General features: G+C 35.4%; 11 protein-coding genes and 1 pseudogene across 12 annotated transcripts; 8 read left to right on the top strand and 4 right to left on the bottom strand.

Moving 5' to 3' along the window:
• Positions 1–4,814: 4,814 nt before the first annotated feature.
• On the top strand, positions 4,815–5,787 carry LOC143539784 (transcription factor WER-like). The gene is made up of 3 exons (XM_077032998.1): positions 4,815–4,960; positions 5,054–5,183; positions 5,290–5,787. The coding sequence occupies exons 1-3, from the start codon at positions 4,837–4,839 to the stop codon at positions 5,726–5,728; spliced, it is 693 nt and encodes a 230-aa protein (XP_076889113.1). The 5' UTR covers positions 4,815–4,836; the 3' UTR covers positions 5,729–5,787.
• Positions 5,788–17,152: 11,365 nt separating this feature from the next.
• LOC143539818 (histone-lysine N-methyltransferase family member SUVH9 pseudogene) lies at positions 17,153–21,911 on the top strand (annotated as a pseudogene). Its single transcript, XR_013136500.1, has 2 exons — positions 17,153–19,160; positions 21,595–21,911. The product of XR_013136500.1 is annotated as a histone-lysine N-methyltransferase family member SUVH9 pseudogene (transcript).
• A 159-nt stretch (positions 21,912–22,070) lies between these two features.
• On the bottom strand, positions 22,071–22,764 carry LOC143539785 (uncharacterized). The gene is made up of 3 exons (XM_077032999.1): positions 22,503–22,764; positions 22,330–22,410; positions 22,071–22,245 (listed from the first exon to the last, which is right to left on the bottom strand). The coding sequence occupies exons 1-3, from the start codon at positions 22,753–22,755 to the stop codon at positions 22,085–22,087; spliced, it is 495 nt and encodes a 164-aa protein (XP_076889114.1). The 5' UTR covers positions 22,756–22,764; the 3' UTR covers positions 22,071–22,084.
• Positions 22,765–24,706: 1,942 nt separating this feature from the next.
• LOC143539786 (plasmodesmata-located protein 3-like) lies at positions 24,707–26,015 on the bottom strand. Its single transcript, XM_077033000.1, has 3 exons — positions 25,128–26,015; positions 24,873–24,980; positions 24,707–24,785 (listed from the first exon to the last, which is right to left on the bottom strand). The coding sequence occupies exons 1-3, from the start codon at positions 25,891–25,893 to the stop codon at positions 24,778–24,780; spliced, it is 882 nt and encodes a 293-aa protein (XP_076889115.1). The 5' UTR covers positions 25,894–26,015; the 3' UTR covers positions 24,707–24,777.
• A 13,792-nt stretch (positions 26,016–39,807) lies between these two features.
• On the top strand, positions 39,808–43,688 carry LOC143539805 (uncharacterized). Its single transcript, XM_077033013.1, has 5 exons — positions 39,808–40,188; positions 42,086–42,781; positions 42,860–43,051; positions 43,143–43,277; positions 43,435–43,688. Exons 1-5 carry the CDS (start codon positions 39,808–39,810, stop codon positions 43,540–43,542), a joined length of 1,512 nt encoding a protein of 503 aa, XP_076889128.1. The 3' UTR covers positions 43,543–43,688.
• A 13,912-nt stretch (positions 43,689–57,600) lies between these two features.
• Positions 57,601–59,337, top strand: LOC143539787 (uncharacterized). Its single transcript, XM_077033001.1, has 2 exons — positions 57,601–59,080; positions 59,167–59,337. Exons 1-2 carry the CDS (start codon positions 57,611–57,613, stop codon positions 59,320–59,322), a joined length of 1,626 nt encoding a protein of 541 aa, XP_076889116.1. The 5' UTR covers positions 57,601–57,610; the 3' UTR covers positions 59,323–59,337.
• Positions 59,338–61,953: 2,616 nt separating this feature from the next.
• Positions 61,954–62,912, top strand: LOC143539789 (acid phosphatase 1-like). Its single transcript, XM_077033002.1, has 3 exons — positions 61,954–62,342; positions 62,409–62,618; positions 62,719–62,912. Exons 1-3 carry the CDS (start codon positions 61,954–61,956, stop codon positions 62,894–62,896), a joined length of 777 nt encoding a protein of 258 aa, XP_076889117.1. The 3' UTR covers positions 62,897–62,912.
• Positions 62,913–64,377: 1,465 nt separating this feature from the next.
• Positions 64,378–64,836, bottom strand: LOC143539790 (protein PROTON GRADIENT REGULATION 5, chloroplastic-like). Its single transcript, XM_077033003.1, has 2 exons — positions 64,558–64,836; positions 64,378–64,482 (listed from the first exon to the last, which is right to left on the bottom strand). Exons 1-2 carry the CDS (start codon positions 64,834–64,836, stop codon positions 64,378–64,380), a joined length of 384 nt encoding a protein of 127 aa, XP_076889118.1.
• Positions 64,837–79,898: 15,062 nt separating this feature from the next.
• LOC143539819 (heterogeneous nuclear ribonucleoprotein 1-like) lies at positions 79,899–81,647 on the top strand. Its single transcript, XM_077033023.1, has 2 exons — positions 79,899–80,124; positions 80,251–81,647. Exons 1-2 carry the CDS (start codon positions 79,903–79,905, stop codon positions 81,373–81,375), a joined length of 1,347 nt encoding a protein of 448 aa, XP_076889138.1. The 5' UTR covers positions 79,899–79,902; the 3' UTR covers positions 81,376–81,647.
• A 1,405-nt stretch (positions 81,648–83,052) lies between these two features.
• On the bottom strand, positions 83,053–86,834 carry LOC143539806 (uncharacterized). Its single transcript, XM_077033014.1, has 19 exons — positions 86,780–86,834; positions 86,313–86,411; positions 86,087–86,234; positions 85,822–85,945; positions 85,557–85,740; positions 85,442–85,470; positions 85,212–85,360; positions 85,040–85,142; positions 84,856–84,951; positions 84,722–84,774; positions 84,512–84,638; positions 84,371–84,433; positions 84,240–84,299; positions 83,916–84,151; positions 83,736–83,829; positions 83,532–83,668; positions 83,388–83,468; positions 83,211–83,316; positions 83,053–83,124 (listed from the first exon to the last, which is right to left on the bottom strand). Exons 1-19 carry the CDS (start codon positions 86,832–86,834, stop codon positions 83,053–83,055), a joined length of 2,016 nt encoding a protein of 671 aa, XP_076889129.1.
• Positions 86,835–88,288: 1,454 nt separating this feature from the next.
• LOC143539820 (beta-amylase 1, chloroplastic-like) lies at positions 88,289–91,071 on the top strand. Its single transcript, XM_077033024.1, has 4 exons — positions 88,289–88,894; positions 89,765–89,975; positions 90,059–90,169; positions 90,258–91,071. Exons 1-4 carry the CDS (start codon positions 88,314–88,316, stop codon positions 91,044–91,046), a joined length of 1,692 nt encoding a protein of 563 aa, XP_076889139.1. The 5' UTR covers positions 88,289–88,313; the 3' UTR covers positions 91,047–91,071.
• Positions 91,072–115,224: 24,153 nt separating this feature from the next.
• Positions 115,225–117,047, top strand: LOC143539791 (putative indole-3-pyruvate monooxygenase YUCCA3). Its single transcript, XM_077033004.1, has 3 exons — positions 115,225–116,006; positions 116,100–116,471; positions 116,785–117,047. Exons 1-3 carry the CDS (start codon positions 115,311–115,313, stop codon positions 116,980–116,982), a joined length of 1,266 nt encoding a protein of 421 aa, XP_076889119.1. The 5' UTR covers positions 115,225–115,310; the 3' UTR covers positions 116,983–117,047.
• The last annotated feature ends 27,132 nt before the right edge of the window (positions 117,048–144,179 follow it).

Genomic DNA, 144,179 nt, shown 5'->3' on the forward strand with positions numbered 1-144,179 from the left:
GCCTTGAAGTAGGTGGAGGAATTGGGTTCCGGAATTGTAACATCCGTATTACGAGATTACTAAATAAAAGAAAATTATTGTTTCGTGTGTGTCGCTCGATTAATTGTGTGCGTGTTTATATTTGGATAAGGATTGGGATTGGTGAAGGAAGTGGGTGGTGGGGTCCAAGCCCTCTATATAAGGCCATCCCCCCTATCCCTTCACCATCCTAGAACACACACATACTCTCTCAAGACCCGAATCCGAATCCGGGCTAAAGTAAGGAAGATCTTGGTGATCAAGTGTCTTCAAACAACAAGAATCACGTCCAGATCCTCAAGTTGTCCAGATCCGAACCAAACCCGAAGCCAAAGATGATTTTTAGCCAACAAGTTAAGTTTTGTGGTTGAGTTCGACATGCAAATCGATATCTTAGTAGATCGGGCTGAAAGATGTAAGAAAAACATAAACTTGGTGTGTCATAGCCTCACGGGTATGATATAGGACAAAAAGGTGATGTTCGGACCTCATAAAACACGGGTATACAAAGTTGGTACAACCCAAAACCCATAAAAAGGGTAAAATCAGGTCCTAAGGAGGAAACAATGAGAAAAATGGCTTTAAAATGGTAAAAACGACGAAATGCAGGAATTTCGCATCGCACAGCCATGCGAAGCGAAATCAATAATTTCGCATCGCACAGCCATGCGAAGCGAAAAGTCATGCGAAGCGAAATTCCATGCGAAGCAAAAAAGTCATGCGAAGCGAAATTCCATGCGAAGCGAAATTCCTCCATGCGAAATTTCATGAAATTAATTTTCTGATGCGTTTTTGTTAAAGGACGGTTAATGAAAATAAAACTACGTTAAAAGCTCAACCCCAGCCAGGGGGTCTGCCCCTTGGACCCTGCTAGGGGCGTAGCCCCCGTTAGTTGACGCGCGTAGTTACCCCGCTAGTTACCCCGTTAGTTGACGCGCTAGCCCCCGTTAGTTGACGCGCGTAGCCCCCGTTAGTTACCCCGCTACCAGGGGCGCTGCCCCCGGACCCCCGTTAGTTGAGGGTTTCATTAACTTAGACGTAAGAAATAGTAGTAATGGTTAATTGACGCGCTTAATGTATTGTACAGTTAGCCATGCACAGCTAAGGAAGGGCATTACCATTGACGGTGAGAGAAATCGTCTCCAGGTGAGTTCTAGCCCCATTTCTCTTTGAGATGGTTTCGGGGCTGTGTGCATACTTGTAAGAATAGTAATATATATACTTATGCGCTTAACGTGAATGATTAATGCAAGAATGAAAGAAAGATATATATATCTATGTGATTAACACAACTGATTAATATAAGAATGAAAGAAAGAGGTTAGAACTTGCATATGTTAGTTGTTTAACTTAACATGTTTGTAAGAATCTAGAAGGAATGTGAAGTAAGAGTCAGGGTGCTAGGCCCTTCTAATACCTGGGCAAAAATAGAGTGGCTGACTCTACGATATCGGTGCAAGAAGTCGGTTGGCAGACCCTTATAATATCGGTGCAAGAATGTATGTATAATTGCATGTTTGTAAGAATGTGTAAGAATAATGTAAGAGTAGTACAAATAATATTTGTATGGAAATGAAAGAATGTGTAAGAATAATCTTGTAAACTGTTAAACTAGAACTCACTCAGCGTAGCTGACTATTAGTATGCACGCAGGTGAATAGGATGCGATGGGTTGCTTGAGGGAAGACACGTGGCAACAAAGTGAAGACTGGCATCGAAGAAAAGAAGATTCACGTGTCGTTTACGTTACCTTTTAAGACTTAATGTATTTTGTTTAAAAACAAGTACTCATGTTATGTAAGAATGTTTAATATTATGTATTCCGCAAAAAGTTTTTAATTAACTCTGATTTTAGAAATGTGTTTATGAGTAAATCTAACGCCAAAGTAGGGCTTCCGGGAACGGGGCCTTACAGGAATGAAAGCACCATTGATAGTAGCCGGATTCGAGATCGGCGGTCTCCTAAGATAAGACCCTTTGAGCAGGTTAAACTCCAAGAAACATTAGAGAGGAATAGATCATTAATTTTCTTCTTCATATATTTAACTCAATTGATCATGCCATTTTATAGGCTTACAATAAGAATAGAAAGAAACTACCTATAACCCATTACAACTAATAATACGGAACTTAGAAACATGCAAGTAAAAGAAATAGAAGAATGCAAGGCCATGTCATCGTGGGAGTGCATGAAGGCTACGTGGGGTTATGGTTAGGCACGTATCAGTTTAACACTTTCTTGATATAGCATCGTAATGTTTCACTATCTTGATATAGTGAATGCTTGAAGTCTTGTAAATATACACTATCTTGACATAGTGTGTTGAAGAATGTTGCCACTAACTGTATCTAGTGAGACATTTACTTTGATAATGTTTAAGAAAACGACTAATGAAGAAAAGTAGAAAACACCCAAACGAAGGATTTGGAAGAGAACTAGAATATATTAGTTAAAATAATTTGAATCTCTATAAATCGTATCTCTAAATCTTAACTCCGCACTTGCTTACATACTTTATTACTTGAGTTATAGTATACTTTATTACTTGAGTTATAGAAAGAGTTTACAAATAAGATTAGCAATCTTAAACAAAGTTAAAAAGGCTAAAAAAGTTTTAAAACCTATCCCCCCCCCCTCCCCCTCTCTCTTTCTCAAGTTTCTACAATTACAATAAGCAAAATAATGTACCAACACATACTTAAATGTATCACGAGCTTCTTCTAGCATTCTTGGAAGCAAAGATGTTGTTGAACTCTTTATAATTCAAACTCTCTAGTATGTCATTCCCAATATCTATCATGGTCAATCTATTAAGTTTTTCTTGTGACATTGTGGATCGTAAGTACTAAGTAGAAGTTCAACAATTTCAATGTTGAAAAATATCTTCAAAAGATACAACCCTAAACTTGAACTCTAGCCCTATATCACCTATACAAGTTGTATAGGGCTATTCGACTCGTATGGGCATTGGCAAACTGACAAATGTGTAGAGGTGTCAAGTTTGACACTGACATAAAGCCATACAAGTCGTATATGGCTATATATCTCGTATGAGCCACTTACTATATGACTCATTTAGACGTATATGACTCATTTAACCTTATCGCTTGTCGAAATGAGTGAATGAATGAATCGTGTAACCTTAATGCGACACAACCGACATTACTGAATGAGTGAACCATCGACTAATTTATTTATTTATTTATTTTGAAAAATGAAAAGCTAAAGGGGCAATGATTGGGGTGTTATTTCAATTCTTATTAGGTTAATTTATGTATAGAGCCATTTACATATATCTCCTTTCGAATTTCCTTTATTACATATTTATTCAATCCTTAAATATCAATTACATATACCCCCTCCCTAAACCACATATATTAATATTATTCATTTTATTAAAATTAACTAATTAAATAACTATTTTACCCTTAATTAACTAATTAAACAACTATTTACATATACCCCCTTCCTAATAGCATCAATTACATATCTCCCCAACTTAAACCCAAAACATGTCGGTGTTAAGACTGACATATCGAAATTAATAAATTCAATTAGAGCCGGGTTTTTTAATTGTTAGCAAATATAAGAAGGTATTTTTAACATAGTTTATAGGTTATAATAATTCTACCCTGGAACATTTACAATAATAAATAACTAATGACCTAGGTAACAGTTGGCAACTAAAAAAATGATAGCAATCAAGTGATCAACTCTCTGGATCAAAAAGAAAATTCATCTAAATCTAATGAGCTAAACTCCGGTAAATATATTTTCATTTAAAATTGTTATCGGGTATAAATGTTTAATGTTAATGAATTTAGTTTAAATAAGCTTATTTTGGTTTTTATTTATCAAATATATTTTATGTCCTGTTTGCGGTGCGCGCATATAATGTATATATGTGTGGGCCTTTGGGTGGGCAAAAGTGAAATTGTACTAATTTTGACGTTATTTTACTAATTTCGTGAAAATAGCGTTAAAAGCGGCGGAAGGTTAATCAGGCATCATGTGGTGGCGTTGATAATCGAAAGACAAGGGTACATGCACCAATTGGTTGGGGTCTGATGGTTGAGTGTGATGTGCCTTATGTCCAAGGCTTGTGCAAAACCACTATCGAGCCGGGGGTCTCACTGGAAGCAGCCTCTCTATTCCTATGGAGTAGAGGTAAGGCTGTCTACATCTTACCCTCCTCAGACCCTACCATAGCTTTGCTATTGGTGGGATACACTGAGTACGATGATGTTGATGATAATATTTATCAAATATATTTTCATTAGTTTCATAAGTAATCATGAAAATTGCAAACTAAATGAATAGATAGTGTTCATGTGGAAGACTATTTGTTGAGGTAGTGGCACTTGAACTACTAACCCAATTTAGCATTAATTAATTGTAGTTTATTAGATACGATTGTGATTTATGACCGTAACAAGTAAGTTTGTAAACACCTGCACTAATCTCATTAGCCACGACTAATTTAAAATTAGCCTAATTAATAAACAAATCTTTTGCTTTTTTAGTGACGCCTTTGGCTCCATGTTATACGTGGCCCAAATGTCGTAATCAACTATTAATCTCTTATGATATGCTCAAGCTTGAAGATGTCACCTTAATCCATAACAGCATGTAAATTCCCATAACACCCTTCAATAATTATTAAAGCGAATGTACGAAGGGTAATTTGGTAAATTTAGTGGTTTGGGAATAGTGTTGGTGAGATCTATTATGAGAGATGGTTTGTGGTGGTATAAATACATGGCTAATCAAGATGATTAGAGTCACATATAGATAAGTTAATTAGTGATTTGGTAAGTATGATGTTTTGGGGAGCAGAAAAGTGGCGAAAGGGGCCATGGACTGCTGAAGAAGATCGGTTGCTTATTCATCATGTCCACTTGCATGGTGAAGGCAGATGGAACTCTGTCGCTACCCTCTCTGGTACAATACATAATATTGATGTTTACCGTTTATAAAACATGCAACTGATCGATCATATGTTAATAATATATACCAACTATAATCTAATTGTAGGTCTAAAAAGAAATGGGAAAAGTTGTAGACTGAGATGGGTGAACTACTTGAGACCGGACCTTAAGAGAGGTAGGATTACTCCTCATGAAGAAACCATCATTCTTGATCTACATGCTCGATGGGGAAACAGGTACTTTTTTATATACCATTTCGAAAGCAATAAAAACATAATGCTAGCTAGATGTTATATATTATATGGTTCTTTTAGTAACTCAATTTGTATATACATAATTTAGATGGTCGACAATTGCAAGAAGCCTGCCCGGAAGAACTGATAACGAGATCAAGAACTATTGGCGAACCCATTTTAAGAAAAAATGTGAAGTGATAGACGGACCAACAAAGCTTAGAACACGGCTATTAAAGAGGCAGAAGTTTCAACAAGAACGACAACTACAGTTACAACAATTTTATATGCAACAAAATGAAGCCGCTATAGAAAAGATAATATCTTTGCTCGAAGAAAGTGAGAACAAAGTGGGATACATGTCTCCATCAATGGTTGTGGGACAGCCAGACAAAACTTATGATCAACAACAAATTAGTTTGTTGTTCAACAGTGGTGGTTTTTATGTGCCTGAGACCCCCGCGAACGAAGACTTTGGTCTATGGGATGGCTTGTGGAACTTGGATGATATTCATGCTCCTAACTTTTGTGCTGCCAAAGCTAGCTAGCTACCAAGTCATCTTGTGACTTTTTCTTAATTAGTATGTTGTGGCTAAAGAGCCACGCGTGTGTGTCACTTCATAAGTTGGATTATAATAATCCAAAGTATTACCCTTTTTGAGTACTATTGCACTTCTAGCTTTTATTTTCATTGCAAGGAACAATCCAAATACCATAGTTAATTTGGTATATAATTTTGGGCTTGTACGTTGAAAGCTTTAGTTAGCCATGCACGCTACAATGATAGTTTACAACTTACCAACAACTAAAGCAAGCCATGATCTAGTTGTATACAACTGCACCTAGTAACGTGGATTTAAATGGCAAAGCCACTAAATTATACTTTTCATTGTTGCAACTGTCACATCCAGTATGATATCTTAAATTTACCAATATTCCACATCTTTCAAGGAATATTTCATGTATGTAAACAAAATTTAAAACACACATAGAAGAAATTTAGAAGTAATTTTGTCATTTGCAACAGAAGTAAAAGTTAAGTGTGTCATTAATCATATAGATACTTCGAATCATATTCATGACCAAAGAAGTGAAGAACTATAAGTTCGATTATTAAAAATTAAAATCTATGTGTCTATAGTTAAAAATTACAAAATTATAACCATTTGGAAACGGAAACATTAATCGCCTATCATCCATCAAATGAAAAGGCAATGACATCACATATGTTTTTTCAAAAAGCTGCTGATTAATTTTGCAAACATAATATTTAAACGAGATAAGACTATACACACACCACTCACGTTACTTATCAATTTGCATGGATTTGATGTTAATTGGTCATATAAGGGTGTATGAGTTTACGGTATACTCCTATTATAGAGCGCGCACCTAACTGTATGCTACTCGCCCTGTAAGCTAGCTAGTCAAGAAAAATATGTTATGTTATACGCCCAATGAACATTTAACGTAGTTTACCATGCATTACATGTTGACACCATTTTAAACATAATTAGTCTTCATATTTCATGCCCTAAGAGGCTAAAACTTAATTGACACTGATCAACCTGCCAATAGTGTCTTTCTTGAGAGTATATGTTTCAAGGGCGGATCTATTACAAAACTACAGAGGTCGGCCGACCCCTGTGAATTTTTTTTCCTAATGTTATATATACGATAAATTCTTATCCGACCCCTGTAAAATTTTAACGCCGACCCCTGTATAATATTGAAGAAAAGGAAAAGGAAAATGATGAAGAAAAAAGTCCGATTAAAAACCTACAACTATTGCATTTTCCTGTTGCTTGTAAGTTACAAGGAAGAAGATAACGAAGAGTTTAAAGAGATTTAGGTTTCAATGCAATTTTTCTCTTTTAATATTAAAAATCTCTACTTTTGGAACATTAGACATTCACTTAGGACTGAAGTACTATTACTAGGTTTTGACTTTCTTTTTTATTTTTTTTTTCCATTACTATTTAATTTTCTAAAACAATATGTATTAACAACGTAATAAGCGAGACAAAGCCATTGAGTTTCTTGTATTTTTCGGTTTAAAAATGTTAAACAAATAGTTTTTTTATACACAAAAATTCATACATAACTTATTATATTTTATTGTATACATGAATTGGTGTGGCTTTTTGCACCTTGTCATGGCCATGCTGCCTTGGTACGCACATAATTTCATTGGGTATTTGTAAATCAATTTTGAATTTGGCCTAATTTGACCCGGCCCAAATGGACCAAAAAAATAATAATATACAATAATAGATAATTGATCCTCAAAATTCCGACCTCTATGAAAATAATTCTTAGGTTGCCACTGATATTTTTTAAACTTTTAGCAAAGCTAAGGGAGCGCATATAATCTAACAAAGAGCTACCCCCAAATACCCAACATCACCATCTTTTGAATTGCACCACGCTACTACACACCTCTTACAACATCCTTCGGTCAAGTTTTCCTCTTAATCATCATTTCGCTGTTATACAACATATATCACCTTTAATGGTGTCCTAGTCACATTCCACCAATGTGAATTCCCATTAAAAATGCAATACACTCTCATGTGATATGACTGATGAATTGATAGTTGTAACAGCCACATTTTTTTTAAAGTTTATTGAATGATAATTTTCATAGTATAAAACTATGTTCACAAAAATGGTTCCAACTTTTTCCATTTAACAACACGTTTGACAAAAAAAAAAAAACGGTGTTTAACAAAGACTATACTTTTTATTAAAAAATATGTAAGAGTGGGTTTTTATATTGGTAACACCATAACAGTAAGAATATCATAATTCATAATAACTAAAGGCCTGTTCCATAAATTTACATATCTCCTATTCGGGACTCATTTCAAATACCATTCATGTGTTTCCTTTTACTTAAAACATATAACTTTAAAAGAATTAGCGTAAAGCTAGGTGAGAACATACTATGCCAAATAACCCATTCATAAAATTAAATTTAAAAACTTATAAAGTTTGCCATTTCCTTTGGGCAGACTCGTACTTACCAGGTACTCCACTCACTAAAGTTAGGTTTAAGCATATTAAGGTGGTACGATAGGTAGTTCTTTCAGATGCCTCAGACTACTGACGAATTCGGCGTACTATGCCCCGGAGTATTAGCACGTTGTTGCTAGCACATTTCCACCCTCCTATTGTTTTATACTTATGATTTTAATCCAAAAATCCCCTTTGATTAATACATTCATATACAATGATTTCATGTGCTTGTAAAACATATGAACCTGTCAAACAATTATTAGAGTTCTAATATGTTGAAGCTTAAAGATCATGACCGTATCAATATAATGAGATTCGTTAATCTCAACCTAACAAGTCAAATATCAAATCAATATACATGAAATCCGTAGTCTTAATCACATTCAATGATATTAAGTTAAGAACTTAATCACCATCACCAACAATACAAGTGGTCAATTGACAATTTGAATTTAACCTATGTGAAACTCATGGTCTCAGAAATCTTCATGCCCTCCAAGTTAAGTGGTATTCACTAATACAAGTTAACTAGCTAGATTACGAGGTTTAATCACTGTCACAATAACATAATGCATACAATATATATAATACTAGATTTTATACCCTATATTACGGGAGTTGTTTTACATTATTCTTTTTAATATTTATATATGTATATTTGGATTTTAATTTATTTATTGTAAGAAAGTTAACAATTAATATACTTGAGGTTTGATGATAAAATAGTTTCACAAATAAATGATATGTTATAATCCGATTTAAAAGCTATCTGGGTTTGGTGATACCCATTACCCGTTTATTTTCTTTATTATAAAATTGTTTCTTAATTATAAATAACATCTTTTTTTTAATAAAATAGGATATTAATTTTTTAGTACATCCCTATTTTATAGGATTTTCATATCAAATATTTTATAAGATTAATTTATAATATAATGAGATGTATAACCCGTTTAAGAGTTATCTGGGTTTGGTGAAACCTTTACCTGTGAATTCGGGTCAAATGCGTGCGAAACCTTCATTTACAAATAAAGTAATCTGATGGCTTGAGAGAATGGCTGTTTTACATTTTTTGTTTTTTAATATTTATTTTTTGGATTTTAATTTTCTTTATTGTGAAAAAATTAATAATATACTTAGGTTTGATGATGAAAGAGTTTCATAAATAAATGATATGTTATAACCCGTTTAAAAGCTATTTGGATTTGGTGACCCATGGTCCGCTTATATTTTTTACTATAAAATTGTTTATTAATTATAAATAATATATTTTTCTTTTTAAATTGGATATTAAATTTTAGTATATCCCTATTTTATAGAATTTTCATATCAAATAATTTGTAAAATTAATTTTTAATTTATTGAGATGTTATAACCCGTTTAAGAGCTATCTGGTTTGGTAATACCTATACCCATGAATTTCGGTTAAATCAATGAAAGGCATCCATTTAAAAATCAAGCAATCTGGTGGCTTCCATAAAAAGAGGGGAGCGACCACATCGCGACACTTAGGATTTAGGGTTTTCGTTTATATATATTATAGATAATGTACTAGTATAGTGTAAGTCCTACCACATAACTTACAAGGGAATCATTCTTTATTTCAAACCAAATGGCTTATTAAATTCCCATTTCAATTAACTTTGGTGAGACTCATAGTTTCAATGAGCCATCATATCTGATTATCCTCTCATCTTAGTGATGTTCATTGATATCAAACAAAAAATTCTCTCACATCCATTCTTCATTTCAAGTATTTACAGAATATTAGAGAATTAGAGCTAGAAATTGTTTGCCAGAAGTTTCCTCGTTATTCAAATCCTTAAATATAGCTTAATTTGGTGTCTACTTCCCCCTTTTATTGAGCTCGATACATGCAAACAACAACAATGAAGTTTTTGGCTTTTCTTTATGGAGAATATGTGACTAGCTAGTAATATATTGGAAAATCACATTAGATTTTAATCAATGAAAGTAATAATAAATAGACGTTTGTTGACATCATGACATGTCACAAGGGATTATACACCATTCAAATTTTCAAGAAGAAGAAGAAGAAGAAGAAGATTCTAGATAATATATTGAGAAAATCATTTTAGCACACAAATGAGTTTAATTTTCATTTTTCACAATTTTTACCAATGAAAACGTGTCACGTGTTTCACTTACAGGCCAAGTGACATAAGAAATCCATGCTTGTGCATCATGTGGCGCAAAAAATTAATTAATACTCACCAAATGCAGTGGGGAATTAGTTATTGTGTGTCAATCATAGTCTTTTCTTGCCGAAATAACCCTACATGTTCGAGAATGTAACCACGTGTCTCTAGTTTAGTTAAGTGACCCCGTATATTCAAGTATGTAACCACTTATGTATTTAAGGATTTCAAAAGTTATACATGCATAACAAATGAATATATTTGTAAACAAACATTTCTTTTTTGTATGTGAAAATATAAAATCATTCTCTCTTTTTTTTATAATCTTTATACAAAAAACGAGTTTAAATTTTATTTTTTAAATAACTTCATCCAATGAAAAATTGTCATGTGTCTCACTTGTGCATCAAGTGACATAAGAAATCCACGTTTGTACGTCAAGTGACACACAATCAATTATAAACTTGACACACAATCAATTATAATTCACCAAGTGGCATGGAGAATTAGTATATTGTGTGCCAACTGCCAACCATTTCTTACGGACATGGCCCCCACGTGTTTGAGTATGTAACCCCTTTTCTCTATTTTATATTAGCTTTATTTATTTAGTTATTATTATTATTATTGTTGTTATTTCAAAAGTTATACATGTGTAACAGATGGATACAAATTCGTAAATAAAATCATTTTTTTTTGTGAAATATAAAATCATTCTTTTTTACGAAAATTTTGAATTTATTATTTTATTTTCCTAAACATCTTCATCCAATGAAAAATTGTTATGTGTATCACTTGTGCATCAAATGGCACAAGGAATCCATATTTGTGCGTCAAGTGACACACAATCAATTATTATTCACCAAGTGGCGTGGAGAATTAATATATTGTGTGCCAACTGCCAACCATTTCTTACGGACATGGCTCCCACGTGTTCGAGTATGTAACCCCCTTTCTTTATTTTATATTAGTTTTATTTATTTACTTATTATTATTGTTATTTCAAAAGTTATACATGCGTAACGAATGGATATAAATTTGTAAATAAAATCATTTTTTTTGTGTTGAAAATATAAAATCATTCTTTTTTACAAAAATTTTGAGTTTAATTTTTTTTTTTCTAAATATCTTCATCCAATGAAAAATTGTCATGTATCTTGGGACACAGCCGCACAAGTAATCCACATTTGTGCGTCTAGTGGCGCACAAAATAAATTATTATTCATCAAGTGGCGTGGGAATCAATTATTTTATGCAAGCCAAAATCTTATCTAGCTAAAATAGCCCTCACATATTCGCTTGTCTCTATTTTACATTAGTTTTATTTATTAGTTTATGTATTATAAGGATTTCAAAAGTTATAAATGCATAAGAATGGATACATATTTGTAAAAAAAAACTCTTTTTTTTTGGAAAATATAAAATCATTCTTTATTACAAAAAATAATCATTTTTTATATTAAAAGAAACTTTTATAAGTATCCCGTTTATCTAAAAAACACTCATTAATGTGTGTCTTTTTTTTACCATGCATTCTTCGTTTACCATTTTAATTAGTATTTATTATATATTTTACTTAGCCTTTGTGTACTTTGATTAATCTTTTATTTTGTTTATCATTTTCATTACATGTTCTTATTAATTATGATACTTTTCTAAGTTTTTATTTTATCTAAAAAAATCATTAGTTTTTATATAAAATCACTCATACTTATTTACCATTTTAATTGTCATTTGTAATTTTACTTAACCTTTATATCCCATATGCTTATTGCTTTTTATTCCTTTATCACATTGTTTGTTTCAGTACCATTACAATATTTTTAAGAGTATTTTTTTTTTCTTATTTTAATACAACCAACAAAAAGAATTTTATTAACACATGAAAGCGAGATCTAGCAAGACGCTAACCATACCAAAAGACAATGACATTACATGATCCACTAGGCAATAGCGCTAACAAAAATACACTCATAGGTCCATAACCACCCCATAGCACCTTTGTTACAAGTTAAACGACTTCAATCTATCCCAACTCCAACTCAGAGCCAACTCTCTAGATCTATTTCAGGCCATAAAAAACCCATCTATCTCTCCAATCACACTACTTAATTGATCGGTTTCCTATCAAACACCTCATCATTCATGGCCTTTCAAACACACCAAATCGTAATAAGATAGACGGCATGAAATGCCTTTGCTTTCCGCTTAGCTCTAGCAAATCGTGGGTGCTAAATGTCTAAAAGCAAATAATAATAATAATAATAATAATAATAATAATAATAATAATAATAATAAGTAGCTTACACCATTAGGCGATAGTTTACCAAACTGCTTGAGCAAATCCACAAGACACGAAAAAGTGTTTCGCGAAATCCAACTCGTCACAGCAAACCGGCCAAAGTCTTAATAATACTAACATTAATAATTATAAATTTAAATTTTAATAATACTAAAGTTGAAGGTAGATGAGGCGATGAAACAAATTTTCACACCACACAAGAGTGCAAGGATAGGTGCCATTTGGCGTTGTATCTCATGTGACAACAATCAACTTTTTGTGTTTAAAATAAAATTTTAAATATGTGAAATGAAATACTAAAACTTAGTGGTCACTCACCTCCTTTAAGAATAAAAAGAGAAAAGTTTATTGTTACTCGAGTTTGTTTGAAAAATTGTAGGTTAAGTGAGCTCGTTTGGTGATTTCGGTAAAAGAGTAAAAGATAAGGGGTTGTTCTTATTATTATGAATCATTAACAAGTCTGACTGATTAAGAGATGGTTTCCGAATCATTCACAATGTCTCTGAATTTTATAATTATAACTTTCTTTAGCCTTCGAGCAACTCAACTGTACTGATTGTTTACTCCACTAAACTGATAGAATAACCAATAAAACCTTTTAGAATTGGTGTTTTTCAACTTTGATTTTAGAGTAGTTGCAGAGCAGCATTTTGGAAGCTTATGTGCGGGATGTGATACAAACGAGAAAGATTGTTAGTTTGTGACAAAGACGTGAAGGACAAGTTTGTAGGCACCTTTTTGAAAACTAGATTATTAAAAAATAACTTAATTTAAAAAAAAAAACTTAATAATCTAGTTTAAAAAAATATGTATAAAAGTAAAAAGGGAATGGTAAAAATTAGTGGTTTCGTAGTCGGTCAAGTCGCATTAAAAGTTGTTTCAGGTAAGGTGGCAAAATATGAAAAGGCGTGTTTTGACAATCAACATGTATTTATTCCTTTTGCTTTTGACACTTTTGATTTCATCGCGCCTAAGCTGTGGAGCTACTTACCCGTGTTCAGCGGGTCATGCATAGTAATGTTATGACTCCAAGATCAGCAAATATAGTTTTTAAAAGATTGGGTTTTGCGATTCAAAAAGGGGTAGCGACGCAGCTAGTTGCCTGCTTGCCTTCTGTTTCGATGTAATCTAAACTTTTCTCTAAAGAGGTTTGGGAAGATATATATACACGTATATATCTAAAAAAAAATAAAACAATTTCCACTAAATGTAATGTAAGCTTATTTTATTCAAAAAAAATGTTTAGATAACTTAAGAAAAATCTTGGGGTGTTGCTATAGATATGTCACACCCCAACCTAAGACGGAAATATCGGGGTGCGAACTGTGGTACAGTTCACAAGGTAGGTACTGTCTACAATATGAAATATGATAATATCTATTTAATTTATTCATTTCAATTTCAAATAAAATGCACAAGTTTGAAAATATAACAATAACAATTCGAAACAAATAAATAATCTCAAACTAAATAATAGAGCAATAAATTTTTATTTTTATTTTCTTAGGTCTCTCTATGTTTTCTTCACCCTAACTTCAAATCAACTAGTAACCTGCATATGCGTAGAAAATAAACATAGATTTGTCAACAACACATGTTAGTGAGATAATCATCAATTTTGACACTTAAAATTATATGTAATAAATGATAAATAATAATTGTGCAAGCAAAATAATGTGAGTAATAATCAATCAAATCGTAAGCAAATAGTGTGTCAATTGTCCATGCCTCCTGAACACGGGCTATGGCTACTATGACTGCATATAAATGTGATTGTCGGTTTAACATCGCCAAGCGAATCGGACTTTGATTACTAAGACGGCGTATGATCATACTGACGTGCTAAACTTCTGATGGACCTCTCTGAATATAATAGAGTGTAAGCACATAAGCAAGTAACAAATAGCATTTGATTAAATACACACAGTCATTTTTGCTAGTTTTGTATGTAATATAAAAGTAAGTGTTAGTATTTGTACTAGTACCCATATACCCCCAAAACTTTTTTAAAATTAGTAAAATAGAGGGAAATGATAAATCTCACCTTATGGCTTATGCGAGTGTGCGAGAAATTAGAATAAAACACGATTAAACGAATGAACCGTCTTTAACGTGCTGACTGAGATAAACCAAACAGACCTGAAACTTAAAGATAATAAACTATGATTAAAACCGAGAACATAACCACTGGAATCGATCCAAACGGATGTCTAAAACTCCGGTTATGAGATCATTAACGTTTAAGCGAGCTGGTACTGACCAAAATCCGAACAGCGAATCGGAAGTCGGGTTTTGATCAGTAGCCTTAAAATCTTGAAACAAGAACAAAAGTCTTCTGGATCAAAAGTCGATTCCTACCATAAATGATAGAAATCGATTGGTCAAATTTGTTGACCGATTTGCCCATGAACGGGTCGGAGTCCAATTGACCACCGAGACTCCTTCAATTGGCAAAATTCATTGATGCATTTTGTTCTACAGATAAAAATCTTCAATATTGAAGAAGACAACTTACTCTGGAGACGAATAAAAGGATGAGAGAGTCGTGGTCAAAGAGTTCTTGAACTTGAAATTCAACGTAGCAATACGAACTTGATAAATTATTGAAGAATATGATGAAAGATGAGAGGGATTACGTGGGTTTGAGGTTATGAACGGTTGGGCAAGGGTTTTAGGGTTGGAGAATGTTTTTGGATGAAAAATACAAAGGTGGTGTTAATTGTTTTAGTAGCTACTCAATTAAGGAAACCAAATAATCAATTTTTATGATAAAATCATGTCCAATAACTTAAAGATCACGTCTTGAGCATCAAGAAAACGACTTGGGATATTTTAAAAGATTAATTGACATATCTTGGAGCTTAAATTTCGTTAATTTAGTAAAAAATATGAAAGATTTGGCAAAATTAGTCCCTGTACTTCCATAAATGCGATTTTTAGCCGTTTTAAGCGATTTTGAGAGTTGTTAAGGACTATTTGGCATGATTGAAAGTTATAAAATTATAAAATAAGTTCAACCAAGTTAAATACCAATAAATACAAGTTTTAAATAGTTCAAAAGATCCGAATTACATTTCCGAATCGGTTTAAACATAAACGGATACAAATACGAAAAATCTGAGATGTTACAAGATACATCAGTGATACTATACATACACCATGTGTTACCATCCTAGGAGCCGTAAGACATGACAAAATTGTTATATGGCTCATATGACTTTGTTAGTGGTAACTTTAATCACTTATGTGTTAGTGTACCACATCATTAGGGTCATACAATTTGGCCACACCAACTCATATGACTCATACAAAACATGACTGATATGGTATACCGGTCTAACATGTAATAGCACTCGTATGACAATCTTACTCATACCATATGGTCTTTATAAAATGTAAGTGGTGCGTGCATATTAAGTGCGAGAAATGCAGCTTTTTTATCTTTCAAAAAGCGTGTTGGTTAAAAAAGGTTGTTACAGTAATATTTATCAAAAAAATACTTTAATTGAAATTTGAGAAAACACCAATTTGATAAGTTTTCTGTCTAATAACATTGTTTTTTAAAAGAAAAAAAGAAATCACTTTTATTAAATAAAAAATACCATATTTTTTTCTAAATCTTTTTATTAAATCAAAATTCAAAAAAATCAAAATCAAGTTGTATCAACCTCCTAAAATAGAAGGAAAACTTAAAACTCTCTTTCCTTAAATATCAAGATACGATAAAAATATCGTTTTTCATAACTCTTAAATATAAAACTTTCAAGCTTTCATGTCAAGTGAGAGACATGAAAATAAAATTAACACAAAATGATGTGAAGTATGATGCTTTAGTGAATACAAATGACTTTATTTTTAAAGATAAGTTCAAAAAAACACTTACTACTAAAATGATGCATTACAAGTATTTTACCAACAAATTTTATCATTCAAAAGTATAACAAAAAACAAATCTGGTTTTAGTAAATACTATTTCCATCAGCACCTTTATAGCGAAATGGTAAGAAGAGACTTGGTATTTCATGTGACCCACGCTCGATTCATACCCATCATTTAGTTTCGATGACACCAGATGATGATGAGAGACCAGACGAATGCGTGGCATTCACTAGTTGAATCCTTGAACTGAACGAGTTTACCTCACGCACTGTCATGTCTTCAGGTGAGCGTTCACAGACATTGACCATAGGTAAGGATTTTTTCCAAATCACAAGACAAGAGTGTATTCTAATATATTGAATTTAGTTCATAGCCTATTTAAAGGATTCGTTGGCCGTTAAAGAAAACACACAATCAATAAGAAAAAGAAATAAAAGTAAAAAAAGCAAACTATTATCCAAGAAAAGAAATGTTAATATGGTGTCATGTGTGTGGGTGTGTAGTTGTACTACGTGCTCCCTCACACTTTTACTTGCTTCGAATACCTCCACACTCCCATCATCTTTATTTCTAGAATCATCAGTTTCTTCTTGAAATCAATTCAATTGAATTCAATGGGTTCTTTAATTGACCTCAACCTCTGTCCTGATCCTCCCACCACCACCTTAATCACCCCCAAAATCGAACCCAAATTAGAACCCCTTGACGTCCTACCACCTTCTTCCAATCCCCCAAACCCTAGCCCTAATCAACACCCACAAGACCACAACAATGTCTACTCTGAATTCAACCGGATATCGGAGATGTTCCGGACAGCATTCGCCCAGCAAATGGATACGGATAAATTCCAAGACTTTCCGGCGGTTACGGATCCTGACGCTCAGGCAATCGTACCCGTACCCGTACCCGACCCGGATGAAACCCATCTTTCCAATTCCACCGCCGTTGCCTCCTCTCGCCGGAAAGACCTGCCTCGCTCGTCTGAATTAGTTAGGGTTACGAATCTCGGGCTCGAAGACGAGAGGTATTTTCGAGAGGTTATTCGTAAAACCCGGATGATTTACGATTCGCTCAGGGTGTTAGTTGTCGCCGAGGACGAAAAGCGAAGGACTTTCGAGATTGTGCGGAGTCCGCGGTCCCGGGGCGATTTGAAAGCAGCTTCGGTTATGAAGGAACGCGGGCTTTGGTTGAATCGGGATAAGCGGATTGTCGGGGCGATTCCTGGGGTTAATGTGGGCGATGTGTTCTTTTTTAGGATGGAGTTATGTGTTGTGGGAATGCACGGGCAGGCGCAGGCGGGGATTGATTACTTGACATCGACGCAGAGCTCGAATGGGGGGCCGATTGCCACTAGTGTGATTGTTTCGGGTGGGTATGAAGATGATGAAGATGCGGGTGATGTGATTGTGTACACTGGGCATGGTGGGCAAGACAAGCATTCGAGGCAAGTGGTTCATCAGAAGCTGGAAGGTGGGAATCTTGCTATGGAAAGAAGTATGCATTACGGAATCGAGGTACGCGTGATAAGAGGTTTTAGGTATGAAGGTAGTGCGAGTGGGAAAGTGTATGTTTATGACGGGTTGTATAAAATAGTTGAAGCTTGGTTGATGTTGGTAAATCCGGGTTTGGGGTGTTTAAGTTTAAGCTTGTTAGAATGGAGAATCAAGTTGAAATGGGTAGTTCGGTTCTTAAGTTTGCGGAGAATTTAAGAACCAAACCTTTAGAGGTTAGGCCTACGGGATACGTCTCATTTGATATTTCGATGAAGAAGGAGAACGTGCCCGTGTTTCTGTTCAATGACATTGATAGTAATCACGAGCCAATGTATTATGATTATTTGGTCACAACTGTTTTCCCCCCTTTTGTGTATCATGTAAAGGGTGGCGGGTGTAATTGCGTAGGTGGATGCTCACAAGATTGCTTTTGTGCTAAGAAAAACGGGGGCGGGTTTGCTTATGATTCGAATGGTCTTTTGGTGAGAGGAAAACCGGTGATATTTGAATGTGGACCCCACTGCCATTGTCCTGCAAGTTGTCAAAACCGTGTTAGCCAAAAGGGCGTGAGGAATAGGTTTGAAGTGTTTAGATCAAGGTAAACGGGTTGGGGAGTTCGATCACTGGACTTGATACAAGCTGGTTCTTTTATTTGCGAATATACTGGAGTTGTGCTCACAAGGGAGCAAGCACAACTGTTCGCAATGAATGGGGATACTTTAGTTTATCCGAATCGGTTTGGTGAGAGATGGGCCGAATGGGGTGATTTGTCTCAAATATTCTCTGATTATGTACGTCCATCATACCCGAGTGTTCCGCCTTTGGATTTTGGGATGGATGTTTCTAGAATGAGGAATCTTGCATGCTATATTAGCCATAGTTCTTGTCCAAATGTTTTAGTGCAGTTGGTGCTTTATGATCATTCAAATGTTGCGTTTCCTCACCTTATGCTTTTTGCTATGGAGGATATTCCTCCCATGCGGGAACTTAGTCTTGATTATGGAGCTGCAGATGAGTGGATGGGGAAGCTATCCATTTGTAACTGAATCGTTTCCTGAATGTTGGTTTGTTTTTCTTTTTTTGTCTGTCAAATTGTCAATGCAGATTCCGGGATGCATGATGCACTGAGGTAACTACAGTTCCATATTTTCACAAATCATCTTAAAGTTATATTGCATTTGTGTTTTCTTTTCTTGTCTTACTATGTCTAATTAATTGCTTGAATGCCATACAGTTTAATAATACTGGTTAGGCTTCTCAAATTGAAATATTGCTCATCTTTTAGGAATAAGAAATCTTGCATCTAAACTGAACCTATTAATTGGGAAAATTTTGAATTAGTATTTGGATGCCTAAGTCCTATTAAGTGGCAGATATAAAGCTGTTACTTATTATATTTGTTAATCATTGTTAGGCATTTCAACTACAAATCGTATATAGTGTATTAGTTATATGCTTTATTAGTTTATGGCTCGCAGGCGGACATAGGTTTTCTTAGGATTCTCTCCTTTATATACTAGCCTGTCGCTCAATATGGTACAGACCCTAGCCGCCACTCAAACTTGAATCGACATTGTCGCCAGTTTCCTTGGTTCTTTCTCAGTTGTATCAATTTCAATGGGAGTTGAAATACATTGTTCCAGAAACTAGATTGTCTCATTATAATCGACTTAGCTTCCACCAAACCATCCCCGTGAAACTAGACTCTAGTAATTGGAGCTCGTAGAGTCTATTTGTTCAAAAAGGCCTTGCAAGCTTGGATTATCAGACAACCTCCTGATTTGGTTACAAGGGAGTGGCGTGATGGCTTTGTGAAATGGTAAGGAGAGACAAAAGCTTAACATTGACCAAAACTTTCCTATTGTGAAAGGCTTGTGGGACGTCTTACTTTATCCTTCTCGGTGAAGGAATCCTTGTCTTGTGCTTATTCTGTGGTCCAGGCCTACACGATAACCAAGCAAGGTGATTCTACATTCACCGATTACTTTACTTGGTTCTTGAGACCTGAGGAAGAATCTTCCCACTGACAACTGATTTGAAGATCCAGGAGGAGCAACGCCAAAATGGACGTCATGTTCGACTTGTAATGGTTTCTTATACTTTGTTCGTGACACTGGAACAGCGATACGAGTATACGACAAACCAAAACCTGTCTTTTTGTTCCGTTAGTTTCAAAATTTCTTTATAGCCTTTGTCAAGTCAGTCAAATTATGTTGTTTGCATTGCCTAAGCATGGCTTGGTTGATTTTGTTGTGCTATGGACTTATGGGGGAGTTTGGGATGGTTCGTAGTGCATATGCTCACTTTTGTATTCTTCACACACGGCTGAAGGGGTGTTGTGGTTGTTTATGTTGAGATTACAGAGCTTAAACAGTTCCTTTAGTCCAGTTCCATATTAGTATGTTGCAAGCCAACTTCGATACTTTCTTGGCATACATCACTATGTTGCAAGCCAGTTGATAGCCCATGTTTCTTACATCGAAGCTCTTGCTAGGGGATGGGGGCTCAATGAAGGATCTATAACGAAACAAACGACTAATTGGAACTACTCGACCGTATACATTTATTATAAGTGTTCCGAGTCAGTTTTTGGTCACACCATACGGCTGAAACTAGGATGCTGCTTGTCGTGTATTGCGGTATATCAAGTTCACACCAGGTTGAAGGGTTTGGGTTTGTGTAACTGCATTTATTGAGGAGTGAGATGGAAGGACATCGAGATTCTTAGATAGGATGTCTTGTTTTATTGATTGTATACGACTGGATATTGTGTTTGTTGGAGGAAATCTTGTGTTCTGGAAGAGTAAGTAGAGTGTTGAGTCAGAGTATAGAGCCATGGTTGGTCACATTAGAGATGATATGGGTTTGTCGCCTTCTTCGAGAACTCAGGGTTGCATTTTTAAGGACTTGTTGCGGTTGTATTCTGATAGCTGATATTCTATACATTGGCCTAAAATCAAGTATTTTAAGAAGACGAAACATATAGGGTCGACCGTCATCTAATTAGGAACCAGGTGTAGGCACACTGAAACAGACCCTCTACCTAATCACCCGATTTCAACTCTTCACTAATCTTACCAAATTCCTTCAAAACACACATAGATTTATAGGTTTTATTTCTGGCAAGTTGGACATAATTAACATATATATCACGTTGAATGTTCCCCTTAGTTGGTATGTATTTGGATAGTTCCATTAACTTTACGATATATCACATCACGTTGAAATTCTTATCATTTGGTTGGTTTGACACTTAATAAACAAACATGCCCCTCATTTTTCAACAATTTCTTATGTCTATGTTTCTTGCATTGTTATCACCACCACATAGATAGCTAATTAGCATGCATCATTTCTCTTTTCATTTTTCACTATTTTCTTCGATGATTTCGTCTTAAGAGTAAACTTGAAATTTTGAATCCAATGAGAATCATCATTTTAAAAATGCAATATCAAACTGGTTATCAAAAACAATTTTTTCTACTAACATAAGCAGGTAACCGTAAGCAATTGATTTTGGCTTCGTCTTCTAACTTTTGCTTGAATTTTGTTGGTTTTTGCAGACAGGTACTCGGTGATTGGTTGGCAACTCTTTGACAAGGTTTTCTGTTTTCTGGTTGTCAATCCGTGACTTTTTTCCCAACGTCTGATGGGGAATGTTAAATTAAGGGATTTTAGAGCGAAAGTAGGTTGTTATTTAGCTACAGCGGATCCTCGTTTTAGGATTAAAATGTTGGTGAATTTTGTTGTAGACTTTTATGTGGTAGGATCAGAAGTGATACTTATTAACATGTATGTATATATAAAGTTCAAACTTCCTACAATGTTTGTTAGCAAACCAAATGTTTAAATAAGTTGATTCTGGTCTTAATTCTTATGTTCTTTCATTTTTAGGTCATCTTTTCATTTATTAATTATTAATTTATTACTTGTCAGAATATGACTAAATTGTTTGAAATCTGTGTGGACTATCTAAGAAAAAGCTGGACTTATGAAATATCAAACCACCAAGTCCTAAAATGTCTATTTTCTACCTAAATTGTACATATATCATCAATAAATCACAATTAATAATAATGCGCGTTTTTTCTTCTCGAGTTCATAAGACTTGGTGCACTTGACATGTCTGTTTTGACACGAATTATGATCCTTCAAACCTGCTTCTTGTATCTTTGTTTTATTTTTGGTTTTGGTTCCAAGCATTGTATCATTCTCTGTTTACACAACACCCAAAACTTCATTTATGCATTCCCATTTAAGAGGTGCAACATGTGATTATATGAAGTCTACTTCAATACCTGGACTTGATATAACAGCTCTTGGTGGCAACACAGTACTTGACTTGCTATTTGACTGTGCAACTTTCCTGTTGACCTTGCCTGATTCAACACATGTACATATACATAATAATATTAGTAAAGGCTAAGGTTGGATTACGAAAATTCAAATCTTTATATCATATCATTCATACCCATGCCTGAGCTTGAAATAGGAACCCTCACATATGGTGGTGTGTAACCGTCTTTATGTTCTGTAACATTAATCGACACGCTTAATGGTAAATCAAGAAAAATCGATAAACACGGACGAGGGAAAATTAAAAAAACCTGGGTAGATGGATGATCATATAAAGATGGAGGCTGTAAATCCTTCAAATAAACCCTTGGTGGATCATCGTATTCTTCTTCTTGTATTACCACCTTAACCTTTGGATACACTTTCATGTCACAAAAACCAAAATCAACTATTAATAAATTGTACATAGATGAACATAAGCATGAAAATAAACATAATCATACTTGATATTTGGGGTGACTAGTAGTCCAAACTTGGTGGTCTACAATACCATAAAAAGAAGCTTCAAGAACAAGAAGATAGAAAAGAAGACGATATCAATCAAACTGGGATTTCAATAATATAATCGTGTTAAAAAAGTCAACATAGGTGGCGGTCTACGGAAAGATTTGTACATGTAAAATGTGCCTCTTAGCAAAAGTGGTCGGCCAATTAGATCCCCACTCAAATTGAAAGTCAAAATTTCGTGAAGCTAAATAAATTAAAAAGAAATAAAAGAGACTAATAAGGAACACCGAAATACATCTCCACCACATAATAACCGATTATTTAGCGTGTGCAATACATAAAACACATCTTGAAACAACATTTAAAAGGTCAGCATACAGATTTTATTTTTATAAAATTAGAATACTTTTTACAAAAAGAATAATTAAATCAATCAACTAATTTGGACTCTAAATCCTTATTTTAATTCATAGCCTGCCCAAGGCAAGGCAGGCTTCAGTAGCCGTTTAGTCGTTTAGGGCCTGCTATTTCAGAGCCTTGAACCCAAACCGAATAATAACAAACTAAAGAGGTAAAGTAAAAGGCGTCAACAGTGATAGTCCAATACTCATTTATTTAGCTCATGATAATGTATTAAGTACTTGGTTCAATACCAATATCTATTTTTTTTAATCCGTATCAACGAACTGTGACATTCGAATGTCACGCTGTCAATCTTGTTCCTTTGTGTTTATTTTTATCACATTTATCATCGATCTATAGAAAAATGGTTATATATAAAGGTCTATTTTTACCAGCCGATTGGGGCATCGAAATCTCATGGAAGGACCTGTTTAAATTAGTGTATAGTAATTTGTTAAATAACCCAAAAGTTTCTCCCTATAGGTCCCAAGAGCCAGACCCAAACCCCAGCTCAATAATGATCATAAATTCATAATAGTTTTTCTTTCTTTCTTTCTTTCTTTCCTTGGAACGGCAAATAAGTTTTATTTTCTAATAAAAAAATATGTTAAAGCGCATAATAATAAAATTAAACAACTAAGGCCATAAAATAATCTTTTTTTATTATGGAACTTTTTTTAGTACCATATTAATGTTCTGGTGAACTCTTGTAAATTTAGTAACGATTTTTCATATTTGCATATTTTAATGATTCCCATTTGAATATATACAATTAGTTCATATGTGAAACAATATAAGTTCACATGCGACTGGTTTTAGCTGATGGTCCTCACTACCAAACAAAAGTTCGAAACTGAATTTTGAACGTTGTTTTGACAAGAGAGAACTGATGGTAACTGATCCCTTTGCTCATATCGAAGCATAACATGAATTTACTTCGGTTACAATCGTATGTACTTACAATAATCGCGGTAAGTTATTAAAAAAATCATTTAAATAGAATTCCGAAGAACACAAATGCATCACTAGGTATTTTATGTAATCATAACAAAAAAGACGATACATTTCCAAAATAAAACGTCACCCACATATCTAAAGTTTTGACATGAAAAAGAAAAAATAAAGAAATAAAGTATGTTTGAAAATCTTTTACAGCTTTGAAACGCTGAAACCGTACATAGACAAATTGATTGAAGAAATCAAAAGGGAGATATTCGAGGCCACAAAGAGACAAATCGCCACATGCCTTTGAGCCTGTGACTTAGAATCAAAAAATTAAAATTAAAATTAAAATTAAAATAAAAAAAATGACACTACTACTCTTACCATTATCTTTTTCACCATAGACAAACATTCATTCATTCATTCATTCTTACAATTACAGGATCATATTCCTAGATATTCATTCATATTAATATTCATATTCATATCATCATCAACATCTAACTCTACCAAAATCAAATACCTTCACTTCTTTTCCCCATGGATTTGAAAAAGGCAACCCATTCCACCTCCAAAATTGAAAGATTTTAGATCCCCTTTTAATAAACTGTTCACAAAATCAATTAAAGTCAAAAAAACATAAAATCTACACAATCTTAGATTCAACTTTGCCTTAATAATAACTTTAACTTACCATCATCTTTCTTCATTGCCTTCCTTGCAATCAACAAAATCACAATTATAAACCCAACTCCTGCTGCCCCTCCTAGGATAATCGCAACCGTTCTTCCCGGATTCGACCCTATTACACACAATGTAATTAATAAATGTTCAAGGTACCATTATGTAAATACATGCTAACTTAAGTATATAATCCTAACTCCTAACTTTTGTAACACCCTAATTACAATTATCAATACAATTACACAACCACTTGTCACTAACACACCTGATGTAGATGACGAATACGACGGCGACGAATACGAAGACGAGGGGTTATTCGGCCTCGGAGTCCCATTCGGATAATAATTATAGCTAATGAAACACCTATGAAGATAAATTTGACCCGAAACCGACCCCCCACATTCGACTTGCGCTCTTTGGACCGCGGTTTTAACACAATTCCCACAATCAGAAGTCCCTAAATCCCCTTGACACTGCCCCAACACAAACACAGATTCATAACTAGTAGCATAAAACCCCCCACCCCCATTCCCACTCCCCACACCATTCAACAACGCCCAAAAAGCCGAATCCCTTCTCGCCTCAAACCCGCTCCCACCCGCATTCGTTTTCCCACAAGTCTTGTACAACATTTCCATTCCGGATATTTGAGCAAACCCGGATACCTCATAAAGCATATAACACCCTAGAAGCTGGATTCTGGCAGCTACTGTTTTACCACAGAGTTTGTCCATTAAAATTGGGAGTCTGCTTACACATGTGTAACAGTCAACGTTGGTCAAATCTCCTCTGCATTGAAAGAGACCAGAAACTGTGCCACTGGTGGTCTTGAAGAATTTGGACTTTGAAGATTGTTGAATGAGGGTGCCAAAGATAGTGGACAAGGCAGATGCATAGACACCATTGGGATCTTGAAGAGGTTGGTTTGCACATCCTTTGTAAACCAAGTTAGTGTTATCTACCGCAGATGTAGTAATTATTATAAGGAGTGTGAAGAAGAAGATGAAACAAAAAGTGGGCAAGGGTTTCATGGATAAAGGTCTGGTTTTTTAAATGTATCAAATCATGGGGTTTGATTTTTAGATAGATTTGATGAGGGTTGAGGTTGGTAAAGTGGTGATGATGGTGAAAAAGATTAGGGTTTTGGGTCTGTGAAAGATGAAGTTTACTGTCTTATCCCAAAAAAGATAAAAGAAGGCAAAGAAAAGGGGGAGAGGTGTGTACAGACTCATATTTATGAAAACTGGAACAAGTCTAGTTAGTTGTACAATAATAATCTACTATTTATGTGTCATATTTTGTTTTGTTTTTAGGGTAGGTTTAGAAATAAATTGTGTAGTGGCGTCAATAATTTTGGGCTAAGAATACCGTTACTAAGAAAGTTCAATTTGATTAGTCCAAAATTATAATTATAAATTATATAAATAACCTTAAATTTTTTATTTTTTAATTTCCGGTTCAAATATGTTAAAACTTTAATAATTTTTAATTAGTATTATTGAAATATTCAAAATTTTCACCTGCAAACCATGGGCCATATCACCTCTTTTCCATAAAAGAATGCATAGAGTGGAATTGGGCCCAAAGAGCTATAATTCAAACAACATAAATAACTTGGGCTTCTCACTTCGAGCTCGTTGATTGTAAAAGACCTTAATGGAGGTTGAGTATTGGGCCTAGGCCCAAACGATTGTAAAGCTCCATTGGGTTATGTCTACGCTTCACAAGCTGTGTTTATCTCTTCCTGCTCCACATCGAGAACATACTCACAATACTAGTGCAACCAACTCAAGCCGGACAAACAGCGTGAAGTGGTCCATAGCTTCTTTTGGTTTAGTTAGCCCCTTCCTTCACCCATCTAGTAGGATGTTGGGTGAAGTCTTAAGACAATTTCCACTCTCTAGTCGTTCACAAATCACTAGTGTTCCTATAATGTACCAGGTTAGGTTTTGTGTTGTGGCAGTACAAAAAGTGACGTCACATAGACACCACATGTACAACAATTAGTTTCACATTTTACACCGAAAAAAATGTCTTGTGATGGTGGTTGAGATGTGTTTATATTATTAATTAATATCTAAAAAAAAAGTTTAAAGAGAAAGTACTCCCACCCCTCTCAAACCCTCCATGGCGATGTTCCGCGCTCACATTGTCAACGTGGCGTGTTTGCACGCCAGCTCGCCCCTTCCACAAGGCATATAGTTACAGTGGTTCTTTAAAATTTACGATTTTTTGTTTTTTCAACTATGTTAGTGATTCTCATTCTTTTCTATTACTCTTATAACTGCTTGTATTACAGCCACGTGTGCATAGAAGTGGTTATTATGCTTTTGAATAATGTATGAAAGTGATTACACCTTAGCATCTTTCATCTAATTTCAACAAAATGCTTTAATAAACCTTATATTTTGTTTCTAGGAACGATTATAACTTTCAATTGAAAATTTTTAACTATTCAGGCGAGAGAGGTATTTCACGAACTCAAACAAATCTAATTGAAACCCACTTAATTGTTACGAAGATGAAGAAACTGAAGATTTAATCTTGATTTGTTAAGTGATTAAAGTTCGGGGTTTGTTTTGTTAAGTTTGATATTAATATTTGTTTAGTATGGTAAGAATATTATGAATTATTCTAGAATAAGTTTGACTTGTTTCCCAAGTTAGGTTTAGCTTTGAGAGCAAGTTTAGTAGAAATATAAATAGGGGTATAGGTTATTATTTTATTTGAGTCAAGAGGAGTCTCTTCTCCATGTAAGTTTGTTATGTTCATGAAGTTCGTTTATTAAGTTCGTTTAATTATATGAAAAGAGTCGAGGGTTGTCACTCAATATCTCGTGTTTGTTTGTGTGTTTTATCTGATTGTTTGATCCGTCTGGGCCAACAGAAACCAGGGTGCTTTTGTAACTTTTTTTCTTCAATTACACGCTTGTATACGTGGACATATTACGTTCAAAGATGTTTTGGTATTTTATATATATCAATAAGCTATTTTTCAGATGATGCGCTACAATATTTTTTATGAGTATTGCTAGCTATAAAATTAACTTGAATTTTCATATAAGTTACACTCACGTAAACCTAAACTCTAATAAGTGTTGGGGAGTTTCGGATTTGTTAACTTGGATTACCGTAATCACTTCAGATTGAATTGGTGGTATCAACCGGATAAAACTCAAACAAGATCGATAATGATCGTAGTGTGTAACTGAGAGCAAATGTTAAAAGTAGTGTACTAGACCAAATGATCAGTGAGTAGTGTTTGGAGATTAGGGCTTGGTACTTCCTTTCAGTTATCATTTCAAGTTTTAGATATTCATTAAAATCCGCTCATATTTTGGCTTAGGGTATAAGTGTGAAAATATCCGAAAATCCATCAGGTCGACCCCAACTAGGGGCACTGCCCTTTGGACCCTACCAGGGTTGTCACCCTTGGACCATGCTACCGTGGACGCTGCCGCCCCCCAGACCATCGTGAGGGGGCACTGCCCCCTTAGAACCCCAAATTGTTTGGGGCTTCGCCCCTACTATCATAATAAACTCAAACAAGCGTGCACCCCCGCACATGCTAACTTGTTTAATGCATATTATGATTTACATTGGTCGATAAAAGTCAATCCAATTACACTAAAATATTTAACAATTAGATAAGGTGACACCCATTCCTTGTCGATTTAGAACAAATCTCGATTTTCCTGTGGAAACAGGCCAATTATTTTTTGGGGTGGACAAATAAATTACAATTCAACAAAAGGGCTTTTGGTTATTTAAGTATGTCTTTTTATTTAGGTTGAGATAAGTACTAAATGCACTTATATATGCATGGTTGCAATGCGATGTTCTTAGAGCTGAAAAGACAATTCTCTGGATCTTGAGTTGGTGATGCAAGTATGAGTCTCCAATGATTTAAGACTTGCATGGAGAAAATAATAAAGATGACAAAATGAGTTCACCTGAAAATCAATGTTTTCTTGTTTGTACTTTGGGCTAAAATACAATCTTTGATTTGAGAGACATGTGATGGACTATAGCAGAATCTTCAAAAGTGGGGAATAATTTTTGAAGCATGGAGTTTTGTGTGTAGGGGTAAGAATTTTGCCAAAAAAAGCTTAAATGGAAGCTGTACCATGGATGATTATTGTAGTGTTTGGGGAAACAAGTGAAAGCACTTAGGCAACACAGCACAAACAGTGGCTCAAATCAACACATCTTTGAAAGAACAAGAACCTCATGGGTTGTTGATTTTTTTATGTCGTGGTAGTCGTATGATGCCGTTACTTAGACAACGAGAAGCTTGGTACCTTAAAGTCAATACCTAGGTAGGTGGGAAGATAAAGAGGCACATAATGTCCTGTTTGGAATCATAGATTGAAGATTGATAAGCTTTAATTGTTCTTTTGTGCACTTTATACTAATTCATATTCTTTGATCAACCAATAAAGATGATCAAATACTATACCTTTTATGCCTTTCTATCAATAGACGCTTTGTTACTTTACTCAACGTACAATGTGACAAGGTGTTGGATTTGAAGGTGTGTTTACTAGTTACCATGAGATCGAACAAATCCCGCTTTTGCGGAAATCCAATGAGAATAAATGAATAATTAAAACTTTAAATTATACTTAGTGATTGCAATGCAAAGCACTATTTAGATATCAAGCTTTACATGGACCTAGAATCATAAGTACATGGCTTTAGTGGATTTTGGGGTCTGTTCAAAGATCTTTGTGTTGTTCTTTATAATGCTCATTAATGAGCTTTACTTAAAACACTAATTTATAGCAGACATATGACCGACGCGTCTTGTACTGTTGGTGAAATTTTGGCTTTCCTACTATACATTATATATACATTTTCAAGTTCAAAAAAACATAAACAAATTAAGTATAATATCTTTATATCTCACCATGGCCATATGAATCCTGTTGGAAGATTCCATGTTATTACCTTTGATACTTATAAAGTAATCTAATTTGTTACAACATAGTTAATATCATACAATTTAAAGCTTAAAGCTATTTGCTCGGCATGGCCTAAAAAGAAGATGAGGACAATTTACGATACAAATAATTTCGGTGGTTCAATTTAGTTGTTTTTGTCTTTAGTTAAAACTTTTAAAATAACAACCAATAACGACAATGCTAGGATATTTCACAAATAGCAAAAGTTTGATCTATGGCAATAGAGAAACTACTTTCAAATAGACCCCCGGCTATAAAGCAAGCAACATATGTATGCACAAAGATACGTGTACCACTAGCAAAAACAAATCATGAAAAGTGACACATAGCTAGTTAAATACAAACACATGTCGACCTAAAACACATGAAGACAATCACATGTAAAGTCCATCTAAAATGTAAGAGAATTTAAACCCCTTGGATAAAGCTATGACATAAAAGTGTCGTCCCCTAAAAATCGTTAATCTTAATCTTGCTTCTCGACGAATTCCTATCATGGACCATGTCCTCAGAGATGTGCAACCCTAGCAAATCATGCCTAATCCGTACTTTCCAAGTCAATTTGGTTCTGCCTCTACTCTCCCCTTTACATTGACGGTTTCCACTGCACTAACTGGCGTCGTTCCTCCTTTTCACATGCCCAAAGCACCTCAATCTCCTCTTTTGTTATCTTATTTGATGTGCTGATCACTCATTTATTATCAGGTACAACCTTGCGTGCGCATACATTCAACTTAACTTCCTAAGATGTTAAAAATAACATAGAATTTAATACAATAACCATACACACACACACACACACATATACATATAGGAATGCGTTAACGTACAATAATTGCTTAACGTACATTAGATACGTGAAATACGTTCAAGGTTAAAAATCCAAAAACGCTCAAGCCAAATTCCCAACCTTAAAACGTTCAAGGTTAAACCTTAAAACGTTCAGTCTTAAACCTAAAACGCTCATGCAAAAAACCTAAAACGTTCAAGCTTAAATCCTAATACATTCAAGGTTAAAACCCATCACTCAAAACTCAAAATTGATCGATTGAAGCTTCAAATTGATGATTAATTGGATCAATTTCAAGATTAATTGGTCAATTAGGTTCAACAATTTGAATTTCAATTGGAAAATGATCAACTGACCTGTGAACAACGAGCGATGATTGTGCCGGAAGAGGATGGTGCTCACGACTGTAGACGATGGTTGCGACGGTGGACGAAATCATTGGATGGTGATGGATTACTGAACGGAGATGGTGAAGGTGGACGGGAACGATGGGAGCAGAATTGGACGGAGACCAGATCGCGTGATTGTGATTTTAGGGTTAGCTGGGTTATTGAAAATCAGTATTCCAAAGTGTCGCGTACCTATTGTACGATAAAGGATTAATTTATCTGATCCTTTATACACACACACACACGTATATATATTTGGTACGCGAAATACGTTCAGTGTTAAAAAAACCAAAAATGTTCAAGCCAATTTCACAACACTAAAAGTTTCAAGGTTAAACCTTAAAATGTTCAGGCTTAAAACCTAAAACATTCAGGTAAAAACCCTAAAACGTTCAGGCTTAAATCCTGATATACTCAAGGTTAAAACCCATCACTCAAAACTCAAAATTGATCGATTGAAGCTTCAAATTGATGATTAATTGGATCAATTTCAAGATTAATTGGTCAATTAGGTTCAACAATTTGAATTTCAATTGGAAAATGATCAACTGACCTGTGAACAACGAGCGATGATTGTGCCGGAAGAGGATGGTGCTCACGACTGTAGACGATGGTTGCGACGGTGGACGAAATCATTGGATGGTGATGGATTACTGAACGGAGATGGTGAAGGTGGACGGGAACGATGGGAGCAGAATTGGACGGAGACCAGATCGCGTGATTGTGATTTTAGGGTTAGCTGGGTTATTGAAAATCAGTATTCTAAAGTGTCGCGTACCTATTGTACGATAAAGGATTAATTTATCTGATCCTTTATACACACACACACACGTATATATATTTGGTACGCGAAATACGTTCAGTGTTAAAAAAACCAAAAATGTTCAAGCCAATTTCACAACACTAAAAGTTTCAAGGTTAAACCTTAAAATGTTCAGGCTTAAAACCTAAAACATTCAGGTAAAAACCCTAAAACGTTCAGGCTTAAATCCTGATATACTCAAGGTTAAAATCCATCACTCAAAACTCAAATTAATCGATTGAATCTTTAAATTGATGATTAATTAGATCAATTTCAATGTTAATTGATCAATTAGGTTCAACAATTTCAAATTCAAATGGTCAATTTAATCAACTGACATGTGAACAACGATTGATGATCGTGACGGAATAAGATGGTGTTCACGACGGTAGACGATGGTCGCGACGGTGGACAGAATCATTGAATGGTGACGAATTGCTGAATGGTGTTGGTGAAGGTGGACCGAATCGATGGAACAGAGGTGGACGAAGACCGGCTCGTGTAGTTGTGATTTCACGGTTAGCGTGTTCTTGAAAATCGACCTTCCAGAGTGTCGCGTACCTATTGTATAATAAAAGACTAATGTATCAGATCCTTTATCAATGTATTATTTACGCCATCAAAATTCTCATCTATACGTGACGTTAATGGGTTCTTTTCAAAAGATCAGGAATCCACCATCATGTCTTTCATGTTAATAATTTAATGAATGATCGAAGAATATAAATTTGAACTAGTTTTCTAAAATACTATTCCCAACATGTTTTGACTAAGGTAGACAACAATTGTACAAGGATATATTATTCTTATTGGTAAAAGTCTTTATAGCATCTCAGAATAATTATTATTGATATCAACAATACATAAAATTTGTATAAGAAAAATCTTTTTATGATATGTATACTTTTAACTTCTTTTCAACCGTGACTAAGCTTTTTTTGATACACATAAGATTTGTGACCATATGTTGACTGAATTATTAAAAAAATAAATATGTATTGTTTTGTTCCTAGAATGAAATGAAGCTAATATATCTGTATACAATTATTATAGGTTATAATAAAACAAATTTTAATAACATACACTAAAAATTACATAGAGCGGTTCGATTCATCTGATGAAGATCTATTCGTTAGTGTTATGCATATCAATAAATTTTCATGCTTTTTCATGGTCGGAGGAGACCATGAAAAAGCTTGGAGGAGATTAGACTCTGGAGAAGACTACATAAATATTCTACAACTATATATAAGGAATTTCAAGATAACGACAAACTTGTAAATTTACATGATGATGATTAACAAAGGGCTTCCACCCTATTGGTATTTGTTTGGTATCGATTAAAGCAAGTACGCGGAAAAATATAATAATCACACACACAAACGGATAAGTAAAACAAAAACACGGGATTTATGTGGTTCGGTCAAGGTGACCAACGTCCATGTTGCAACTAGGGCTATCTTTATTAACTCGAACACATACAATATTACAATTACATCATAGGGTATAAATAAGCTAGTATGAGTTTCAAACTTAGCCCCTAAGTAAACACTCAAGGGCCTCATTGAAACAAGGCCAAAGGTTTCACAGACCGTAACAATATTCAAGTTGAAGCCTTTTCAGAATCTTCAAATGTCACCCAAGAAAGCATTGCATCATTAATTCTCGTAATCTTCAATAAACAAGTTTTCAAGCCTCTATTTCTCATAAACAAGCTAAGACTTCAGTCATATCTCCATAGTTGTAGCAACCCCTCTCAGCAACTACCCGAGAGACTAGTTGAAACTCCCCGAGCTGAAAATCAGTTGTGACCAAACCCGTCAACAACACATCCTCTTTCTAAACTGGTTTGGACAATCCACCATATGCAGAATTACACCGAGAACCATCACACTCTCTAATGCAAACAATTCTCAGGAGAATTTTAAAATAAGAATATTGGTTTTCAGAACCCAAAGACCTTTTGGAATTGTGCTTAGAATACGTCTTATTCTCTCACTGTCACCAAATCCCCGGATTGATTTAAACCTTCGAACACATTCATTTGAGATTCGCATGGCTCAAGACTTCACATTTGCAAAATGAACCCTCTTAGCACCAGATTCAGCCAACCGGATTTTGTCTTGTTAAACTGCACGGTCACACCCTTAGAAGATGCCTCAACCATGTGTAGATTTTCATTGGTTACCCTTTATTTACCACTGCCAAACCTTACTAACAATCATTGTTCATCCAGGTGACCCACGTACATTAACATTCTTATCATACCCATAATCACCCTAACATTCTTCAAGTTCTATGCAGTTCTCAATGAAGTAACCATATCAGTATCCCCATGTTCGTTACCTCAAGAATCTCATAATTTGCAAGTTATACCTTTCCAAAATCTCCTTGTTTAGACTCACCATCATTTCTTTGTTGTCCATGGCGTGAAACGAAACAATATAATTCATGCCCAAGAGTCTACACTATATTCCACACTACAAATTAGAGATTCATCCTCAATGACTACCTTAATAGTGTTTAAATCCTTTTTAACAACCTCTTCCTTCGAATTCGTGCACTGACTTTTAGCATGCCCCACCTTGTTGTACGCGGTGTCAAATACCCATAACTTTTGGGATAGTAAAGCTCTATTATAAAAATGCTTAAGGTGGATGCTTAGGCATCTTCAACTCTAACATGTAGTTTATCGTCTAGTAACCAATTTCAGCGAGTGCGTAAGATGGAATGAAAAGGTTGAGGGATGATTAGGGATGCAAAAGATGAACACTTCGATAGTTATGGATGGAATAATTTAAAAAAAATCTTATTTGAAGCTAAAGTGCATAGGAGAATGCATAAAGGATGGGCGGGATAAGAAAAATAACTTCCCACCCTTAGCAACTAGAACTATTAATTCCCAAAAATACTAGACAATATTTCAACCTTCAATTCTACAATAAAAAAATAACTAAGACGAATTGGCTTTGATGAAGGACAAGGTTCAAGGCCCTAGAATAGGGGCATGGTTCAAGGTACAAGAGTTAGTGGGGCTTAAATCAACGAGAAAATTCTAGAATTATCAGAATCTCTAATTATAACAGAGTTTTGTTACATTTATATTTTGAAAATAAGAGAACTAGGCTCTTAAAATATGACAAAACTTATATGGAACTTAATATATTTTTGCAATCTTATAAGCGTCTACCACTTTACAAGATTAAAAGTAAAGATCTATCATAACAAGATATAAATTCATTTGAGAAAACAATTTTTTCTTAAAAACATTCCACAAACAATGATCATTTATGTGATTTTCCTTAACATGAGATGCTTTTATTTTCTTATATTATTGTTATGCTAGTTGTAGTAGTTCATATTTATCACAAGGAATTGTCTTTTTCAGTATTATATATATTCAAAAACCGTGATTACTTGCTCAACTTTATTTTGACAAACTATATATTTTCATGCATGACACATGTAGCTTTTTGGGATAAAGAAACAAGTTAAAGTATAGTTGAACCTTAGATTGCATGACGATTAAAGACTTATTTAGTTTTTATTTTAATCATTTAAATTGTAATGTTTATTTCTTTTGAGACAATGTTTATGTACTTGATATATGAAATGAATAATTTAGATATTGACACGTGTAATTTACTTTAGTGTCTTTTAAGCTATGATACAATTATGTCGCGCCCCAGCATATTACGTCATAGGTTAGGTATGCGACAATACTTATATTTTGTCTATGAACTTTTGAATTATCCTCTTTTAGGTTTTAGTATTAGTGAGTTGAATAACATCTTATTTCCAGTGCCAAATATTTCTTTTCTTGTATATATGTTGCTGATCAACACGTTCATTTTACTTTGGTACCTCTGAGTGTTATAATTGATACTTGAGGCATCAAATTGTACTAGTCAATATTTAGTATGTAATGCACTAGAAAAGTGTAATTTTTTCATGTGTAAGCCCTTAATTTTATGGGTCATGGTATTGTACATTATGATGTATTTATGGATATCATTTAACCTTATAGTTAAAATTTAGAATGAATGCATGCATCTTAGGAGTTATTTTGATTAGTCTTAGGAAAAACTAAATCTAGAATAACTATAATGATAGCATTTATTTAAATAACTTCTTGATTATAAGTATCATAAGAGATATTATGATTAACTCATCCCATTTGTTATGCTCTAATTTTTAATAGAATGATTGTTATTAGAAAGAGCAGCAGGATAGTCATATCATGTCTTAAGTGAAAATTAAAACAGAGAAGAGCTAAATGTTATTGAAATTCTTTATGAGGTAAAACTCATATTGTCTTTTGAGATTAAAGTGGATGCTTTCAACTAGATATTTATTTATAGACGAAAGTTATACTGAGTAATGTTATGTGATATTAGAATAATACAAATTAAATTTACGATTATTAGATTAATGAAGGATCATTAATGTGAGGATCATTATATTTTATTGAAAATATGATATGTCTATTGTTAATATCAAACTAATAAACTATAATTTAAAGTTCTACTTAAACAAAAAAAAAATCACCTTTGGACATGATTAAAATTTATTTAAGTATGTGCAAAACAATTGTAACACATTATCTTTGGGTAAGAAAATTATTTTAATTATGTACGGGCTAGTTATGCTAGATAAAAATGTAGCAAATCACCTTTGAGCAGAAGTGAGACATTTAGATCATGTTAGGCAAAACTAACAAAAGCTTGTAGTTAGACTTGAATGATAGGGTTGACGTAACATATCACCTTTGGGCAGAAGTGATACGTCAAAACATTCAAGTTAAGCCTTTTATGTTTTGTAAAATTTTATTAGATTTAATTGTTTATAAAACATTTAATTATGAACAGTTTACGGGAAAATTAGAGTTCACGGGAAATTAGTTATCTGGAATTTTGAGTTCTCGAAAATTATAAGTTCTCGGGAATTTTAGTGAGTCCGGCTTTTAGTGGGTTTTCGGGATATATGAGTCTTATCGGGTTTTTTAAGGATTTCAGGATTTTGGTAACCCATAAACCATTTTTGAAAAAAACCGAAATCTATTTTTAAATCATTAACTCATAAACTATTTTTATCCCATAAACTATTTTATCCAAAAAATTATTTTTAAATCACATAAATTAATTTATGATAAAGATGGAATTCGAATTTTAATAGATTATCTTGTTTCCTAATTTATATAATTTAATTATAGTTATCTAAGATTTTGAAAAATCTTTTATTAATAAAACTATATCATGTTTCAAAAATTTTTAATAGATAAAAATCAATCAAAATTGGAAACAACATATTTTATTTCTACGATTCATCTAAAATAAGGACGATTCTTTGAATTTTATAATGAAGATGAAGAACATCTTCGAAGAATCTTTAGTCAGTTTTCTCTAGAATCGAAATCTTAAACATATTTTTAACAGATTTCGAGTATATTGGAGTTTTAAATATGAATTGTAGCAGCTATAACCAGTTTTCTTAACAAAACATGAAAACAGAAAATCAAAAAAATTAGGGTTTTAATCAAAATCCATGTCTTTTGATTTTAATTCCAGATTTAGGGAAAACATGAAAAATTTTTAATAGATAAAAATCAATCAAAATTGGAAACAACATATTTTATTTCTACGATTCATCTAAAATAAGGACGATTCTTTGAATTTTATAATGAAGATGAAGAACATCTTCGAAGAATCTTTAGTCAGTTTTCTCTAGAATCGAAATCTTAAACATATTTTTAACAGATTTCGAGTATATTGGAGTTTTAAATATGAATTGTAGCAGCTATAACCAGTTTTCTTAACAAAACATGAAAACAGAAAATCAAAAAAATTAGGGTTTTAATCAAAATCCATGTCTTTTGATTTTAATTCCAGATTTAGGGAAAACATGAAGAACTTATTATCAACATCTCTCTGATACCACATATTGATCAGTTCTTCTGTTATTAATGGAAAAACATGATAATATGATAAACCTATAATTATATGCGCACCTGTTACAGCATGGAGATTAGTAACCGCATCAGAAAATGATGTAGACGACATGATTGTCAGCTTGGTCGAGTTTCCCTTTAGGGTGAATAGTTAAGGATGAGGTTATGGTACTTGAGAGAAACCCGGTTTATAAGAGAAGAGGCATATGAATTTCTTATGTGTGTGAGATTAGGTTATGATGTTAATTTATTCTCTCTATATATACATCCAAGGGTATAATATAATAATAATTTTGATATATTATAATATAAATTATAACGATGGTCATATAATATATATATATATATACACACATATATATACATATATATATATATATATATTCTTACATTGGGTGTTCTTTTGAGGATGGGCGAGTGCGTAGGATGAAATGAAAAGGTTGAGGGATGGTTAGAGATGCAAAAGATGGACACTTCTATGATTTAAAGATAATTATGGATAGAATAATTAAAAAAAAAACGATTTGAAGCTGAAGTGGATAGGAGAATGTGTAAGGGATGGGCGGGATGAGAAAAATGACTTCCCACTCTTAGCAACTAGAACTAGTAATTCCCAAAAACACTGGATAATATTTCAACCTTCAATTCTACAATAAAAAAAAAAAACTAAAGCAAATTGGCTTTGATGAAGGGCAAGGTTCAAGGCCCTAGAGTAGGGCAAGGTTCAAGAGACTAGAGTCAGTGAGGTTCAAATCAACGAGAAAATTCTAGAGTTATCATAATCTCTAATTAAAACCGAGTGTTGTTACATTTATATTTTGAAAATAAGAGAACCAGGCTCTTAAAGTATGACAAAACTTATATAGAACTTAATATATCTTTGTAATCTTAGGCTGGTGGGGGTCGTCCGTTATAGCGTGGCCATCACGCGTGATGGTCACGGGAACACCGCCGCCGGTCCTCCCATCACGCGTGATTGGGGGCCGGCCGTGATGGCCATCATGCACTCAATTCTGACCGTTGGAGCATGTGACCGTTGAGAGGAGACAAAAAAAAAACTTAATTAACCTATATAAATATAATCAAATCCAACTCAAATCTAACTAAAATCCTCTACTACAAACAACATTCTAACATCACACAAATGGAGGGTTCAAAGAAACGTGGCTCGGGTTCAAAGAAAACCCAATCCCGACCAAAGGTTCGACAAAATCTTGGTGAGCCGGCGAGATTCCGATTACAAGATGAACCCAACACAACCCAACCATTCCAACAACAACCTTTTCAACCACAACCGTTCCAAAACCAACCATTTCAATCTCAAACATTTAATTCACCGTTTTCATCGACACCGTATCAAAACCAACCGTTTATTCCACCTTTTTCTAGCCAAATATTCCAAAATAATCCTTTTGAAACGTTTCAATCTCAACTATCACAAACGTCCGTCGATCCTTTAAAGGATAACAATGTTATACATCAATTTGCACGTGCTTTTCGTGATGAAGACGACGATATGGATGAAGATGAACCCGCGGAGGAGCCCTCGGAGGAGGATGCCATCGTTCGTAGACCTTGGTCGTCCGCGGAGGAGGTCGCCTTGACCAAGGTTTATTTACACGCCTCCGAAACAAAAAAAACACAGAAACAAACAAAAACGAGAGTTGTTATGCAGACGTGTTATTGCACATTTCGAAAAACTTCCCGGTGCAACCGATCAAAACATGGATCAAATGACTTCCAAGTGGAGAGATTTGAATAGAAAAATGTCAAAATTTAATGTTTGCTACATCCAATTGGTAATTATTTTTTTAAATTTATTAGTTAAATTTTTTTTATAATTTATTACTTTATTTTTACAATTTTGATATATATATATTTTTCGAAATGTTTTGTAGAGCCGAGCTCCACAAAGCGGAGCGAGCGATGCGACTATCATAAAGAACGCCTTGAGCAATTATATCAAGATTTTCTGACATAAATCTTTTCCCCACTTGGATGCGTGGGAGATTGCGAGACACCACCCGAAGTGGGAACCGGTTCCCGTGGTCGACATGGACGGACCGACGGCTCCAAGGAAAAAAGGATCTTCTTCAAAAAGATCAAAAACTTCCGATTCCGGGAACTACACAACGTCTACCGACGGCTTGTCAAGCAATACGTCGAACATGAACTTGAACGATCAACCCAGAGACGATCCCGACGAAGACACACCCACACCCACACAGCCGCATCGCAAGAAAAGTGGGGAATCGTCAAGATTAGGAAAGAAAACGGTGGCCGAGGACTTCAACGAATACAAGTCTGCTAAGTTAGCAGAAATGGTCGAGACGAAGGAGCGAAAGCAACTAGCTCTTGCTTCAAAATTAAAACGTGACGAGGGGTATATCAACCATTTGAATGAAAACCAAAAAAACGCTGATTTAACATTCATCGTACAATCGCACGAACATCTTAACGAACCCTTTAGATCGATCCTGCTTCAACGCAAACGCGAACTATGTGAGAAGTGGGGTTGGGAAGCGCCGTAGGTTTTTTTTTGTTGGTTTTTTTAATTTATTTATCTTTGTAATATTTATTTAATCTTGTTTTATTTTTTATTTAATTTAACCTTGTTTTAGTATTTATTGTAAAAAAAATAAAAAAATAAAAAAAAAATCCATCACACCACCACTCCCACCAAAATTCCATCACTAGTGATGGAAAGTGATGAGGTGAGGTGACACACCGTGATTGGTGGTTGCAAGTTATGGTTTTTAAACCACCCTCACCCCCTTTATAAACTTCTATAACTTTAATTACAAGATTAAAAGTAAAGATCTATAATAACAAGATATAAATTTCATTTGAAAAAACATTTTTTTTTCTTAAAAGCATTCCACAAACAATCATATATGGATTTTCATTGGTTATAATTAGCATCCAGGTTCAGGATTAAAAGACAATGGTTCCTATCTCATAGGTGGCACGACAGCAAGAAGATGCCAAGCAAGGGAAAGACCAATACGTGTTGTCCAACGTAACACATGCATGGTCAATGGGTGAGCAAGTTAATCGGACATCTATGGTACGGTCACCCTACATTTGTACCTTATATAATAAACGTTAATTTCCTTCATGATCAAATATTATTGCACCCTTACTTGTCTCTCTCTCCTCCCAACACTCTACTTTCTCTCTCTACAATCAAATTGTTTATTGCATTGTTACGTACGTATATTATATTAGATGGACATTCATCTTCCTCTAATGGTTTCTGACAGCAATCGACAATCGTTTCTCAAGCTACAGGTTCCCATCCGTTCCCTAATTACTTTCTTATAGAGATTTAAGACCAGATCATTGTTTTTGTTTTCAAGAAGAAAAAGAATGTTGGGAGACACGGTTCATCCACCAGAAAAACCTTCCATGGTACATAATTATTAATCTTCTTGTCCATTTCATGCATACATATATCGTTAACCAATCATCAGAGGCGGACCTACCCTTATGCTACGGGGTGGGGTACTGCTATAGTGTAAAAATCCTGACCGACCCTTGTGAGTATATAGCGATGGTCAACAGAAAATTCCATGGGTCCGCCACTGCCGATCAGTAACGTTTTCATATTTCAAGAAATTTATGAAGAAATGGAATATTCCTTTGGAGAATGAATTCAATCTCCTTGGTTCTTAAAATGGAACTAGATTGCCAATGAGTCTATTTTGCTTCCATTCCAAAGTTTATATATGCACTTTTGTAATATTAGAACATGTGAGATGGTGATGGACTTGATGTTTATCTGTAGCTCTACCAAGTTGTATAAAGGAGGTACGTTTGTAGATTGGGGTTGAATAAAATTCCATTTTTGCTCTTTTTATCCTAGCTTATCATCTCTTTTCATTTGATTCTCGGCGTCTAAAACAAAAACATCTCCGTGTCCTTACGTTTGATGGTCTTTTTACCAAACTCCATCGGTTGGGTTTGTTGTTTTCGACTAGTACCTAATCAAGAACACCGTCTCCTTTTCTCCAATGATTTGGAGAGAGTATTAATATGTCACTTTCCTGACCGCGTTATGTTTAAGTAGTCTTCCTTCAATTTTTTGATTCTTTGATTCAGTTTAGATGTAGACTCAAGGAAGCCTTTGTGTATATATAAATGTTGCTATTTCTAGTGGTTTTTATGGCTATTTTGAGTTCTTCCAATTTTCTGTTTAAAACTGGTTTTTCTATCAAGGTTTATTTATATGTTATATATTTTATAATTATGTATAGTGTAGCTATATATAGTCACTATATGATATTATGTTGTGCTTCCTATATATTGATGTTTGTTTTTGGAATATAGCAGGAACAGGCTTCTAGCCCATTGAGCGCTCAACTATTAGAGTTTTGTGAATCTGAATTATTTCCAGAAACAATACAAAACTCAGAAGTTGCTTCAAGCTCAAATTGTTGCTATGATGACCACTCTTCCTACACCACCAACCTCTCCTTCCCTCCTGATATAATCAAATACCCCACACCCGCTCCCGCCACGGATGACAACAACTTCTCCATAATCTTTGATGAAGAGATAACCGAAAACGACATTAATTCGGTCAATCTAGATTTCACAACCTCTCCCAATCTCAACCTCCCTCCATACCAATTCACCAGCCAAGACCAGTTTGATTTTAGCTTACTCCAAAACCAAATCCCACTAAATGATCACAACAACCCAATCCTGCCATATCCTAGTGACCATGGTGTCCCTATAATCGGACCGACATTGCCCACTGTCTGTGAAGATGATAGTTTATCTTCCATGCCACCTTCAAAGTTCATGCGCTTCAATAATAACCACCCGTCTTCCCTTAATTGCTCATTCATGGATCCGTCCATAACCTCGTATCTTTCTGGAAACACAAACCCTCCTCTACCATTAGAAACTTCTGGTATTTTCAATGGGGATTTGTTCTTGGGTGAGCTAGACTTCAAGGGAGACAACAATGGCATATTCTGTCTGGATCCTTTGCCGCGACCTTACAATTCTAATGAACTTCAGGTAAGTTCATCCAAGATAACTACTGTTTCATTAGTTATATTCTTAATTATTACTTATATATGTGAGATGTGTTTTCAGGCCCATAGTAATGAAAGCCAGCATCTTGTAACTGGAGGTGGGAGTTCTGCTACTCCATTGGCATCAGAAATCACGAGCTTGGAAGCCGAAACCTTTAGAGTTACTAACAAACTCACCACTGAAGAACGGAAAGAAAAGATCCATAGATACTTGAAGAAAAGGAATGAAAGGAATTTCAGCAAGAAAATCAAGGTGTGTTTTAAATTCAATTCATTTGTTTCATGAGTAGTTTGTATATAATTCCAAGGAAAAAAACTAAATGTGTTGGTTGTTACCGTCACAGTATGCATGTCGAAAAACTCTAGCAGACAGCAGGCCTCGAGTGAGAGGAAGGTTTGCAAAGAATGATGAATTTGGAGAGATCAACAGAGGCCACGGTCATGAAGAGGACACCGCCGAAGATGTGAAATCTTTCCATGTAATTACTCTTTTACAAACCATGATTAATATTGTATATTGATTGTGTGTCTAACAGGGTTACATAGAGGGTCTATGTATAAGAACTATATTACATTTGAATATCTATAGATATGTATGATAATTATGTAGTAGTCTAATATGCTATTTTTTAGCAGGTGGTTGTAAAGGAAGAGGATGAGAATTTTGAATCATCAGACATATTTGCACATATCAGTGGAGTGAATTCATTCAAGTGCAACTACCCCATTCAGTCTTGGATTTGAAACAGGCCTTTGGTGCATGAATCAAAGTTAATCTACAACTTTTGCACAATATTTAATGGATTCGATCGGTCATTGTCTATGTATGATCTATGTACTGAGAGTTATGTAATTATGTATATGGTGCCTAATAAACAGTGCCATTTTGTATATATGTGAACTAGAATATTAAGCCTTCATGTCATCAAGCTTATATAGGGAGAAGTTATTACTTTTTATATCTTTTTAACATCAAGATTTGGAGATTAAAAGAAAGATTCTTGTCGATTTTCGATTCTTGGCATCTGTCCTTTTCTTTTCATTTTAAAATCTTTTTGGTCATGGCCTTTATGTACTTGAACACATGATTTTATACGAATCGATTCATTAAATTTATATGACGCCTTTTCTAGGAAAATTTGCCTGACAGGAGATAATATTGTGAGTGAATAAGAATTATTGTAGTTAGTTTTCACTTGAACTTGTTGAATCCAATTGTTTAGGCCCAAACATAAACACATTGGGCCTTGGGGCAGCCGAGTCCATCTGCTTGTCTAATATTTCTTTTCTAAGTGTAGCCTCAGCCCTCAAGAGCTTAGCTTTTTTTTTTCTATAAGCAATGATTAAATGATGCATGCTTAATGCTAACTAGGTTTAAACTCACGTGTTATGGTGGGAAAACAAAGAGAACTCGGTCGGTATTGGATTCATTACAGTTTCGGTTCGTACCATAATAAAAACTTATGGGTTGCTTGCAGGGACGGATCCAGTGTTCAGCCAAGGGGAGCACTGGCACCCACACAAATCTGTAGTTTTCTTTATAAACTTGTAATATATTAGGTCTAAAGACCCAAGTGTCCCATCGAAAAAAATTTTAGTGACCCACTCATAATCTTTTAGTGCCCCAAACTTTTTAAGTTCAAATTTAATTTTGTTATAAATAATAACAATTAAGCCCATATTAATTAATTGTTCTAACCACTTTAATTGGAAATTTGGAATGAGTGAGAGACGAACAGATTAGGGTGCCGGCGGGTTCATATGTGACGTCTCGGGTCAAGTTTATTTGTAAATTGTGATTTTGAATTCTTGATTTTATTCTAACATAAAACAAACATTCATGGTTCATGGTTCATCACTTGTTAATTTATTTCTTTTGTATTTGAATTCCACATGTCCAGTAACCGTTTCGATCTTCTGTTTAAAAAAATAACGCCCTTTTCTTCAAATTCAACGGACATGTGATCTTCGTTGTCATGTGGTGAATGATTATTTGGTTTCTAGCTTTCTAATTTATTCATTCTATGAGTGTACCGTTTAACATTATTGTTTTTTTATAGTTCTACACTATTTAACTTTGTAATTCATTTTATTTGTACAATAAGAGCTTTAGCTATGGCAACTATGGAAAGATTTCTGTCTCTGAAACGAAAAACACCATCTGCTGGACCAAGTTTAGTTGATCTAGATAATCTTCGGTGGGGTCTTTTCGATAGAAAAAAATTTTAGATTATCACCCTAACCAAAGAGACAGGATACGGGATACGGAAAAAGTATTAGCTTAATGGACCTTTAAGTGTTACTAATGCAGCCGTAATTGACCATTTAAGTGTTACGAATGAAGCTGTAATTGACCGTTTTCAAAAAATGAAATCACGTTGAGGACAATTGTAATATGTATTTTGTTTATCTTTAATGAAATTTATTGTTTACATATCTATACGTGGTTTGTTTAATATACATTTTTTACCCGACCCGTTTTAGTTTACCCGACCCAAATTGACGAGTTCTAGGTTGGACTTTTTTTGGCACCCACTAACTAACCACTAACTAAATTTTCTGGATCTGCCACTGGTTGCTTGTTTAATTAAACATGAGGGTTGCCATACTAAAAGGTTGTGGGGTTAATTGAACAATTAAGGGAACTTGAGGATTACAATGCTAAGAAGTTGTGGGGTTAATTATGTAACTAAATGGAAGTTGTGAGTACCATATGTAAATAGATGTGTGAGGTTAATTGTGTGACTAATGAATCTTGAAGGGTACAATATCTAAATAACTATGCATGGATTTCAAAACTAGAACTTTAATATATTGCATAATTTTATACATGAGAAAAAGAAATGAAATTTAACTTTTTTTTTCTTGAATGGCGGGTGTATTAAAAACAATGTTATAAAAGGAGGTTTATAAGGCGTAGGTTACAAGGTATGTCGTTGAGACGAGTTTCTGTAACTCCGCCTAGTTACTAAGAATTGATCAAAGTTTGTCAACCTCAGCCAGAATCGCATTTAGTCGGTGAACTTGGGCCGATTTTGACTTAGAAAAAAATAAAACATTATTTGTATTTCTATAATATTAAAGAACAAATATCATTTTCTAAATTAATGATTAGCAATTTTAGAATAATTTATTATTTAAGAATACATTTCTTTTATTTATATTGATATTCACATATTTTGTTATAAATATTTGTAAACTTATGATATTTGATATATATATATATATATATATATATATATATATATATATATATATATAATATCCAAAAATTAATTTATTTATATTTACTGCGTCCGAACACTCTCCGAGTACTCCCCGAGTAATCCGAGCACATCCAACTCCCCAGTTGGCCGCCTAGGATCCGTCTAGCGAATTTTGCAGCCTTAATTAAAAACCAAAAGCAACGAGCAAGAGGTCAAAAAGCTAGAGCCAGACTACAAAGGTATCATGAAATAAACTAGTACGTAGAAAAATACACAAAATTATAACTGCATCGGTTTTAAATATGATAGTTGCTCTTGGGCTCCGTACTTCTAAATAGGGCTAAAGTTTCTTACATTTTAGCTTTTAAGTTTGATTATTTATTCCCCAAACTCCTTTACCCTTGTCAGTTACTCCACACATGAATGAAATCCCTAGATTAATAAGTTTTGGCTTGAAGGTATAATTATGAAATTGTTGCATATTGTTTAAATTTAGGATAGGATCATAGGAGTTTGAAATAAAAGGTATGAATAAGGACTTGAAAGAAGCCTAACATATATGACGGAGTTTTAAAATCTCATTGACATTGCTCTCTGTTTTATTTTATTTAAATTTATTAAGTAATAAATAAATTTGCTGTTCAAATAATAATAATAATAATAAGTACATTTAAATTCATATCATCGTTTTACATTGAACAGTAGAAAATTGAATCAACTAAAGACACCAAAAATGTCTTCATTGATTGCATCCTTTTCCTCGAGGGTTGTTGCATGGGCCCTATATTACATTTGAATTCAAGCCTTTCTATCTTCTATTTTCTTTATATAATATCTAGCACCACTATTGAAATTTTGATGAACAAAATCATTTCAATTATTGTATAGTCAAATCCCTACGTTTTTTATTCATTTCTGTTTTTTTAATAACATTTGAAATCGCCCTTAATACCTAAGCGAATTTTTCTGAGACGGGATATTAGCCATCTATATTGATTTTAACATTCCAGACATATGACTCTTTCAGGGACACCATCAAAAAGAAAACCTACCACTATGAGAAAACCCCTTGAATCAGATTTTAAACCTAAGACCTTAAAATCCAAACCTTAACCATCTCTCACATGCTATTGGGCCAGAAGGGCTGACACCGGTTGCATTTTAATGGTTATCTTGCAAATGTTTTTAAAATCATAATAATTTTTGCACTTATAACTTATGGAAGACAATACCTACACTCGGTGGCTTAAACTTATAGAGATAAATTTATTACAATAAACAGGGCCGGTTCGGGCATAGGGTAACGTGGTCGACCGGCCGGGGCACTTAATTTTTGGGGGCACAAATTTTTTTTATCTATATATTTTTATGAAAAAAAAATATGTATATTTAATGTTTTATACTAATTAAAAAACAGCTAGTTTGGTCTAGTAGCAAAGGGATATGACTCTCAATCAAAAGGTTGTAGACTCAGTCTCAATTGAGACATTTTTAAGCTTATTTTTATACAAAAAGTTTACCAAGTAAACCCATTTAAAAATTTAATTGTTTAAACCAAACAAAAAACCATTTACATAAGGCCTAATTTTTTTTTTGCTCATATTATTTTATTACTTGTTAGGATCTACGGATCTTTTTATTTCAGCTCGACGATGGCCTTGGCAATAAATATCTACGTATCAACTTTTGTATGAGACGGTAGGATTCTAAGATGCAACAAATTAATCTACATGTATAAATAAGGGATGTAGAACACATAATTGGTGCAATTAATATTATCTATGTTAAGTTAAAAGCAACCATTCATGGGCCTTTAGATATATATAGAGAGGTTGATAAATTGGATATGGCTTAATGATAGAGTATTTACTTTACTAGTGAGAGGTAGAGGGTTCAAACCTCACTATCTTCAATTTAGATGGGAGATATGAGGATGACCCTGGCTTGTCAGGGTTTGAGTCATGATCTCACCTGGTTTTACCGGCTCCTCGCTGTCGTGCCGTTTGGCGAGCGTGGGGGTCGGGTTTTATCTAGGGAATCCCTCAATAGGTGGACCACTAGAGGCTCCGTCCGTCCGGACTCGTGGCCGGCTCGGGCTACCTTTAGCCAATGAATGTCGCATATGGAGTACCCGGCGTTACTTAGTTGGTATTTCCAGAAAAAAAAAATATATAGAGAGGTTGTACCAAATTTGTCACTGTGACAACTGGAACAAACTTTAGGTGTGGACAATATAAAGTATAAATAAACGTGCATTAAAGGACTTTCCGGTTTTGATTTTAGATAAATGTGGCATGTATATACTACATACACATTTTTTAAAGAATATACTGTTATTTTCGTTCATGTAATTTACTTAGTTTTAACATTTTTGTCCACAAAGTTTTTTTTTAGCATGATCATCTTTATGGAATTATAGCTTGATTTTCTTGTCATCTTGGTTAAATTCACTAACTCCGTTAGTTAACTTCCATTAAATAAGGGGTATTTATGTATTTTTGTTACTTATTGTAGAAGTTATTTAAGCATCATGTACAAGGTTTACCTTCTTCTTTAAGATAAATTAAGGTTTCATCTTCAAACCCGCAGTGTCATTGGCAACCATCGCCTTTCACCAGATCGTTGGCAACCACTACCTCTCACTAGATCGCCGAAAGCCATCGTTCCCTGTGATCATGGCAGGGCCAACCATATTTTAGGTCAAAGCGAACTAAAAATTCGAGGCCCTTTTTCAAAATGGGTCGGCATAAAATAGCCCGGATCAAAAAAAAAAGTTTACAATAAAATATCAAGGGTCTAAATTAAAGTTTTGAGAAAGACTATATAATAAAAGTTTAAATAATTTATCTGAAATTTCTCATACTGTAAATTCATTTGATTTGTCCTAAGATTTTTCTAGAAGCTCGTGAACGAAACAAAAAAAAAAACTCAATACAAAATGAAAACAAAAAAAACAAAAGACAAACTTAAAAATAATCATAATCAAGATAAAAAATGAATCTGCAATTCATTTGGCGCGGGAGGGTAAGGTTTTACATTATTTAAAAAAAAAAGAAAAAAACTGGAATAGATGGTCTAATTTTTAAAAAATATAGATATCACAAAAGCAAACCTTTAAAATCGAACTCGGTCTTACCCGGTAGAGAACAAAGCACTTACCACTACACCTCCGAAAGTTTTCGTTACAAGTTATCATATTTCTGATTAATATTCAGTTTGTATTTATATTTTGGGGGCCTCAAAAAATTGAAGGCCCAAAGCCCTAGTTTAGGTTATACTTAGTGGTCGGCCCTACATGTGACCACCTCACCACGGTTGTTTTCTAAAAAACTTTTTTCCAAACTTTTTTTTTTATCTAAATAACTACAATCGGTTGATTCGGTCCTCTTTCGTTTTCTGTAATAAACCAATCCCCATCGTCTATTTCCAGTCACAAAATCACCATCTGATTCAAGATGATTCAAGATCATTAACTGAGTTGGTTTTATCATCCTTTAACTGCCCTAACTTAATCATAGCATCGTTAATATATTTGTTTTGCTTCATTACGTCATCCATTTTATTTAAAATCAAAATCTCGGTCACCACCTCTGTCGGCGCCATGATCAAGCAGCTCAATAGTCAATCCAATCGTTATCGGCATCTACAGCAGCTAAAGTGGTCGTCTCATATGTTTGGGTACCTCTTGAGTGGGAAAACGACTATTTCCTGATCTCAAAACCATAGCTATTGCGGATGCCAACGATAATTGGATTTAGTTGCTTAATCATGACAACCATGGTGGCAACAGTGGTCAGGCCCGACCCAAGGGGAGAGCGACAGGCCCAAGCTCACTCTTTCGAAATGCTCGTAATTGTTAAAAAATAAATTTTATATTTTATATATAATTTTGTTTAAACACACAAGCCTACAAAATGACTATTTGGTTATTAATTTATTAATGATTAGATTACATTAAAACAGAAGGCAAGCGGGCAACAAGCTGCGCCGTTACCCATTTTTGAATTGTAAAACTCAATCTTTTAAAAACTACATTTGCTGATCTTGGAGTCATAACATTACTATGAATGACCCGCTGAACACGGGTAAGTAGCTCCACAGCTTCAGGTGCAAGGAAATCAAAAGTGTCAAAAGTAAAAGAAATAAATACATCTGGTTAAATGGAAAGTACTCTAGATTATGGAAACAAAGCATAGGCTCAATTCCTACAGTTAATCTTGTTTTTTTATAGAAAAAAACTTTTATCATAGTTTTATATGAGTCATTTTAAAAACATGTGTATTATTATTTGTTTGTTTTGATGTTTTTGAAAGAAAGCTTTATTAATAAAACTGTCAAATTATCTATTGCATAATTGAGAATACGATTTCAGGGGCCCATGCTTTAAGTAGTATTATGTAGAGGTGCACAAATCGGGTTTTTCAAATACACAGGTTCGGGTATGGAACCGGGTTCTGGTATGACCGGGTATTGGAAAATCGGGTATTGGCAATACCCGGGTCGGGTTCGGGTCCGGGTATTCTATCTAAAAACCATACCCTATGCATCGGGTTCGGGTCAGGTATCGAACCGGGTATTTTAAAATCGGGTATTTGAATACCCTATTTTCGGGTATTGAAAAAACCTTATTTTTGGGTTTTTTGGGACTTTTTTTCGGGGTTTTTTCAAGTATAGATTAGATTTTTTGAAGCGGTTACAATTTTTAGGGGTATTTTCAGGTATTTTTTAGGCACTTTCGGGTATAGATCGGGTATTTGAAAAACCCGGTTCCAGTCCGAATTTCGGGTATAAATCGGGTCCGGTTTCGGGTACGGGTTTTGGTACTGAAATGCATACCCTATCCGTACCCTATGGGTAGGGTCGGGTACGGGTTCGGATATTAAAAACCCGGGTATAAAAAAAACCAGTTCCAGGTATTTTTTTCGGGTCCTGTTCCAGGTTCGGGTTTTTTGTGCACCTCTAGTATTAGGCCCCAAAATTTCAAAGGGTTCTCGGAGACGGCCCTGACGGTGATGGTGGAGGTGTTGATTTTAAAGAAAATGGACTGCGAATTCTAATAAAGAAAATAGAGGAATTGATGATACAATGATTAAACTATGGCAATTAAAGGATAATGAATGACAACTTTATGGAATAGTAATCAAGTTTGTTTTAATTAAGTCACTTACATTTTTTTTGTCTCAATTAAGTCACCCAACTTTCAATTTTGTCTCAATTAAGTCACTCAACTTTTAATATCTCTTAATTAAGTCACTCAACTTCTAGTTTTAGCTCAATTAGGTCACTCAATTTTCAAAAAAATGTTCCAATACTATCTTTGTTACCTTCATATTATATGTCATAAATAACTAAAACGTCATAAAAACCAACATTTTTTTATTTTTTTGTCAGTAAATATATCACTACGATAATATGGTAGTTGTCCCTCGCGTCTTAAAACACAAATTGGTGTTCGTGACCTAATTGAGACAAACTGAAAGTTGAGTGACCATATTGAGACAAAACAAAATATGAGTGACTTAATTGGAACAAACTTAAAACTTGGATACTATTTTACAGTGTTTTCCGGATAATGAAACCAATTCAGTTAATTATCTTGAATCAGAAGGCAATTTTATTATTGAAAATAAACGGGGGGGATTGGTTTGTTACTGGAAATGAAATAGGACTAAATTAACCGACTGCAGTAATTTAGATTTTGAAAAAAGGGGAAAAATGTTTTAAGAAAACACTTGTGGCGATAGTAGTCACGAGGAGTTATGGTTGTTGGCCATGTAGAGAGACCTACCCTGATATTAGGGGTAGTTTCAAAACTTGTTTAAAAAAAATTTAAGGAAATAAGCATTTGTTTGGACTGAGATATATTGGAAAGTACTAAAACCTGACAAGCAGCTTACCCGTGAGAGGTAGGGGGTTTAAACCTCACTATCATCAATTTATATGGGAGATATGAGGGATGACCCTGGCTTGCCAGGGTTCTGGTCCTGATCTCACCCGGTTTTACCGTCTCCTCGCTGTCGTGCCGTTTGGCGGGCGTGGGGGTCGGGTTTTATCCGGAGAATCCCTTAATAGGTGGACCGCTAGGGGCTCCGTCCGTCCGGACTAGTGGCCTGCTCAGGCTACCTTTAGCCAATTGGGGCCGCGTACGAAGTACCCGGCGTTACTTAGTTGGTCATTCCAAAAAAAAAAAAAAAACCTGACAAGCAGCACCTTTAGTTAAAGAAGCTGTCAAAGACCAATAACAAACCATGCTACAAGCTTTCCCTATCCCTAACCGAACATACATTCAATGAAATGATACCTGCTGCATAATATGATCGCATTTACTCCCACCATCCAACCTCAGCCAAAGTTTTGTACAATATATATTTAAGTATTTTTGGCAAATATTAAAAGAAACTTCACATCATATATTGATACATCATACATGAAAGCAAAAGTAGGTTATCACATTTTAGTAATTCTCATGAGAATGAGAGTGACTATGGGAATAAAATGGTTGTTTATAAAGCATTTTTATAATCTCTAGTTATCTTTTTAACAAAAGCAAGAATTAAAAGTGGTGTCAAACATATATCAACTCCTTTGACTCATTGCTCAACCATTATCTATCTTTCATTGCTATAAGAAAGTGGTCCATGTGGTATTCTTGTAACAGATTTGGTCCACTACCAAACACGTTATTGGAAGCGTCACATAACCTTTCTCATACAAGGAAAACTCGTCAACATGATCGGTATATCCACTTCTACCAAAAACCATAGACTTGTTCCTTATCTTAATACCCACCTAGTTCGTGATTTGGCAATCGATGAGTGGATGAAGTAGACCCATTACCCATGTATGAATTTAGTCAACGAGTCGTGGCATATTGTAATTATGTTCATAACTTTGATGAATAAAGTGGTGAACTAAGTTTCTTAGGAGATTCATTATTTTTCTTGAGATTACAAAACCTTTGAAGCTAAAGCAATTTAATAGAGCGACGAATCCTATGATTAGGATGAATTGAAGAGACGAAGAAGACGATCAATAGTGGAGGCGATGAGAGGAACCAGCAATGATGAGGTGATGTTCTCGTTCATGTCCGACGCATCTCTATATTCACCATCTCAAAGACCTTTGATGGTTCAAATATGATGAGGGTTGGTGGAATTTATTTCTTATTTGTGTGTTTTTTCGATTGTTTTGGTTATTAATATTAAGTACATTTTCGTAATTTTGTAAAATAAATCAAGAGAAATTCTAATGTCCACTTACTTCAAGGGTCATTTGTGTAGCCCTTTAGTAAAACTCGTATAAACATGGACAACATATTAGCTCAGCCTAATGCTAATTAATACAACATTGTATTTTGTTGAATGATTTATAATAGCCAACTTATAAAATAAAACGCTATGTCCTCAAAGGGGCACTGAAGAGGTAGGTCCCAGCAGAGCCCAGTTGGACCCGCAAGACTCACCTTGAACAGGGACGTCTGCGCAACGACCAACTGCTCCCGCAGGACCCACCATGCTCAGAGAAAACCTTACGCGCAGTACGCCAGCTGTACCCGCAGGGAAAGCCTCCCAATTGTGAAGTACCCCGCTTGTTCCCGCAGTTGCGGATACAAGCCATCAGGGAAGGCTACCCGCACTGACAGCAAGGCTACACGCACAAGGCACTAGCTACTTCAGTAGTCACATGAAGGAATGAGCAAGGCGGGAATACTCCCGCCTAAATGAGCCAGTCCGTATGCTTCTGGAAGATCTTTTGTACTATACCTACTAAGGTATGGGCAGAACAGACGATCTGACCAGAACAGCCCATGAACCAATCACAGGGTGACAGCTCACCGACAACAGTACGAGGAGGAGCACCCTCTAGTACTGTTTGTCACTATTAGCCGCTGCCTACTCACCAACCCTTACTATGGGACGTGCGCAGCCTACAGTTGGTGGAACAGTGCATAGCCGCCAGTAAAGGAACAGTGTACAGCCGACCTTGTTACTGTCGGCCGTAGTCTATCCACCAACCAGCATGGCCTGTGCGTAGTCCACTGTTGGTAGAACAGGAATACTATTCAGCCGGCTGTACCTTCTAGGAAACCTACCTTCGGCTATAAATACTCCAACACCTTGGAATGGTAAGGACATCATCTGATATCTCGTTATCTTATTTAGCAATCTCTTAATATACACTTATATTCAGAGCAATCTAGTCTGATTCTCACGCCGGAGGGTGGTCACAAGGAGGAACCCCCCCCCCCCCTTCTCAGTGACGAGCTTACGGTGTCTGTTTTGCAGGTCATCTGAAGAACAACCTTCTCTGCTGAACCTCATCCTCGTGGGAAACATTACTTAACCCCAGATTATCCGTAATCTGCCCCGGGTCACTTAGTGTTTCTTCAGGCACCGTGATCGTACAACAAAAAAGTTGGGTTCTAATCCTGTAAAATGTAGTATGTGTCTTTTGGTGTATTCATCCAATAAGATCTAGGAATAGATGTTAGTTATTAGACCATGCGTAATGTACAACTTTCAAAACGCCGCCAACTCTCATCCTATTTGATGATTTCTTTCCTTGACCTCACCAGTTTCTTCATCCAACGTTTTCTCACAACATTGGAAGAGTTTTGAAGGCCAAAACAACCCCTAAAACGGTGAGAGTGTGTGTGGGTGGTGTGTGTGTGTGGGGGGGAGGGGATTTCCAGCGTTTTGAATGTTATTCTCAATAACATCAAGAAATATTATAAAAAAGAGTGAATACTTTGAATTGTTTTTGTATGAATAATTTGACCGTTTGCCATTTCAAGTTTTCAAATTTCAACCTGTAGCAAGGGTCAGCTTAACGGCAATTCATTTTCCAAATTTTAATATTTAAATTTGAACAAGGAACCTTTTTTTATTAATTCAGTTTACATCCTAAGTAGTAGTTTCAATACTTTATTGATTTATTCTTATAGTTATTTATTAATATTTCAAAATGAATTAGTTGCCGGAAAGATGGAGCTTTTTCCGTTCGAAAATGCAATATTTGACTCACACAACAAAAGGAGGCCATGAATCATATATTATACAATACAAAGTTGGATACACGTAATGACGTAAAAATAAACATTTATGTGGACCTGGAAACTTATAATATCAATTTAATCACCAATACTAAAATATATCTAGCTTATACATTTCTTAGTATATATGTTGAATATTGAAAAGCTTCATTTGTGTAACGACAAACTGTTTTAGACTCATTACATTGTAGCATAAAAAGCTTTTGTAGCAATAACTTTTATAGCATCTTAAAATATTTATAAAAGTCCCAACTGCTCCCCTTTCTTTTTCCCAATTTGAAGATTTGTTTAGTTGATATGTCACTTCCGCACATGTGAAATTATCAATCAACTATAAAACCAACGGTTTATAATAATATGATTTTATAATAACAAAATATTTTTTTTGAAAGGCTCAATTATACATCTTTTTGTTGCCCACGAGTTGGGCTATAATTCCCAATCCCTTCTTCAAATTATGTGAGGGTTGCGAAGGAGTTCTTCATTTTTTAAAGATGGTTAAAAGTAGCTGTAGGAGAGGAAAAGAGAAAATGTTACTGTTTATGGTTAAATTTGGAAAAACATACTTTTCACCTTTATAATTTTTTAATGTTTTTTTAAATTGGTTGTGAGTGAAGATAAGAGAAAAGGTAATAATAAAATTATAAAAAAGTATTATTTAATTGAAAATGAGAGAGAAAAGATAACGTTTTTAATATAATTATAAAGACAAAAATGATGAATGGATTAGGAATGCTCTAAGTTGTTGACACTAACCATTTTTGGTTAGCCAAATCAATAAAACAACCGTTCACGAACAAATTTATTTTCTTAGTGAACAGACATAAAATTTCGTTCGATTAGGTTACGTGAGCTGTTCACTAATTTTTTGGCTCGCTTATAACCCAACCCACAACCCTCACCACATGAAAAAACAAAACCTTAAGAATAAGCTATCTATAAGTGTTGAGATATCTAGAAAAAAAAAACCTTAAAATTATATATGGTAAGAAAGTGAAGATAAAAATAGAGAGGAGTAATTTTTATTGTTATTACTATTTTTTGAGCGTCAACTTTATTTCCTTGATAAATTACCGCATTCTCTGAAAAACCTCGTTGTCCTATTTCAACAAGACTATATTGTGTTAACTAGATCCACGCTAGCTAGCTAGCTTTAGAGTTTTTTTAAGCATTCCTTAAAAAATCATACCGTTCGTCGTCACTTATTTTTAGTAAATTTATTATTATGTCCATAATCGAAGAAGATACGAGAAGTTATTGTTTTTGTTGTGTTTAAGAAAGATGAATTTAATTTTATATACATGTAAAAGATGGTAAAAATAACAACTTTTGACTCAGCAAATTTGACCACATACTTCAGACACAGTAATGGGATCCAGAAGTCACATGTCTGAAGAAGCGTTAGGCATCCTGGTCCCACCAGTCTCTCCCTAGGACTCTCCCACTGCAAACAACAACAAAGAAAAAAAAGACTACACAACACAACACAACACAACACAACACAACACAACACACATGAGCTGGTTGGCACCACTTTCTCCATTTCTTCCTCTTTCCTCCACAAATCCAAATAGGGTTTCAAACTCTTATTATTATTTTTAGTAACAGCAACAAGAACATCAACATACATAGGGAGGGACCCACCACCATTTTCGACCTCAATAATAATAATACGTGGCTTACGCCATACGCGCAATCCCTTTCTGGATTCTGTTTGTTTATCCACCGGTGCTTATTAATTTTTCTTTCTTTCTTTTCTTGTTGCAATTTGCATGTTTACAACCACTTTGGTGAGCTTCTTCTCTTCTGTTCAATATTATTAAATTATTATTATTTGTTCTTGTTTGCATACATACATACATAATTGATAATTTTATTCGGTATTTTGTCTTCTTTGTTTTGTGTGTAGGCGGTTCCATTTATTATTTATCCGTTGGAGCTTTGATCTGTGTGTAGCTGCTGCTGGTTTAAACAAATTTCCAATCTTTGGTATGTATCTAAATATGCAATAAAAAAATTATTTTTATTTTGTGTGTGTGGTTTCAAATTGCAATTTGTTTTGCTATCCATTGGTTTAAGGTAATCAAGAGTTTTGGGTATTTGCTTGGTTTTGCAGCATAATCTTCTATTGGCATATAGAGATATTAATATTGTTACTTGCCTGCGTTGCTTACCTTTTAAATATTTGCACACTTTGAAATTTGGTATGCACATACTATAAACTCATTATTAGTTGATTTTTGGGATTTACATGATTTACATTTTGTTATATTGCTTCTTGAATTGGATATTCTTTTAATTATTAAGACTCGTATGTGACGTTTCGTGTGTAACTTAAGCGATTCATGGTTTTCTTTTTCCTGTTGATAACAAGTTGTATTATTGTTTTTTTGGTATTTCGTTTTGTCGTTTGCAATTCTCGTGCTAATACCCTGATACTTATGCCTATGATATATTTGTCAGCTTACTATTTGCAATTCAACACGCGTCTGATTAATGTCGATTGAACATATGTAACCACCTTGGATTATCTCATCGTATATCTTATTCAAAGATGATGGATGGTGCAATTGTTTGCAAAAGCAACGATTTTGAATCATCGAAAGAAGATTGCTTGTCTACCGTATTGGCAGGGGAGCCTTCAAGTATTAGAAGGTTACATATTAATGATGTTTCCACGCAGAAGTTGTTTCTTCAACAACTATCTGTCTTACAGAAGACGATTCCAAAGCAAATCATGACTCTTGAAGAAAAATACATTCGCAATTGCCTTGAATTAATACATATGAGTTCCATGCGGGATAATGCCAACTTCATTCCTGATAGATTTGGTTCAAGAGTAGTTGGCGGTGATGCTATGTTATTGTTTTCTTCTGGAGATGAAAATGTAGTCGTGAGCTCCTCTGTAAACCCGATTGTCGGTTCGATTACGGGAAGCACAAGCATGTTAAATCTAATGAACAGTACGTTGCTACGCCGGTTAGGTTCCTCTGAAAATAGTAATATTAATTATGAAAATCCGAGTGTGACGGAGGTTACCGACATAGAAACAAAGACGATAGTACCGGGAGATCAAGTTTTTCGACATGATCCCGTCCATCAACGGATTGTTTCATTCTCGAGCACAAACTCCACATCGTCATCATCAACATCGTCATCTTCATCTTCAAGTGTTTACAATCATGGAATGCTCCATTGCTCATGGAACAACGGATCTCCTCGTTATGTTTTCTCTGTAGAGGACCAGAGAGAGGTGTACACAACAAATCTTTTGAAAACCGATTCTGGTTACATCTACATGTTTTATTCTAAAAATAATGATGACGAGTCGAATCTCGTGGGTAAAATGAGAGTTTCTACCTCTTTCACATTGTGTCCACTTGGGACAGAAGTTATGGAGACCGAGTTTATTTTATCTGCTACAGCCACAGGGCACCATAATGAGCATCATAGTGAAACGGGTATGAATACTCCAAATCATGTGGTTAAAAAGACCACGGGTCTGTCAAAGAAAGTGGCAAGTATTTTAAGAGGAAATCACACTTATAGGCACAGGACTGCTTCTAAGTTTGACGGGTCGAGTGTACAACAAGACATGTTACAGTCACATGAAGAATTGAATCAGTTCCCTGCAAATCTCGAGTTAGCCGCGATTGTTGTGAAAGATCATATTCCCTGTAAAAAGGTGGAAGTTGGAGGGTGGGGTTTGAAATTTCTCAAAGAACAAAAGGCTGCAGCTTTAGTGACACAGTCGGTAGCTTGTGAAGCTTGTAGACACAATAGTGATCATCATACTGTTAGTATGGATGTTGTTGTGCCAGCAGGGTTTCATGGTGGGCCCAGAACGAATCATGGAGGCCCGTCTGGACTTGTTGAGAGATGGAGAAGTGGCGGCGCTTGTGACTGTGGTGGCTGGGATGTCGGTTGTCCGCTAACTGTTCTTTGTTCCGGTCAGAATAATAAAGATGCGTTATACCAAGATGGTGTTTTTGGGAAGAGTAATAGATTTGAATTATATACACAGGTATGATCTCGTATACAATTGCTTTAATCTTCTTTAATTGTTTGGTTCTTTTATAATTTTGATAAAAGATTTAAATTTGTTTTCAGGGAAGTGTGCCGGTTATAGAAGTGACGAACGTTCATGATGGCCTATATTATATCCATTACCAATCAACACTGTCCGCATTGCAGTCTCTTTCGGTTGCTGTGGCGATAATTCATAGTCACAGTCCGACCCTGAAACCTAAATTATATAGAAAGTGAGTAGGATCAAGAGAAGAGAGTTAGTTATACTTGGATTGATTTAAGGTATATTATGTTGTTGGAAAGCAAAGCAGCAGATTTGTAAATTGGGATCTCTTGTTTGTAGTATCTAAAGTTTAAGTTATCCTGTGAGTATAATCGAAACGTTTTTTTTTGCGCTTTCTTCACCTTAGAAGACGATATTGATATCGATAGTGTTGGCATGGTGTTAGTATAAAATGGGATGATCATGCCTTTCTTTCATGATTTTTACTATTAAACGTGTACCTGTCTATGTTCGAGGGTAGTAAATCGTATGAATACCGAATATCTTATGTATTTGAAGCTTACGTTTCGGCTTAGGTGACGTGGAGATGGTCCATGATCTTCTCCGCAACTGCTCTTAAGGGGATCAAAGCTAACATTCTATTTAATGTTATGGCCAACCAACAAATGAGCCCATGTTACATGACTGGTTCCAAATTTGGTTTTAAAAGGGACATGTGTGGTAAGGGAAATGCCTCATAGAAGTTGATGGCCACGACCTAAACGTCAGCTTCAAACAAGATATCATTAAATCTTACATAATTATTTTTCAATAAAGTAGAATATGATAGAACATTACTTTATACAACATTATCTAGTACAATGTACAGTTTTTAAAACATATTGTAACAATTAGGAAGTGGTATACAAATTATCTCTATTTCTTTTATTGAATTGTTGTTCTTCAAAACATGTTCAAAGGGGTTTTAGCGTCTAGCCTAGTGATATCAAGTTGCGATACAAATGTGTCCCTCCTCATAAGTTGGAGAGTTCGAGTCACTTGGTGAACAAAAGGTATAGATCAGTGAGCATGTGAGTTATTTCTTAAAAAAAAGACGTTTTAGTGATGTACATATTAAAGTTATAATTACATTCTGATCATAACGTTTTCATGTATGTAACTAGTGTGTGTATTTAACCATTATTGTTAAATAGGCGCACTCATTTCAGACCATAATTATGTTGAAAACCATAAGAACTGAACAAACACGTATAGATAGTGCTTCAATTTTATTACAATATAATTGAAAAAAAAAATTTATCTATTGTTACATATTTAATTTTATTTTGTGTCTAAATTATTTTTGTATGTATAATGTATATGCGCATATGCATTTTGATAGACGACTATAATTACAATATTTTAAAAAAATCTTAAGCATATTACAATATACATACATGATTCTATTGAATTTATACAACAAAAGTGTGAGGATTTACAATGGTTCACATAGTTAACATATTATTAATTATGAAATGACACCCATGTTTCCAAGTTTTATTGAAATGACACACTAGATGTTAAGTAGGTGTCTAGTGTAGTAGTGTGGCCCCAATTATTTTCAACAACAAGAGGGGAATAAAAAACGGGTAGATAACCGAAACGAGTTTTATCCCGAATCAAACATGTTCTTAATCCAGCTTGGACCCGACCCGAATTGTAGAGTTGTAAATTTGTATTCGGTTTGGTTTGAAAATTCTCATTGAAACCGATTAAACCCGAACCAACCTAGTTTGAGCAAAATCCGATGCTGACCAGGGTTGGGCCTAACCTGAACCATGTTAGGCCCCAAACCCGATTTATGCACCTCATAACTCTCCTCAAGACTCCTAACGACCACAACAATCAAATAGAGATGAAAATGGGCCAGTCCACTGGGCCACTTGGAGCCCATAATCCCTTCTTTCATTTTGGCAGCGGCTATTGATCTGGTGGGCTTGTTCATTGCTTTTAGTTTGATATTTTTGTTACATCTACCCCTTCGACTGCTTTATCCGATTGTTAAATATGCCTTTATGTTGGATGTTTTTTGTCCTCTACATCTTAATTTAATCTCCTAATAAGTTACATTTTGTTCTTAAACAGATAATGCTGGTGTTATTGTCAACCCAAAAGCAGAAATGAAAGGTACATGATGCTATTTGTACTTCCTATAACACTTGTAAAAAGCTTGTTTGCATCATCCATATTTACAAATGATATGGTTTGATGACTTAGGGTCTGCTATCACTGGACCGATTGGTAAAGAACGTGCTGATCTGTGGCCAAGAATCGCTACTTCGCTAGTGCAGCAAATGCTATTGTTTAAGTTGTCTTTCTTTGTAAAACACCAACTTTGTTTTTTATTAAGTGTAATAAATTTTGGACCTTTAGTTAACCCTCTCGACCATATCGCTTCATCGCTTGGACATTTTGTTTATTGTTTGTCATCTTTTGGCTCGTTTACATGAAGAAGACTATATATAAAGAAAAGTCTTTGTTGCTTCTATATGCCATTTGATGGATAATGAAATTGGTGAGCTGGAAAACATTACATTATTTGGTCAAATGTTTAATTGTGGGCACGATGCTTGAGTTGACAATGTTATAATGATCAATAAGATGCCTCCAGCTTGTCAAAATAAATACAAATAGACATTCTTTATATCCATCTCTTGTGCAACCAATCAATTATATCTGATTATCTTTAATTATCTGGAATTATAAGATTAATTATCTAATCATCAACACCCGCGCGCACCTTTCTAATTAAATTATGATAATTTCCGCCTATTTAAGCTGAACTCATTCTTCATGTCATTTAGAGAGCTCTTTGTTACTAAAAAATGGCCAGATGCATTCTGTTGTTAGCCACATTGTTCCTTGCTGGCGTGTTAACAACATCGGCTGCAGACTGGAACATCATGAACCAAAGAACCAGAACAAAGTCTGGTCTCCAAATCACCTTAAAGAACTTTTGTGAGGGTTGGAGAATGAATGTTGAGTTGAACAACATTCGCGACTTCTCTGTCGTACCATCCGAATGTACTAGTTACATTGGAAAGTACATGACTGGGACCCAATACAAGGCTGACTCAGAGGCCACCATAGATGAATGCACTGTGTACCTCAACACCCTTTGTGATCTAAAGAATGATGGCAAAGATGCTTGGATCTTTGACATTGATGACACGCTGTTATCAACTGTGCCTTACTACAAGAAACACGATTACGGGTAAGTTAGTATCTTAATCTCATCATCATAAAAGTTTACTAACAATCAACAAGTTTTAATTTTTAGTGGGGAGACATTGAATGTGACTGGTCTTGAAGAATGGATGAGCAAAGGGAAGGCGACCGCTTTCGAATGTAGTTTAAACTTGTACCATGATATTAAGAAAAAAGGAATACAAATCTTTTTGGTTTCTTCTAGAAGAGAATACCTAAGATCTGCCACTATTGACAATCTTGTTGATGTTGGATTCTATGGTTGGAAGAGTCTTTATCTAAGGTGTGCAAACTCTATATCTTTTACATACATACATTCGCATGCGCATGTCTTGATGATTTGATTACCTACTTAAGAACTTGTGTTTGGTGTTTTGGATCAGGGGCGAGGAAGATGAATGTAAAACGGTTCAGGAATACAAGGCGGGTGTAAGGAACGAGTTGATGAAGAATGGCTACCGCATTTGGGGAATATTGGGAGACCAATGGAGTAGTATTAGAGGATTCCCAACTGCTAGAAGGACATTTAAGCTCCCAAATTCTCTTTACTATGTTGCTTGAACATATTCATTCACTTTTTTTTGGCATGCAATCCAAAGCAAGTGACTATTTTGGTTTGTTTCCAAATATGTATTTTTTTTGGTTCTGTGATCTTATGTTCGATGGATTGAATAAAATGAGAATGGTCATTTGATTTTTTTTTTAATTAGACATTTTGTTAGCATCCGTTTTGGTTTTGAGTGAAAATGTCTTTGGTGGATGTCCTAACTCCTAATATGAAAATAGAAAGTATTGGGTTGCACGTGTTAAGTTGTATGTGGCCTTAATGAACTTCACATTTAGTATTGAAAATCAAGATCAACACCAATGTACAAACTGATGTTGGTTATTGAAAACAATCATTCCTACAATATTGTTGGTAAGAACTACAATTTTCACCATAGTGTTTATGATCCTTAACCTTAATTCTACGACAAAACCGTACCCTCCCCATAAAGACCCTTAACTCTCCCTCTCCAAAGGATCCTTAACTCTAATCCTATGTCTTCGTGAATTCTTATCCCTGATTATGTCCAAAAAAGGCTGAAAGTCTAGCAAATCTTATCTAATCCGCTCATTCAAAGTTATGACATTCGAAGTGTAAAACTTTTGTATAAAAGGATGAGCCAAATAAGAAAAGAATGTTTTCTTAAATGAAGGAAAAATCACTTTAATACCAATCTTTTATAAAGTTATAAAATCACTTTAGTGCCGATCTTTTATAAAGTTCTAAGTAATTTTATATAACTTTGGTTAAATTTAAATAGGATTAAAAAAGAGTCATTGTAAGCGATATTAACGTCATAGAGCAATCAAACGCATCGTTGGTGGTGAGCTGTTGTCGTTCACTTAATGAGTCTAAGGCAGGACGAAACCAAATGACACTGATCATAAACAAGAAGGATTGGCTGACGTTTGGGCTCCGTGATATCAAGCTTAACTTAATCACTCTTTTACTTAATCCCCAAGCTAAGATGCCTTTTAACATCCAATAATGCCAAACTTGAGAAATTAAAATTCAACTTCTTTGCTTGTTATATTGGGCCACAATTCATAAACCTAATTGGGCCGACAATATAATAGCATGCCCTCTGTTTAAGCCAAGCAAGTTACCGGGAAATGCTGATTTCCATTTGTTCAAAGCCGGGGTCGAGCCGAAATGGGAAGATCCAGAATGTGCTAATGGGGGCAAGTGATATTAAAGGCTTTACTTTATGTTCAGATAGAACTTACAAGATTCACTTGTTACAAGTTACAACTTACAAGTAAATTTCGAATTTTGGCATCACTGTTTTCTTTGTACTTGTGGACTGGCTATTTTTTTTCTTGTTTTACTATTCAATATCACTCTTTCTATTTGTTTTATTCATAAACAAATGTAACAATTATCCATATTCCATTTGTCTATGATATAGCAAATAAGCTGTTGAATGACATGTTGAGAAGATATTACAATTAAGATGAGAAATCTTGATACACACTACGATGTGTGGTGTATAAATTTAAGCCAAAAACCCGAGTTTCTCTCCATTTTTTTTGGCCAGACGAATGAGGCCTTGCTTTTGCTTTGTATCCGCACCTATGGTTTTACAAAACTCGTTGATTACCTGAAACAAAAACATGTGGAATTAAGTTTGTGTTTAAAACCAATCGGTCATGTTGTCGTTTAGACAAGCGTGTACCTGCGAGTGTAAAGCAATTGCTTTTCCTCTAAGCTGGTTGAAACGTTTTTTGCCAACAATGTTACGAGTGACGACCACTAATGGGGCAAAAAGTCCTTTGCCTTCATTCACGTTTCCCATCATCGGTCCATAACGTAACGGTTTTCCAACTTTGACCCAGGGTGGTGCAACGGAGCTCTTAGCCAACATGGTGGAATAATCTTCACCAGCTATGGAGGTTCCCCAACTTCCATGGAAGGAAGAAGAAAGCACAGCCGCAGAGACTGATGAAGTGGCCATTGAAGAATGAGGTTGGAGATATGTGTTGATAGGTATATCATTTATGTATATACGAGGTTTTAGAATTCTTGAGAGCCACATGTACTTTGGTGGCTTATAATTTAGGTTGATTTTGTTGTATAGTAGTTTTAAATTCAATGGTATATTCTCTTCCCTCTTGGTGGTACTAATACCACTTATTTTTTATTTTATGAAAATATTTATTGTTTCTCCTATGTTTATTTTGTTGTAATTACCACTAACCATTCAAGAAAATAGAAACAATGCATGGCCTATAAAATTAGCATATATTGTGTATATATATTTTGTTAATTAAAAAATGTGAGTGAATGTACCTACAAATAGCCTCACACTACTTGCAAACAAAACAAATTAATTTTGAGAAGATACCCTTGAGCTTGCTTGCATTGTAGATGGTGACCAATTAAGGGGGTTTTGGTCTTCCTTAAAAAATGTAAATATATATGTTCTTCTAGTTTCAATATAACAAGTAATCGTACTCGCGCGTTGCGGCGGGCCGAGTTAGTAACATATTTTTTGCATATTAGACCTCCTTTGCTTGCCGGGCAGTATATTCCGTTGCCTCCGTTTTGCACATTACGTCTTAACTTAAAATACATAATTTATGAACACCGAAAAGGAACAATATATATTTAAATGTGGCGCGTTGAAATACGACTAAAACTGGTGTATGTACATAGGCTTTTTTATGTATCAGACTACAAAGGTGTTTGGGTTTCATGCCAAACCCAACTAAGACCCGTAATTATCGCGTAATTATCACCTGGAGGAACTTGGTATACTTTAATATGCTGGATTCACGGCAATTCAAGATAAATTGCAATGGATCTTCATGTAACTCAGGATGTTTGATTTCCTTATTGTTGGTGTTTTTGTTTGATGCTGCAGAAGTAACAAAAGTTTGAAATATAAAAGTTTATAAACAAAATATGCCATTTATCTTAGTGACTTAAATGAGATATGTTGGAAAATGTTTTATTCTTACTTTTTGTAATCACAGTAGCAGATTAAGGATAATCAGGGTAAGCATTGCCACAATATTCCACCACCTACACTCCCAAATGCTGCTCCACAATATCCAATAAAGGTAAAATGAATAAAATCACACTTATATTTGATCTCCTGTATATGATATTGTATGAATATTCATGTCAGCTTTCCAATTTTGAATTATTAACATTCAGTGGTGTGTTTGGTACAGTAAAAGATCAGCCACGCCATAAAAAAGAAAAGCCATGACTAATGTAAATAAAAGTTTGGAAACTTGCTAATTACAATAAAGAAAATCTTAAACAGAAACAAAGTAGCATACCTTAGCAAGTAAATCTGCATATTGACATGTGAACAAATCCAGTATGATCAACGAACTCTGGCTCAGGTATCTTTAGTTCATCAGGCATCCAGTCGAGAAACTGTATAGATCACCAACAATCAAAATTAATAATCTTACTTACGAATTTGGAAGACACATACTTAGCGTGCCTACGCATCATTCAAAACTCTCTGTGAATACAGAATATGCCTATGCTTTAATCTTAATAAATCGTATCTTCGTTAGAACTCTTTATGTTCAAAATTACCTATAATAGCTGATTGTGGAAGCTCCTCAAATCTTGGAAGAAGCAGATGCTTCCCAAGGTCTATAACCCATAAAAATATATTACAAAAATGTTAATAGTATATGATATTTACTTGAAAATATATATGTGCATGTTTATAAGTACCATGGTCCATGAATAAGGCATAGCCAGGTGGATGAATCCTCATTAGCATAATCTTTCCAATGTTTGATTTAAGTTTCACAACATTCCCATCTTCAGTTTATCCATCCAGTTCATTGTAGTCATCTCTCATCTTTTTCATCTACACACATTTTATTATTTACCATAAACACACACATGTACAGCAACAAACATTAAATACAACATAAGCAATTATTTCGAACATGTTGATTGCATAAAGTATCAAACAATATACAAACCCTACCTCAACAAATTGACTAAATACCAATGACAAATAATTATAAGAAGTGAAATTAAACAAAGATTAGATAAGATTAAAGGTTTAATTAAAAGATCCATTAAGACCACACATACTTTAATCGCATCGCATTCAAGTATACTAATAACAGTAGATAGATCCGAGGGAGATTGCTGCAAACGACTTTGACCATACGCTACTAAATTAAACTCGCGAGATGATGAAACTATACCTGCAACTCGGTGTTCTCTACAAAAGAGCATGGATGGTCTGTTACATGTGATTTTGTGGACAGACGAAGCAGCCGGAGAGCGATAAATCCAAGAGAACATATTCAAAGGTCGAGGGTGGGCACATAAACCCTAAATTGGCGGATTCGGGTATTGCAACACACAAACAAACACAAATACTCTGCAAGAGAAAATAATAAAAGAAGATGAAAACGCAAGATTTATGTGGTTAGGTCCGCTGACCTACGTCTACGGGCTGCAACCAGGATACTTTTATATATTATTGTCCCTGCCTCACTCGTGAAGAGGAATTACAAGTACACAATGAATATATAGAGATCATGCTAGGGTTCACAACTTACTACCCAAGAAAACTAATAATGAGCTTTAATTAAATAAACGGGTCAGGCCTGCCACTAGTCTTCAGTTAATTAATCTGTCATAAAAGATGTCTTCTAACCCGGGCCCAATTAAGCCTCCATAAACCCAACAATCTCCCACTTGGAGGCTTGATAATCTTCAAACTGTCTTCCGCTATGATAATTTGTACCTCTTGTAATCTTCCTCGTCTTCCTGGTTGCATCTGCCTTCTCATCAGTTAACCTGAAGGCCCGTTGAAGCTCCCCCGAGCTCCAACACATCAGTCATGGCTACAACTGCCGCTGACTCGTTCTCTATCCCTACCAGCTCCCACTTACACGAACTGCCGAATCCTGGAATACCTTGAGAACAAACAACACTCTCCATATTAAGCAGGTAATCTTCTGGAGAGACTTAACTGCTAAAAAACCGGTTCTCTTAACCCACTGTCTGGTAACTATGGCTAAAGCTTTGACTGGTCGACTGCCAGTGCTCCCACTGCCACGAAAACCCCTGACTGGTTTCTCTGAACCTTTTCTAGCACGTTCAACCTGAATCTGACATGTGGCTCTGGGTTTATATCCTGCAAAACAAACCTTGTTCTGCCCACTAGACTCTGTGAACCGAACTTTGGTCTTCTTCTGAACTGGGTCGGTCACTCCCTCAGACGATAAACTGACTATATACAACGAACCCCTCTTTTTTCCTCGAGCTATGACAAGATTCCCCTTAACAACTTTCCACTGCCTGTTCCCAAATTTAACCTCATGTCCCTGTTCATCCAACTGCCCAACAGAAATCAAGTTTTTCTTTAAGCTTGGAATCACTCTAACATCCTTCAAGGTCCATGAACCGGCTGAAGTAACTAAATTCATGTCACCCATGACCGTAACATCAAGAACATCATTGTTCGCCAGTCTAACCTTACCAAAATCACCTTCCTTCAAATTTTGCAATGCTTCACTGTTGTGGGTAGCATGAAATGAAGCACCGGAATCCATGACCCAGGAATCAACATTACCCTCAACACTAAGAACTAAAGCCTCATCTTCTGAGTATTCTTCTGCTGTGTTGACTTCTTTCTTTTCATTCTTTTTATTCGAACACTAATTCCTAAAGTGTCCCGTCTCGTTATAGTTCCAACATACCACATCCTTCCGAGTCCTAGACTGACTCCTTTTCCTGTTCTCGCTCCCATTACCTCTGTTATTTTTCCTCCCTCTGCTAACATGCATTAAATCACCCGATGATTCACCTGAATTTCTTCTTCTGACATCTTCGCCTAAAATAAGATCCCGAATCCCATCAAAAGTGAACTCATGGGAAAACTAGTAATCGCTGTAACAGTCCCTGACTAACTATCTGGCAATGATGATAACAGTAGTAGAGCCTGAACCTCATCCTCGAATTTGATACTGACTGACCCAAGTCTTGACAAAATTGAGTTAAAGTTGTTGATGTGCACCGTAACTGAACTTCCTTCTTTCATCTTTGTGTTCACCAACTCACGAGTCAGGAAAACCTTATTAGCTGCCGAAGGCTTCTCATACATATTAGACAATGCATTCATTATCCCACGCGCCGTGGTTTCCTTCAAGATGTTGAACGCAACATCTTTCGATAACGACAATCTAATAACTGCCTTAGCTTTCTTATCCAAAGTTTCCCACTCATCCGGTTGTATCTTCTCCGGTCTTTCACCCAATACCATGTCCAAATCTTTCTGAACCAGCAAATCTTCCATTTGCATTTTCCACCAACCAAAGTCTTTACCATCAAACTTCTCAATCTGAAGTTTCCCACTCTCAGCCATTAACTCAAACTAAGAATTTTCGACTTTGAATCTAGGTAACACAATAAAAAAAAATAATCTCGGACAAACAAAATAACCCCCGCAAATCACCACAAAACAACTCGGCTAAACTGCCCGACAACCGCCAAAAAAACCCGATGACCAAAACTCGTTGCAAACTCACGAACCAACCCCACCTAATTAATAATCAGAAACTGAAACGAACCGAAATGCAAACCTGTTCCTTGGTTTCTTTCTGATTAAAAAGCAACTTGGACTTGCTAGAATCTAGCAACAACTGTTGGTAATTTTTCTTGGCTCCAAATTGAAGATTGCGAGAATCAAATAATTGTGAAACAATCACAAAGTGCTCAACTATAATAATAATTAAGCTTTTGTGGCTTGCTGTGTTGACTTCATGCATAAGAAAAAGAAACTAATTGCAATATATACCTTTTTGCCTTTTCTGTAGATCAACACCAAAAAAAAACCGACGTGCTAGACTACGGATCCGATCGAACAACTTAGGTTGAATTAATGGCCGGCTGCCAAAAATAAAAACGTAGCCCAGGTTCGATCCAAACAATTTCTCTAGCGCTGTGTTTCCCCGTGTGTAACCGTAACCTCGGCTCTTGATACCACCTGTTAGGGATTCGGGTATTGCAACACACAAACAAACACAAATAATCTGCAAGAGAAAATAATAAAAGAAGATGAACACGTGAGATTTACGTGGTTCGGTCCGCTGACCTACATCAACGGGCTGCAACCAGGATACTTTTATATATTATTGTCTCTGCCTCACTCGTGATGAGGAATTACACGTACACAATGAATATATAGAGATCATGCTAGGGTTCACAACTTACTACCCAAGAAAACTAATAATGGGCTTTAATTAAATAAACGGGTCAGGCCTGCCACTAGTCTTCAATTAATTAATCTGCTATAAAAGATGTCTTCTAACTCGGGCCTAATTAAGCCTCCATAAACCCAACAACTTACTCTTTCTTTCTTTAGTGATGAGCCATGAATGTATTGCTTAATTTTGGAAACAAATTAAGTAGAAGAAATGATAATGATGAGACGGTGGTGCAAGGTGCCAGAAGCTGGTTGATAATGCCAAAGACCTACACGTGGAAATAAGCTTGTAAAACATGCTTCTGAAATGGTACATTTTTGCTACAGTGCATTTCGTCTCACAACCTATACATCCTTTTAAATATATATATAACTAGTTTGAGGTCTGTGTATTACACGGGTAATTATTGAAAATTTTAATTTTAACCATTAAGTGAATACAGTCAATAAAGTTATCATATATTGTTAATAATATTATAATTTGCATTAAATTACATAATTAAAATTACACAAATATGTTATAAATAAGTAAGACTTTCCTTGTACACTGCGTTGTGATTGTATTGGTCTGTATACATTTTTTATCAAAAATCAAAATCTTTATTTCATGTCTGCATGTAACTCTTGATAAGGTAACATATAGGTCTGCTTATAACTCTTCTGTGTGACAAATAAGGTTCTTCAAGTACATACCAACCTTAGATAAATGATAATGTATCCATGAAACTAACAAAAAAAAATATTCATGCACATAAAATATCATACATTTTAATCAATTAATTTGATGTTATTTGAGATCACCTGCTCATATTTATAAAAAAAACATGATTATCCCAAAAACCAGATTACCTGAATGATGTTGATATAATCATCCCTAGAATTTTTAGAGCATGTTTGGGATTGAGTTTGAAATATGTATATTGGCTTTTTTAAAAAGCACATATTTGTAGCTTTTAGAAAACTATTTTTTAATCTTTTAAAAATAATAAAAAAATAAAAAATACTTCTATTAAGTTACATTATAATAAGTGTGAATCTTAAGGAATTTTTATAACATATTTTAATAATAAATATTATGAATGTAATTTTTAAAAAAAAAATCTATATATAGCTTTGTTATTTAGAATATAAACCACAATAAACCCTTTAATTATATACTAATCAACATGTAACACTAACGTAAACCAAATTTGTCATATATAAACCATAATAAACACTAATTTGTCTTATAAGACATATTAAATTAAATATATTTAAATGCATAAAAAAAGTATAAATCAAGTCAAAAAATATATGTTTATAAAGCATATTTGTCTGAGTTATGCAAGAAAATATTGAAAACTAAATATTAATCTTTTCATTGTTAAAACATTTTATACTACACAAAAAAGTTATATAAATAAAAGATTAATTTCATATATACCATTACAAAAAGAGTAGCATAAAAAAGTTATATAAATAAAAGATTAATTTCATATATACCATTACAAAAAGACGGATAGTTCATATAATACTCGTTATACATATGGATTATAGTTATAATATTCGACTTCAATGGTTTAATGACAAACACCAAGATATATATATATAATAGGTATTCTACATATTTTTAATATTTATACAAAATGTTTGGAGAAAATTAAGAAAATACACATTTTTTTAGTTCAAATATATATGAGAAAATTATTTAATCCAAATTTGAAGCCAATTTTATATTAAAAATTATGCACTGTTGCTCGAATCCCAGCTTAAATACAATTTTTAGTTTACCATACAAATCCAAATTATTCGAAAATGATGCACCTTTATTTTCTTTATTTGGAATTACCCGTGACTTTAAAATTTTATTCTAACAGACATGCAACTTCATTTTTTATATTTCCTTATTTTCTTATTTCACCATTAATATTAATAAATAAATCGGTTAAGATTTACATTTAATAAAAAATATTGAATTCATTTATTAAAATGGCTTAAAAGACAAGGACCATATATTAAAATTTATTGAAAAAATGTGAGGATGGCTATGAGATTGACAAGTATCAAAAGTTGTAGTCTTTTATTAGAGTAGATAGATTCTCCATGTTTGCAATATTAATAAAAAATGTTTGGAAAAAAATTAAGAAATACACATTTTTTTTTTGTTCAAATGCATATGAGAAAATTATTAAATCCAAATTTGAAACCAATCTTATATAAAAAAAATTATGCACTGTTGCTCGAATCCCAGCTTAAATACAATTTTTAGTTTACCATAAAAATCTAAATTATTCGACAATGATGCACCTTTATTTTCTTTATTTGCAATTACCCATGACTTTAAAATTTTATTCTAACATACCTGCAACTTCAATATTTATATTTCCTAATTTTCTTATTTCACCATTAATGTGAATAAATAAATCGGTTAGGATTTATATTTAATAAAAAATATTGAATTTATTTATTGAAATGGCTTAAAAGGCAAGGTCCACATATTAAAATTGATTAAAAAATATGAGGATGGCTATGAGATTGACAAATGGTAAAAAGTGGTAGTCTTTTATTATAGTAGATAGATAGATTCTCCATGTTTGTAATATTTATACAAAATGTTTGGAGAAAATTAAGAAAATACACCTTTTTTTTGTTCAAATGCATATGAGAAAATTATTAAATCCAAATTTGAAACCAATCTTATATAAAAAATTATGCACCGTCCTTGTTTCATAGCTAGCAAAAATGGCTATGAGATTGTCAATCTCATATTTCTTTATTTTCTTATTTCACTATTAATGTTAATAAATGAATCGGCTATGATTTACATTTAATAAAAAATATTGTATTATATTGAAATAGCTTAAAAGACAACGACCATATATTAAAATTGATTGAAAAAATGTGAGAATGGCTACGAGATTGACAAGTGGCAAAAGTGGTAGTCTTTTATTAGAGTATATAGATTCTTCATGTTTGTAATATTTATACAAAATATTGGAAAAAATTAAGAAAATACACATTTTTTAGGGTTCAAATGCATATGAGAAAATTATTAAATACAAATTTAAAACCAACCTTATATAAAAAATTATGCACAGTTGCTCGAATCCCAACTTAAATACAATTTTTAGTTTACCATAAATTCAAATTCTTCGACAATGATGCACCTATATTTTTTTTATTTGCAATTACCTATGACTTTAAATTTTATTCTAACATACCTGAAACTTTAATTTTTATATTTCCTAATTTTCTTATTTCCCCGTTAATGTTAATAAATAAATCGGTTAGGATTTACATTTGATAAAAATTATTGAATTCATTTATTGTAATAGCTTAAAAGACAGCGACCATATATTAAAATTGGTTGAAAAAATAGGAGGATGGCTATGAGATTGACAAGTGGCAAAAGTAGTAGTCTTTTATTAGAGTAGATAGATTCTTCATGTTTGCAATCTTTATACAAAATGTTTGGAGAAAATTAAGAAAATACACATTTTTTTTTGTTCAAATGCATATGAGAAAATTATTAAATCCAAATTTAAAACCAATCTTATATTAAAAATTATGCACTGTTGCTCGAATCCCAGCTTAAATACAATTTTTAGTTTACCATACAAATCCAAATTATTCGACAATGATGCACCTTTATTTTCTTTATTTGCAATTACCCGTGACTTTAAAATTTTATTCTAACAAACCTGCAACTTCATTTTTTATATTTCCTTATTTCACCGTTAATGTTAACAAATAAATCTGTTAGGATTTACATTTGATAAAAAATATTGAATTCATTTATTGAAATGGCTTAAAAGACAAGGACCGTATATTAAAATTGGTTGAAAAAAATGAAAGGATGGCTATGAGACTGACAAGTGGCAAAAGTAGTAGTCTTTTATTAGAGTAGATAGATGAGTGATCAGTGATGTGTGCTGTAAATGATTTGACACTACTATTTACTTCCACTATATCCCTCTAACCAAGTTACGCTCGAGCATGTTTGGGATTGAGTTTGAAAAATATTTATTGACTTTTTCAAAAAATCATTTTAAAAAGCCAGGATTTGAGGCTTTTGGAAAACTGCTTTTTAATTATTTAAAAGGTTATAATAAAAAAGATTTTTATGATTGCCAAACTCATTTTAACTTATTGGCTTTTTGAAAACACTAATAAACCAATAAGCATTTTTCAAACTCAATCCCAAGCATGCTCTTAGTACATTCCTCCATTTAATGACACATTTTGTTAAATTTAATTCATACCCGTCGCATATTCTTCTTGTTTTGTCCTGCTTGCAGTGAAGTTGATGATGAGGCTCGCATATGTAACATAATATAGATCTTCATGAGAGGAGCATACCTGACGTTGCTTGGATTTCATACATACAAGAGAGCGGATAACACCTACAATTGCTTGGATTTCTTCAACCTGACATTTTAATTTTATATTCGGGTCAGTTCAGCCGCATAAATAAAATATAATGCCAAAATAGATGCATAATAAATAAACAATAAAAGTATGATATCATTCCATTAAGAAAATGAACATTACATTCTATATTTGTAATGTATGAGCTTTTACTTTTTAAAAACTAGTCACTAAGAAATCTCTTCGTATTACATAACAATTTTTAATATAGATTCAAGGGGTGAACAGAAAACCAAATTTACCGAACTGAAACCCAATTAACCGAAAAATCAAACTGAAACATTAACCGACGGTTAACTTTTTTTTTTTTTTTTTTGAAAAACGAAGTTTTGATTTCGGTTCGGTTTTCCATTTTTAAATAACGAAAAAAACCAACAGAACTGATTGATGGTGATTAAGATTATGAAGATGACGAAGACTTGGACTAAACTTTGAAGATGAACAAGATGATAAATGAAGATTGAGACTAAACTTTTAGTGTTTTTTGTTTAAAAACTTTGTTGAGTTTTAAACTCTACTATTATAACAACTTTGTATTCATATGATTCCACTTAACACGAGCCTATTTTTGTTTTTGAATTCAATATATATGTGGTACTCTAATACACTTTTACAAGCTTAAAATCGAACTGAAGCATTAATCGACGGTTAATTTTTTGTTTTTTTGAAAAACCGAAGTTTTGATTTCGGTTCGGTTTTCCATTTTTAAATGACCTAAAAAACCAATATAACCGATTGATGGTGATGAAGATTATGAAGATGACAAAGACTTGGACTAAACTTTGAAGATGAACAAGATGATGAATGAAGATTGAGCAGTGTTTTTTGCTTAAAAACTTTGTTGAGTTTTAAACTCCATTATTATAGCAACTTTGTATTCGTATGATTCCACTTAATACGAGCCTATTTTTGTTTTTGAATTCAACATATATGTGGTACTCTAATACACTTTTACAAGCTTAAAATCATTATTTTCATTTTTAAAATTTTTTTGCGATTCTACACAGAATTGAAAAAAAAACGACTCTAACCGAACCGTAACCGAAAATAACCCAAAAACCGAAACCGAACAGTTTGTATATTAAAAAAACCGATGACTTCAGTTTCGATTTCGCCTAATAACTGAACCGCACTCACCCTTGATTTAAGGGTTGTTTGATTTTAATAACCCTAACTATCGCATCAATTGTCGAAGATGATGACCAGAAATGGAGTAGTCGGAGATGATGACCGCAAGCCCGCAAATGTTGGGACATATGCTGAATATAATTTTCATTTTACCCATACAAGTTGGTAGAATGACAATTTTTGTCCCAAAACTAATCAGATTATTGTTTGGTAGAGGAGTGATACATGAAAACTAGTTTACAGTATAGAGTGATGGTTGTCAACTTATTAGTTGGGAGTGGTAGTAACTAAGGGGGTGCTTGGTATTCCTTGTTTTACCTTATTATAACTCTTTTTCATAAGTTAATAAGTTACAATTTGGTCATTTATTATCCCCTTAAAATAACACACAATACCAAACACCCTTTAACTTTTTCAAAAGTTAAGTTATAAGTTGTTTAAAATAAGCAATTCCAAACACCCCCTAACATGTGATAATTGGGGTTATTAAAATCTAATAGCCATAGGTTCAATCAACTGAAGTTTTGAACAACTTCAAATTTCCTAAAATTGAAGTTAAAACTTTCAACAATTCAAATTTCAGTTAAGAACCAACTCAGCCAAAGTGAAATAAACAATTAATCATAAAAACATCTAATCATTCAACTTTCATATTCCAATTTTCAACTTCAAAAACCAAAAAACACACCTAAACCAAAAGTAGCTAAACAGGGTAAAAGCAGAACCCCAACCATCTTATCTGTCATCTCTATTTTTATCGGTTGTTAATTTGATCAAGCCATGTCGATATCAAATTGCACCAAACAATCTTTAATAACAAAAAAGTGACATTCTTAAATAGAGAAAAAAAAACAAAAAAAGAAAGAAAGAAAAGGCTTTAAAATGTAAAGGTTTTACCTTTAGTTACCTAGGTGAGGCGTAGGGATGAGCCGGTACGGTACCGACCAGTACCGGTACTGAAAATACCGATCCCGAAAATCGCCAAATCTTGGTACCGGTACAGAAATATTCGGTTCGGTACCGGTACCGGTATTGAAGGTAAAAATTCGGGAAATACCGGTACCGTACCGATCCCGAAACTCAAAACTTTGGTACCGGTACCGGTAGGCCTGTAAACGAACCGAACGTTCGGTGAACTATTCGTGAACTGTTCGGCGGGAAGTTCGATTATTTAATAAACGGACGAACATGAACAAAAATTTGTGTTCATTTAATTAAACGAACGAACATGAACACATGTTCTGTTCGTTCATTTATGTTCATAAACGTTCGTTTATGTCTATTTATTTATGTTTATTTATGTATTAATAGAAAATAATTAAATATTATCAGGATAAGTCATCTGCTTAAAGGTTTTATATTTGTTAATTTGTGTTCATTTAAATGTTTTCATTTAAGTTCGTTTATATTTGTGTTCATTTACGTTTGTTCACACATGTTCGTTTATCTTTGTTCAGTTATGTTCGTTTAGATTTTAAACAAACGAATACAAATGCCCATTTTTAAATAAACAAACATGAACATAAATATTTGTTCGATTAAGTGTCTGTGTTTCTTTAAAGTTAAATGAACGAGCACAAGTATGCCCTTGTTCGTGTTCATTCGATTCGTTTACATGCTTTCATTATTCACATTGATAAATATATCGGTCTCAACTCTAGGCTCTGCCGATTTTATTTGTGTTCGTTTGTGTTCGTGAACACATTAATTTCCTTAATGAATGAACACGAACATAAAATCTCGTTCGGTAAGTGTTCGTGAACCATTCGTGAACACATTATTTTCTTAACGAACGAACATGAACAAGGCCTTGTTCGTGTTCGTTCGGTTCTTACAGCCCTAGGTACCGGTTCGGTACCGGTACGGTACTGGTACCAAGTACCAAATGCTCATCCCTAGTGAGGCGTAGCCAGTGTTATAGAAATCGCTAGATGTTAGTTGGCGGTGAAGCATAGACTAACGATAAATCGGGATCAATAAAGACTAATCATGATTTTTTTTTCTGGACCACTAGCGAATACTCTAAATGAGCCACTGGCTAAATTCACCATATCAGGACGCACTCACCTTTCGATCTGGGAAAAACCCACAACTAAGACCACCGCCTGTGAATACTCGTTCAGTTCAAGGATCCAACTAGTGAACGCCATGCCACCTACTTGCCTAGTCTCCCATCATCACCTGGTGCCGCAGAAACTAAATGATGGGGGGAAGAAATCTAACCTAAGTCACACAGAGCACCAAGTCTCGCCATTACCACTCCACCACCATCTCATTAGCGACTAATCAGGATTAACTAGATCCAAACTTATATGTAATTGAGTAAAGTGCCATTTTTGTCATTGAGGTTTGACAAATAATGCGAATTTAGTCCAAAAAGTTTATTTTTTGCATATGGACCCTTCACGTTTCTCAATTTTTGCCAATTACATCCAAATCACTAACCTCGTTAAATTTAATCGTGAAGTCAGTGGTAGACATGTCTTTTCACTTTTTCTTTATTATATGAGTAAAGTGCCAAAATCGTCCCTAAGGTTTGGTCATATTTGTGAATTTCGTTCAAAAATATTTTTTCTCGCAAGTAGACTAGGGATGAGCTCGGTACCGTACCGGTACCGAAAATCCCGATCCCGAAAATTACAAATTTTTGGTACTAGTACCGAAATATTCGGTTCGGTACGGGTACGATACCGATATTTAAGGTAAAATTCGGGAAATACCGGTACCGTACCTGTCCCAAAAACTCAAAACTTGGTACCTATTCGGTACCGACGGTACCAAATTAGTATCGATTTCGGTACATATAACAATCGGTACCATACCGATTTTTGCTCATCCCTAAAGTAGACCCTCGATTTTTCCCAATCGTTGCCAATTTCGTCCAAATTGTTAACTCGGTCTAAATTCAACGTTAACTTATGGGTGTTGTTGCCCTTTTACATGTTTGTTTACATTATTGTTATTATGTGTTTGTTTGATGACATATATTTAGGGATGAGCTCGATACCGTACCGGTACCGACCGATATGGGTACCGAAAATCCCGATCCCAAAAATCGCAAATGTTTGGTACTGGTACCGAAATGTTCGGTTCAGCACCGGTACGGTACCGGTATTTGAGGTAAAATTCGGGAAATACCGGTACCGTACCGGTCCCGAAAACTCAAAACCTTGGTACCGACGGTACCAAATCTGTATTGATTTCGGTACCGGTACCAATCGGGGTTTGGTACCGATTTTGCTCATCCCTAACATATATAACATTTCACGAATCCTATGTTTGAATCCAATATATTATCCGTCTGTTTATTCTTCTTTTTTTTAGTCATATAAGGGGTTTAGCTTAGCGTAATAATAATAACAATGTAAACAAATATGTAAAAGAACAGTAACACCCCTGAGTTAACGTTAAATTTAGACCGAGTTAACAAATTGGACGAAATTGCCAACAGTTGGGAAACATCGAGGGTCTAATTGTAAAAAAAATATTTTTGGACGAAATTAGCAAATGTGACCAAACTTCAGGGACGATTTGGCACTGTACTCATGTAATAAAGAAATAGTGAAAAGACATGTTTACCCCTGAGTTAACGATTCAATTTAACGGAGTTAGTCATTTGGATGTAATTGGCAAAAATTGGGAAACGTAGAGGGTCCATATGCAAAAAATAAACTTTTTGGATTAAATTCGTATTATTTGCGAAACCACAATGACGAAAATGACACTTTACTCTATGTAATTTTTCAAATCTACATGCATACATATTTAGAGGGTGTTTGGGATTTCTTATTTTTGCCTCCTTATAACTTATAACTTACTGAAAAGTTAAAAAAAGATGTTTAGGATTACTTAATGCGTGAATGAAAAAGTTCCATAAGTTACAAGGTTGTGACTTATGGCTTATCTGACTTGTAAATAAGTCATAAAGAGGTAAAAATAAAGAATCACAAACACCACAATTTTGACCGATTTTAATTAAACGGTGATTAATCTACAACTAGTTAGTACGATACCGACTACCAATTAATTGACGTATAGACGGTTTTTTTTTACAACCGCGTGAGGTGGGAGAGTATATTCGGAGGTAAAAATATCTGCGAGCAATGTTGGATTAAATCTGGTCCGTTGATTAAGAATAGCGTCTACCCCCAAATGAATCACTTGTTATTATTATTCTCTCTCTCTCTCTCGCTCTCATCAGTTTGACCCATCATCCATCGCCTCCATCCGCCATACCCAAACCCAAACCCAAACCCTAACAACGGGATTACGCATTAATTAATCGCCATGGATTCAGATCAGGGGAAGCTATTCATCGGCGGAATATCGTGGGAAACATCCGAGGATAAGCTCAAGGACTATTTCTCCAACTACGGTGACATTCTACAGGCCGTTATTATGCGAGACAAGATCACCGGCCGTCCACGTGGCTTCGGCTTCGTCGTCTTCGCAGATTCTTCTGTTCTCGACTCTGTTCTTCAAGAACGACACACCATTGATGGCCGTACGGTATGTGTTAATTTATCTTACAAACCCTAGATCTTATATGTAAACCAAATTTTTTAAATTAGGGCTAATTGATTATTCATGTATTAAATATTAGTGGTTTTATCCTTATATGTGTATATGTTTAAGGTTGAGGCTAAAAGAGCGTTGTCAAGAGAGGAACAACAGGTGTCAAAAGCTGCAAACCCTACCGGTGGTAGAGGTGGTGAAGGTGGTGGGAATATGAGGACGAAGAAGATATTTGTTGGCGGTTTGCCGGCGACGTTAAGCGAAGAGACCTTTCGTGATTATTTTGCGGGGTATGGACAGGTGACTGACGTAGTAGTAATGTATGATCAGCAGACTAACAGACCGCGTGGGTTTGGGTTTATTTCGTTTGATTCTGAGGAAGCGGTGGATAGGGTTTTGCACAAGACGTTTCATGATTTGAATGGGAAGCAAGTGGAGGTTAAGCGGGCACTTCCGAAGGATGCGAATCCTGGTGGTGGAGGTGGGCGGTCGATGGGTGGTAGTGGTGGTGGTGGGTATCAAGGGTATGGTGCGTCTGGGGGGGATTCGGGATCTTATGAGGGTAGAATGGATTCTGGTCGGTATATGCAGAATAAAAGTTATGGTGGTGGGTTTCCGCCTTATGGGTCTGGTGGATATGGTACGCCTGGGTATGGGTATGGTCCTGGAAGTAATGGAATGGGTTATAATGGTTATGGTGGATATGGTGGTGGGAATCCAGGTTATGGTGGTCCAACCGGTGCGCCTTATGGAAATCCTAATGTACCAAGTGCTGGTTATGGAAGCGGTCCGTCTGGTCCGGCACAAAGTTCATGGAATGCTCAGCCTAATTCTGGATATGGTGGTGCAGGAGCTTATGGAAATGCTCCATGGGGTGGTTCTGTTGCTGGTGGTGGCGGTGCAGGCGGTCCACAAGCAGCAGCACCTACAGGTCAATCTCCAAGTGGAGCTGCTGGATATGGAAATCAAGGGTACGGTTATGGTGGTGGGTATGGTAGCGGTGACGTTTCGTATGGTAATCCTGCTGGCTATGGTGCTGTTGGTGGCCGTATTGGGAGTGGTCCAAATAGCAATGCCAGTGCTGGCGCCGATTTTCAGTCTGGTGGCGGCGGCGGTAACTATATGGGAAGTGGTTATGGTGGTGATGCAAATGGAAATTCAGGTTATGGGAATTCAGGGTGGAGAGGTGATCAGGGAAATGGTGGGCAAGGCGGTTATGGTAGTGCTCCAACTCGACAGGGTTAGAAACAGTGATTTTGATCTTGGAGAATGCAAAACAGTTATTCTGTTGCAGGTGCAAAGATGATGGCTCTTGAGGATGGATAATCATGCCCACAACAAGACTGGTTGGCTTGCTTGATTCTCAGTAGTTAGCAGTTTATTTACTTTGCTGGTTTTTAAATAAGCAGTGTTTTTGAGTAGTATGTTTTGATTAATGATTTGCTTCTGTGTTGGCTTGCTTAATTTTATTATAGTGTGTACTAGATTTTGTTATCTATAATGGTGTTTTAAGATAATGTTGTTAACATTTTGAATGCTGTGCTGGATGGATATCTAATGTGTTTAGCAGGTGAAAGATCATATACAAGTAGGAGTAAGAAGAAGTTGCTTGTAGGAGTAAAGCTAGCTTAAGGATTTGATTGATTAGTTGTAGTGGATAGTGGTAGCTATAATGGTAGTCGTAGCGGTAGTGGTAGTTTGAACTTTGACAATGGCATAATCATTTGTCCCCTGTGCCCTTGTGTTGTACAGGAGGAGGAGAGAGCGGTGAATTGGAGCTTGAAAGTGATTATGCTGATGTGGATGAAGACACGTAACACATTGCATTCTTCATTCGGGTGGAGTTTCCATTTCTGGATGGTATGTGTATTTAGGAAGGGGTCCATTTTTTTTATTTTAACTTAACTGTTAGGTACAGTTATTGATACCTGCAAGTCACCGTTATAGTTATAGCTTGGTTATCTTTTAGGAATTTAACATATTTCATTAGTCCATTAGACTGGATATGAAATGTTGGCTAAAGTTAGAAAGTTGGCATTTGTCATTTTATCTCTATATGATTTAGGAAAAGACAAGCCAAAATGGTAAGAATTAGTGTGCGTTGTTTTGACGGCATTTGGTTTTTGTTGCATACTTGTTTTGATGCATGAAAGTTGGCTGATCAAGCAACTGCAACTGCTTCTGAACCATCTGATACAGAACATTCCTGCTGTGTTTGTAAACAAGACCATGCCTATTGGAAATCACACATGGTTTGAAGTTTGAAGCAGTGCTTTTAGTAATTTTGTTGTATGGCTTGATGTTTACTGTCAAAATTAATATTTGCTGAAATGGATCTCAGTGATTTGCTATCCCAACTTTTTGAACCAAAACACAATATATATAGATTTAATGCAATTGTAAAGCTCTACAAATTTCATCAACTTGAACAATACTCTCTAACAGAGCAACAAGCTCCACATTCGACAACTTGCTTAGAGGCGGTCACTTTGTGTAACTTGGTTGACTGAAATTCGACGGATCACTAACACATGAGCAAGCGGTGATGGTGGGAGAGGGTGGGTGGTCGATGAAGATTGGTATAGGGAGGGTGAGGTGGAGTGATGAAGATGAAAAAGAAAATTGAGTTATATTAGTAAGGGTAAATTGACCATTTTTATATTGATTTAACATAATTTAACTGTGGTTAGTGTTAAGGACCAAACATATGTTTCCAGTGAGGCATGACTCATGGGTGAACGGTGACGACTGTAACTGTTATTTTTGAGAAGTTGGGACGATCTGTTTATATAAATTTCTATGAACTAAAAATAACCATTTGTTGTGTTTTATTTTGTGTTTAAATATTGAAGACATACAAAAGGAAAGTGAAAAAGTAGAGTTGAATGATGAATGAATATGTATTGCGTTCCGAACTTGAACTTAAGGAAAAGAATAAGCGGAGGGAATGCCGCTTTGTAGTGCAACCATGTTTCCTGGCCTTGAGAACACAATCTTCAATCAACAAACAACAATATAATCAGAAAATGTTTATCATGTTATTATGTAAATATTTTGGTGTAATTTGAAGTAAAATTTACCTGATATACCACAAGTGTATGTGTCTTAAAACCAGCAGCACAGTAATCAAAATAGTACTCCCATGTTCGAATAAATTTTTGGTCGAATCCCAAACCCCGGATTTTGCTATAACCAGAAAACAAGTCATGTCAAGTTATGTACATTGAAACAACTCATAAATATCAATAAATCTTTACCTTTGTTTTTCCATGAAGTTTGTTCTCCAATATCTAAGTGTCTGATAATAATGTATCCCTATGTTTTCCACATGCTCCACACTGCCATGTATCCTTATCAGATTACAAGTCAATGAAACAAACAAACTTAAGTATAGGATATACCAGAGTCTGGATGAAGCAGCCATAGCTGATGTCACTCTGCTAAATGAAGGCAAGCACCCTCCCGGAAATATGTATTCTTTTATAAAATCCGAGCTTCTCCTATACTCGTCATATCTCATGTCCGGGATTGATATATACTAAGCATTCCCAAATCATCATTAGTCATTATTATAACATAGTTATACTTTTTAATACACAACATACCTGCAACACAAATATCCCATCATCCGCCAATGCCGCCTCACAACACCCGAAAAACTCTTCCATGTATTCATGCCCTACAGCTTCTAGCATTTCACTGCAAGCACACATCTATGTTATACAATATACATTATACAACTGTCATGGATCAAATTTATATATATATTATGCCATTCCGCTCACCAAGATATTATTCTATCGAATTTATAATTTTTTGGTAATTGTCTATAATCACATAACAGAAATCTGATGTGGTCCTGTAGGCCAGCCTCCTTCACCTTGGTTTCTGCATATCTTAGTTGCTCTTCGGATAAGGTGATTCCTGTGTATTTACACCCCGTTCGTTTCACTAATTCCATCGCTAAAGTCCCCCAACCGCATCCTATCTCAAGAACCTCGTGATTCTTTTCAACTTTTGCCTAATATAAGAAATTATTAATATTAAGATTTAAGTATACTACTCCATTAGGAGAAACAAAAAGGACAAAAAAGAAGTAAAGAACTCACTTTTTCAATCAGTGAAGTGATTTTTCTCATCTGTGCTGTTTTTAAGTCTTCATTTTCACTCTATCACATCAACAAAGAGTTATTATTGGACAAGAACTTTGAAACATAGAATTGATATTTGAAATACTCACCTTGAATATTGCACATGAGTAAGTCATGGTCTCGTCCAAGAAGAGGGCGAAGAGTTCGTTACTCTAGAAAACGCAAAATGAAATATAGTAAACTACTTGCTAACCAAAGTCCGAAAATGTAAGAAATTTCATTTGATGTACCAGATCGTAGTGGCGAGATATGCTTCTTCGTGCTTGAGTAAGAGAGTTTTGCCTCGAAATCTGATGATAAAAATACTTCGCAGATGCAAGTCCAGCGGTTAAAAACATAGGCGTCCACCACCCTCCACTAATAAAATTACACATAATTGATGTTACATTTGAACTGTATATCTCTGTTGAAAGCTAAATATAACTAACTAACTAAACTACCTCTTGGTGGACCCGGAGGCAGAACTTTGTAAATCTCTGTTAAAAATGAAGATCTATGAAACATGACAAGTTCAGTAAGGAAGCACAAAGTGTGACTACTTTATTATATGTTATCCAAAGACCATTAATCTTACCACAAACATATTCAAAAGACCTTCCTTTTCGTCAATAAATGAAAAGTCTCCATTTATGTAAGCATCTGCAAGACCTAAATCAGCTTCTGTAACAATCTGAAAAACAAAAGACAAATAGTATAACTTATCGGACTGCTTCTATAACAAAAGATGTGGTTTCTTGACAACTTCTGCATTAACTGACCTTCCAATAAAACTGTGGATTATGAACTCTCAAATAAACTTTCAAAGGGCACTTCTTTTTTGTTCCCTCAAAGGCAAACATTATACCACCTTCTTCCAATAATCTGTACAAATTAAACAATACATTAAGTTGGCTTATGCATTGAGTTTTAAAGTGATGATATGTTACTCACATTAAACTGCCCATAGAAATGTAATCTTGAAGGAACCTAGCAACAAAAAACCGGGCACCGGTTTCCAGTAATGAGGGCGCCATATGTTTAGGATTGTTGAGAACTTCACAACTCATGTTAAGCATGCTGTTTGCAGCAACCATACCAGCCTGAAACAATGCAAAAGGATTGAGATATGCGATATCAACGTTAAGTTATCGCGTGTCATGTGTACTAAAGTAGGTATTTACCTTTAGTCCATCCTCATGGAACCCGTAACCTATAAACAACAAATTACAATCCATAAATATCAAAAACATTTGCTATTTTGCTTCACTAACATAAACTATTTTTTTAAGTCTTAACCTTGGTATGCGCCACAGAACCATATTCCTCTCTTCCCTTGAATATTATTAAGCAAAAGCGAAGCCTTGTATGCAGCAACTGATGGGACTGGATGCCCGGTTGTCCATGTCAGAAACGTATTTTTTGGTTTTCGGGGTGGATTTAGCGTGACCAAAAAAGGTAGCCCGTTAATTTCATCAATATTCTGCATTTTGTTGTAGATTTTTGAAAACATAAAACATAGTTCAGTTTAAATCTAGGATGAAAGCGAATGAATGATATGAACCTGAAGCACATTTAACCAATATGTTAAGCAAGCTCTATTGTCCACTGTTCCAAGAAAGTTCCATGAACTCCATGCTGATGGGTTCCGGGGCATTAAACTTTTGTCACGGTGAAGGAAAATATCACTGCAAAAAAAAAAAAAAAAACTTGAATCTTTTCACATGTGAATTATTATGTTATGTGTATTTCTTCAATCTTCACATGTGAGTGTACTCGATCATGGTCCTACCCGAGGGCTAAAATGTGTTCTTTTGTTATCGGCATACCTATAAACATAATTAAAAGAGCCAAGTATTCTTTTTTCATCATATGTAGCTTCTTCTCCTAAAATTCTGAGAGTATCGGGTGCGTGTGTGGCTATTATGCATCCAGAAAATCTTTCTTCAGATCCATCTTCACACGCTATTAAACAACCTGCTCAATAAATCCTTAACATCAATAACAGTAACAGTAGAAGTGTCCTAAACATTATATATATGCAAATATAATTACCATCATCGATGTTCAAGACAGATTTAACAGCACAACTTGTTCTTATTTGGCAGCTTCTGTTCTCCAGTTCTTGTCTTACTTTGGCCACCAAACTTTCAACTGTTTTCACAAAATATTCTTTCAAGGGTTCCGTAACTAACGGGTTTATAGCAACTTTAGAGAGAAGGTTGGGATCCTTTCAGGTTTCCGATGAGGTAACCAATGGATGCATTAGGGTTCCTTCGTGAATCAAATTTGAGTTGTCAACTTAACAATGAAGACTATGACCACGTGACTATTCAGTGACATTTCCATAAAAATAAATGCAACATCACCTCAATCTCCTAAAGCCAATCTCAATTGTAAATCAATGATTCAATAATTGTGGTGTAGATGACCCAAAATAACAAATTATTATATTGTTATTACTATTATTACAATATTATGCATCACAAAATGTAAACTATAGTCTGATATTGAGCACTGACTCAAGTCTGAGTCACAAGTATAACTATTAAGAGAAAACATCGAGTTTGACTCCATTATCGTTAGTCTTTGTATGCTTTTAAACACTGATGTTGTGGTTAATATTGCCTCAAATAAAAGAGAGAACCACACCGTATTGAAACATTAATTACGACTAGGATTCGATATCACAAAGACTCACCTCACGACTATGTTTCGGATCAGAAGGACAACCAGTTACCATAATTCCGCAGATGGAACTCGAACAGAACTTGTAGGCAGGTGGTGTAATACTCTAATGCGTTATGGAAGAACTCACAGCCATAAACAGATGTAACAAAAAGAGTCAAATTTTATACTAGGGAGTTAACTGAATTAGATTTTAAGTTTAAGGAAGCTCGCTACTTCTAATCTAAACCTTTCTGAATTATGACTACCCCCTTTTTAGGTTTCTATGTTCCACATAACACACTAATAACTTCAAATATTGACACAATATAGTAATATACTCATTAGTCAATTTACATGTGTTAGGGTATTTTCAGTTTCTAAGAACGTATTGTTGTTTGTTCGTGAGACTCTTAACTTCCGTTAGTACCCCTTGTTTTATAATATACAGTCGTTCAAGAAAACATATGAATAACTGAATTTGCATTTATCATGGAAATAATACTTTTGATTAATTTGTGATAAGTGATTTTTTTAACGACCAATCAAGACTTCATGAATAAAACAACTATCGTTACAAGCAAGGCACTAGCAACGAACCAGAACAAAAACCACCCCTATATGTTATACAAAAATAAACACAACCAAAATAAGAGCACTTCTCGAATGCCCGTTCGTTATTACATGAAATTAAAGCCCCATCACTTCTTCCATGTGAGACTCCAGTTCTTTCCTCGATTCTTTACCCACAAAAACCTTAGCGTCTTAATCTCGCAAACCACGTTATTAATGTTTATCTGTCTACCTTCAAACACACGAGCATTTCGTGCACGCCAAACACACCAAATCATCTTTCTCATATAATAATCTTTAGCATGGAAAACATATTTACCACAAATAAAAAATGTCTAATTTTAGTATTCCTTTTCAATCGTGGTTCTGAAATCACCGGGATCCATTTCGACAACGACACATTGGGCGAGTTGGTATCACTCGGTTAACGCCACGTGGTCGTGGACCATACTTTTCGTGAAACCGATAAAGCGCGTCGTCACCGCCCATTTCACATGACTCCGGAGATGATCACAGCCGTCCCATCCGCTTCGCCCTATACTTTTCTACTCTTACACGTGGCACATACTTCACGGTTCATTAAAGATAATAATAATAAATATATATTATTTATTTAGACTTTTTCTTGCTAAATGCTAACTTAAAAATCATATTCACGTAATCCTTGTTGAATCTCCAAGTCTCCTTCTTATATACACCCACCCATTGATTCTCATTATTCATTCCAGATTTACTTGTTTATTATTATAAGCATTCAATCGGTGTTATTATATTGTATCAATTTGTGGAATATTCTAAGGCATATTCATTTTATTCATGGCGATGAGTTTAAACCAGATCGGAGGTTTCACCGGCACTCCAATCGCAACCGACTCCGGCCACACAGCGGGAGGAGAGCCAACGACAGCAGTAGTGAGCGCCTCCGCCGTATGGCGGACACCACCGGCGAACATCCGCGTGTCCGTACAGAAGCAAACGGCGGAAATGGAGAGGCTGTCTCCGTCTCCGCCGATGAGTCCGATGAGGGCGGATCTGTCGGTGGCGTGCCAGGCGTTGATGACGGAGGAGGCGGTGGTGAGAGAGCATGGAAACGTTGGTGGTAGGGTGAAGGATACGGGTGTGCCGGTGTATGTGATGATGCCGTTGGACAGTGTGACGATGGCGAACGGAGTGAACAGACGGAAGGCGATGAAGGCGAGTCTGCAGGCGTTGAAGAGTGCGGGCGTGGAGGGGATTATGATGGACGTGTGGTGGGGGTTGGTGGAGAGAGAGGCGCCTGGGGAGTATAATTGGGGTGGCTATGCCGAGCTCTTGGAGATGGCCCACAAGCTTGGCTTGAAGGTACAGGCTGTCATGTCGTTTCATCAGTGTGGCGGGAACGTCGGTGACTCTTGCACGTGCGTAACCATTAACCCTTTTTCATTCTTTCCGTGCTTCCTTTTCTTTGCTTTCAATTAAACGAGCCGAGCCCTAGCCCGAGCTTGACTAGGCTTGAGCTTGGCTCGTTATGACTTTAAGAGCTGAGCTCGGGAGTCGTTTTCTTGAGCTCGGTATCGGCTGGTTCATTAGTTATTTATTTATATACATTTTTACTTATTTCTATATTTTTTGAAAAACATTGACGAGTCTAAACATGGCTCAAGTTTGGCTTTGTGGTGCGAAATTAATACATGGAAGTCTTTAAAGAGTTAAAAACTTTAAAATACACTAGGCTTGTGGAGGTTGGACGGACCTAAATGGTCTTTCCAATCAAGGTATGAGCCTGGAGTCGATAACTAAACGAGCATTATTTGAGGCTCGGGCTCGTTTAGTGTTATTTATTATTATATACGTTTTCAGTTATTTCTATATATTTTGAGAAAAACATTAGCAAGCCTAACTTAGCTCGAGCTCGTGTGTTGTGCCATAAATGAGCCAAAAGCTCGGCTTGAGCTTGGCTTTGTAGCGTGAAAACTGAAAACAATACATAGAGGTCTTAAAAAGTTATTTCGTAAAAATGCAATAGGATCGTTAAGGCTTGATGAACCTAAACGTTCTTTCCAGTCATGGTTCAAGCTCGGGCTCGATAACCAAGTGAGAATTATTTGAGGCTTGGGCTCGAGTAGCTCGCAAGCAGCTCATCTTGTTTGCATATGTACCCATTATCAGCGTCGATAAAATTACATTACTAAACTTATCGGTAATTTAGGAATTGATAGGAGGAAAGTTGCAAGTTCGATTGTTCTTTTTGTTGGAAACAGAACCTTACCTTTAATCTAAATTTGCAGGATACCGCTTCCAAAATGGGTGTTGGAGGAGATTAATAAAGACCCTGACCTTGCATACACAGATCAATGGGGAAGAAGGAACAATGAATATCTTTCCCTTGGTTGTGACACCATCCCCTGCCTTAAAGGCAGGACTCCCATTCAATGCTACTCTGATTACATGCGCTCTTTCAGAGACCAATTCAGTCATCTTCTTGGTGATACCATTGTGGTACTATTATCTTTACTTTTAACAATAATTATTATATTCATTCTATGATTTGTTTTGTTTAATTTGGCATGTTATGTATGCAGGAAATTCAAGTTGGAATGGGTCCAGCCGGAGAGCTTCGATACCCGTCTTACCCCGAGAAAGACGGGATATGGAGATTCCCTGGAATCGGTGCCTTCCAGTGTTATGATAAGGTTGATTGATTATTGATACTTCTGTTTGTTATTTTTTGTTTATATTTGTAGAATAAATGTTTACACCATAGATGATATTATATTGCAGTATATGCTTAGCAGCTTGACAGCTGCAGCTGAGAACTATGGTAAGCCTGAATGGGGCAGCACGGGGCCGACCGATGCAGGTGAGTACAACAACTGGCCCGAAGACACCAACTTCTTCAAGAGAGAAGGCGGTTGGAACAGCGAGTATGGCGAGTTCTTCCTCTCATGGTACTCACAAATGTTATTAGATCACGGAGACCGAATACTCACATCCGCCAATTCAATTTTCGAAAACCGAGGGGTCAAAATCTCAGTCAAAGTAGCAGGAATCCACTGGCACTATGGAACCCGGTCCCACGCGCCCGAGCTCACTGCAGGCTACTACAACACGCGGTACCGAGACGGGTACCTCCCGATAGCCCGAATGCTGGCACGTCACGGTGCGATTTTTAACTTCACTTGTATTGAAATGCGGGACCACGAGCAGCCTCAAGACGCGCTGTGTGTGCCCGAGAAGCTGGTGCAGCAGGTGACATCAGCGACCCGGGAAGCACAAGTGGCGCTGGCAGGAGAAAACGCGTTACCTAGATATGATGAATACGCGCACGAACAGATATTGAAGGCGGCCTCGTTATCTGAAAGCGAGGAAATGTGTGCGTTTACGTATCTGAGGATGAACCCGGAGCTGTTCCAGGCGGATAACTGGAGGAGATTTGTGGCGTTTGTGAAGAAGATGAAAGAAGGGAAAGATGTGCATAGGTGTTGGGAGCAAGTGGAAAGAGAGGCAGAGCATTTTGTGCATGTGACTGAGCCTTTGGTGCAGGAAGCAGCCGTTGCACTTATGCATTGATTAGAAAGTGTATTATTTGGTGTGTTGTATCTACTCTGGGAATTAGATGAGTAATAGGGTGGGCTTTAGCAGTGTAATAATAATAAAGGGTGGGCTTTATTTTTAGTACAAGCCATATACACTTTGTTGTGAAATTTATACAAGCCTTTGATGTTCAAGTTTTGGGTATTTTGGGCAGCTCTAATGTTCAGATTATATATATCTGGGTTGTGTAGAGTACCCTTATATTGTGTTTGGTCTAGGAGGTTAATCAAATCATCACAGCCCACTAGAACTAGCTAGTGTCAAGTAATGCCCCTTGAATTTTTATAATATACCATCTATATAACTGAAACTCAAGTAACAACTTCGGTTTAATTCATTTTTAATGGTGATAGTGAGATACCTATGAAATATTATGTGATCAGCTAGGGCGACCCTATCCCAGAAAATTTAATTTTAGATTGATTGTTAATAAACAAATGAACAACCTGTTAAATCCAACTAAATCAAACTTACAAGAAAGAGAAAATTATTGTTTGCATCCCTGTGTTTTTAAGAAGGAGGCATAATGAGTCCTTAAACAAAATCTTTGAACTGGTTAAGTCTCCGTGTTTCAGAAACGAACCATTTGAGTCCCTGCCCTTTATTTAACTTTCAGGGTTAAATTTTCATTTTACTGAAACCACGGGGACTCAAATTGTTCGTTTTTCAAACCACAGGGACTCAAATTGTTCGTTTCTGAAACCACGAGGACTCAACCAGTTCAAAAATTATTTTGGGGACTCATTGTATCCCCGCCCTAAAACCACAGAGACACAAACAGTAATTTTATCAACTTGTAACGTTGTAAACTAAATAAATCCAGCTAAATTAAAATTATACCAAGCCCACTTAACTTAAGCCTAGCTCCTGCCAACCCATTAATCCAAAGCCCACATAATTTCAAACCTTAGAGCATTCATGTAAATCACATTAATAATCAAACCTTAGAGCATTCTCATCCAACCCCTCATATTATGTGAGGGGTGTTTTTATAATTTAAATAGTGATTTAGGGTGTTGTGAGTGAAGAGTTTTTATATTTTAGAAAAAGTAGTGATTTTTCTGTATATTTGAAAAGTTACTGTTCATCCCCTATAATTTTTTAATATATGTTGAAAGTGGTTGTGAGTGAAGGAAAGAGAAAAGGTAATGATAAAAGGTATAAAAAGTATTATTTAATTGAAATGAAGAGAGAAAATAAAGTGAGTTTTAGTGTAATTTTTGGTTTATAGATAAGGGGTCCCTTATCTATAAACCAAAAATTACACTAAAACTCACTTTATTTTCTCTCTTCATTTCAATTAAATAATACTTTTTATACCTTTTATCATTACCTTTTTTCTTTCCTTCACTCACAACCACTTTCAACATATATTAAAAAATTATAGGGGATGAACAGTAACTTTTCAAATATACAGAAAAATCACTACTTTTTCTAAAATATAAAAACTCTTCACTCACAACACCCTAAATCACTGTCCTTTACGCTAACTGGGTTAGAAAAAGTCAGTTAAATGCCCTCACGTGAGGCGCATGTGAGGGCATTTTTGTCTTTTCGTCTACCCTGCAACTTCTTCTTCCTCTTTCCCTGTGTTTCTTTAATCTCCCTTTCCATCCACCACCAACAGCCATGAACACCACCACCACCACCACCAAAAAACCACAACCATCCGATCTCCAACCACAGCCCACAGGCCACCCACCCTGCCGGAAGGCCACCCACCACCTGTCACCCACCCGTCGGTAGACCACAACCAGTCACCCACTTCATCGGAATGCCATTATCTGCTGCTACATCGCTGACAGGAGATCACAAACGTCGGTCGATTTTCGCTTCAAATTGGCTTCGACCATCGGCAAATTATCCACGAGTTGCAGGTTTCCGGTAGTCGATGTCCACGCCGGAAAAACGGGTATGTATAATACGATATGCCATCGCCGCCAACAACCCTCACCGTCTCTTTCGTTTTTCCGGCGATAGATGATGACGAAAACCCAGATCTATGACCTCCATAAACACCGGCGATGTTGCAGGTTTTCCTTTTTCCCCTCTTTTTGATTTTAAGGTTTAAGTTTGGGTTGCTTGGTGTCGAAGAGGATGGACTTCCTGCGGTGGTTTAGGGTTTCTAGGATTTGAAGATGGGGTGAGCTAGTTGCGGTGGTGAGCCAGCTGTAGTGGTGACTTTCAGTTGCAGTGGTGGTGGCTCACCGGAGTAGACGGTGGTGTCGGCTCGCCGGAGATGAACGTGTAGTGGCGGTGAAGGAACAAATGGAAGATGGAAGGTAGGGTTTGGATAAAGAATATTTATAAATAATTTAATTTTGATGTTTTCAATAATTGAAAGGTTTAGTTTTTAAACAAATTAGACAGTGAGGGTTGTTGGCGGCGATGGCATATCGTATTATACATACCCGTTTTTCCGGCGTGGACATCGACTACCGGAAACCTGCAACTCGTGGATAATTTGCCGATGGGTCGGGTTCGGGTGATAGGGATATGGGTTTTGGAAAATGATGGGTCGGGTTCGGGTGATAGGGATCGTTTGCGGTGGCCGGAGTTTATGGTGGTCGGAGTTTATGGTGATGGTGGTGGCTTAGAGAGAAAGAAGAGAGAAAGGAGGGGATTATATATATTTTCTTTTTTTTTTAATTTAAAGATACACTAAAATTACAATTATGCCCATCACATGTCTGGCACATGTCATACTTAACTGAGTTTTTCTAACCCAGATAGCGTAAATGACATAACGTGTAGGAAAAAAAGACCCAATTACAAATTTTGTCCTTTAAAAAAAGCCAAATTACGGTTCGTGTCCTTTCCTTGCAGGCGGTGTCCTTTAAACTTTTTTTTTCTACACGTTATGTCCTTTACGCTAACTGGGTTAGAAAAACTCAGTTAAATGCCCTCACGTGAGACGCATGTGAGGGCATTTTTGTCTTTTCACCACCTGCAACTTCTTCCTCTTTCTTCTTCATTTTTCTTCTTTATTATTATTTTTCTTCATTTTTCTTCTTCATTTTTCTTCTTTATTCATCCACTCCCACAATAACCACCACCAAACGCCGATTCACATCTCTTCCGACTCCCACATACTCCCAAACACCAATTCCCACCATGGATTCCGGTCTTCCCGCCGCCGTAGACGCCAGATCCGGCGGTAAAATATCAAAACGGAAACCAATTTCCGCCAGAACCACTCCGTACGACCGACCGGAACCCTCCAATTGGCGTAACGGCCTTCTTTTTCCGGCCAAAATCGTCGCCGGCGGTGCAAGTAAACTTATTTCGTCGATTTGGAGCCCTAAAACTTGGGGCTCAAATGGGTTGTCTTCAGAAACTGATTCCGATTCAGGTTTGTGTTCAAATTTGGGGCATTTTTGTGTTCAAACCCTCCACGTCATCCTTCCCAATAACCCACACCAAACCCTTAATCACCATCCGCCACCCAACCCCTAATTCATGAACGGCTCTGATTCAATACACGCACATCCACCAACGGCTCCATAGATTGATATATAAAAATTAGGGCTTGCAACTACAATGCAGATAATTGAGAATCAATAAGGGATTTGGGTTTGCAAACAGTGAAATGATTTAGGGTTTGGGTTTGGATCTTTAGTGGCCTCCCAAATCTCTATTCAATTTCAACCTTCTGCTGCCGGTGGAAATTAGTGGTCGCAACAGCAGGTGATGGGTGGTGATGGCGGTGGTGGCATGTGGTGGCTGGTTGGTGATGGTGGTAGTTCTGAATCTTTTGAATGTTATAGAGAGAGAGAGAGAGTGAGTGAAGAAGATGAATGTTATAAGAGTGTGTTGGTAGGATGAAAGAAGAAAAATGAAGAAGAAAGAGGAAGAAGTTGCAGGTGGTGAAAAGACAAAAATGCCCTCACATGCGTCTCACGTGAGGGCATTTAACTGAGTTTTTCTAACCCAGTTAGCGTAAAGGACATAACGTGTAGAAAAAAAAAGTTTAAAGGACACCGCCTGCAAGGAAACTTAGAAAAGGACACGAACCGGTTTTTGGCTTTTTTTAAAGGACAAAATTTGTAATTCTGTCGGAAAAAAATGTTTAAAGTACACCGCCTGCAAGGAAACTTAACAAATGACACGAACTGTAATTTGGCTTTTTTTAAAGGACAAAATTTGTAATTCTATCCTCTAAATTATAAAAACACCCCTCACATAATATGAGGGGTTGGATGAGAATGCTCTTAGCCCACATAAGTTTGTCCTGTTTATCCCCATAATTTAAAGGAAACCCATGTTCATACCCCCAAAACTGAGGGTTCACTATTCATTTCCAAAATTCGTCCCATCCAAGTAAATATTGACACATATACATGTTATGTGAATTATATAAAAATGAAATAATTAAAAGAAAAAGAATATAAGAATAGGGGATAGGGAATGAGATATTAATTTTTTCAAAAATTAAAAATAAATTTAAGAAATGATAATTTTTTTTATTAAATTACAAGGATTGAGATAGGATATGCACTGTGAATGTTCTAAGAGCCATGCCCTATCCCGGTCCATCCCACTGTTCACATGAAATAACCCTTGCCTCAGTGTAGTGTTGCGGCTATCAGTTGTAGGCGGGCAGCCTTCTGCCTCAACTATCGTCAACCACGTCCATAAGAAGCCTCCAAACAACCTTTAATTTCAATTGCTACTTTCCTAGTCTTTTACGCAACCAGCCAAGGCTTGTTACTAAAATTAAGCTAGTAGAGGAAATCTCATTAGTATTCTAATACCTCTGTGCACCCTCAAAATGGTAAATTTTATAGTATTATTTATCTTAAAATATAAGTATTCTAGTATTTGAACAAAATTGTTATACTTCTTTCGCTTAAAAATTTCTTGATTATTTCAATAACTTAATATCAAATATAAAGAAATAAAGCATTATATCTTTTTTTTAATGTGTAAACATTACTTTTAAAGGGGTGCAGATAGCTAATCACTAGTGATGCCATTTGTTTAATGCACTACTAAAGTATAACAGATTAATAAAATTTCAACAGTTTTAATGATTTTTTGCTTTAACACATGCATGTCCTAGTATTTCAAAATAAAAAAGGAATATTAATTATTTGCCAAGTTATTACAATGGTCTGACCTTTTTCAGGCTAATCCAAGATCATGTGATCACATGCAAGTCCCTCGTTCTTCGTTTTTACAAATAAAATTTCGTAATTTTATATTTATCTATTTAAAAATCTTTTAATTAATGAAATTATATATATATATATATATATATATATATATATATATTAAATAGCAAAACATGTTTTGTGAATGAAAGACATTATTCATTCATTAATTGAAGAGTAATTAATTGTTTTTTTAAGCTTCATCCTTATACCATAAGCAATATATGTCTTTAACATATCTTCTTTACAATCTAGCTTGCATACGCTAAATTAAAAAATAAAAAAAAAACAAATTTTTTACTCAGAAGGAAACCCACCATAGATGTAAAAATTCTTATCCAACTTGAAACTCCTATTTTTGTTATATGTAGGGATTTGAATCCAAAACCTTTCCGTTTATAAGTGGAAGTCTTTGGATCTCGTCTCACCAAGCTTAGTTCTATAGGCAGAATTGTTAAATTATAAAATCTGATTATATATGCCCAATGCCCATATACCAACAATATAACGTGTATTTAAATATTCAGTTTCAGTTGTTACAGTTTAGTTAGTTTATATGCAAAGAATATAAAAATAATTCGCATTAACGTACTATGTATATGCTTTTGAATTTATTATTATTTTTGCCTGGTGTAGATTTTTAATTTATATTTGGAACAAGTAGTGGTTACATGTATACACTGAATACATGCACCCAAAAGTTTTTGAAATAATATATATATATATATATATATATATATATATATATATATATATACACAAAATATTGCAGTTCAATGTACAGTCTTGGTAGAGTTTACATACGCACAATATGTTGTAACTTAACGGTCAAGCAATATATATATCAAACCTTACTATTTTTAATACATTAGCAAGTGAAATTAATGATAAGATCTAACTACAGATTGAGATATTAATTATGTAGTGAATCTGAGACATTAAACTGCAAGTTGAGCGAAACAAGGAAGATTTGGTAATCAGCCATTGAATTTGGTTTCATTTACAGATAGAGTGAGTCCTTATTCGTTAACCGAATCTATCCTTTCATAGTTTCGTTAATTATATATATGCTAATTAATCATTAAACCAAGTCTACGTTATGCTTTTTCTATCATAATTGAAAACGACAGATCGATAACGCGAATGCATGCAACTATGCACACATTATTACATTATATGCATATACAAGCTAGTGCATATTCTTATACTTTTCAAATACAATCAAACAGTGTAAAACGATCTGTAAAAATGTTAAAATTTTAACAAAATGAATATAAGCTTTTTACATGTAAACTTATGAAAAATGAGTTTACACTTTAATGCGTTCATTTATTCAAATTAAGTTGTTTGTTTTTTTCGTTAAAAAAATGTAATTGGCATATTGATGGAGTGAATATTTGGTTTTATTTCCCTAATATATAAATGTCCCTTTTTAATAATTAAACCCATAAACAACAAGAAAAGAAAGAAAAATGATTAGAGTTCCACTTAGGGCTATATATTAGATTAGAACACACCGGCCACCTTCTTCTAATCCTATCATATTTAGGTCACATGCAAGTAAGAAAATTCGATTCAAATCGTGCCCCTCATGTTAATATATACTTCATCCCGTACACTACAAAATATATTCTAATTAGCTATCTAAATTCTTTAATTCAGTTTTGTCAAGCATTTTCGTATACGTGTAAAGAAGATATTTCAAAGTAACTTCATGAGAAAAGATTAGCAAAGTTATGGATCTTAAATCCTCTTTTCTATCATGCAAAATGTTATTAATAAATATAGACTTATTAATATTCAAACATTGATTTATTATTTAACCAGTAAATAATAATATGTATTAGATATGCGTTTGATTATATTTTGGTGTTGGAATACCGTATGCCCGAGACACATAATTAGGTTAATGTGGCTAGTCATGTTTGATCCAAGTCGGGTCATACCCAATAACGAGTTAGACACACACCAATTATGTATTTGTTAAGATAAGATCTATAAGACAAATACAGAACACGATACATTCAGAAAATCGGGTTTCTGAATATTTACTTGAAAGTGTTAAATAAATTAATCGGTTAATTTATTTATTCAAATAATTATTATTGGAATGATTATTTAACTATGTATTCTTTTATAAAATGGTTTATAAAAGATGGGGTGTTTATATATTTTATAAAGTATAAAATAAATAAAAAAAAAAAAAAAATATATATATATATATATATATTGGGGCCGGTTTTAGGGTGGGCCCCACACCCCATGTCTTGATCAAATCATGTCATACATTTGGTGAAGTATACTTGATAAGAAAAACAAAACACCATGCTTCCATAATGATGGGTTATGATAAAAAGGAAAGATCATGATCAAGCCATAAATATATAACAACTTTCAAGTAACATAAAAAGATCTCTTTCCTTTTCTTTCTTTTAAGTTCACGGCCAAAAGAAAAGGAAGGGCTCGGGTCTCGGTTTTTCGTGTTCAAGCTTCCTAGCATAGCTCGGTGTGTGTTGGAGGCTCGGGGTATATTCCGTTTGAGGGTTTTCCTTTGAAAGTCTAGCATTCACATCATTATCTTCTTCAACCATCTACTAAACTCTTAAAGGGTTAAGAATGTAAGTGTTTACAAGCTTGATAGTTTAGTTTTTCCGTATCATTTGATCCTTGCTTCGGGTTTCTAGTAAATAGATTATTGGTAATCTTATAACATGAATAAATTAGGTTGTTCATGTACACATTTTATATAAACTTGTAACATATATTTAAACATGGATACATATGTTTAGTTTATAGTTTCACGCTTCCGCCTTTAATGTGATTAGTTAAATGGTTAACTAAGCTTGTAAATTCCATAGAAACCCAACAAATGGCATCAAGAGCCGGGATACGGGAAACTAAGCTTCGGGTTCTCGGTTTTATATTTTTCCCCTTGAAAGATTTTATACAAAAAAATTAACATGCATGATTTTTTTTGTATTTAATCTTGTTATTGTTTTTGGCTTTGTTCAAAAAAAAAAAAAATAAATAAATAAATAAAACCGAGTATTTGGGCCGAAGCCCAATTCGGGTGAATTTGGGCCGAAGCCCACTTGAATACGGTTATTGGGCTAACCGGATATAAAAGGGAAAAAGCTAAATGGGCCGAAGCCCATTTTTGGTTAAATGGGCCGAAGCCCATGAGTTTTTTTAATTGGGCCGAAGCCCATGTGTTTTGCACATGTGGGCCGAAGCCCATAATCTCGTTATTAGGTCAAGCCCAAATTGGGTTGGGCTAGGCCCGATAAAGTCAAGGGGTTTTTGGAACGGGTTCCTAAGACATAAAGGGTTATGTTTGTTAAATACTAGACTGAGCCGTAGACCAAGTGGATGTTTGTTTATGGTTGATGTTGTGATTGTAATTAATTATTCAAGTTTCGGTTTGTAATAATTAATTAGGGGCAATTTTGTAATTTTGTAATTATTTATTCATATGGGTATGTAATAAATAGGTTATTTGTAATATCTTTATTTTATAGAAAAATGTATTAGGACATTTGATTTTGTAAAATTAAAGAAGATTGCAAAATTGGAAGTTTGGGCCTAATTGGGCCGGGTATGGTGATAATGGGTCTCACAAGCCCATTAAAGGGATTCAAGCCCAAAAGGACCTAAGCCCACCAATTGAGCCCAAATGGAAGCTTATGGAAGCTAAAGGCCCAAGTTCAAGCCCAATGGATCACAACGGGGTTGAAGAAGATGCTCGAAGCATTTGGATGCGGGATCGAGTGGGAGCTACAACATCCATGTGTCATGTGTCCCTTAGGATTGGACCTAAGACACACACTTGTTTCGGCTAACAAGTGTGGTCTAATTTAGTGGCTCGTGTCTAGTATAATTGTGTATGCTTGTTAATTGATTGTTTGATTGTGTGGTTGTTAGATATTAGGATATCAACTTCGTCACATAGAATTAATTAACAAAGCATAAAACGGGTTCTAATAATTATCGGTAATTACGTGACACATAGTTTAATAAAATGGATTTATTAACTAGCCGTCTCACGCCCATAATAAAATGGCTTTATTATAAATTAGAATTTTGAAAATGGTTTCAAAATATCGTGTTACTAAATGCATGTTAGAACATGATTTAAAGTTTTACAACTAGAATTATTAAAACTAAAAATTCCCTTTTAAAATTAAGGATAATAAGTTAAAACACCATCCTTTTGTATAACGCTTAACATATTAGTAAGCTCTTAGTGGGAAAAAGGTCACCTAACCGCGTAGAGTAAATTAATATGTTGAGGTAATATTGGCATATAAATGGGAAAAAGGTCACCTAACCGTTTGTATGTTAATATTACAAGTTGATACAAGTAGGACGACTTAAATTAGAACCATGTGAAGAGGGTCACCCAAGCATGGGGTCTAATAGGTGTTGATGGGATAAACATGCCGACACGAAATATGATTTCGAACCGGTCCCATAAACTCTAGAAGTTGCAAAAGGGTTTGCAATTGTTATGAATAACTACCTTGATAAACCGACAATGGGAAAAAGGTCACCTAACCGGAGTCGGGTTTATCGCTGGATTCTAGATTTTAATTATTAATTATATTTGGTATATATAAAAAGGGTATTAATAATTAAAAGGTAAAACACTAAAATGAACTTAATTAAAATTCTGCAGATGGCCGCACACGTCGACGACAACATAATCCCTAACGTCCAAAACGTATCTCTCCGATCTATTCTCGCTAAAGACCGTCTTAACCACAATAACTTTTCGGATTGGTTCCGAAATTTAAGGATTGTTCTAAAACAAGAAAAATTATATCATGTTTTGGAAACACCTATCCCCGAAGAACCGGAAGAGGGAAGTGAGGTCGAATATATGAATTGGGTCAAACTCACGGAAGATTCCATTCAAGTGTCATGCCTCATGTTGGCGACTATGGTTCCCGAAATCCAAAAGGATTTCGAAAACCATAATGCGTACGACATGATTACTCAACTTAAGGAAATGTTCCTTAAGCAATCAAGAGTTGAAAGGTTCGAAACGGTTCGAGCCTTGCATGCATGTAGAATGGATGATAATCAACCAGTTTCAACTTATGTACTTAAGATGAAAAGTTACATTGATCGACTCGCCAAGCTCAATTGTCCCATCTCAAAAGAGTTAGCAACGGATTTGATCCTTAACTCTTTGTCGAAAAGGTTCGACACTTTCGTGTTAAATTATAACATGAACGGGTGGGACAAAACCATTGGAGAACTTCACTCAATGCTTAAAACAGCCGAGGCGAGCATGGGCAAAAGGGTTTTACCCATGTTTGCGATCAATGAAGGTAGATCCAAGAATCGATCTCAACCCAATCTTAAGGCTAAGGTAGCCAAAAGAAAGGGTCCTCCTGTGCATCTTAAGGGTAAGGGCAAATCACCGGTTATGGCAAAGAAACAAAAGGTTATGGAACCGAGGGGTCATAAGGATGATCCTTGTTTTGGTTGTGGGGAGACCGGACACTGGAAACGCAATTGCCCGGTCTACCTAAAAGAGCTAAAAGACAAGAGGAATGCGGCGCATACCTCGGGTAATGTCTTTATGATTAATGTTGAGCTAAATCTTATTTCTTCTAACACATGGGTATTGGATACCGGATGTGGAACTCATATTTGCAATTGGTTGCAGGGGTTCAAAAAGAATGAAGACTTAAAGAAGGGCGAAGTGAATCTTTTCATGGGCAACGGTGCAAGGGTGCACGTGGTCGCTAGAGGAGACTTCACTTTATCGCTTCCAAGTGGTTTGGAAGTTGTTTTGAGAAATGTTTTGTATGCTCCTAGTTTGACTAGGAACATTATTTCTGTGCACCTTCTTAGACAATGTAATTTTGACTTTAAATTTGTAAGATCAGAAATGCATGTATCATCTAATGGTATCTTTTATTTTAAAGCTGTACCAAACAACGGTATTTATGAATTGGTTCATGATAATACCTCAAATAGCTCATTATATCAAACTTCTACTAAAAGACTCAAAAAGGATTTGAGTGATTCCTACATTTGGCATTGTCGCCTTGGACACATAAACAAGAATCGTATAAATACTCTCCAAAAGAAAGGTCTTTTGAAAACAAACGAGTTAGGTTCGTTTGATGAGTGTGAATCTTGTATTCAAGGCAAGATGACCAAAGAGCCTTTCAAAGGTACAAATGAAAGGGCTAAGGATTTGTTAGGTATCATACATACGGATGTATGTGGACCTTTCAAGCCAACTAGTAGGAATAGTGAAAGGTACTTCATTACCTTTACCGACGATTTTAGTCGATATGGGTATGTTTATCTAATGAAACACAAACATGAAGCCTTTGAAATGTTCAAAGAATTTCAAAATGAAGTACAAAATCAGCTCGACCGAACAATCAAGGTACTCCGCTCCGATAGAGGAGGCGAATACCTAAGTGATGCTTTTCAAAGTCATCTTAGAGATTGTGGAATTATTTCACAGCTCACTCCTCCTGGAACTCCTCAACATAACGGAGTATCCGAGAGAAGGAATCGAACACTGTTGGACATGGTTCGATCAATGATGGCACGAAGCTCACTACCGCCATCATTTTGGGGATATGCGCTACTTACAGCGGCTCGTATTTTGAATATGGCCCCGACCAAAAAGGTGGATCGAATACCCTATGAAGTGTGGCATGGAAAAGTTCCATCCTTTTCATATTTAAGGGTATGGGGATGCATAGTTTATGTTAAACGTGACACCCCAAATAAGCTTGAGGCTCGATCCATCAGGTGTATCTTCATAGGATACCCAAAGGATGATATAGGATATATATTCTATGATCCTAGTGAACAAAAGGTGTTTGTTTCACGCAAAGGATACTTCTTAGAAACTAGGTTCCTTATGGAAGGACCTAGTGAAAAGAGAGTGGAACTTGAAGAGGTTCAAGAATCATTGGATGATACACAGTTGGTCGATACTAGCTTTCAACACGAGGATGTTGAAGATGATCAAATGGTTGATCATACACACGTTGCTCGCAGATCTAATAGGATTAGTCGACCTCCCAAGAAATATGGATTTCTTGTGGATGATTGCTACTTGGTCGATTCGGATGAACCGATCTCCTACAAAGATGCTATGTCACAACCTGATTGTGACAAGTGGCTTGAAGCCATGAGCGCCGAGATGCAATCCATGCACGATAATCAAGTTTGGGAATTGGTTGATCGTCCACTTAACTCCAAACTGGTTGGATGTAAGTGGGTCTTCAAAAGGAAGACCGATATGCATGGAAATTTAGATACTTACAAAGCACGACTTGTAGCAAAAGGTTTCACGCAAACTCAAGGGATTGATTATGATGAAACCTTCTCGCCGGTCGCGATGCTTAAGTCGATTAGGATATTATTTGCCATTGCAGCTCATTTTGATTATGAGATATGGCAAATGGATGTCAAGACCGCTTTTCTAAATGGATATCTTGAGGAAGATGTCCATATGGTTCAGCCTGAAGGTTTTGTCGATCCATCTAATCCTGATAAAGTTTGTAAGTTAAAGAAATCAATCTACGGGTTGAAACAAGCATCACGGATGTGGAATCATCGTTTTAATGAAGAAATCAAAGCGTTTGGTTTCGTCCAAAACGGTGATGAGGCGTGTGTGTATAAATGGGCTAGTGGGAGTATAATCATTTTCCTTATTTTGTATGTCGATGATATACTTTTATTTGGAAATGATATACCAAGTATGGAAAACGTAAAAGCGTGGTTAAGTAGTCGTTTCTCAATTAAGGATCTTGGAGAAGCGACATATATCTTGGGAATAAAGGTCTATAGGGATAGACAAAGGAAATTGATCGGACTCAATCAAAGTGCGTACATTGATAAAATCCTGAAAAGGTTCAGGATGGAAAACTCTAAGAAAGGTTTGGTACCTATTCCTAGAGGAACCGTGTTGAGCTCATCCCAAAGTCCTAGCTCTAAGGAAGAGCAGGATAGGATGAAGCATGTTCCTTATGCTTCGGCAATAGGATCTATTATGTATGCAATGATGTGCACCAGACCGGACGTCTCGTATGCTTTAAGCATAACGAGTAGATACCAGCACAACCCAGGTGACAGTCATTGGATGGCTGTCAAGAATATATTAAAATACCTTAGAAGGACTAAGGATATGTTTTTAATATATGGGTCTGGTGAGGAGGAACTCGTCGTAAAGGGTTACGTGGATGCGAGTTTCCAAACTGACCGAGATGATTCTCGGTCACAGTCGGGATATGTCTTCATTTTGAATGGAGGCGCTGTCTCTTGGAAGAGTTCGAAGCAGGATGTTGTCGCGTTATCCACTACAGAATCTGAGTACATTGCCGCTTCAATGGCAGCCCAAGAGGCTGCATGGATGAAAAAGTTCATCATGGATCTAGGGATTGTCTCTTCCATTCAGGAGCCCCTAGAAATATTCTGTGACAATGAGGGTGCTATTGCACAGATCAAGGAGCCTCGTGCTCATCAGAAAACGAGGCACATTGAGCGCAGATTCAACTACATAAGGGATGAAGTTGAAAAGAGAAAGATATGTATTCATAAAGTTCATACCGATCAAAATATTGCGGACCCACTCACGAAGCTCCTCGATAGGCCAAAGCATGAAGGTCATGTTTGTGCATTAGGACTTCGGTATTCTAGTGAGTGGATTTAATCTGTGTTTAGTGTTTGTATAAGAACGAATGTAATGGGTATCTCATGAAATTAATTATGTTTTAATTATTCAATGAGTTATGTTCTATATTTGCATGTTTAATCCATGAATGACTTATGTTGTTCTAAACGTCCGTAGTCGATCATGCTTGTGGGAACAAGTATGAAGGTAAGACTATTATGAACCCGGATTGGTTGATATTCATGTGATGAATATAAGGCATAGGTTTGCCACCAAGGTTCATAGATATTTGTGGGACACAAATATTGGACATGATCCGCTCTCAAGGATCACTGCATGGAGTTAGTGCAACTGATCATAAGTAATCCTTGAGTAAAGGCGAGTATCATTGTGTCCTTTGACCTGAGATGCATATTGGATCTGGTTTCTCATCAAGTCTGATAACTTGACTCTCTTCTTTGTTTTTCGGTAACACGATGACGTAAAAGAAAGAGCTCAGATATCATACGAGATGTCAACAAGGATGTATGCAGTCAAGATGGGATTTGTTCCTCTTATGTGTTGAGAGTTTAGATGTCTAAGGCCTGTTAAGTTAAATCATTGAGAGAATGATCACTCTGTGTCTCTTCGATTTGACAGGACATCTAGTAACAAAGGGATGTAATGATAAGACTTACCTACATCATATCAAGTATGGACTTGAAGGGGATGATGTTATTGAATGGCACTTAGTCAAACACACTAGGGGTGGTGACCTGTTGTTAGGCGGTATTCACCATTAGCGTTAACTTCTTATGAGTCACGTGCAAGTGGGAGATTGTTGGAATACCGTATGCCCGAGACACATAATTAGGTTAATGTGGCTAGTCATGTTTGATCCAAGTCGGGTCATACCCAATAACGAGTTAGACACACACCAATTATGTATTTGTTAAGATAAGATCTATAAGACAAATACAGAACACGATACATTCAGAAAATCGGGTTTCTGAATATTTACTTGAAAGTGTTAAATAAATTAATCGGTTAATTTATTTATTCAAATAATTATTATTGGAATGATTATTTAACTATGTATTCTTTTATAAAATGGTTTATAAAAGATGGGGTGTTTATATATTTTATAAAGTATAAAATAAATAAAAAAAAAAAAATATATATATATATATATATATATTGGGGCCGGTTTTAGGGTGGGCCCCACACCCCATGTCTTGATCAAATCATGTCATACATTTGGTGAAGTATACTTGATAAGAAAAACAAAACACCATGCTTCCATAATGATGGGTTATGATAAAAAGGAAAGATCATGATCAAGCCATAAATATATAACAACTTTCAAGTAACATAAAAAGATCTCTTTCCTTTTCTTTCTTTTAAGTTCACGGCCAAAAGAAAAGGAAGGGCTCGGGTCTCGGTTTTTCGTGTTCAAGCTTCCTAACATAGCTCGGTGTGTGTTGGAGGCTCGGGGTATATTCCGTTTGAGGGTTTTCCTTTGAAAGTCTAGCATTCACATCATTATCTTCTTCAACCATCTACTAAACTCTTAAAGGGTTAAGAATGTAAGTGTTTACAAGCTTGATAGTTTAGTTTTTCCGTATCATTTGATCCTTGCTTCGGGTTTCTAGTAAATAGATTATTGGTAATCTTATAACATGAATAAATTAGGTTGTTCATGTACACATTTTATATAAACTTGTAACATATATTTAAACATGGATACATATGTTTAGTTTATAGTTTCACGCTTCCGCCTTTAATGTGATTAGTTAAATGGTTAACTAAGCTTGTAAATTCCATAGAAACCCAACATTTGGTGCTTATTTTATATGTCTAATGTTATCAACATAATAATAATAATAATAATAATAATAATAATAAATGTTGACATTATTATCCAACTATCCAAGTTCTACGAATATGAAACTTGGAGGGGGGAAACTCCGTTTTAAAAAAAAAACTTTTAATGAAAATATATAACAATAATATATACATGTTATCATCATCATCATCGTACTCAGTATATCCCACCAATAGCAAAGCTATGGTAGGGTCTGAGGAGGGTAAGATGTAGACAGCCTTACCTCTACCCCATGGGGATAGAGAGGCTGCTTCCGGTGAGACCCCCGGCTCGATAGTAGTTTTGCATCAAGCCTTGGACATATTACATAAGGCACATAGCACTCAATCATCGGGACGCCGGCTGATTGGTGCATGTACCCTTGTCTTTCGGCTATCAACGCCACCACATGATGCCTGATTAACCTTCCATCACTTTTAACGTTATTTTCACAAAATTAGTAAAATAACGTCAAAATTAGTGCAATTTTACTTTTGCCCACCCGAGGGTTCACACATATATACATTATATGCGCGCACCGCAAGCAGGGCACAATATATACATGTTATGCGGTCGCTAAAGTAGAAAGCCGAGAGAGATAGTCTAGTGACGGAAAGTGAAATAACGAGTGGAGTAATTAAACGAATAATCAATTATTCATTTATAAAGTACTTATAGTTGATGCATATTATTAAAAGTTCAAATTAATGTATTGTTATTTTATCTCTTTAGAATAAAATATGATAAAAATAAAAGTGATATCACCTACCCCTATAGGGCCACTAGATAATTGGAACAAGTTGATCCTCCATATTATGTGAAGATGGCATTTATATTTTAGATTGTGATAAATGGTCGTGATTTGTAACTAGATAAACGAGAGAAAATATTATTGTTTATGAGTAAATTTGGATACACATTGTACGTGTTTTATATTTGTTTAATATTTGCTGAAAGTGATTGTGAGTGAAAGAATAATAAATTATAATGATAAATGCATAAAAATATTAATTAATTGAAAAAAGGATAAAAATATAGTGATTTTTATTGTAATGATAGAAAATGTAGATAGAGGAGCTGCTTAGAATACTCTTACCGTCAAACTACCATAAAACCAGATAATTGCTTACCGTTGCAACATGCTAACATTCATAGTAACATAACGAATATAGTCTTTCATCGCAATTATCAACGATTTATTTCCATAACAAATAAAGGGACAAACTTTTAATTGCTTTTAAGTGAAAACAAAATCCCAAAACAACAGTTAAGCACTGTGATATAATAATGTAATTTTATATTTTACTTTAATTAAATTAGTTATATATTTATGTTCTAAAATTTTAAATTATTAGTATTAAATTATTCATTTTCTTTTTAAAAGCATTCCAACTAGTAAACCAGTTATAAAGCAACTGGTTCATGAAAACATTGTTGCTATGTCAAAAATTTCCCTCTAGGATAGCCCTCCAATATTTTAGTTATTTCTAACTAATAAACACACATGTACACACATGCAATGTTGGAGTGAATTCCCAAACACGAGTATGGGTCGGAAAGATGGGGCTGGTTTAGGCTAATGGATCGATCTCATTAATTAATTAATTAATTATTATAATTAGAGATAATTATCTATTTTATTTATTAGATAGAGATGGAATTTTATTTAATAGATAAATAGGAGTTTGTGTTTTACTCTAATTGTAGTCGAGCCTCTGTATAACTCATGTAAGGGTTAACAGAGAATTGATCAAGTTTTGAGTTATTTTCTTTATTAGTAAAATTGGTGAATTGTGCCAAAATATTCTCCAAGTTTAGTTCGTATTCGATTAACTATTTCCAATTCACCTCCCGTGAATTGGTATCAGAGCCAGATCGAATTACCTCTAGATTGTAGGAGCAGACCAAGAACAACCGGGTTTGTGTTCGAGTACAGAGACGAGGGTGGCTAGATTGAACAAAAGGAATTGTTCGATTTAAATTAGATAACCAGGAGGGTTCAATCGAGTACTAACCAATTACCAAGGAACAGATTGGAAGTTGCTAATCGTTCAAGAGAAGTAATCGATCAAGAGACAAGCAGTGAAGGTTTTTGCCCAACATCGAATTAAACCAAGAACTAGGGTTTGATTACTAAAGGGCCAAATTCAAGAATCTGATTCAACCAAGAAAAAACCGAAGGATTGGAACCAACAAGAAAGAACCGACCGATTGGAATTCTTGTTGAATTATGGTTGGATGATTTTGTGATTAAAGGTGTCACACAAATCAAGGTTTTTGAATTATTAGGAAACAAGGTTTGCACAATATTCTTTTGGATATACATGCTACGAAGAGAAAAATACAGAATATTATTTTGGGAAAATTCCCAAAATAGGTATTTATAAAAACAAAATTCTAGTTCTAGGTATGATTTTCAAAAAATTCCAAAAATAGTTATTATAAACTAGTCGTGACGAGTAGGTTATTTTAGTACACGAGCTTGCAGATCCAATCAAAGCATGCCACGTGGCCATAAACTAACTGTCACGAGTAAGTTCACTAACCATCTAGTCGTCGCGACTAAACTAGTTGCATGCATCGTAATCAACAACCACGAGTACTGCATAGATTTTTTAGTCGTGACGAGTAGATTACAACTTTTCGAGACACGAGTAATTTACTAAACTAACCATAACGAGTTGTTTTGTTTACCAAATTTATCAAACCGGTTAGTTTTACAAAAAAACTAACTGGACCGGTTAGTTTGAAATCTCAAATAGTAACTACGAGTAGTTCTTCCTTATACATTCCCAATACGAGTAGTTTTTCCATAAGCATATCCAATACTAGTAGTTTGCTACCAGTTAACCCGTTGCGACTAGTTTGACCTATAATCTACTTGTGGCTACTCATTTTAGTGTTAATACGATTTAGTTATAAAATATTCTAAAAGATTACTCGCCACGGTGCAATTAATTAAATCCTACTCGTCACGGTACGGATTTATAGTTCGAAGATAAAAGACTCCAAGCAGTTGATTATCACCTAATGGTGTTTTTTATTCATAAATACGATTTGTGGTATGGTGATGCCAATCAGAAAACCCTCCAATTTAATTATAAAATATTCTAAAGATTACTCACTGCAGCTTGAAGAAGTGGGTTCCGATAAAGTAGACCGTTATGCATTTGCAAACGGCAAGTACATGGCTACAATTAATTGCACCGCGGTGAGTAATCTTTAAGAATATTTTATAATTAAATCTTATTAACGCTAAAATGAGTAGCCACGAGTAGATTATAAGGTCAAACTAGTCGCGACGGATTAACTAGTAACAAACTACTAGTATATATTGGATATGTTTACGGAAGAACTACTCGTATTGGGAATGTATAAGAAAGAACTACTCGTAGTTACTATTTGAGATTTCAAACTAACCGGTCCAGATAGTTTCATGTAAAACTAACTGGTTCAATGAATTTGGTAAATAAAACAACTCGTTATGGTTAGTTTAGTAAACTACTCGTGTCTCGAAAAGTTGTAATCTACTCGTCACGACTAAAACATTTATGCAGTACTCGTGGTCGTTGATTACGATGCATGCAACTACTTTAGTCATGATGACTAGATGGTTAGTGAACTTACTCGTCACGATTAGTTTATGGTCACGTGACATGTTTTGATTGGATCTGCAAACTACTCGTGTACTAAAATAATATACTCGTCACGACTAGTTTATAATACCTATTTTTGGAATTCTTTGAATATCATATCTAAAACTAGAATTTTGTTTTCATAAATACCTATTTTGGGAATTTTCCCTATTATTTTTTGTTGTAATTTAAAGTTGTTGCATAAGAATTTGTTTTCTTTTTCATGAGGTAATCATGATTGGGTGTTGTGAGTAAACGTGTTCGGTTTTGAAAAGAGGTTCTGGACTGAATTGTTTATATTTGTTCCAACAGACTGGAGCAAGGGAGTTCGACACCGTTAAGTGTTTACCGGCAAAAGAAAAAAAGGACGTCAATGGCAGGTGACGAAGAAAGACCGATAATCCAACCCAAAGTGACCGGGGGAGATATCACTAAAAGTTGAACAAAACTAATTACATCAAATGGGCGATTGTGGTGGAAGAAATTTTGGATGATCAAGGGCTATGGAAGGCGTTACGAAGAAGGATAAAATGGCAAGGTCGTTTTTATTTCAAGTGGTGGAAGGTGATTTTCTTTTTCAGATTGCTCAATACAAGAATGCCCGAGAAATATGGGTGGCTTTGAAAGCACAGTATGTTGGGGTCGAGCCAGTCCAAAAAGCTCGACTCCTAAATTGAAAAGTGAATTTGAGAAACTCAATATGGTGGAAGACGAGACTGTTGATCAGTTTGCAGGAAAAATAACCGGTATGGTTTCAAAAGGCAACGCGTCTTAGTCACGTATTCGAGCAAGATGTTTTGGTGAAGAAGTTATTTGACACAGTTCCAGACAAATACTTCCAACTAGTAGCCTCAATTGAGCAAACTGTTGATCTCGATAGTATGAGGTTTGAAGATGCTGTTGCAAGGCGTTTAAGGAACATTTAAGAGGGAGAGAACGCACTTCTGAGTCTCAAGTCAGTTACTTTTTAATCGATCAGAAAGTAGTTACAAAGGCAAATTGTATGATCAATCTGGTAGTCGAGGTAGAGGTGGGCCGAGTTCATGGGAACATGGAAGAGGTCGGGAAATCGGAGGATACAGATCATACCAAACCGAAGGACGGGTAAGAGAAAGGAAAGACTGCTCCCAGATTAAGTGTTTTCGGTGTGACGAGATAAGACATTACGCGTCCTCGTGTCCGGAATGAAGACGAGCAAACCAGGAGGCAAATATGGCTTAAATTAACGAACAAGACAATCGTGATCAGATAGGTTATTTAAATCTTCATGAAACAGTTTACGTAAACGAGGAACGAGTTAGCTTGAAAAAGCTTGAAGCCGAGAAAGTGGAAGAAGGCACTTGGTATCTCAACAACGGAGAGTCAAATCACATGACAGGCAACCAATCGTATTTTTCCGAACTCAACAAAAATATAACGGGTAAGGTAAAATTCGGGGACTGGTCGTGTGCTGATATATCCGGTAAAGGGAAGATTTTATTAAAATCGAAACCCGGAGATGATCGGGTTTTATCCGATGTTTATTTTATACCAAGTTTGAAAGATAATATAATAAGTCTCGGTCAAGGAACAGAGAATGGGTGTGATGTTAAGATGAAGGAGAATTACTTGCTCTTGTGCAATGACAAGGTTAAACATAAGGTGTTTCGAACGAGAAACCAATTATAAACTATTAAATTAATAGTGGGATCGGTCAGGTTATGTTAAGAAATCCACGCCAATTCAGAAAAAGTTAAATGATTCGGGAACAAAAGATGATCAAGGAAAACTGTTGTTCACTCGATTAAATGAAAAGAATCTCAACCAAAGGAGCGGTTATGCGAGTTCATACGGCCGAGAGAATGGTCAGGGATAGGGTCATAAAGGAGGTCGATTTCGGGAGAGCCGAAAGAACAAAGTCATGGATTAAGAGAAGTTCCAAGAAGTGAAGACCAAGATGACGAGGACCAATATGGTTGCGAAAGCTGAAAAGGTCAAGATTGTGGGTCAAATCAAAAGAACAGGGACATGTTCGAAGTTAAAGGTCCGCCTATTCCGGTTAGGAAATTAAGGGGGTGATTGTTGGAGTTAATTCTCAAACCCGAGTTATGGGTCGGGAAGCTGGGGCCGGTTCGAGCTAATTGAACGATCTCATTAATTAATTAATTGTTGCAATAAGAGATAATTATCTATTTTATTTATTAGATAGAGATGGGAATTTTATTTATAAATAATAGGAGTTTGTGTTTTACTCTAATTGTAATCGAGCCTCTATGTAACCCTAAATAATTCATGTAAGGGTTGATGGAGAATTGATTAAGTTTTAAGTTATTTTCTTAATAAATAAAATTGATAAGTTATGCCAAAATATTCTCTGAGTTTAGTTCGTGTTTGATCAACTAATTCCAATTCACCTCCCGTGACATATATATTCTAGCTATATGTAAAATATGAATTGATATAATTATTAATTTAACGAGTAACAAGATGGGAGTTTATATGATTAGTTACCAAGAAGGCTATATCATACGAATTTTGTAATTATATCAATACTAATGATAACTTTAACTTTAAATGCATGATACATTATATTCTTACGTATATTATAGATGTCTACACCCTGGTTCATTATAAATATAATATATACAAGCCATGCGCATATGTGTAGCTACGCATTGAGCTAATTTAGACCAGGCGTGAAATGAACAAAATCAATATTAATAATGATGGATCATCGCGGTTGTTTTGACTTTGGAGTTTATAGTTATATTTAATTTATCTGTGTATGTGCTACATGCATTTGCAAGCGAAAAGATCGACATGCAGGCTGCGCGACTTTATTTCGATGACAATAATAATAAAAGAAAACTTCAATTATAATCTTTGTTTCAGAAGCATATGTAGGTAGTTGTAAGCCTGCAATCTATGTAAAATCTCGGTTTTAAACTTTTAAATAATGAAAACTATTACAAGAAATCTTGTCTGATATGATCAAATGACGAAATTTTAACCCCCCAATAGCGACAGTTTGTCGTCACTAAACCCTTTAGAGACGGCAAATCGTCGCAATACTTGTCGTCGCCTAAGTGATGTTGCTATGGTCTAGATGTCATCGTTATAGGCGTCGCTATTGATTTCACCTGAAGCGACGACTGGTCGTTGTTATAGGCTTTCGTTGTTCACATTTCTGGCTAATAAAAATAAAGATTTAATAAAATTTAGAATTACATATTTCGACGAATTATCGTCGCTCTTTTGCAACAGCAAGTCGTCGCTATAGGTTATCTATAGCAACGACAATTATTCGTCATATCAGACAGAATTTCTTGTGGTGATAGCATTAACCGGGATAATTGGATTTTAATAGTTAATAATGTGACAAGCTCGATAAGAAGTCATGCTAAACTTGACTGATAACACTAATAAATTTCATTTCCGTTGTTAGTGCAATCTATCTAATTAGAGGGACTCCATCTACCCTTAACTATCATTTATGTCCTAATAAACTATTTACGAAATTCTGATTGAGATATACTGTAAATCAATGGATTATTTATTAGAGGCGCATGAAGTTACTTCTCCCTTAGACATGTATAAAGAAACTCTACACATTTAGTTGGGGGAAACATGTACAGAGAAAGTACATATCAAATTTCGTTTTAGTTTGATTTCGATCAATACCAAAGCGAGCCTCCATGACACGGAATCAAGGCTAAAGGCTACCGTGTACTAAGTTGATTGAACTTGTGGCTTAGAAGAGGTTCGGGAGAGGAAGAAAGGCAACCACTGGTTTTGTGGGCAGTGGATTACCCGAAACACTTTAGAGGCAAAATAAAGTAATGAATTTATGGAATATTTCCAACTTTTGAAGGCCAAACTAAATGATCCAGCCTTTGTTGCTTTAACTATTTTAGTGTATAAAAGTAATCATGAATCTTTTGGTGGTGTGATATATTTATTAATGTAAATAAATAGTTTTTAGGTAGTTCCCATATGCCAGGATGTTAGCCATGAAATGGGGAATATATATATCTACTTGAGATACATGGTCCTCTAAAAGATACACTTTCAATAATGGCAGAACTTCTTATTTAGATTTTTATTTTCATTTGGATGTAACTAATACGTTCATACGTACGTATAAGTTAAACAAATCATTTTGTCTGGTAAACTCGTTTTAATCTTTGTCTTCGACTCCTCCCATGCGACAGTAGCATTATTAAAGTTGTTGAACATGAGTTGTGTCACCAATATACACATGAAAATGCATATCATTTTCACTTTACCGTATGTGACCGACCGTACATGCTATATAATCAACAAGTACACCTTTGCCAAACTTTGGTACAAGATATTCATGTTAAGGACCTAGATGCATAATCTTTCTGGTTTTGGTACAAATAAAGAAAAAACTTCACTCGAATGCTCTAGTTCCCCATCATTAATCATATGCCTCCCAACATGATTGCCTAAACTTAGCAAAGCAACGCAGATTAACTAATCATGTTAGCCATAACATTCAACCCGAGCTAAATTATGGTCACATATTTTGGATATCTTTTGTCCAATAATCAATTTGTTCCATCCTCTCCGTCGTTTAGCCTCTTTTGATCATAAGGACATATGTTGCAACTTCTATAAGGATCTAAGAATTAAAAACTTGTGGCACTCACACTTAGACCAACAAAACAAGAAACTTGACTAATTATGATTACTTTAGTTCATTTAGAAAATGATCAACTTAAGTTCTTATCATTTTCTAATATCTGTCCCAATCACATGCATCTCTGGTGGCCAACTTCACTCTATTTATACCTCTGCATTACTCTCTTACCCCTTCCACACATTTCCCATTCCTCTTAAGTCTTTTGAATCTTGATCATTGTCCTATCCATTTCAACTTCAATATATTTACAGGAAAACATACATAGACTATTTTCTTTCACTCACTAACTTTGCTCTTGCATTGAGGCTTTGATGCTTTGTGCTTGTGGTATCAATCTTGATCAATTTCCAACTATGGTTCAACGAGCTCTTGATCACGGAGACCTGTTCTCCAGGAGATGCATAGTGGTTAACGGGCCAGTCATAATTGGAGCTGGCCCGTCTGGCCTTGCAGTCAGCGCATGGCTCAGAAAACAGGGAGTCCCTTTTATAATCCTAGAGCGCGCCGACTGCATTGCATCTCTCTGGCAAAACAAAACTTATGACCGCCTCACACTCCATCTTCCTAAGCAATTTTGTCAACTACCCTTTTTCCCTTTCCCACCTAACTTCCCCGAGTACCCTACGAAATACCAATTCGTTAACTACCTTGAATCATACACAAAAAAGTTTGAGATAAACCCACGATTTAATGAAACCGTTAAGTCCGCCAAGTACGACGAGGTTTGTGGATTATGGCGGGTACGAACGGTGGTAGGTGATTGTGAGGTTGAGTACATATGCAGGTGGCTTGTGGTGGCCACTGGTGAAAATGCAGAGAAAGTGGTGCCAAAGTTTGAAGGGTTGGATGAGTTTAATGGCCATGTTATGCATGCTTGCGACTACCGGTCCGGTGAGCCTTACGAAGGCAAAAAGGTTCTGGTTGTCGGATGTGGGAATTCCGGCATGGAAGTCTCTCTTGATCTTTGCCACCACAATGCTCTCCCATTCATGGTGGTCCGAAACTCGGTTCGTTTCATATACAACTCTATAATCATAATTCATTTAACATAATATCTAAACTTTATAACCAAAACTGAAACTTTATTTTACAATTTACAGTTTCATGTGCTACCAAGGGAGATTGCTGGGAAATCAATATTCGAATTGGCAACTTTATTAATGAAACGGTTGCCGGTAAAGATGGTTGACAAGATACTATTAATTATTGCCTGGCTTAAAATTGGGAGCTTAGAGAAATATGGTATGAAGAGGCCAATGATGGGTCCAATTGAGCTCAAGAACACTAAAGGGAAAACCCCTGTTTTGGATATTGGTGCACTACAAAACATTAAATCTGGGAAGATTCAAATTGTTCCTGGAATCAAGAAGTTTTCAAGGGGTGGTGTAGAGCTTGTAAATGGTCGAAATCTTGAAGTCGATTCGGTTATTTTGGCGACGGGGTATTGCAGCAATGTTCCTTCATGGCTAAAGGTAACAACTTTAAGAACTAGTTTTACACCTGCTCCAAATAAAAGAGGGTGGCGGCGCTGCTTGTTGCCCGCTTATCTGTCTCTCTATTGTAATTGAATCATTTTGGTTTGCAATATAATAACAAATTTTTATTATATAAAAAGATAATAATAATAAAAGTAAAACTTAATCAAAATGTGCACTAAAACTATAACTTTGACCCGTTTATAAAACTATAATACTGACCCGTTCACTAAAAATGGTATGTTAGACTCATTTACTAGCCGTTATGGAATATCAAAAGAAGTAACCATTTGACTGTTTTTGACAACAGGAAAGTGATTTGTTTTCAATAGAAGGGATGCCAACGACGCCATTTCCAGAGGGGTGGAAAGGGAAACGCGGGCTGTATGCGGTTGGGTTCACAAGGAAAGGTTTATCTGGTGCATCGTTTGACGCCATTAGAGTGTCGCAGGATATTGCAAGAATTTGGAATGAAGAAACCCGACCATTGTGTCACAGTTTCATGTGATTGGAGATGTAACAAGTAGAATATATTATTATATTGTCTAACTATGATCATTTAAGTTTAAAATATGTTGGTAACAAAAAGAAATTGACAAGTGTATGCAGCCCTCTTCTGTTAAGAGTAACGGAAGATGAGGCTTTTGATTTTATATTTAAATCTTTTGTATTTCTATTTTGATGAGAAAGAAGAAAATGTTATTATTGACCTCTATAGATTGTGTTACTGTTGATATTAAGATTATAAATAAATAGAGTAAATAAAAAATAACAGTGATTTTCTTGCGGTCCTTACCTTTAAACTATGTAATCATTCTCTTGGTCTATACAATGGACGAACAGCACTAGAAAACGTGAGACTGATAAAGCAAAGATCGAAACTTTTGCGTTGGACAATGTGGCATTGATAAGGTGGTGTGTGTTTGGAGACTATTCAGCCGACAACACAATGAGCTAGCTAGCAGGCTGTGACCCTCTGGCATATCAAAATGACTCATGGTTGAAAATTGGCGAGTATGTTAACGCAAATACCACCAGATGTTACGATCTTCATTCTCTTCTATCCAACCCTTAGAAAGAGTACAAAGTTTTAAGGATAGGAATAGTTTTTTCTCCAATGATGGCTAGTAAGTTTGGTAACTGTCTATCAACAAAAATTCAACTTATCACAAACAAAACAGTAAATCACACAACAGATTTGAATTGAAAGTTAATTTGTTCATTATGACCTGAGAGGCAAGGACGTTTCTGAGAATCGCTAAAAAATTTTGGGTCGAAGGCAAGTATAAGTTCAGGCTTAAGTAAAATATTAATTTGATAACTCATGTATAAAAAGTAATCGAGTAATGTTATGATTTGGATTTTGGGCCTGACTTATTGGGTATTGTTTAAACAAAACTATTGATTCAACCTAATGCAGTTTTTTTTAAATATAGTTTTTTTTTAATTTTCAGGCTTCTGGGATGATCAAGCCTAAGGCGGTCGACCTCCCTGCTGCCTTCCCATCCTAGACGGCCCTGCTGAGAGATGAATAAAAATGCTGATGGAGATTGTTTTTTAAGTTGCGAGGGGTAAAGTTGTTATCTAAAAAAATAAACGTTTAAAAATCAATATCCGCCTATCCTAAAGACCAAAAGTGTAACTTTTAAGATAATAGAGGTATAAAGTGAAACTTCACCTTACCAGTAGTGTAATTTACTATTACAAATGTATCCAATTATTCATTTTGTACAATGGTCCATAATTGTAATAAATGAAAAAGGAAGGACGGAAAATAATTCGTCTAGGGTCCAAACTAACATGGTGGGTTCACTTTTCATTATGCCTCTATATAGATATAAGGAAGTGATTTGTAAATTATATGGTATGATTATAAGTGGCTGTGAGTCATTGTGAGAGAATATGTTATATGAGGAAGTTAAATTTAAGGTTTCACAGTTTATACCGTATAATTTTTTAATATTTTCTGAAGTGGTTGTGACCGAAGGAGAGATAAAATATAATGATAAAGATATATAAAGTATTATTTAATTGAACATAAGAGAGAAAATACAGTATTTTTTAGTATATATGAATATATGATAGGGAATAGACTAACACTGTATTCTTGAGTTTTTTATTTAAAGGTTTGGAAAGAAAAAGATAAGAAAACTTTTCTTTTTTCATTCTTGAGTTTTTTCCTTAAAAGAAAAGAAAAAGAATGGAAAGAAAAGTTAGTGTTTTTTTCCTCTAAAACTTTCCAGCCAAATATTGCCGGATTCGGAAGGAAAGTTTATAGTCATGACAATATTACTAATTTACCTTATCTTTTCCTTCCTATCTAACTCAATAATGAGGACATTATTGTAAAGTTATAATTTTTTTCCTATCTTTTCTTTTCTATCTAACTCAAGAATGTAATTAACACTTTCTTTTCTCATCTTTTATTTTAACTCGATAATGTCTTTTAAATATATAATTTCTTTTCATTTCTTTCCATATCCAATCTTATCATTTCTTTTCCTTTTATTTTAAACCCGATAATGCAATGTAAGAATCTCTAATGGGTATTATCCTTTAACGAGAGTAATACCTCAAGCACCTATGCATCATTCACATGGCTAATGGGTAGTTCTTCAAAATTTTCTTTTACAAAATATAAACAATTTTATGAATGGCATTTAGCTTTATTTTATTTTATTTCTTAAAACGACGACTTTTTTGTGTTTAGGCTACCGCACTCCTCAAATTTGGAAGAGTCTCGCTATCTCACTCTGGCCAGACTATGTTGTCCTAACTGGACCCATGTTGACTTCAGAGTTTGGCTTGGGCGTTCCCCTGAGAAACAATATCGTCAGCTGTCACTTGATAGTCGTTGTTTTGTCACAAAAGCATAACTATCTGGCGTAACACGCGGTGAGACGATCCTTCATTGCTATAATCCATCAACAAAAGTGACACAAGTGGGGATTGAATTTAGGTCTCCACTAGAGAACCCAAGCCTTCTATCACTAGGCCATAAGTTTTTTTTTTTTTTTTTTACAACTAAAATTTTTTTCACCTTTCATTCATGTCTTAATTGAGACTCGAATCTATAACCATTTAATTGTAAGACATGCACATTTACTACTAAATCAAGCTAGTGGTTGTATTAGGCCATTAGTGGTGGATATAAAAATGACATTTGGTTGCTTGAATAAAGATGACACATGCCCTTGTTTGATTAAATTCTTTTTAAAATATTGGGTTTTAATGTTTTTAACCACTATGACATTAGTGCAAGCCTGCAATTCAGTGGTCTATTATGTCTACTTTTTTAAGTTACAAGAAAGAAAATTTTGACAATTCAAGGTGAAAAATACAATTTTGACAGCAAAGAACACAAAACATAATTATAACCCTTTGACTTGTGTATTTTGAGTTGCGGCACTTTGACTTTTGCATTTTAAGCTTTGACATGATTTGAGCATGTAATAAAAGGTACGAGCATGTAACAAAAGGTATGAGCCCTTTGACTTCAAAAATGTCTTTGCTTAAACAAAGATTATATCATCTTTTAGTTGGTTGACTTTTTGAATATTATATGTGTTATGCTTTCATTCAAAGATACAATTGAAGATAAAGACTTTCGTCTAAATGGATGCTTAATCGTTAATCACTTGCAACTCATTTGTGGGTCGGCAAGTGAACTTAAAGATCTTTATTATATTGTGATTAGTGTGAGACCGATTTAGACCAGCATGGCAACATTATACTCGTCATGCTCTAAGATTGAGTGAGGAGAAAAACTGCATAATTAAACAAACTGAAATGATTGAGAATTCGATGATTCTGTTAATTTTCTTTTAAATCCAATATTTTTCGTCCGATTATGGTCACATGTATAAATAACTGATTAATCAAACATAATACATGTAAACCAACTTTGGTATTTTTCTTTTTCTTTTTAAATAATATCTTATAACTTGCATGTTGAGTTGTTGACAATGTTTGTTATTATTCTTCTTTTTTTTTTATAAATAACATATTAATTTCCGTTTCCCTCTATAAAAAAAAAGAATTACTAATATTTCATTTTGCACATATATAATTAGATTTATTGATCCATCAAGAATCATTCAAAATCACGGGAGCTCTCATAAATTGTTTTATTTAAAGAGTTATGTTATTCAATAATCATAATTATTAAATAAACCGTATTAAAAGTCCATACTTTGTTAATAAAACAACCAAGTCATTTATAAGTCCATACAGTTTCATAGCCTTAATTTAACTCGGCTCATTTACAAACCGAACCGAGCCTACAACCAAGTCAATTTCAACTACTTCCGAGCTTCAAGCAATTTAAATAACTGTAATATTACTAGGGATTTTCATATATATCCTCTCTATAACTTCCCTTATTACATATTTCCTCAATACTAAGTATTTAATTACACATTTTCCCTTTTAGTATGCAATTACCATTTTACTCTTTTCAATATACAATACCCTAGTAAAAAACCAACCGTCTCCATCATAGAATAGCAAGATATTTGACTTGCATAACTACTTTTCTTAAAAACGTTCCAGAAGGCTAGTAATTGAAAAAAAAGAGCATAAAATATTTAATTTTGTTATCGAACAATGAGATTAGTTAAGAGATTTGTATTTGAACTAGTCTTTTACATTTCTCTTCCCTTATTACATATTTCTCCAATACTAAGCATTTAATTACACATTTCCTTTTCTAGTATGCAATTCCCATTTTACCCTTTTCAATATACAATACCCTAGTAAAAAACCAACCGTCGTTTTCATCATAGAACAGTGAGATGTTTGACTTGCATATCTATTTTTCTTAAAAACGGTCAAGGAGGCTAGTAAGAGCATTCCCAGCCCGTCCCTCATCCCCATCTCCATAATTACACTAAATAACACTATATTTCTCTTTCCCGTTCAATTAAATAATATTTTTTATACCTTTATCATTACAGTTTTCTCTCTCATCTGCTTACAACCAATTCAACAAATATGAAAAAATAAATAGGGACAAACAAAGTTTCCTCAGATTTACAAAAAAATACTACATTTCTCTTTCCACATTATAATTTACACTCACAACAACTCAAAACCTCACCCTATAATTTGCAAACTCTCCTTAAATACTTTTAGGGGATGGGTTGAGAATGCTCTAATTGAAAAAAATAACATAAAATATTTAATTTGGTTATCGAACAGTGAGATTAGTTAAGAGATTTGTATTTGAACTAGTATTTTACATTTCTCTTTTTTTGATTTTCTCTCTTATATTTTTCAAAAGTAAATATAAGAGGTATTGTTAGCTTTAATTGGCTTGTAAACGAACATAGATAACGATCAAGCACGAACAGTTATGCAAACAATTATGGTTTAATGCTAAATGAAAAAACGACCCATAAAAAATATTTTATATTTGCTAACGATAAAAATCGACTAGACAAAATCGAATTTATTAGCTTCGAAATGTTCATCTTAGAACTGACTTGGTTTGGGTTTAAATTGGGAATATATATAATTGTTACTATTGAGAAGGGGATATATGTAACTTAGTTCTTTAATGAGTTTCATTAAAGGTAAAATGGTCATTTAGTTAGCAGATTTTAACAAAATAGAGAGTTATGTAATATATATGGTTTAGAAAGTATAAATATGTAATTAAATATTTAGCATTTGAGAAATATATAATAACTAAAATTAAGGAGGAGATATATGTAATATATATGGTTTAGAGAGTATAAATATGTAATTAATTTGTTTTCACCAATGGTGAAGAGACGAGTCTTTTCAAGAAGCAAAGTCAACGCCAAACTTTGTTACCAAGTTTAAAACGCCAAGATTCCACACAATTGGTTGGAAAGTTGCAAGTCACCTATCCAAATGAGACGGCCCACTAAACCAATTTGAACTTGTACGACCCACCGCTTTCGGCTTTCCTATAGGCTATAACTTATTTATTCACATCTTACATGTAAAGTACAAACCATTTGCAATAAACAATCTCAAACTCAAAGCAACTTGTTCTATGCAGATAAAACAAAAATGCTTTTACTTATCAAAAAATACCTACAAAATAAGTTAAATTAACCCCATTTTCTCAGAAGCATGACTTTAGCTAAACATACACAAACATGTACGTGGCAACCACGGTCATTTTCTAACGAATGGGTTGGTTAAAGCCAAAAAAAAAAAAAAAAAAAGGTTCATTTGAGTCGCCTCAAATCAGACATCTGATCAATTTGGGTCTACTCAAATTAGACAACATATCAAAACTAGTCACTATTATATAAAGGTTTATTGGATTTTAATAATCCATATTGACTGATATTGGCCAATAATAATCCCTATTGATTTTATCACCTCTAGTGGTCCCAAATTTAAAAAAGTTGGCCCCTAATGGCCCCCCGTTAAAAATGACTTAACGGCGTTACACTTTTTTCAGAATTTCAAACTAATGTTTTAGGGTTTTGATTAGAAGAAGGATATGAGTCGATTGATGTAAAGTTTCGTTCGAAACGACGAAACAATGCTTCAATTCGGTTGTTTGAACTTATAATTAACAAAAATCAAGTCGTTTGGATCACCGTTTCGAGCTAAGTTTTACATCAATCGACTCGTATCCTATTTCCGAACAAAAGCCCTAAAACACTAGTTTGAAATTCGGAAAAAAAGTATAACGCCGTTAAGTCATTTTTAGCGGGGGATCATTAGGGGCCAGGCTTTTTAAATTTGGAACCGTCAACGGTGAAAAATGAATAGGGATTATTATCGGTCAATACCAGTCAATGGAAATTATTAAAATCCAATAAACCTTATATAAAACCTTGTTAACTTAAAACGAATCAAATTTGTTGGCACCACCCATGACTATTGTTTGTCTCTACCACCTACTCATGGGATAACCTTCACAGCTCCAACATCGTGACTGTCATTACAACAAAAAGTCAAAAACAGTGCCCCTATTGCCGCCAGCTTCATCGTTGCTACTAGTAAATATAGCAGATAACCTTGTTTCGATGTTTTTACCCTCAACCGGTACATTCAATCTGAGCCCATTTTAACTCGAACCAAATTGTTTTGTTTAACCTCATTTAGACTTTTGCCAGGCTTAAACAAACACCATCACAATCATATTCACAAACCAAACATCCCTTGCATAAACCGGGGTAATGTAAATATTCAAGAAAAGAATGAAAGCAAGATGCCAAAATCAAGCAGGTTCTTTTTACCCAACTCACAGAAGTCCCCTTAGCATCTGATAAAATCATTCTTTGGGCATCAAAAATGTCAACTACGATGACTAGTAATCTTTTGCTAAATATGTGCAATCTAAAACCTAGAACGATTTCGATAAATAAAATTCCGATGCTATTAAACTTCAGTAACTGGAAAATCATGAACATAATCATTCCATATCTCAGCAGCAATAGTGTCACGCAATTGTGAACTCTGTTCAATTTGTTGCGCATCAAAGGGTGCATCTACATCCATCACTTGATTACCAGCATGTATCATCATCATCTCAGGGTTTTCAAAATCAGTTGGCTGTATAACCGATTCCTCCAGCTGTAAAACACAATTCTCATTTTCAAACCGTTTAAAGATGACATCATCAGGCGTCTCATCACGAATGTAATTATGTAAAGCACAGGCTGCTACCACCAATTTTACCTGTCCCCCAACAGACATAACATATTTTCAGTACTTGTTAAAAACAAAAAGGAAACGAAAACGAAAAAAATCACCTGTGTCGGTAAAGGGTAAGAAGGTGCTGACATCAGTATTGGAAACCGTTCTTTAAGTGACCCGAATGTTCTGTCAGTGACGCTTCGCAATAACGAGTGACGATGATTGAATAACTCTTTAGCATCTTGCGGTTGAAACCCGTTTTCATGCTCAATTAACCCGTATGGAGCGCCTATATATGGAGCAATAAACCCTGGAATGTTTGCATATTTGAAATCCACAAGAAAATATTTACCTGCAACACATCCACCCAACAATATCACTAGTCAATATAACATTAAAATCAAATTAATGTCACAAAATATTGAAAAAATTGTTACAACCTTCAGGGACTTGAAGCTTGTTTTTCCTCGTAAGAGCTGAATTTAAAATTTTTATATCGGGTGCTGACCCCTCCCAACCCGCTAGAACATATTGAAACTTCATATTAAACGAACACGCAGCAAGAACACTTTGTGACAGAACACCGTTTTTATCACGAAAAGGCCCTTGTTCATCAACGCCCACAATCACAGGAAAATGTACGCCATTAACAGCTCCCACACAATCCTATATCATCAAAAACTTGTTAACAACTGTCTAACAGTAAGGAAACTATAGATGCTAATTCAGCAAAAAAATTACCATGAAATAAGGGTAAAATCTCGGATCATCTCGGATTTCAGGAGCAATCTGAGAGTCTGGCGGTTGAAAGAAATCTAAAGATATGGAAATAATCGAACTCAAAACGTTATTAAAATGGCGACTAATGGTTTCCCCCGAGTATTTAAACAGCTCTTGTACTGCACGCGTACGCAGGTTATGCCCAATAATAAACAAAAATATGGCTAATTGTTCCTCAACTTTTATTCGGCTGGTGTGACGAAGCAGTCCTTTCGCTTTTAACTTGTCACACAATTTATAAAACACTTGTTTTTCCATACGGAAATTCTCTAGAAAACGCTCGTTAGAACCGTTCAGAACTTCATCTACAAACTTTATACCATTAGTAGAGGCAGGCGTCGGTTCGTTGGGCGTGGATTTACCGTTAACTCCATCCGTTTCATCATCAGAGGTGTCCATAGCAGCCCTAATCCTTTTCATCATCAGAGCTCTCCAAAATTAGCTATTTGTGAGGTTAATTGTCATTAGTTTTAACAAATTGGAGAGTAGAGATATTTTAAGAGTGTAATTGAAACTGAAAATTAGGAGTAAATGAAAACATATTTAAACCTAATTAGATACAACTACTGGGGTTTACAATTAGATGGAATCAGTTGTTTAATAATAAAAATGAGCATTTCATATATCTAATAATTAACGCGTATAGACCACAACCGGCTGTAATGTCTATAAAGAAATTAAAAGGAAACAATTAAACGTACCGAATAAGATCAAAGCAATACACAGAAAGAGCTAGGGTTTCAGCTACCGCCGTCCGCCGGAACGAGCCAAGGAGACGGAAAAATAATAATAAAAATAAAGTATGTTCAAAAAGTTAGCATGGTCTGGGGGCATTTTGGTCATTTGATGTCATTCTAATACCTCTTTTAACTAACTTGGGGACGCATTCTTTAGTCGGTGTTAATTATTCATACTGATTTGACGTTCAAGGCCTCACTCGTCCTATCACGAAGGATTCACCCACAGGCCACAAGTCCATCACCCTTGAGTCGCCAATAATCAAGTCCGACAACGGGTTTTCCAACAAGCCTTACAGTTTACAAGAAGCTCTGAATAGTTGTTTAAACGAGTTACATTTACGTACTATGAAATATTGGCACATTGGCGGCGATGAAACAAATAACTGATTAGTCCTTCTACTTTAGTTTAGGCATCATTTTTTATTATTTTTATTGATTTTTTTTTCAAAAAAGAATTGAGAAATACTCATGGTAACCATTCAAGCATACGAAATTAGTAATATCATCCGTGAGTGTATTGAGCAATATAATAGAGAAGTAAAGATTGCAAATATTGGTACCGTACTTCAAGTAGGAGATGGTATTGCTCGTATTGATGACGTAATGACGGGTGAATTAGTAAATTTCACAGAGATTCCACTTTAACCTTCTCACTTTAACCTTCACCCGTATACCATTAAACTGGAAGCCCAATTGCGTTGTCATTCTAATACCAACTAATAAAAAGATGGTCCTGTTGAGTACTCACAAACCACCACCTTAGTTGGTCCAATTAAGCACTCAAAAACCACCTGTTATGGCACCAATCAGTTAAACGGGCGAACTGCACAATTGATTAACAACTTTATGAAGTTATCCCTCACGTTTCTCTTAAGTAACAAGATTGGGTACTAATGTTTAAAAGTTACAGGTATGGTACTAAGGTTTTATTCTTGTAACAATGTTAGGTACTAACTCTAGCTTCCGTTAAAAGTTAACGGAACTTGTGTCAACTCGCTGTCATAACGCTCCGGGTTTACCAATGCTCAGGCTTTAATGCTAGGATATTAGCATCGTCCATTTTTTACCCACCGAATAAACATCGTTTTAAATATTTTAATTTTTTTTGCATGTAAATATTTTTATACGTTAATTTAACAAATTTATATTTTGGGCTTTATTAGCGTACCTTTACTAACGCAATCAATATCCACCAAATATGCGTCAACTCGTTGCTGTAAAACAATGTCCGGTTTTACCGCCCGAATAAATATTGTTTTAAATATGGTAATCTTAAAAATAATACTCTATACGAGCGCCACTATTTTTTAAGTATGTTAATATGATGAATTTATTTTTTAGGTTTAGTTCCAATATCGTAATGAACGTAGTCAATAAAGACAGAATTCAAATTTGCGTTGACTCACAATTGCAACGCCTGAGTATTACCTACCGAATCCGTCACGTAAACGCACATGTAAATCACTAGCTGTCATGCTGATTGGAATGTGAAATTCTAAAATATCCCTAAACATTAGTATGTCAAATAATTTAGTGAGAATGTGTAATGACAATAATGCCCTAAGATTTTTTGCACTTTCTTTTAACATGTAACGGAAGTTAAAGTTATTACCTATCATTGTTACAAAATTAAAACCTTAGTACATATATCTTTGACTTTTAAACATCAATACCCAATCTCGTTGCTTTAGGTAAACGTCAGGGACCAACAACGTATTATTTTTAAAATTATCATATTTAAAACAATATTTATTCCGCTTGTAAAACGGGGCATTGTGTTGCACTAGTGAGTTGAAGCGTATTCGGTAGGTATTGTTTACGTTAGTAAATGTACCTTAATAAAACCCAAAATATAAATTTGTTGAATTAACATATAAAAAGATTAACATAAAAAAAATTAAAATACTTAAAACGATGTTTATTAGGTCGGTAAAAATCGGGTGTTGTTAAAATCCGAGCGTTGAAGCCTGGACATTGGTAAATCCGAGCTTTACGACGACGAGTTAAAGCAAATTTCGTTAACTTTAAACGAAAGTTAGAGTTAGTACCTAACATTGTTACAAGATTAAAACCTTAATACCCATACCTGCAACTTTTAAACCTTGGTACCCAATTTTGTTACTTAGGAAAACGTCAAGAACTAACTTTGTAATCGCGTCTATTTAATATTTTCATACATCTTTTTTAGTTGTGAAAAATCTTAGTTTTCAAATCAGTTCAACCGATATCCTTTAAGCAACATGCCCCATGACCATTCCGGTTATAAAAACATCGTTTAAAAATATTGTCACAGAAACCGGCATTCGGTCATTTGACAGTCAATACTTCCAAACGTGGTAATCGAGTAACCGATCTTTTGACAAACGAACAAACCAAACTAACTCAAACCGTTCCAGTGCTGCAACATCAAGTATAAACAGAAAATCATTGGCAGAACTTCCAAACATAGATTAAAAAGAAAGCAAGTTACCAAGCCATAGAAATTGTCTCAAACCAATCCTAGACTTCCAAGCATCATAGATATAGCACATATGATACACAAAAGTATGCAATAAGAGAAAGCTAATATAAATATCAACAGAGAACAAACTCATCGTTCTGCTTCTCTGACATCAAAACAGCCAGCTTCAGTTGACCGATCCGACAAAGCCTAACCAGATTCTTGAATACAGTGACTCGAGCCTGTTTATCACCCAACAAAACTACACGAGCTATGTGAAAGTAACAGAAAAATATGTTCTGCTAAGAATGAGAAAATATCTCCAAAACCAAGGTTTTCAAAGTCACTAACAGGAAAATATCGAGTTAGAGAGCCTTCTAGCTTGCAGATCTCCCTTAAAAATATTATTTGTTTTCTTGGATAAGAAGTTATATTATCTGGAACATAATCAGGAGACACAAAATATGCCCCGACATATTTCAGAACATCTTCAAGAGTAATTCTTGTAAAAGAAAGAAAACTATATAAATTATAATGAAAAGACATCATCAAAACTCTAAAAAGCAAAAATAATCACTACTGAAAGTATAAATGTTAAGCACCATAGTGATTAACAACCAAAATTGCCGTAGCCGTTTTGAGATGTTCATGGTGATTAATTAAACACACTACTTTTTATAAATATTTTATTATACAATTGGTTTTTAACCATAGCCTTAATCAGTTTTGGTAAAAAGGAAACTGCAAGATAGAACCAATAACAGATAAATGTATAATAATACTGAAAGATAAATAGCACGGGAGGAATGTAAATTACCAGCACCACCCTCCAAAACATGCATGCTTGTTTACATCTAGAGTGCTTGTTTGAGCTGGCTCAACAACTGTGCTAACATCCGCAGCAGAAGTATTTATTGCTGCCTCTTTACTGTTGGCTTGATAAGAAGAGCTTATGCAGTCCCACAAACCAAACTTTATAGATGCAATCTGTAACAAAAAAAAAAAAAAAAGCGTTTGTACTCTCAAAATGCAAATAGAGGCAGTGTTCGTCATAAAACAAACTTCTACAAACCGCCACATCAGATTCCAAACTTTTCTTAAAACTCTCACTTTCTCCCACAACAACAACAAACCTTCAAAAACTGCCACATCATCACCTACTTCTACAATTAGTTTATACTTAACTACTTTCCCTAACATATTTATTTTTTATATTTCATATATGTTAACATACTTTGGTTAGAGTATGTATTTGTAACGTTTTTTAATTTTGTATTGATTTTTCTTATTGTAACAGTTTGTGGGTTTTTTTTAATGTTTTTGTTCATTATTATTATTATTATTATTATTATTATTATTATTATTATTATTATTTAATGGAGTACCTAACGTGTGTTTGTGTTTTAATTTCTAGAATCTTTATTCAACTTCTTTATACTATCTTCTTCCAATTGCTTTTTGTGGAGGGGCCCATATCTTGGGTCTGTTGCAAGGTTGCAGAGTCAGCATTCAACTTTCCAATTGCTCCACAACGGTTATCTACTCCATCATTCGTCTGTTTCTTGCCACATGTATTCAGACATTGGGCTTTGAAGCCTAATGTAGTTGCTCTAAGCGTTGACATGATGTCAAATAACTGAATGAAAATAACCATAGATAACTTACAGCAACATTTAGCAATCCAACGTGTGGATATGAAGAGATCGTTATATTCCGAGCTTTGTTTTTCTTCTTTGGATTCATTTGACCTTGATAAAAGTCAAGCATCTTGTCAAATACCTACAAGCAAAAGATACGAGTTAGAAAACAATATTAGTGTGTCACACAATGTAATACAGTAAAGAGTTTTGACATACCCCTACTACATTCTCTTCTTTTTCACAGGGGTCTTTCCATATCTTAATGAGTCTCCTTGTATGCCCATCAATTGCATATAAATCCTGTTTCAAAATTCAGACTTTGAAACTCCGGTTTAAACTTGATCCCGATCATCCATAACTTGGGTGTTTTGTGAATTGCATATTTCATGAAAAATTTAACTTCGGATAACTTAATTTTAGACCCTTCACCACATCTTAAATGAGAAGAAGTCAAACTGCAATGTGCAGCTGTTGATGTGCCAGATGCAGTTGCAATTTGAGATGGAAAAAGGTTACAATCCTATACATCAAATATGTTCATCATTTTCATCAACTTTTGCAGCAGCAGCAGCATCATCATCATCATCATCCTCGTTTTCATCAAGAATCGACTTCATTATCTAGAGTTGAAATCAAAAACAAAGTGAAACTACAAATTTTAATTGCAAGGATAAAGTTAGAAATTAAATTACAAATATTATATACAAAGAAATATTTAAAGATTTATGAATTTTCAACTTTTTATTTTCATGTTGTGTATTGTTAATTTATTCTACCATATATTATATTTTTATAGGAATATTGGTTTTAAATAATCCCAACTATGCCATATTGGTAAATAACAGTCCCAACTTCAAGCTTGCCTGATGGCGGTCCCAACTAAAGAGGTATTTGTTTTTAACAGACCGCGACTAACGGATGTTAACTACGTTAGTCTGATGATGGCGAGGCCATCCCAGCTGTCAAAAAAACTCTTATGTGGCACAATTACGTGGCGTTGGACCCTTTAATAAGATTTTTATGTATTATTCAAACAAAAAATTCATCTCCATCCTCCATCTCTTTTAAATCCCACCATCCATCTCTCACCATCACCAGCCTGCAACTACCATCGCCACCAAACAGTAACCATCGCCACCTTCTTCATCATTATGTCTCATATTATTCAAACAACCTTCAAACAGTATATACTCCAGCCTCATATCTCAATCCACCATCACCAATTTTAACAACGACAAGCCGGAGACGACCTTTCTCCGTCGAGACGGCATTTCTCCGGCGACTGCGAACAAGATCTCTCCATCTAATCCTTCATCCCCTCCACATACAGTCCAAATATCCACCAACAGTAGATATTTCCCCTCGTCGCCACGATGTATGTCGTCGTTTAGTCTTCCGTCAATCAATCCATAACACTCGCATTTCCCTCACTGCCACGATGTATATCGTCGTTCACCTTATCATTCACCGTTATCTCTGCCGCGACATAATCAAGTTAGATCCCCAATTTTCCAGTTATATAAACCCTAAACCCTTGAAAAGAAACAGATGATGAAGGTGAATAGGACTAGATATTGGTATGGTAGTGATGCTGGTAGCAGTAGGTGGTGGAGGTGGACCGATGATGGTGGAGTAGAGAGAGAGAGAGAGAGAGAGAGAGAGAAAGTGTTTAGATGTTAAAGTGTGGTGTTGGTGGTGATTGTGTAATGAATATGCCATATAACCTTGATCTTGCCACGTATCTCCCATATAAGCACGTTTGTGACATGTATGTATGCCACATCATCATCAGACTAATGGAGTTAGACATCCGTTAGTCGAGGTTTGTTAAAAACAAATACCTCTTTAGTTGGGACCGCCATCATGCAAACTTGAAATTGGGACTGCTATTTACCAATAGGGCATAGTTGTGATTATTTAAAACCAATATTCCTTTTTTATATTTCACGTTGTGTTATTATTTAAATAAATTTATTTATTTTAACTTGTGTTCTACACGGGTACCTAACCTAGATTATTATAAACAAAACTCTGGTGGCAAAAAGTAAAAGTTAGAAATTATAGTGGAAAAATAATGGTGGCAGGATTACAACAAAAACAACTTACAAAGTTGGTTCTTAATAATATACACACACATACTAGCTTTAAAGCCCGTATTACATACGGAATAATCCAAATTATAAAATTACAAGCAAAGCAAATAATTAAATAACGTATATGAACAATATATTACATCCATGCTTGTATCCATGCTATATAATATGTGCACATAAATTAATTTTATTTATATCACAAAATATTTTTAGAGCTCGTGTCATACACGGGATAATTCAAATATAAAGTTATAAGTAAAAAAATAATTACATAGCGTATATGAAAAAAAAGATGTATTACATGCATGCTTGTATCTATACAGTGTGTACATAAATTGATTTTATTTATATCAAAAAATGATTTTTTAAATAAACTTAATAAAAAAATGCCCGTGCAAAATTGTACCCGATAATGCTTCTTTCTATTGAAAAAATCATTCTTAGTGTCATATATGTATAATTGAAAGAATTTTGGTTATAAACCAATTTCGAAAATAAGACTCATACGATAATAGTTCTAACCACTCAGCCTAAATACAAAAGAGGCGTTACCGTTATTGATATATTTATCAATTTACCACCCATCAAAGTAAAGTAGGATATTAAATTGTAGCAATGGATGTTCTTCAAGAACTATGTTTTTCTGAGCTACACCATAAAAAAGATTTTGATAAGTTTTAGAGGGGTTCTCGACTTTGTCATAATGACAACATAAAAAATAACATGTTAACCCGTTCAATTATGTGAATATTTTGTTTCATTTGAGCATAGTTTTGCATGACATGCTTCCCATACAACGTTCTGATCACCATTAAAGAAAAAGTTAATGTTGACATAAATATTTCAAATTTGATAAAAGTTAGAAGCATTAATAGGCATGGGGTGCATGTCGAAAGTGTTCGCAATCTTTTCTTAAATTTTAATAGTTGAGGGAAAAATAGTCAATTTGCCAAATCCCGAACCTTTTGATTATTTCAAAAAATGCCCTTAAAAATAAACTTGAAACCCGAATCATATTTAAAATTCTACCTTTCATACTTTTGATATTTTAAAGTCAACACTTTGAATAGACTTGTGGTGGCACTACAAATAAAATGTCATTTAGTGGCACACGTTTTTTATGACATTTAGCTTTTATGCCACTATTTTAGGTTTTAATGACACTTTGTATATGCCACATTTACTTGGCACACACTTGTAGTGGCATTTATCATTTGTGTCACTAAATTTAGGTTTTAATGGCACTTTGCATATGACATTATTGTTTGGCTTACACTTTTAGTGGCATTTAGCATTTGTGTTACTAAAATTTAGATATTTAATGGCACCTTTTGTATATCATATTTTCATGGTAACATTTATAGTGGCATTCAGCATTTGTGTTATGTAAATTTAGGTATTTAATGCCACTTTTTGTTTGCCATATTTGCTTGCAAATTTTTAAACGCATTTAGCGTTAATGCCATTGATTCAGGATTGTAAAACAAATATTGTTAATCACCAAATTATCATATTGCTTACTTACTTCAAGCCCATACTTGAAGAACAATATATTAAATATATAAAAACAATATTAACAAAAAAAAACAAACAAACAAACTTGAAAGCATTCGTCAGTATGAAAAAATGAGCTTCTTATCTATTAACTATTGGAACAAATGATCTCCCCTAATAAACCTTGAAAGCATTCATCTATGGCTCTAATTTTTAATTTTTTTTTTCCAAAAAGTATTGAACATAATGTAGCTTTTTACTTTTTAGGCATTCATATGTGACTCCAATTTTTGTGCAAAAAGTATATAATATTAAGCAATTTAAATACACAGCTTTGATGTGTATTAAAACAATTAGTTCTATAGATAAATGTTTCATACTAAGTCAAAGATAACATTCATGCGACCCAAAACTAGTTCTGCAAACCAAAATTTCTAGCATTCTAAATTAGAAAATAATATCAAATAGTTATGTATAAGCTCAAAGATAACATTCCTTCAGAAAAATGGCATTCCAAACATTTGAGTTCTATGAGCACTCAAGCATTAATCTCAAATTTGTAGCCTTTTCACTGCCCTAGTGATAAGAGGTAGGTCCATACTTTTTGTTGTATTGTTGGCAACCTATTTTACCAAAAGAGAACACTATGTTAGTTCAATAAAATAAAGTCTGCAGCTTTGTCTTTTACACAAAAGAACGATTTTTTATTTTTGCAACTAGCAAGTATTTAGACTAAATGCGAAAAGAAAGAAAGAAGAGTAATGAGAAACATTCGTAAAGTTATTCCCCGACAACCCGTAACACCATTTAGGCTAAATAGAACAACCGTTAAAATTCAAATCCTTTTCGAAATCAACATGCAAAGATGAAAAATAACTTAAATTTTACACATAATTGATATGTTGGACTGAAAAAAAGTGTAGATAATGTCGGGGTATAGTACTAAGAACCCTAATTTATTGTGTTTTGGGCTTATTTTATTATATGGGCTAATACATTTGTTTTTGGGCTGAGGGGGTTTTGTGGAGGTAACCCTAACTGGGCTAGGCCCATTAGGGTACCATGATGGTGGCCATGAGGCTCCCTATATAAGGAGGTCTCCACCTCCTTATCAAGGGTTGGCAAACAGCTCAATAAGAGCCACCACCATATTTTTGTGTCTGTGAACAAGAGATCCTCTGGATTTCTTAGCGGTCACCTCCACACCCCCAAAAGTCACAGCAGATCACAGCAGCGGTCGGAGCAGAAGCAAGCAAGTCGTGGTTCGTTCATCTCGAAGTCCGTGGAAACATCGTCATGGGTCAGGTCAGATTCATTTCACGTTTCTACATTTGGCGCCATCCATAGGACGGCAATGATCCACACTTCGCTTCTCGTTTCGGCCCTCCGATCTGTCCATCAGCATCTCAGATCTACGGATCTGTTCATCAGATCTACGGATCTGTTCATCAAGATCTACAGATCTGTTCATCAAGATCTCAGATATACGGATCAATATTCCAGATCTGTTCATCAATATTCCAGATCTGTTCATCAATATCTCAGATCTGTTCATCAATATTCCAGATCTGTTCATCGATATCTCAGATCTACGATTTCTTCTCTCAGATATGTTCTTCCGTAGATCTAAAAAATATTTCCAGATCTGGAAATACTATCAGATCTGTTGGAAGAAAAACACAAGAAGAAATGCTATCGGATCTGAACAATGATCTGGAAGTACACAGGAAGAAATACCCGATATTTTGGGGAAAACCCTCATATCTGTGCTGAATCAGATCTGGGTTCGCTCACGCGTCAAGCATGCTCAAACATCAAGCATGCTCAAACATCTAAGTATGCTCACGCATCGATGCTCACGCATCAAGCATGCTCAAACATGCGCGCAGGCACCGAGCGCGCGACAAGCATGCTCACGCATCAAGCATGCTCAAACATCAAGCATGCTCGAGCATCAAGCATGCTCAAGCATCAAGCATGCTCACGCATCGATGCTCAAACATCAAGCATGCTCAAGCATCAAGCATGCTCACGCATCAAGCATGCTCACGCATCGATGCTCAAGCATCAAGCATGCTCACGCATCGATGCTCAAACATCAAGCATGCTCAAGCATCAAGCATGCTCAAGCATCAAGCATGCTCAAGCATCAAGCATGCTCAAGCATCAAGCATGCTCACGCATCGATGCTCAAACATCAAGCATGCTCAAACATGCGCGCAGGCACCGAGCGCGCGACAAGCATGCTCACGCATCAAGCATGCTCAAACATCAAGCATGCTCAAGCATCAAGCATGCTCACGCATCGATGCTCAAACATCAAGCATGCTCAAGCATCAAGCATGCTCAAGCATCAAGCATGCTCACGCATCGATGCTCAAGCATGCTCAAGCATCAAGCATGCTCACGCATCGATGCTCAAACATCAAGCATGCTCAAACATGCGCGCAGGCACCGAGCGTACGACAAGCATGCTCAAGCATCAAGCATGCTCAAGCATCAAGCATGCTCACGCATCGATGCTCAAACATCAAGCATGCTCAAACATGCGCGCAGGCACCGAGCGCGCGACAAGCATGCTCACGCATCAAGCATGCTCAAGCATCAAGCATGCTCAAACATCAAGCATGCTCAAGCATCAAGCATGCTCAAGCATCAAGCATGCTCAAGCATCAAGCATGCTTACGCATCGATGCTCAAACATCAAGCATGCTCAAACATGCGCGCAGGCACCGAGCGCGCAACAAGCATGCTCACGCATCAAGAATGCTCAAACATCAAGCATGCTCTGTAACATCCTAAAAAATTTTAATGATGAATAAAGGAAGTTATGTTTAGTGATTTCGCGTAATTAATTAGTATCGGGTAGGGAGCGGGTCTTGGACGTGGATTAATTGAGATGGGTTAAATAAGAATGGGATTTCAGGGATACAAATACCCCCAAAATCCCAAAAATATCTTCATTTTACATCTATTTCTTCACACACTCAAAACACACACATTCTAACCGATCAAGATTCGAAGCCGAGACCCGAGATTTTGTTGATAGATCTGAGTTGGTAAGGTAAGAACAAATCCAACAAAGCTAATATTACTGAAAATGGTTAGGATTGGATGGGTTAACCGGACCCGAAACCCAAACTGCCCAAATCGGACCCCTAAAACGTCGATTTTAGGCCGATTTGATGGTTGGGATTTGTAGGCGCCGATCATACGATTCCGTGGGTACCAAAATCGAGTTATTTGGCTAAGAAACGAAGGATTTATGGGCAAACAGATCTGCAGCGCGATAACTTCGCCTGCAAGATTAAGTTCGCCTGATGAACTTCGCCTTCAAGCGTAACTTCGCCTTCAAGCGTAACTTCGCCTAAGGATAACTTCGCCTACGGCCAAGTTCGCCAAAGGATAACTTCGCCTGAAGCCAAGTTCGCCTAAGGATAACTTCGTCTGAAGCCAAGTTCGCCTAAGGATAACTTCGCCTGAAGCCAAGTTCGCCTAAGGATAACTTCGCCTGAAGCCAAGTTCGCCTAAGGTTTAACTTCGCATGAAGCCAAGTTCGCCTAAGGTTTAACTTCGCCTAAAGCCAAGTTTGATTAGAAAATAAATTATTAAGCGATAAGTTAAAGTAAGCTAATACTATGCCACCAGATTAGATCAGACGAGTATTGATACGTGTAACTTGTCAGCCGAGCTCAGTTAAGGAAGGGATTTACAGCTATCAGAAAAAGAAGCAGAGTTCAGGTGAGTTTCTAGCCCCATTTATGTGTTACGTTTTCGGGGCTGTGTGCATACTCAATGTGATAGTTAATACACTTACCTTAAATGGTAAGTGTATGCCGTGTATGATATATGTGATAGATATGATTGATTGGATGACGGTACGTGAACGATCTTCGGATATTGCACGTACTGTCAGGATGTAAATAAAGATATTAATATTGTATGTAATGTGAGGATGATGTATAAACATTATGAATGGAAGCTTGTCGGTACGTGAACGATCTTCGGATATTGCACGTATCGTCAAGGGAAGTGATTAGCTCCTTACATGGATATTAAATAATAACTTATAGATAGTGTTCCTTATATGGATATATGTAGAGTTCCTTCTATGGAAAGTATAGTGTTCCTTCTATGGAAAGTATAGGGTTCCTTCTATGGAAAGTATAGGGTTCCTTCTATGGATAGTAAAGTGTTCCTTCTATGGAAAGTATACAGAGTGTTCCTCCTATGGAAATTCTATATAGTATGGTAATGGTAAAGGTTCTTTTAATAGATATTACGTGATGATCCTCCTATGGATATTTATACGAGGTTAAGGTAGAAATATGTGTCTTCGGATACGTTAAGAAATATATGAGAATAAAATTGTATGTTGCCTGATTAACTAGAACTCACTCGGCGTAGCTGACTTTTAGTATGCACGCAGGTGAGCTGATTATAGAGTTAGCATGAGGATGACACACGGCATGGATTGAACGGCTGGCATCTGAAGAAAGAAGTAAATATGTTTTGAATATAAGTTTTGTGTTATGGTATCAAAGAAAGGATTTAATGTTTTGTAACAAATGATTGATATTTTATATTCCGCGAAAAGTTTTAATAAACTCTGATTTTGAAGGACTGTGTTTATGAGTAAATCCGACGCTAAAGTAGGGCTACCGGGTTCGGGGCCTTACATGCTCAAGCATCAAGCATGCTCAAACATCAAGCATGCTCAAGCATCAAGCATGCTCAAACATCTAAGTATGCTCACGCATCAAGCATGCTCATGCATCAAGCATGCTCAAACATCAAGCATGCTCAGGCATCAAGCATGCTCAAACATCAAGCATGCTCAGACATCAAGCATGCTCAAGCATCAAGCATGCTCAAACATCAAGCATGCTCACGCATCACGCATGCTCACACATCACAGATGCTCACGCATTCAAAATCTCTAGATCATGCGCGCCACCGCGGATCAACTTCGGATTCCGCATGCGCGCTCCCGGCGATCACTCTTCGCCACAGCGGTTTGCATTCGCGCCACCGCATACATGTTTTTGCATACATGTTTCACACTTCCTTTTATTAATTTGAGCAATATGACAACATTATATTGACATCAAACTAAAAATAAAACGAAGTAAAACATACATGCGCGAGCTTCAAGCTCAAACGCGTTGACGAGTCTTAACTCTAAAACGTCAGGGCCTTAGCCCAAAAATATGAGCCTTAGCTCAAACTTAAAAGTTGGGAATCCTCTTAAACCCACAGGCCTCGCGCCAAGGGTGGAATACTCATAAACCCACAGGCCTCGCGCCAAGGGTGGAATACTCAGACCCACAGGCCTCGCGCCGAGGGTGGAATACATAGACCCACAGGCCTCGCGCCAAGGGTGGAATACTCATAAACCCACAGGCCTCGCGCCAAGGGTGGAATGCTCATAGACCCACAGGCCTCGCGCCAAGGGTGGAATGCTCATAGACCCACAGGCCTCGCGCCAAGGGTGGAATGCTCATAGACCCACAGGCCTCGCGCCAAGGGTGGAATGCTCATAGACCCACAGGCCTCGCGCCAAGGGTGGAATGCTCATAGACCCACAGGCCTCGCGCCAAGGGTGGAATGCTCATAGACCCACAGGCCTCGCGCCAAGGGTGGAATGCTCATAGACCCACAGGCCTCGCGCCAAGGGTGGAATACTCAGACCCACAGGCCTCGCGCCGAGGGTGGAATACATAGACCCACAGGCCTCGCGCCAAGGGTGGAATACTCATAAACCCACAGGCCTCGCGCCAAGGGTGGAATGCTCATAGACCCACAGGCCTCGCGCCAAGGGTGGAATGCTCATAGACCCACAGGCCTCGCGCCAAGGGTGGAATGCTCATAGACCCACAGGCCTCGCGCCAAGGGTGGAATGCTCATAGACCCACAGGCCTCGCGCCAAGGGTGGAATACTCATAGACCCACAGGCCTCGCGCCAAGGGTGGAATGCTCATAGACCCACAGGCCTCGCGCCAAGGGTGGAATACTCATAGACCCACAGGCCTCGCGCCAAGGGTGGAATACTCATAAACCCACAGGCCTCGCGCCAAGGGTGGAATACTCATAAACCCACAGGCCTCGCGCCAAGGGTGGAATACTCATAAACCCATATGGCTACGCGCCATACTAAAAGGTTCGGCCACGAGCCGCGCAAGCACCTGTGACATCATTATTATTATATGGCCGTTTGTGCCTCCATTATTATTTTGAAGACAAGCCGGGATAGTCATCCTGCGCAGAAGAGGCCCTTGGCCAGTCATTATCATCATTATTACAGCTCGTAAGTCGCAATGCGCGCAGGCTCTCATTATTCTACAAGCTCGTAAGTCGCCTCACGCGCCAGCTTTATTATTTTACAGCTCGTAAGTCGCCTTGCGCGCTAGTTTCATTATTCTACAAGCTCGTAAGTCGCCTCGCGCGCCAGCTTCTTTATTATTACAAGCTCGTAAGTCGCAATGCGCGCAGGCTCTCATTATTCTACAAGCTCGTAAGTCGCCTCACGCGCCAGCTTTATTATTTTACAGCTCGTAAGTCGCCTTGCGCGCCAGCTTCATTATTCTACAAGCTCGTAAGTCGCCTTGCGCGCCAGCTTCATTATTCTACAAGCTCGTAAGTCGCCTCACGCGCCAGCTTCTTTATTATTACAGCTCGTAAGTCGCCATGCGCGTAGGCTCTCATTATTCTACAAGCTCGTAAGTCGCCGCGCGCCAAGCTTTATTATTCTTAGCTCGTAAGTCGCCGCACGCGCCAGCTTTATTACTCTCAGCTCGTAAGTCGCCTCGCGCGCAGGCTTTTATTATTCTCAGCTCGTAAGTCGCTTCGCGCGCAGGCTTTTGTTATTATTATAGCTCATAAGTCGCCTCGCGCGCAAGCTTTATTATCAGGCCCCGCGCCAATATTATTATGATGCGTGCTATATCTTATTCATACTAGTGCACCATCATCATCATAAAGATCACAACATGTCACCATCATGGAGAAAACCTCCCAAAACTCAAAGACAAGGCCGAAGAAAAGGGAAGAAACCGCCTCACGATCTAGCACACCTTATAAAGTCCAGTGCTCCACCTAAACGCTTGCACGCCTAGGAGCAACACTGGACTTGGGGGGCTTGTCGGGGTATAGTACTAAGAACCCTAATTTATTGTGTTTTGGGCTTATTTTATTATATGGGCTAATACATTTGTTTTTGGGCTGAGGGGGTTTTGTGGAGGTAACCCTAACTGGGCTAGGCCCATTAGGGTACCATGATGGTGGCCATGAGGCTCCCTATATAAGGAGGTCTCCACCTCCTTATCAAGGGTTGGCAAACAGCTCAATAAGAGCCACCACCATATTTTTGTGTCTGTGAACAAGAGATCCTCTGGATTTCTTAGCGGTCACCTCCACACCCCCAAAAGTCACAGCAGATCACAGCAGCGGTCGGAGCAGAAGCAAGCAAGTCGTGGTTCGTTCATCTCGAAGTCCGTGGAAACATCGTCATGGGTCAGGTCAGATTCATTTCACGTTTCTACAGATAACAAATTGCCTCTAAACTGGCGATTTGAGTGAATCTGCATGGCAAGAAAATGGCATTGCTTGTGAGTAATGCAAATACTTCGAAATTTTGCATTGTTTATACCTAAACTTAAAAGCATGCTTCATAAAGAATAGTCTCTAAGCTAATCACAATCACATTCTAATCACTAAATGCTGGTGAAGTAGTAATCCAAGTTCCAACATAACTTCTATGCCATCATGTTAATGTAAAAAATTATTCGAGTGAACAAAATTGAAAACAGAGAGCTGATTCAAGTTTAAATTTAATAGAAAGCAGGTGAATGAAGTGAACAAAGAAAATTTGAGCTGGCAAAACAACCCAGCTGATAGGACAAGGTAATGTGCATATCAGGTTTGGGATAAAACAGGTCATATAAAAAAATGGTCATTTTGGTTTGAGTCAACACGTTCTGACCATAATGTATACGGGTCAAGATAGGCTGTTTAGAAATGATTAGGAAGAAAAATCTACAGTATTTTTATGTGACAATGCGAACTCCCAAAAGATATATTCATCTGGATTCAAATGTTCTTTCAAGCCCCTCAAATTATGAAGATCTTAACCGTTTATCTCAATTTCAAAGAAGCAACTGCTCCATGCCATTGTGTTGTTTACTAACTATTCTAAAAATAATATATACAGATATTAACAAACTTGTCTTACTTCGCACTAGAAACAAATAATGTGACAAATATAACAATTAATAGTATTTCTACTTCTGGGTCATACGTTTGTTAAGCGAGACGATATATAGGGTGATATGATCTCATTTAGAGGCTAGAGGAGATTAAGATACCAATTAATATAAATTTAAATTATAATTGTTTGGAGTTAATTTAAATTTGTTTTTTATTTGTTTCGAGTAGGGATAATAAGCTCAGGACAGTACCGGTACCGATCCCGAAATTTGAAAACATTTGGTACCAGTATTGGTACCGAAATGTTCGGTTTGGTATCGATACGATATTGATATCGATTTAGTACAGTTATCGGTTCGGTATCGGAATTTCATGTAAAATTCGGTAAATATCGGTACCGATATCGTTGTTACCAGTACCAATCGGTACCACTACCGAATTTGCTGATCCCTAGTTTGGAGTCATCCGATTAGGTAAATCTATTGGATTGTTTATTTAAATTAGTTTTCCTAGTTTTAGTTGAAGTAGATTGACAAGGTTTCTAAACCCAAGAAGTCTTTGTTCAATTTAGTCCAACACTTGTTTGTCAAGCAAATAACCATTCTATTTGACACTGATGAAGACAAAAATTAATCAATATGTTTCTTTCTTGTTCATACATAAGGAACAAAGTGAAGAAGAAGTAATGGTTTTTTGTCATGCAAATTGGAGATCAGTTCTTGATAGCATTGGCTCCACTTGTTTTGGTTTCACAGTATGCGTGATCTTCTCTAGGTAAATAAATAATTAAAAAAATTCCTACATCACGTCTACAGTATATAAGACGGAAAATTTAATCCATTACCGCTTTAAGGATGCAAATGAGATTCTTCCTCATCAGTCCTTCTCGCGAAATCAATAAGTTGTTCACAACGATAGATAGAATAAAATGTGACTTGTTACTGACAGATGCTTACTTGATTAGTGCTCTCATCTGTTTTTCAAGAATATATACCATAATCACTAAAGAAAATGGGGGCCTAATTATGTAGAATTAAAAGTTGGCTTTACCTGGTTGTTCATTAGAGCAACTGTGAGTTTTGGGGAAGAGAAGATTTTGGGTTATAAATTAGCGGGAACAATAATTTAAGAGCATTCTCATCCCGTTCCCTATCCCTATATCCATATATATCATATAATTATACTAAAAAGCACTATATTTCCCTCTTCTGTTCAATTAAATAATATTTTTTTCTACCTTTTTCATTACAGTTTTCTCTCTTCACCCTATAATTTACAAAAAGATCACTACCTTTTTCCCAAATTTACAAAATATCACTGTTTTTTCTCTCTCCACCCTATAATTTACAAACCCTTCTCACATAATTTTAGGGGATGGGTTGGAAATGCTCTAGAGGGAACTTTTTAAGGGGAAATATCAATGAGTCAAAATTGATAAATTCAGGGAGGGAAATCTATTTACATGTGAGGAAATGTTGTAAACTTTAATAAATAAACTTATTTTATACAGAGAAATTAATATAAAAGTTGATTTACTTTATGGTATTTAAAACATACTACATGTATAACTTTATAAAATTTAAACTTATATATATATATATGTATTTTTAATATTGTAATTATATAAATTAAAAATGTTATATGCATAATAATGGGAAAAAATGTTAATAGAAATGATACGTGTAGAGGCACCAAAATCAATATATGATTTATAACGTTTTACGCGACTAATTGTTTTTTTATCATTAGTTTGTACATTTAGCAAATCTACTCCTAACTCTACTCCATATACCATAGTATAACTTGAACCCTCAACCTCTGGAGGAGGGAGCTTTAATTAACATAGAAAGATATTATTAGGCTAAATATCCTTTGGTTTAGATCGACTAAATAATCGGTCAAATATACATAAGCCTATGTTTGATAGTAATTATTATGTTTAGCCACCACTCACTATGGCAGACTAATATTTGACTTAAAGCTGACTGTGTTTGACCATGAATCACTATAGGATTTATCAAGTTTAACCTGCACTGACCACACTCTTATAGTCAGTCATAAATGGGTGGGTGGATGACTATAGATTGTGTTAGTGATTTACGAAGGATGACCTAGTTTACAATGTTTGGCATAATATGATATAATATGCGATGGGCATAATAATGGGTCACCATGGGATGTAATGGGTCATTGTAAGTGATAACGGTCCATTACAAGCCTTAATAAGCCATTTACACCAAAATTTAGAACGAACCCATGTATTTGACCACAATCACTACTATCTGATATACAACTAAAAGTGACCATGATCATTGACATTTACAATCATCTGACTAACATTCAGTGTTAATTACTCTTCTAACTGACCATGAGCGACATTCAATAACCCAAACTAAATGAAAGTCCGATTAGTCACCTCAAACCCGCTTTATACATATTCAACGATTGAATTGGGCCTTTCAATCAATTGCACTGAGAAACAGGGCAAAAATAGCATCAACCATTAACTGGTTTGTGTTACCAAGTTTTAGGCGGCAAAAGTCGATTTCAGCATTGGATCAGTGTAGTTATTAATCTAGTTGTTTAGATTAATGAATTAGATAAGTCGTGTTTAGGTTATACAATTTAACCCGACAACCTATAACCTATCAACCTCCAACCCGTTAATCCGCCAACCCATAACCCGT

Source organism: Bidens hawaiensis, unplaced genomic scaffold (genome assembly GCF_021521415.1).
Source record: "Bidens hawaiensis isolate Kalapana, Puna unplaced genomic scaffold, B.hawaiensis_p1.1 tig00012057_1, whole genome shotgun sequence".
Lineage (NCBI taxonomy): Eukaryota > Viridiplantae > Streptophyta > Magnoliopsida > Asterales > Asteraceae > Bidens > Bidens hawaiensis.

Bases quoted from the DNA above. Each gene is read 5' to 3' on its own strand.
- LOC143539784 (XM_077032998.1), top strand. From the start codon at position 4,837: ATGATGTTTTGGGGAGCAGAAAAGTGGCGAAAGGGGCCATGGACTGCT. The intron at 4,961-5,053 runs GTACAATACATA...ATCTAATTGTAG, and splicing joins CTCTGTCGCTACCCTCTCTG to GTCTAAAAAGAAATGGGAAA. The intron at 5,184-5,289 runs GTACTTTTTTAT...TACATAATTTAG, and splicing joins CATGCTCGATGGGGAAACAG to ATGGTCGACAATTGCAAGAA.
- LOC143539785 (XM_077032999.1), bottom strand. From the start codon at position 22,755: ATGAAAGTGTATCCAAAGGTTAAGGTGGTAATACAAGAAGAAGAATAC. The intron at 22,411-22,502 runs GTATGAATGATA...GTGTTGAATCAG, and splicing joins TATTTCAAGCTCAGGCATGG to GCAAGGTCAACAGGAAAGTT. The intron at 22,246-22,329 runs GTATTGAAGTAG...TTGTGTAAACAG, and splicing joins AGCTGTTATATCAAGTCCAG to AGAATGATACAATGCTTGGA.
- LOC143539786 (XM_077033000.1), bottom strand. From the start codon at position 25,893: ATGAAACCCTTGCCCACTTTTTGTTTCATCTTCTTCTTCACACTCCTT. The intron at 24,981-25,127 runs GTGTGTTAGTGA...TGTGTGTAATAG, and splicing joins GTATTCGTCATCTACATCAG to GGTCGAATCCGGGAAGAACG.
- LOC143539805 (XM_077033013.1), top strand. From the start codon at position 39,808: ATGGACGGACCGACGGCTCCAAGGAAAAAAGGATCTTCTTCAAAAAGA. The intron at 40,189-42,085 runs GTACAATCGCAC...GGAATATAGCAG, and splicing joins ACGCTGATTTAACATTCATC to GAACAGGCTTCTAGCCCATT. The intron at 43,052-43,142 runs GTGTGTTTTAAA...TTACCGTCACAG, and splicing joins ATTTCAGCAAGAAAATCAAG to TATGCATGTCGAAAAACTCT.
- LOC143539787 (XM_077033001.1), top strand. From the start codon at position 57,611: ATGATGGATGGTGCAATTGTTTGCAAAAGCAACGATTTTGAATCATCG. The intron at 59,081-59,166 runs GTATGATCTCGT...ATTTGTTTTCAG, and splicing joins GATTTGAATTATATACACAG to GGAAGTGTGCCGGTTATAGA.
- LOC143539789 (XM_077033002.1), top strand. From the start codon at position 61,954: ATGGCCAGATGCATTCTGTTGTTAGCCACATTGTTCCTTGCTGGCGTG. The intron at 62,343-62,408 runs GTAAGTTAGTAT...TTTAATTTTTAG, and splicing joins TACAAGAAACACGATTACGG to TGGGGAGACATTGAATGTGA. The intron at 62,619-62,718 runs GTGTGCAAACTC...GTTTTGGATCAG, and splicing joins TGGAAGAGTCTTTATCTAAG to GGGCGAGGAAGATGAATGTA.
- LOC143539790 (XM_077033003.1), bottom strand. From the start codon at position 64,836: ATGGCCACTTCATCAGTCTCTGCGGCTGTGCTTTCTTCTTCCTTCCAT. The intron at 64,483-64,557 runs GTACACGCTTGT...TTTTTGTTTCAG, and splicing joins CAATTGCTTTACACTCGCAG to GTAATCAACGAGTTTTGTAA.
- LOC143539819 (XM_077033023.1), top strand. From the start codon at position 79,903: ATGGATTCAGATCAGGGGAAGCTATTCATCGGCGGAATATCGTGGGAA. The intron at 80,125-80,250 runs GTATGTGTTAAT...TATATGTTTAAG, and splicing joins ACACCATTGATGGCCGTACG to GTTGAGGCTAAAAGAGCGTT.
- LOC143539806 (XM_077033014.1), bottom strand. From the start codon at position 86,834: ATGGAGTCAAACTCGATGTTTTCTCTTAATAGTTATACTTGTGACTCA. The intron at 84,775-84,855 runs GTAAGATTAATG...CATGTTTCATAG, and splicing joins GTCTTTTGAATATGTTTGTG to ATCTTCATTTTTAACAGAGA. The intron at 84,639-84,721 runs GTAGTTTAGTTA...TAATTTTATTAG, and splicing joins GCCTCCGGGTCCACCAAGAG to TGGAGGGTGGTGGACGCCTA.
- LOC143539820 (XM_077033024.1), top strand. From the start codon at position 88,314: ATGGCGATGAGTTTAAACCAGATCGGAGGTTTCACCGGCACTCCAATC. The intron at 88,895-89,764 runs GTGCGTAACCAT...CTAAATTTGCAG, and splicing joins AACGTCGGTGACTCTTGCAC to GATACCGCTTCCAAAATGGG. The intron at 90,170-90,257 runs GTTGATTGATTA...ATTATATTGCAG, and splicing joins CCTTCCAGTGTTATGATAAG to TATATGCTTAGCAGCTTGAC.
- LOC143539791 (XM_077033004.1), top strand. From the start codon at position 115,311: ATGCTTTGTGCTTGTGGTATCAATCTTGATCAATTTCCAACTATGGTT. The intron at 116,007-116,099 runs GTTCGTTTCATA...TACAATTTACAG, and splicing joins TCATGGTGGTCCGAAACTCG to TTTCATGTGCTACCAAGGGA. The intron at 116,472-116,784 runs GTAACAACTTTA...TTTTGACAACAG, and splicing joins ATGTTCCTTCATGGCTAAAG to GAAAGTGATTTGTTTTCAAT.